At 34.7% G+C, this 139,938-nt stretch overlaps 17 protein-coding genes and 1 pseudogene across 24 annotated transcripts in view; 11 read left to right on the plus strand and 7 right to left on the minus strand.

Moving 5' to 3' along the window:
* Positions 1 to 8,183: 8,183 nt before the first annotated feature.
* On the plus strand, positions 8,184 to 12,319 carry LOC132055406 (uncharacterized). Of its 2 annotated transcripts, none has more exons than XM_059447208.1 (9): positions 8,184 to 8,449; positions 9,155 to 9,231; positions 9,781 to 10,009; positions 10,218 to 10,400; positions 10,473 to 10,518; positions 10,627 to 10,690; positions 10,836 to 10,932; positions 11,549 to 11,605; positions 11,856 to 12,319. In XM_059447208.1, exons 1-9 carry the CDS (start codon positions 8,312 to 8,314, stop codon positions 11,952 to 11,954), a joined length of 990 nt encoding a protein of 329 aa, XP_059303191.1. In that variant the 5' UTR covers positions 8,184 to 8,311; the 3' UTR covers positions 11,955 to 12,319. The 2 variants fall into 2 exon arrangements, with proteins under 2 accessions (XP_059303191.1, XP_059303190.1); XM_059447207.1 differs by having other exon boundaries at positions 8,208 to 8,449; positions 10,218 to 10,372; positions 10,599 to 10,690.
* A 1,564-nt stretch (positions 12,320 to 13,883) lies between these two features.
* On the plus strand, positions 13,884 to 16,986 carry LOC132055407 (uncharacterized). The gene is made up of 4 exons (XM_059447209.1): positions 13,884 to 14,022; positions 15,268 to 15,356; positions 15,510 to 15,607; positions 16,582 to 16,986. Exons 1-4 carry the CDS (start codon positions 14,013 to 14,015, stop codon positions 16,682 to 16,684), a joined length of 300 nt encoding a protein of 99 aa, XP_059303192.1. The 5' UTR covers positions 13,884 to 14,012; the 3' UTR covers positions 16,685 to 16,986.
* Positions 16,987 to 20,603: 3,617 nt separating this feature from the next.
* On the plus strand, positions 20,604 to 26,893 carry LOC132055409 (kinesin-like protein KIN-13B). The gene is made up of 12 exons (XM_059447210.1): positions 20,604 to 21,031; positions 21,269 to 21,490; positions 22,307 to 22,498; positions 22,729 to 22,830; positions 23,198 to 23,275; positions 23,369 to 23,450; positions 24,429 to 24,588; positions 24,665 to 24,967; positions 25,069 to 25,287; positions 25,372 to 25,717; positions 25,797 to 25,862; positions 26,186 to 26,893. The coding sequence occupies exons 1-12, from the start codon at positions 20,873 to 20,875 to the stop codon at positions 26,360 to 26,362; spliced, it is 2,106 nt and encodes a 701-aa protein (XP_059303193.1). The 5' UTR covers positions 20,604 to 20,872; the 3' UTR covers positions 26,363 to 26,893.
* A 1,760-nt stretch (positions 26,894 to 28,653) lies between these two features.
* LOC132055410 (putative Peroxidase 48) lies at positions 28,654 to 31,473 on the plus strand. Its single transcript, XM_059447211.1, has 4 exons — positions 28,654 to 29,107; positions 30,051 to 30,239; positions 30,511 to 30,676; positions 30,776 to 31,473. The coding sequence occupies exons 1-4, from the start codon at positions 28,712 to 28,714 to the stop codon at positions 31,288 to 31,290; spliced, it is 1,266 nt and encodes a 421-aa protein (XP_059303194.1). The 5' UTR covers positions 28,654 to 28,711; the 3' UTR covers positions 31,291 to 31,473.
* Positions 31,474 to 31,528: 55 nt separating this feature from the next.
* LOC132055411 (uncharacterized) lies at positions 31,529 to 32,974 on the minus strand. Its single transcript, XM_059447212.1, has one exon. It carries the CDS (start codon positions 32,423 to 32,425, stop codon positions 31,742 to 31,744), a length of 684 nt encoding a protein of 227 aa, XP_059303195.1. The 5' UTR covers positions 32,426 to 32,974; the 3' UTR covers positions 31,529 to 31,741.
* A 2,367-nt stretch (positions 32,975 to 35,341) lies between these two features.
* Positions 35,342 to 36,560, plus strand: LOC132055413 (large ribosomal subunit protein eL37x). Its single transcript, XM_059447215.1, has 4 exons — positions 35,342 to 35,438; positions 35,542 to 35,677; positions 35,804 to 35,905; positions 36,225 to 36,560. Exons 1-4 carry the CDS (start codon positions 35,436 to 35,438, stop codon positions 36,266 to 36,268), a joined length of 285 nt encoding a protein of 94 aa, XP_059303198.1. The 5' UTR covers positions 35,342 to 35,435; the 3' UTR covers positions 36,269 to 36,560.
* An 803-nt stretch (positions 36,561 to 37,363) lies between these two features.
* Positions 37,364 to 49,447, minus strand: LOC132055412 (uncharacterized). Its single transcript, XM_059447214.1, has 16 exons — positions 48,941 to 49,447; positions 43,306 to 43,702; positions 43,030 to 43,208; positions 42,787 to 42,925; positions 41,547 to 42,705; positions 40,575 to 40,675; positions 40,312 to 40,456; positions 39,818 to 39,886; positions 39,689 to 39,734; positions 39,235 to 39,599; positions 38,957 to 39,036; positions 38,748 to 38,883; positions 38,091 to 38,295; positions 37,898 to 37,980; positions 37,596 to 37,772; positions 37,364 to 37,538 (listed from the first exon to the last, which is right to left on the minus strand). The coding sequence occupies exons 1-15, from the start codon at positions 49,047 to 49,049 to the stop codon at positions 37,638 to 37,640; spliced, it is 3,348 nt and encodes a 1,115-aa protein (XP_059303197.1). The 5' UTR covers positions 49,050 to 49,447; the 3' UTR covers positions 37,364 to 37,538; positions 37,596 to 37,637.
* A 9,548-nt stretch (positions 49,448 to 58,995) lies between these two features.
* Positions 58,996 to 65,611, plus strand: LOC132055414 (proline-rich receptor-like protein kinase PERK15). 2 transcript variants are annotated; one of them, XM_059447216.1, is made up of 8 exons: positions 58,996 to 59,614; positions 60,825 to 61,337; positions 62,287 to 62,388; positions 62,501 to 62,571; positions 63,458 to 63,534; positions 63,699 to 63,846; positions 64,200 to 64,361; positions 65,041 to 65,611. In XM_059447216.1, exons 1-8 carry the CDS (start codon positions 59,284 to 59,286, stop codon positions 65,338 to 65,340), a joined length of 1,704 nt encoding a protein of 567 aa, XP_059303199.1. In that variant the 5' UTR covers positions 58,996 to 59,283; the 3' UTR covers positions 65,341 to 65,611. The 2 variants fall into 2 exon arrangements, with proteins under 2 accessions (XP_059303199.1, XP_059303200.1); XM_059447217.1 differs by having other exon boundaries at positions 59,204 to 59,614; positions 62,302 to 62,388.
* Positions 65,612 to 67,031: 1,420 nt separating this feature from the next.
* On the plus strand, positions 67,032 to 70,961 carry LOC132055415 (ras-related protein Rab7). The gene is made up of 7 exons (XM_059447218.1): positions 67,032 to 67,250; positions 67,869 to 67,895; positions 67,998 to 68,097; positions 69,383 to 69,529; positions 69,608 to 69,688; positions 69,813 to 69,955; positions 70,668 to 70,961. The coding sequence occupies exons 1-7, from the start codon at positions 67,198 to 67,200 to the stop codon at positions 70,732 to 70,734; spliced, it is 618 nt and encodes a 205-aa protein (XP_059303201.1). The 5' UTR covers positions 67,032 to 67,197; the 3' UTR covers positions 70,735 to 70,961.
* An 8,929-nt stretch (positions 70,962 to 79,890) lies between these two features.
* On the plus strand, positions 79,891 to 80,839 carry LOC132055416 (uncharacterized). The gene has a single exon (XM_059447219.1). The coding sequence runs from the start codon at positions 80,098 to 80,100 to the stop codon at positions 80,638 to 80,640; it is 543 nt and encodes a 180-aa protein (XP_059303202.1). The 5' UTR covers positions 79,891 to 80,097; the 3' UTR covers positions 80,641 to 80,839.
* A 6,308-nt stretch (positions 80,840 to 87,147) lies between these two features.
* LOC132055418 (sulfite exporter TauE/SafE family protein 3-like) lies at positions 87,148 to 91,538 on the plus strand. Of its 4 annotated transcripts, none has more exons than XM_059447222.1 (13): positions 87,148 to 87,506; positions 87,592 to 87,844; positions 88,424 to 88,583; positions 88,997 to 89,197; positions 89,275 to 89,339; positions 89,437 to 89,464; positions 89,545 to 89,636; positions 89,792 to 89,878; positions 90,005 to 90,055; positions 90,313 to 90,534; positions 90,875 to 90,968; positions 91,080 to 91,220; positions 91,317 to 91,538. In XM_059447222.1, the coding sequence occupies exons 2-13, from the start codon at positions 87,638 to 87,640 to the stop codon at positions 91,400 to 91,402; spliced, it is 1,434 nt and encodes a 477-aa protein (XP_059303205.1). In that variant the 5' UTR covers positions 87,148 to 87,506; positions 87,592 to 87,637; the 3' UTR covers positions 91,403 to 91,538. The 4 variants fall into 4 exon arrangements, with proteins under 4 accessions (XP_059303205.1, XP_059303206.1, XP_059303207.1 ...); XM_059447223.1 differs by having other exon boundaries at positions 87,148 to 87,445; positions 87,552 to 87,844; XM_059447224.1 differs by having other exon boundaries at positions 87,148 to 87,415; positions 87,552 to 87,844.
* Positions 91,539 to 91,990: 452 nt separating this feature from the next.
* Positions 91,991 to 98,204, minus strand: LOC132055417 (protein disulfide isomerase-like 1-6). The gene is made up of 12 exons (XM_059447220.1): positions 97,500 to 98,204; positions 96,818 to 96,947; positions 96,410 to 96,575; positions 96,009 to 96,127; positions 95,109 to 95,189; positions 94,936 to 95,025; positions 94,772 to 94,843; positions 94,618 to 94,686; positions 93,705 to 93,785; positions 93,343 to 93,477; positions 92,492 to 92,545; positions 91,991 to 92,403 (listed from the first exon to the last, which is right to left on the minus strand). Exons 1-12 carry the CDS (start codon positions 98,012 to 98,014, stop codon positions 92,308 to 92,310), a joined length of 1,608 nt encoding a protein of 535 aa, XP_059303203.1. The 5' UTR covers positions 98,015 to 98,204; the 3' UTR covers positions 91,991 to 92,307.
* A 4,268-nt stretch (positions 98,205 to 102,472) lies between these two features.
* On the plus strand, positions 102,473 to 110,217 carry LOC132055185 (katanin p60 ATPase-containing subunit A1-like; annotated as a pseudogene).
* A 1,188-nt stretch (positions 110,218 to 111,405) lies between these two features.
* LOC132055420 (uncharacterized) lies at positions 111,406 to 114,485 on the minus strand. 2 transcript variants are annotated; one of them, XM_059447227.1, is made up of 4 exons: positions 114,325 to 114,477; positions 113,702 to 114,179; positions 112,620 to 112,805; positions 111,406 to 111,921 (listed from the first exon to the last, which is right to left on the minus strand). In XM_059447227.1, exons 2-4 carry the CDS (start codon positions 114,161 to 114,163, stop codon positions 111,640 to 111,642), a joined length of 930 nt encoding a protein of 309 aa, XP_059303210.1. In that variant the 5' UTR covers positions 114,164 to 114,179; positions 114,325 to 114,477; the 3' UTR covers positions 111,406 to 111,639. The 2 variants fall into 2 exon arrangements, with proteins under 2 accessions (XP_059303210.1, XP_059303208.1); XM_059447225.1 differs by having other exon boundaries at positions 113,702 to 114,485.
* Positions 114,486 to 118,873: 4,388 nt separating this feature from the next.
* LOC132055421 (conserved oligomeric Golgi complex subunit 1) lies at positions 118,874 to 128,661 on the minus strand. The gene is made up of 6 exons (XM_059447228.1): positions 126,253 to 128,661; positions 123,896 to 124,090; positions 123,095 to 123,375; positions 120,605 to 120,784; positions 120,151 to 120,328; positions 118,874 to 119,350 (listed from the first exon to the last, which is right to left on the minus strand). The coding sequence occupies exons 1-6, from the start codon at positions 128,497 to 128,499 to the stop codon at positions 119,213 to 119,215; spliced, it is 3,219 nt and encodes a 1,072-aa protein (XP_059303211.1). The 5' UTR covers positions 128,500 to 128,661; the 3' UTR covers positions 118,874 to 119,212.
* Positions 128,662 to 132,463: 3,802 nt separating this feature from the next.
* On the plus strand, positions 132,464 to 133,786 carry LOC132055424 (uncharacterized). The gene is made up of 2 exons (XM_059447232.1): positions 132,464 to 132,890; positions 133,389 to 133,786. The coding sequence occupies exons 1-2, from the start codon at positions 132,753 to 132,755 to the stop codon at positions 133,536 to 133,538; spliced, it is 288 nt and encodes a 95-aa protein (XP_059303215.1). The 5' UTR covers positions 132,464 to 132,752; the 3' UTR covers positions 133,539 to 133,786.
* A 125-nt stretch (positions 133,787 to 133,911) lies between these two features.
* On the minus strand, positions 133,912 to 136,066 carry LOC132055423 (glyoxylate/hydroxypyruvate/pyruvate reductase 2KGR-like). The gene is made up of 2 exons (XM_059447231.1): positions 135,518 to 136,066; positions 133,912 to 134,775 (listed from the first exon to the last, which is right to left on the minus strand). Exons 1-2 carry the CDS (start codon positions 135,929 to 135,931, stop codon positions 134,257 to 134,259), a joined length of 933 nt encoding a protein of 310 aa, XP_059303214.1. The 5' UTR covers positions 135,932 to 136,066; the 3' UTR covers positions 133,912 to 134,256.
* Positions 136,067 to 137,443: 1,377 nt separating this feature from the next.
* Positions 137,444 to 139,938, minus strand: part of LOC132055422 (glyoxylate/hydroxypyruvate/pyruvate reductase 2KGR) — a 6,474-nt gene continuing 3,979 nt past the window's right edge. For both annotated transcript variants that reach the window (XM_059447230.1, XM_059447229.1), the window contains exon 2: positions 137,444 to 138,261. In XM_059447230.1, the coding sequence (XP_059303213.1) occupies positions 137,743 to 138,261 (519 nt within the window). In that variant the 3' untranslated portion in view covers positions 137,444 to 137,742. The remainder of the gene's footprint in view (positions 138,262 to 139,938) is intronic.

The raw sequence follows: 139,938 nt of genomic DNA on the forward strand, positions 1-139,938 counted from the left end.
AGTGCCCCGAAGTAAGTTTTGTTTGCTTGGAAACTTATCATCTTTGTTCTTTGGAAATCAAACTCAAAATTAAGCTTTTTTCCGTACTTTAACCGAAGATTAGTCACATTTCAAAATATCGGAATATAAATATTTTATATAGAACTTCATATTTTTTTTAGCGTAAAATAATGTTGGCTCATTACATCAAGTATACATATATGTTTGGATCGTCGTTTTAGGGGTTATAAAGTGCCTCGAATTAAGTTTGGAAACTTGTTATCTTTAAGGGTTTTTCGTACTTTGACCGAAGATTAGTAATATTTTTTTTAGTGTACAATAATATCAGCTCATTACATCAAGTATACATATGCCTCTTCACTCACGTAAATAAAAAAATAAGGACAGGAGCATAGGTAGAAAACTAGTTGTAAATTGTTGAAACTTTAAATGGTCATAACTTTGTGCTCGACGTCCGATTTACGTGATTTTTTTTTTTTTGATTTTGAGTATTTTTCGAGATCTAGCCGATTTTTTAAAAAACGCCCGTTATCCCAAATTTGTGCAAAACTTTCATTCTTCTTTAGTAAAAATCTAATGATAAAAAATCTATTTCGAGATGCTAATTCCGTGGTAATGATGTTTTGAATGTCAATTTCGAGATTCGAAATTCAATTTATGAAAACGAGTTACATAGCATTAGTGAACATTATAAAAAATAAAAAGTGTCTACTTTGTTGCTTTCACCAATTTGGCTTGGTGGTTTAGCCTCTCTTTTTGACTTACTTCTTTTTTATGCCAACAACATGGGATCAAACCTTGGTGGGAGCATTGAATGAGATATATTATACCTTGATTGAACCTCTCGTATTGGATGAATTATTTTTAATATAATATTTTTATTTCAAAACACTTAAATTAAAATCCTATAAAATATGGCACTTAGATCTAAAAATGACAAGTTTTAAGCAAACAAAACTTACTTCGGGGCACTTTACAACCCCTAAAACGACAATCCAAACGTTTAGATATACTTGATGTAATGAGCCGACGTTATTGTACGCTAAAAAAATATGAAGTTCTATATAAAATATTGATATTTTGGGGTTTTGAAACATGACTAATCTTTGCCCAAAGTATGAAAAAAAAATGTGATTTTGATAGCTTAAAAAAAAAAAAAAAAAAAAAGAGGTACCCTCTTTCACGCACAGAATCTGTGTGTGAAAGGCCAAACTTAAAAAGTTACAGTTTGATCCTAGTATGATTCTTTTTTTTTTTAAAGGGTTAATTTAGTTTTAAAAGTTATTTTTTGGGTTAAAAAAGCTTCGGGTCCGACTGCAGCTGTTGAACAAAAAGTTCCCCACAATTACGTGTACCAAAAGCCAAAAGAAAATGTCCGACTACGAAAGTTCAAGCAATACGTTAGAAGTTTCCTGTAGTTTCTTTTGGTAGAAAAACATCATCTTCATACACGTATCTTTCATTCATGTGTCCGTTGGGAGTTGTACAGTGTTCTTATAAATTTGTCCGTTACCATACGTGTTCAAACTTGAAAGTTCAAAAAAGTCTTGACCCTATCTACAATCTCCATATTTCTAGCTTGTGATATGTTTTACTCCTGGGACAGAGTCTCAGACACTACGAATAAAATCAAACTCGTTACTGTGATGAATGATGATAGTGGCAAAGTTACCAGCCTTTTGCAACACACACACCATTTTCTGTCGACAAAAAAAAAGTATTTTTAAATTTAAAAAAAAATATATAAAATTATAACAGCTTTTTGTTCTAGCAACGCGCACACACACACAGAGTTATTTTTGGTAAAATTTACACTAACTTACTATACTTAGTTGATGTAATAATGTGATAATATTCATTACTTAATTAATAACTATAGTTAAATGAAAAAAATCTATATACAAACATGTGTCGTGCATTTATCGGTTTCTTTGAAACACCATCCAGGTAAAGTGATCTTATCTATAGTTAAATATACAAAAATATTTAAAGATTGTTTTGAACCACAAATTTCAAAAGTCTTCAATTTTTTTTTAAACTCAATATCAAGTCAAATCGTTCCACATAAATTGAGATGGAGAGTTTTATTATTTTTATTAGATTGTCAATTAATATTTATCAAGAGATTTACTTACCTAACAAGTGAGATTGTTTTTTGTACCGTTACGCATAGATCTTAAACTCATACCAAATTGATGTTACATCTTTTGATCTTAAACTCATACTAAATTGATGTTACATCTTTTATTTCCTTCTTAATTTACCATTTTTACCACGACAAGTTTATGTAGTCTGTCTTGACTTTCACGAAATTAAAGGATGTAAATAAATATAATCTATTATATACATGGAACCTCTGCGTGTGTGATTATTTCTAAAGATGCGAGAATGATAAAGATCTCATAAAATTAAAATAGTACATCTAATTATATCACAAGATATTAACAACTTGCATTAGTGGACTTTCAAACTAAGTCAAACTAAATTAGCGTTACGAGTATTATAAGGACAATATTGATCGCCATCCAATTGAACATTCATATACCAAGTTACTAAAAGCGAAGTAAATATATAAATCTGAAATATTGTCAGTACATGGATTTGAGATTTGGATTACCTATTCTAGTGACATAAGCCCATTCGGTCCAGAAAAAAAAAAAAATTTGAAATTAGAGACTAGGTGAAGTACCAAATGGAGGATCGGCTTCAGTAATAACGGTGAATTGACATATTATCTGACTCTCTGTACATAAAACCTTTTTCTTTTTCTTTTTACATGAAACCATTTTCCTCTACACAAAAAAGAATATTGTTCAAAAATATACTATTACACATGTATGACAAATTAATGTATAGTCTCGATCATAAACCCGCAGGTCCATCACGTGCGTAGAAAACAAGCTCACAAGTCTCCTTAATATCCGCTAACCATTAGACTGATTTCATTCCAAATCCATAAAAATCTCAATGTCCACATGTGTTTTTTCGCTATTTCTTCATTCTGTTCCGTTCTGCTAATCGAGGAAATATTCGCTTATGCCTAATAGCCATAGCACTAAAAGAAAGTAGCCATAGTTTATACTTTATACAGCATTTTTATTTTTTGTTAAAATGCCACTTCAGCGTAAAACGACAATTTTGCCTCGCGTGTACTAATTCTAATTGCCTCGCGTATACTTGTGCCAGTCAAAATTAAAAGACAAAAATTATTAGCCTTTTGCTTCTAAAAGATACTTATGGCTTCAGTCACCTGTCTATTCTGCGAAGACCGTCTGGTCTTGAGCCTTATGAGTTGTGAGATGAGAAACAAAAAAATTGGAATATGTTGGGCCAATGAACAGCCTAAGAAGGGAAACATAAAGGAGAGTGGTCTTGTCTCCATAACAAACAAGGTTACAAGTTTTGTTAATTACTCCATCTAAATATCAATTTATTTGAACTTATTATTTGAGAGCATACAGAAAGCATTCTTCATTTCTTTTCTGTGCATATTACATGCGTGTAACCTGGTAAAACAGTTGTGTGTTTGACACACTTTGAAAGGCTGGGTGTGTAAAGGGTTGCTCATATTATAGACGTGTGTCACATAGATTTGGCGTCAAATTTAAGGGATAAACTACATATTCTACCTATAAATTGAAAAAATAAGTATGAAGTATTAAACATGTCATAATATTCATGTGTCTATATGGCTTTTGAAACTTGTACTTTTATACATATCATAACATTTGTATGGCTATAAAAGTTTCTCATGAAAAGTAAAATCAGAAATTTAAATTAAATTATTTTCAATTTAGAACAGAATCATTCTTTTCTAAAATGACTAAACAGAAAATAAGTTCACATAAATTGAAATAGAAGGAATATCTTTTTTTCAAAACTTTGGGGAAAAAATCATTTTTTTTTTTTGAAGAAGTACTTCGTTTCTTCTGCAACTACTATCAAACAAACGGACCAGCTCCAACTCTATTCCAAGTAACACGTGATCAAAACAAAATGAAGAAATTGCACGGTTGAATCTTCAAATGGACTGGTCTTTAATTTTTATCCTTCAAAATGAATTTATGCCTAGTGGAAACATAAGTTTTCTAAGTGGCAAAAGTTATACCGGGCATAACTTGTGATATATTATGATCCGAAATATAAACTTACGCCTCGCAAAAAAATTATTTACCTTGAGGGACAACAATTAAAGACCAACACAAAATGGAGATAAAAGTGCAAATGACCCAAACAAAACACTATTGGGCCACAGGACACTTTTGCCCGAAATTTACTTAAATGGGCCTAAGCATATTAGATCGAAATAAATGTTTTCCATATTGTCCTAACGCCTTAGGTTTATTAATACCTATATCTCCTTTGCAGTTATATTATTTATCTCTCTTCTTTTGGAATTATCCAATAAAAAATGGAGGCAGAGTCATACAGGAAAGATTATTATAATCTTCTAATGGTCCCAATTGATGAAGATGGAGGCATGTCACACTTTAATTTCACTCGATCTCCCATCGTTACATGGAAGAAAATTATCGATGATTTAATGGATTTAGGCTACAAATTCGCCATTTACAATAAAGTTGCCAAAGGATATGTGGTATACGAGTGCAACTCTAATGGTAAATATAACTTTCGTTACGTTGCGAAGACTGATGAATATGAAAGCTTGGTGCTTCATGCTGCTATGTTGCAAAACGTTGGTAACAACTCTATGGATGCTTTCATGTTTCAAGCTTCATCGAGACGTGCATTTATTTTTCAGAATTGCGGTTTGAATGATCTTGATCGGTATTGGTTATTTTTTGACGAATCGGATTTCTTCCCTATAAAAAGGTTATGAGCCCATTTGGATTAGCTGATTAAAAGTTGTTGATCTTGTGCTATAAAACACTTTTAGGTGTTGAAGCTGATTTTTAGAAATAAGTAGTCACTGTTTGAATAGAAATCTTTGGAATGTTCTTTTTAACTTCAGTGACAGCTTTTCTTTTTCTTTTTATGCATGGCTTAGAGTTTAATTTGCACAAATAAGAACTTGATTAAATCTTCCAGACTTCCATTGATTGTTCTCTATTGTCTTCCTCGTAGAATTTTGTGATCCAAATTCCTAAATGCAGTCCGTTTCCAGTATAAAGTTTTGTCGTAGTAGCATATTTATTTGGGCACCTATTTATTTGCTTTTGGTACCCAATTTTATTGCCTATTAATTGTTGAACAAAAAAGTACATCTTTTTAATTTAGAGCATCATTATGTCATCAAAATGCTACAACGTTTAAATATGACCTCATAATGTAAAAATAGTCATTTTACGCTAATAATATTTATTACTTAAACTTTTAATTTAAGATTTGTTAGCTTATATAGAACAATGGTGCAGAGAATTCTCTTTACACTATTAACCACCCAAAAATATTTATAGATAATTCTCCATAAAAATTGAGATTTGCAATTAAAAATAAGGCAACTTAATATAACTAATAAATGTGACATGATAGTGTAAACTTTCTTTATAGTATTCTCAAGTACACATAAAGTAAACTCTTAATTTAAATATTGCACATGATTTATAAAAGGAAAACTAGAAATCAACATAAGGAAATATGTGTCCTTATTATAGGACTAATATCATGCAGCATTATTGTCGTTAAAGGCAATCGAATGTTACGGGAACTAAATCTAGAATATAGTAATAACACGGGGACTAAGAGTGTTATTTTCCTTTCATTTTTTTCTTAATTCTGGAATTTATTTACCTGAGTAACGGATATGTGATAATGGAGTGGGATGGAAGAAACTGAGATTTGTAAGTGAGTTTGTTCAACTAATATAGTTGAGATAATTCTGCACAACTACGTAAGTTAAACCTTAAATTAAACTTGAGTTGCTTTGAATGGTTTCAAAGGTCAGCCATCAGTCGCCCATTAATTTGCCCAAATGTTTGCCAAGTTGTTGATCGATTGATATCTTCCTCTTTATCCACATAGCCCTAATTAAATTCTCTAACCGTATAGTTTTTTTTAATCCATTAGTAAATTTTAATGGAGTATTATAAACGGCATTTTATGAAAGAACCAAAAGGAATTATTGAGGAATATAAGCTTTAATTAGAATAAACTTTGTTATAGTGGTTGATCAATATTTTCTGTTTTTTTGAGTCTTATGAATGCGTGTCACATATTCTTTTTGAATGGTTTGGTTAGATAATAGCACGAAGTTTAGCAGCTGAGCACGTCTTTCTACAAGGGGAGAAATGGTTTCGTTGCATCACAACATCATCATGCACTTTCAACTACTTTATTCCACCCATTTTCTCTAATTCATGTAGCTTGCCCATGAGATTTGTGTAGTTTGACCCGCATTAAAAATAGATACTTATTTTGTCCCAAATTTTAGTTGTTTTGTTGAAATGTATATACTATTGAAATATTCATGTTTAGAAAAATTAATAAATTATTTTTGTCCTTATTAGTGGAGTTAATTAAATGTAACATTTAAGGAGAGATAAGAGATCATTTTAGGCAATTACTAAGATGTATAAATTTTTAAGAGGTGTATACATTTTTTAATAGACAGATTGAAAAAAAGAATATATATTGCAAAGTAGTAATCCTTTCGATGTTGAATCATGGCAAGCATAGTAATTAGCTTGAATTGCGATCGGTGAGTATTAAGTCATAAAATTGTCAAGTTGGCCTAGACTGGGCAATTCGCAGATGCCACTTCTTTTGGGGTGGCTTTAAATTTTCTTTTCATGTTTGAAATCTTTAAAATTTGCCCTTCGGCTAACACCCAAGGTTTCGAGTTCGCGCTCAAAATTTAAAAAAAAAAATTGAGTTTAATATGACGTACTTTTGTTGAATTATCTACTTTTATATGTGAACTTGGCCATAGCCCTTTGATAATTCCTGGTCCGGCATAAAAGTTTATGGATAAAGTGGATTACTATGTCAAAGAGTAGGATTTGACCAAGCTTGGCCGGAACATATTGGATGGTTAGACAAATTATTGGTTCTTGGAGAATCAAGATTCGACTGGAAAAAGCTTGATTCGAACTAAATTCTTGCAATTATTAGGTAATCATTTGAAAATTTATGGTGTTTCGACATGCCACTCGAAAATATATTTTGTGACTATAACTAATAGGATCATACGATAGGGCTTAGTGTAATGTGCAAGTGTTGTGATGAAGAAAGTTTGCCCATTAAAGTATCCCCGCCGTACCTTTGTGAAGGAATTATCAAAGTTATGCTGGGAGCATACTTATGCCTTATGGGCGGAACCCCATAAATAATTCCTTCAAAGTTATCGGGTCGGCGTAAAGTTTATGGATAAAGTGGATTCTTTATGTCAAAGAGTAATTTGACCAATTTAAGCTTAAATTATTATTAGAAATTATTCTTCTCAACACTTTGGAAAAAGCTTGATTCGAACTAAATTCTTGCAATTATTAGGTAATTTAATTTTAAGTGACCAAAATATATCATAATTGTGCTTACATAGAAATTATCTAATAGGATCATACAATGGGGCTTGAGTGTATTTGTGTTTGTTGTGATGAAGAAAGTAAATATTAAGTGACAATACGCCATAAGGTATGAGTATGCGGGTTTAAATTGATGTCTTGCGATTTTTTTTTTTTTTTAACCTAATTTTGGAAATATAAGAAATTTAAATATTTAAAAGAAAAGAAGGAAGGGCAACGCAAAAATTGGCCTAGACTCAGTGCGCTCAAATTGGTTTATGTTGCTACTTTTTGATGTGCTCCATAGCCCACCAAGTGAAAATTAATCCTAAGCCTAATATTCAAGAGTTACACTTTTGATCCATTCAATATGTGCAAATAATCTTTCAACTACAACTAGTATCTTATTAACGGGAGAAAGTTTTAACCCCCCCCCCCCCTCCTCTCTCCCCCCAAAAAAAAACCAATTAAGTAAATATAATTAGAAATTATTGCTATCGTGTTTAATTAAGTAAATATAATTAGAAATTATTGCTATCGTGTTTAGTTAAGTAAATATTAAGTGACTTGTTAAATTGAGTTAACCTAAGTTTTGGACCCTCTTTTCTTCTTGGTAAATAATAAACCCCTCTTTTACTTATACATATACAACAATAGTTCAATTTTTACTCAAAAGTGATTAGAAAAGTAGAATTAAGAGAATAAAAATTACCGTCAAATGGTAGTTGAAAATATAAAAAAGGAAAAAAAAAAAAAAAAAAAGAGTTAAAATGGAGGACGTGCGTGCTGCGTGCGTATAAATAGAAACGACATGGCTGAAAAATTTAGCTGAGCCTGAGAGTGATCGAAGAATGGAAAATTCATCTGATTCGAGTAGAATAGACGAAGAGTATCGGCCATTTCCTCCTCTCTATTTCATTTTGACCTTAATTTGGTTCCTCTCCGTCTGTTCCTGGACCTTCAACACTTGCAAAAATCGCCATTTTCAGGTCTATTTCCTTTCTCTTTCTGTTTCTTTTTTTCTACTTTCTAGTATCTCTTTTGAGGAGAAAGAATAATTTGATGCATCTGGTAGCTAAAAACACATTTTCTGATCAATGTTTTTAGCTTAATTTGCTCTGTGTTATTATGAACATTTAGTGTCATAATTCGTTCCTACTTCTTACATGAATAAGCTCCTCGGGACAATTCGTTGCCTATAAGGTTTATCGAGGTTTTATTTGACGCCGTTAATCAATTTCTCTGAGTTATGCTTTGTTTTGGTTTTCTGGTGCAAATTGTTTTGCAGTTTTATTGATTCTGTATCGTATTCCCCAGTTATTAGATTTAATGGTAAAAACACACACCTTAACTATCACTTTTTCCTGAGTTTCACAACCCAACTATAAACTTGTTCCCGATTTCTACCTGAACTATCATCATTTGTGTATTAAAATACATCCAACAATTAGTTGTTCCCTTTTCCGACCTGAATTATCACCATTTACTCAACTAGGTGTGTTTTAATATATAGATGGTGATAGCTCATGTAGGAAAAGAGAACATCTAATACTTGAGATGTGAAATTGGCGAAAAAGTGATAGTTCATGTGTGTTTTTGACCATTATCTCTATTTGTTACTATTATCCTTTACTGTCAAACTATTGAAGTAAATTGTTTTTATAATTTTGACATTTATGTGCGCACTAGAACAGACGAACAGATTGCAATGGACGCTGGCTTCTGTTCCACTGATCAAAACTCTGCAACTTACCCTATCTTTCCTCTTCTGGTAAGGCCTTTTGCCTTTTTCTCTTGTTTTTGGGAAAGGAGTAAAATCTTCCTCCAAATTTGACTGTTCGCTGCAAATTTATAAAACAATTTGTCAATCCGATGTTCACTATTAGAAAATGCAATTTAATTACCTAACCACGGCCTGCTCTGCTATGGTATCTTGAGCTCAATATGGTAGATTTATCCTAAGGGCTGTTTGGTTCGCAGATTAAATTATCCCAGGATTATAGTCCCGAGATTATAGTCTTGACTAATTTATCCCACCTCCCAGGTTTGATAGGATAAAGTGGGATATCGACGATTAATTTATACCGTCAACCAAACACAGTATAAATTTAGTTCCAGACTTAATCGTAGGATATCCCACCTTATCCCGTGTACCAAACGACCCCTAAGGTTTTTAGATTTAAGACAATAGCTTATGTGCTCTATTTCATGAATAAAATTAACTATTGTATATATGTTCATGCTGAAGTTAAACTTGCTCATTGTATGTTCATGTTCCTTTTTTTTTCTTATTGTTCTTCTATTTGATGTTGCCTTGCAGGTATTCATGCTTTTATAATCACGTATGCTCTCTGTGGATATCATTTGGTGTCTATGTTACCGGAATTCTGTTCCAAACTGTAACTTTTGTTTCATTCTTGCTCATTTCTAATGGATACTGCATCACGTGTGAGCGACTTTCTATACAAGAGCGCCGCATCACAGCTGCTCTCGCGTGTATTTTCTACTTGACTCTTGTCGGCTACAGAGCTTCTGTACCTTATTTCTCTGTGAGTCCACTAGGTTTTTCTGACTCATTGTCTACTGCATTATCGTTATATTTCTTTTTCACACTATGAATTAATTGTGCAGCATTGCCTACCGCATTATTGTTTTGTTTTAATTTCTTTTTCACACTACCAATTAGTTGTGTAGCATTGCCTAATTATTTATTGTTTTCACACATGATATTAATTTTCTCTTACGTATGTAATACAGGTACTCCTTACACTTAGCTATTTCATTTCATTTTATGTGATATTCAAGCACATATCACAGAACTTAATAGTTCTGCAAGAACAGTTAACCTTTATAGAGGATGAGGAAATCCCTGCAATGCATGAAGCAATCTACACAAAGTATACAATGCTCAAGTATGCAGCATCTACTAAGTTTCATATGGTATACTATACTTCCGGACTCAATGTTTCATAAATTATTGAGTTGTAACTCTTCATCTATGTGATTGTCCAGAAAATTTCAAAATGCAATGCTTATGATGGCTGTGGCAGAACTGGCGGTATGGACACCCACCTTATTTGGTCTTAGTAGTCAGTTTTACTGTAAAATCTTGTGATAGTCAGGTATTTTAATTTTCAGATTCTTATAAACGTTGACAATTCAATAGATAACTACTGGCTCCGATTGTTGGTTCGAGAATGGGCACAGTTTTGTATACTCTCTTACATTGGGTAAGTGCAAATTTCAGCCGGTTTTCGGTTATATATATATTTTTTTTTAAACTGGTACTATTAAAGTTTTCGGTTATATTATAGTAGAAAGGATTCGTTATCAACCTGTAATCTGAGAATATCTTTAATCTTTTATTTACGTCAGGTGGACTTTCAGGTCAAAAGACTTGGCGCCACGCTTCTCTGTTATGCCGGTAATAAAGTCTGTTGGAGATAGAATGGTACCTCCTATTTATAGCATTGTAAGTCTCCTTTGATACCAGAATTGTAATTGCCTTACTTAGAGTTGACTGATCTTGATGAATATTGTCTATCTTTTGTCTAAGGTTTGATTTTACTAATGAGATGATCATCATCTCCTTGTTTGAGGGAGATACTAAATATTAACAACAGCAAGGGAGATAAAAGAGAAACTTGATCAGTACATAATGATTTCTAAATAGTAAAATATGATATAGAAGAAACTTTTAAACGATCTCCTTTCTCTTTCCCAAGTCCTCACGCCTTATCCCCACATATTTGGAAGACATAGCCAGGTCTTTGTCCCAGACCTTACCCCCGCCACCTACTGCCAGCAACAAATAGAATAAACATGTGTTGCCTTAGTCCCTCATTCCTTTTTTCAATGTAAATTCTTATTTGTAATTCGGTGCCGCCTCTTCGGAACAATTAACATTTTGTAGTTTCCACAGCTGCTTGTGGTTGACTATTCGACTTAATTAGTAACTCACGTCATGAATTAATGGAAGATATGCATATGGTTTGTATTGGAGCTGGATTCAGGAGTATATATAATACTATCTACTTATTCTGTTGTATGATTCCGGAACCTCTGAACTTATATTTGTGATACTGCAGGAAATGGATGCAGCTACCTTTAAAGACTTTAGTAGTCATGGATGGCATATAGGGGTGGTGAGTATTCATTCACGAGCTGGCTAGAGTTGTTCTCGAGTTTCCCCTACCTCACATCAGTCTTCATAACTTCTTTGTATTATAATTAACTGACTGTCAATTAGAACTTGATTCGAGTTTCTTCAATTTCAACAAGCTAATCTGTCTCCTTCATGGCAGAATGGTTTATAATCTTGATAATTGTCACAATTATTTTGTTCAACTGATGAGATGTGATATCTGTACTGAAAATTCGAATCTGATATTGCAGCCTACTTCGCCCAAGAAAGGAAGCTTAAAGAATTCAGTTTTAGTGGTTGTTCAACATCCCCATGTGTGTAGATTGACACCACCTGACACGCATTCATAGAGTGTAGCTTAGCTACTTATGCTGAAGATGTATATTATTCATTTGTGTTCTCACTCCTGACAGAAGAAAGTTTCAGGACATACGGCAGATCAACATCCATCTATTATAGTAAAGGAGGATTATGACCAGTAATTTCTGTAAATCTTTATACACATTTCTTCTGAGGAAACCTCAGAGGTTTTTGGCTGTAAATGTACATTGTTCCCTGGATATTGTCTGCTTCAGCATCCATTTTTCGGTGGTAGAAAGCTTATGCTTTGCTGCAAACACACTGTCCCTCCAGTTTGCAGCTTTATAGCTCCTTATTTTCATTACTGCCCTTATAGTTTCTATGAAAAGAAAGGAAAATTGACCGATTCAAATAATGGTTTCTTGAGTGTCTGGACCGTGAAGTGTTGGGATGTATTCCAAATGATTAGAACATCAAGCAAGGTTTTGCAATGGACCTTGCTAACCTCTAAATGCAAGAGCATGTCTTCTTTTCGCGAAACTGATACATGACATGTTGCAATGCAAACAATTACAAAGCAAAAGGATGCCAAATTTGATTGCATATTTGCAATAACGCGTTTGTACGTTAATTGCAAACGTTGTGGAATTTGGTATGACATCCTGAAGCGTTTGTTTGAGTTTTGCAAAATCACTATTTGAGATCGTAAGTATCTGAAAGAGTTTGGAAATCTTTAATATAATATTTACTTATTTTGCAAAAGCTTTTCAAACAAAACAAACAAAAGCTGAGTTTGCACTTGCAGAGGCTATTGCTGAAACAATTCAAACAAATGCCGCCTAGTGTTTCTTCTATTTTTGGATGGAGGTGGCTAGGTAGGGAGGCTCGTACTGCAGAGCAAGCGGAAGAAAACGTAAGGTCGCGCGTTAGAGAATTGGGAGAGAAATGCCATGACAAACTGACAATCAAACTAACTGTTAGCAAAATGAGCTTGACTCATGAAGTCGGGGTAATCTAACTCTATTTTGATCTCATTTAAAAGGCTGTTAAGTCTAGTTTTACTTGTTGACCTCAAAAGCTAGGCCAAAACCAACAGAGGCCTAAAAAACAAAAAAAATGTAAAAAAAGAGGAAAGTATATAATATATAGAATTAATAATTTCAAAGAGAAATGAATTACTAAATTTGAGTTAAAAAGAAAATAACTCAAAATTAGAGTTTCAGAAGAATCAACCGTGTTGGTCATTTGTTATTTGCAAAACTTTATGGGCCAACCTGTAACGCTCGAAGAACCAGCCCATCCTGTACCCTTTTCAGAACATTTTTTTTGCGCGGATTGCCCTTCTTTTGGTGGTCTTTAAATTTTGTCCGCTTATATTTGTGAAATGTTTTAAATTATCTTTTTTTTCCGTATTCTTTGATGCTTTAATTTTGCCTTCGCATTCAACTACGATCGGTCGCGCGAAATTATGAGGTTACGAGTTCGAACCCCGCTCACGCCATAAAATTAAAAAAAAATTGCAAGGCAAGATTTGGATCGCTTGTATCTTGGATCCGACATACTAATGCCTTGTAAATGAGGACTTGGCGTAAGTATGCGTCGCATAACTTTAGTAATTTCTTAATAAGTTTATGCCGGTGAGGGCATACTTTTAATGGGCAAATTTTTATGCCGGATTCGGCATAAACTTGTGAAGGAATTACCAAAGTTATGCCAGATCCGGCATACTTATGCCAAGTCTGTCCATAAGGCATAAATATGTCGGATCCGGTATAACTTTGGTCATTCCTTCACAAGTGTATCCGGTGGAGGCATAGCGCGAAATTTAAAAAATTTTTGTGAATTTTTTTTAAAGTTTTGATTTGTGAGAGTTCGAAAGTTGAAATTGAATTTTAGCCGGAGGATAAAATTTAAAAATTTTAAATATGAGGGGCAAAATTTAAACAACACACCAAAAGAAGGGCGAATTGCCCAAGGTTGGGGCTCCAATCAAAGCCCAATAATGCTTCGTTGTTTGTAGAAGTCCACACTGCAAATGCTTCTCTGCTCCGTCGTCAACAGACTTCCGGCCAAAATCACGGCGTCTACTGCAAATCAACATCTCCGGAATGAGTGCAGGTGAATTTACCCTGTGCGAGGAATTTTCGATGAAAATGTATCTAAAAGAAGGACAAATTTATCTTATTATGTTTTGAATTCACAGTGATGTATCAGAATTAACGTCAAATGGAGTCAGTAGTTGGATTCTGTTTCGATTTTGCTTGGGATCTTTTTAGTCGCTAATACAGAACAAATATTGTGGGTAAATTTGATTTTTGTAACTTACCGGGAAAATGTTGATATGTATGTGTGTATGACGCTGTTCAACATTATTATTTTGTTATTTACTGAAAAATCAACCTTTGAACTATGAATTGACAACAATTTGTGCGAGGTAATTACTCAGTATGAATCATCTATATTGCCAATTAGTTACGGCAAAGAGCAAAACATTTGTTCTCTGCGTGCTATTCGAGTAGGGCTGGAAGCAAAGTAATTTGCTTGATTAAATGAGTTTCAGCATCATAATTTATTATTTTTAGGATGAAAAGCATGTTATCCTCTTCGGTTTTTGGATGGTGCATGTTACCTCAATGTGGTCTTGATATGACTATGAAGTATGAACCATCTTGGAATCAATTCCAAAGAAAAGTTGCATATGTTGCCAAAAACTCTTTTAATCTCTGAAGTTTATATGTTATTCAGCTTCTTACAAATAAACAGACATAACATGGCGTACATTGAAGATATTCTGTTTCCCTTTTTCTATTATCTTTTACAATATTGTGTCTAGCGGTCAATAAAGTTGGAATTGATCATGGGAGACCAGGGTACATTCGAGTAAAAGCAAAATAAATTAGGTAACTTCTTCTCATATGTCTAAGCTATGATGGACAGAGTTACTCGAAACCTGTGTGGTGGGAAACTGGGAGGTAACAAGTATCAGGTGGATTAGTCACGGAGTGTGCAAAATGGTCCCGACGCCACTTTTATAGAATAAATCCTACATAGCTTTTAAGTCTGCAGCAATCTGGTAGTTGATCCTTTGTCCTCATTAAGACACAATGCAAAGCCATTTTAGATATTTCAAGGCATTTCTGGAGGGACATAACTAAATAAGCCATTTGAACTAATCAATTGGTAGTATAAAAGCTCTTTTCTTTTTTGGGAAGCACGAGGAGGTTGAGCATATTTCAAAAGCACAGGTAATATGCAATAACCTAAACCAGAGGTAGCAACATGCTTCTTAATCCTATTTGTAATGAGTATATGTTTCCTAATTCTTTACCCTTGTGTTTCATAAATTTATTCAATTCTTTGAAGGGGGAGCATTTGGTGGAAATAGAGGACTGAGACCGGTTCCACCAGAGAAAGGAGTTTTCCCGTTGGATCACATGCATTTATGTGACCTGGTAGAATCCTTTGAAAACTCTTATAGCTAATTTGTTTTTCTGATTCCTTCTGCGTGTCACTTCCTATTCTAATTAGTTGTTGTGATAGAGCATAGGGTTTCCATAGGACATTCAGTTCCTTTCTTATTTTGTGCTCTTTTTGGTATATTTTAGGAGAAGAAGGAATACCTCAATTGTCTTAAATCCGCTGGGCATAAATCTGAGGAGTGTAGACATCTCTCAAGAAAGTACCTGGAGTGCCGTATGGAGAAGTAAGTCCATTTGTCTGGTTCAGGAAACTTCTTACACTACTTAATTCTTAAAGTATACTTTAGCACACAACTTAATGTAGTCATCACTTTAGCATACAACTTAATGTAGTCGTCAAAGGTCTTTCACTTGCTTTAGTCACTGCACTATAAAGTGTTCGAGTTGGTATAACTGCTATTTAGCAAACTTTTAAATTCATCTTCTATATTCTCAATAATGTGCAAATTATGCCTCTTAATGTATCTGAAAGAAGGCCTCCCCTAAATTTTGCCCACCGCAGCAAAAGGTGAAAAGTTTCCGAATGTAAAACATGATCAATCATCTGTGGCAATCGTGTCTCAACTATTACATAATATGGTTATGCTCCTAGCAGAGGATAATGGCACATTAGTTGGAATCAGGACACTTGTTTCTCTCTCATATTACTTCATAGTGCAACTTCAACTTTTTTCTATCTGGCTTATCACAAAAAAATCTTCTATTTGGTGTTTTCATGTGTTCTGTGATGCATATCTACAAAAGAAAATGAACAATGTAATATTGGTCCTCGTTGATTTTGAATTTGTTGCAAGTCATCCCCTGCATATGAGAGTTTAATTTAGACATCTTGCACTTTGCATAGCAGTGTTCTTAAAATTGTTTTCAATGTATGCCAGCAGTAGATGCTTAATTTGAAGGGAAGAGTTGTGAGTTTCCATTCTTTAACTAGGGGAGATAGAAAGAGATCTTGGATAATTCACCAGATAGATTTTCTAAACACGTTAAATGTGAAATAACTTTGAATATTTTCCTTTGAAATAATTTGTGGTACTTGAACACGCCTTGATGGATTCTAGCAAGATGGTTTGACTAATATGTATCATTTGTTGGTCATTATATTATGTAGCATGTGCTCTATGTTAATAAACAGCAAACATTCATCATAGTATGGGAATTTAGACAGCAAGAAAATGAATGTTTCATTTGCGGATTGCAGGAATTTGATGGCAAAGCAAGACATGTCAGAACTTGGCTTTGGCAAAAATGTTAATGCCGAAAGTAAATCAGAGGAAAAGACAGAACAGACAGTAGAGAAATGAAATGTGAATTACATACTGTGGATTTTTGAGGAGTGTGGCTGTAAAATTCTACTTGCAAGCTGACCATAGTCTCACCACCACAATTTCTGTTACTTCTATGTGGAGGTGCACATTTTTCCTCTCACCCATTTGTAATGTTTCTATTTCTTTCTTCTCCTGGATCCTCTGTAACTAAAGGCAAAAGTGTATAGTGAGAGGGAGAGAAACACGAATTGAAATGAGGAAATGTTGTATAAACCAGTATTCTGCTGTCTGCAAATCTGCTTTTTTGTTTATGGATTATTTGTCTTTCTTCCTCTAAATTTTTGTTTGTCCTTTCTTTGCCTTCCGTTCATTCCATCTGTTGGTCAACCTCTAAATGTGTTGCATTAAGGAACATTGATATAATTTGAAATTGGCATGCTTAATTTTTTTATTCATCTCTAAGCTCAAGTGTGACAACAACCTTTATCCTTCTCCCACGTTATTGTGTTGTTCCCCTAGTAGTTGGATAGTAAAATTATGTTAGTAGCACAAAGATCATGAACTGTGAAACCAAATGGTGAATGGTTTGCTGGTTTACTCTTATTATTTTCCTTTCTTATATGTCTAAAGTTTAAGCAAAAATGATTGAATTTCAGCAATATGTGCCTGAAGTTGAGGCGTTAGTCATAAGATTTTCAGACATGGCATTTCCAAAGTTTTTTCAAAGTGAGTAGGATTACAAATTTTTGCACAACTACGGGTATAGCTTAAATGGTGGTCCCAAAAGTGGGCATCTGTGCACTTCAGCCCAGCATACTTTGTCCAATAAATTGCTAATTCTAACGGTAGATATTGGTGACCAAAAAAAAAAAAAAAAAAGATAACAATAGATATTGGTGAAATTTGAAAACCAAAAATTGACCAACTTAAATAAAATCTACTACTATTCCCTGTTTAATCAGTTTGGTGTGAGTTTGAATTTATTTTCAGTTAGTTGAAAAGACACCAATATAGAGATCGAGACACCTTGTTAGTATAGACAAAATTAACTATCCGCGCTTTTTAGATTTTTCATTTCAAAAACTTTATGATACGCGATTGTGACTGATATAATGGATTAATTTCGATTAGGAAAGACCTGACTATTGAGCTCAAAGGAGAAGGCTGAATCATACGATCAACCTGTCAGTGCCTTGCCCTCCTAAAGTCTAAACATAATGGGCCTCTTGTAAGTTACTACGGTACAGCATGAACACGGCTGATTTTTTCAAATAGCCTTTTTTGTGGTTATTGTATTTATATTTTGTTTCTATATTAAAAAAAAAAAAGTATCGTATATAAAATTAATGCTTTGCATAACCGAAAGAATGAAAAATTTGCGCTATCGGTTCCGGACAATTTTATCACTTAATCTAAAGTTTGATAATATTTTTTTCATAGATAATCTAATTTCTAATCCATTATTCAAAAAGTAATCTAATTTCTAATCCATTAGTCAGAAAGTTTCAGGGAACTTTGTGTGAAACCTTGCGAACAAACTTCAGTCTTTGGTTATTGTATGTTTAATTTCTAGATCATTGGTCTAAAAGTTTCCAGTGAAGTTTGTGTGACACTAATTTCGGACAGCTTGATCATAATTTTTAAAGGTAATTTAATTTCTAAATCTTAGTTTAATAGTATCAGTGAACTTGTGTGTCCTTAAAGACAAACTTTAGACCATACAGATAATGGAGAGCCACCTTAGACCAAGACGTATTGGAAAACTAGAATTAATACTATACATTGTGCAAAAATAGAAAAATAACCTATATTGTGTAATTTCTAGTCCAACTAGTCAAACACATCACTTTTTTAATAAGGACAAGGGTTTTGAGCCCCAACTTAAATGTATATAATCTTAAATTGGTGAACCTCATTGTGACCTAAATCTTTCAAGATTATTTGATTATAGTCTGTGGTTTGATTTTATTTTCGGTATCTAATATTGTTTTCTACAATAAAAATCATATTAGGGGAGAAGCAGAAGTTGGAGGAGGAAGAAATGTATGGAGAAGCGAGAACATTAATTTTATTTTTGTTTAACATGAAATATGAGACTTAAGTAACAATTAAATTTATATTTGGGATCAAAATCAAGCAGATTATGCTAAGAACTTGCTAATGAAGATAGTAAAACAAGTAAATACTAATGAATTGAAGAGCAATAAAACAAAAGGGTAAGAATGATCTTATATTGAGATATCTCAAGTGAAACTATCAGGCAGTTTAATTGGGAAAGAAGCTGCTTGCTTGTCACAAATTGAGAGCTTATACATTAAAGATGAAGAAAATCATACGGGGTACAAGTGAAGAAGAGATGTGTATTTATAACCTAACCCTAAGTACGTAATGTTCTTCGTGTATTCGTCTATTGCCCATAAATATCACTATATGCATGTTGTGTCAGTTATACAAGTAGATATATATAACATCTTAGTGTATCCTGATTTTTTCGGAGCCGGTATTTGGTGAAATTCATCGTATCCGATCATTAATAACCTACCGAACATCGCTATTTTTATTACTGGTGTATCGAGTTCAGGGGGGACTAGTCATAGGTCCGAAGAATACTAGTCGGGCTTAATTTTGGGCTCTGGCTGGCGTTGCCCTTACTGAACTAGGTCTGATGAGGTTGGTTCCGCCAAACGTCATCTTCTGGGTCGTTCACGTGTTGAATTCTTATTTCGTCCCACAATTTCTACTTGTAAAGTGAGAGATTATAACTTGTATTTTTTTTAATAAAAATACAACAACATACCAAGTGTAATCTCACAAGTGGGGTCTGGGGAGGGTATAGTGTACGACTGCACGCGGACCTTGGAAGGTAGAGAGGTTGTTTCCAAAGGACCATCGGCTCAAGAAAAAGTAAGGCAAACGGTCAGATAAGAATTGACGAAAGTAAATAAGTCATGTCACAATAATATAAATAAGCATTATGAAGAAAAATACAGTAACTCCAACAAATTAATACGATAAACGAAGTACAAGAGATAACAGATAGTGGTAGAGAATCGAGGGGCAGGAAACTACAAAGATAATACTATGCCTACTAGCATGAAAGGATACACTAGACAACGCTCTACTGCCTACTAACCTTCTACCCTAATCTGCGTCATCCACAACCTCCTATCTAAGATCATGTCCTCGGCGAGTTGTAACTGGGCCATGTCCTGTCTCATCATTTCTCCCCAATATTTTTTCAGCCCACCTCTACTTCTCCTCAAACAAAATAAAGACGGTGACCTAGAAAAGGGATATACTGTATCTAGTTTGTGGCATGTAATACTCCACTAATCCATCTATTAAAAGTGCACCTAAACGGTCCATTGCAAAAGTCGGACACTGTCACCGGCCAAACCCCTTTCTTTGCATTTTAATTACTCCCGACCACGATATCCGCACGTTCAATTCTTTGAAATGCACCGTTGATCTTTTACATGTGTCCGAATCCAACATGTACTAAATTTGAATACAAGTCAAAGGCGGGGTTCAGAATTGGTCAAAAAATAACCCATAATTAATTAAGTTTAAATCCATATAATAAACAAATAGTATTACAATATAGCAAAAATGTCTGGCCAATGGATGCATAAAACGACGTAACCCTACCCATGTGAGCCGGTTTGTGGATGTTTGCTATTCAAATTCAAAAATTAGTGGGCCCCACCAAACGCCTCACGCAACCTAACCCCAACCAGGCTCTCACACGTGTCTCTCCCTCCTCGCACGTGCCAAATTCAAAAATCCTCTTTTCAGCATTTCTAATTAATCGTGTCCGTCTTGGTTGGTAAAAAAGATACTTTCGCCATCCATTCCCTCTGCATCCCCACATTTTGTCGCAGTGAAAATATATTCAGATTTACTTTTACTGTCGTGACGGTGAATAGATTTAAACAGTGAAATGAATCACAACCGTTGAACTCTTTAGATGCTTCGAACCCACCACCGATTTTTTCCTTTTCATCTTCTAAACTTCAAACCCTCTCTCTAATCTCTATTTCTTTAAGCACTCAGACACACATTCAACTATTAATCCGAAATCATTCCGTTCACCAAATCCTTCAAGTATTATATATACAGAGAGAAAAAAAAAAATAAGCGAGGATTAAGCTGATAGATTCAAAATTTGTTGTTGTGAAAGAAGAAGAGATTTAGATCTAACCGGAGATTAAGGTCCGATTAAAGATGAATGCAGTTGGAAGGCAAAGATCTGGAACATCGACAGCGCATCATCAACGGCAATACTCAGATAACTTTTTGGAAAACTCATCTAATGGTAGATGGCTTCAATCAGCTGGTCTTCAACATCTTCAAACTTCAAATAACTCCATTCCACCCCCACAGGTTTCCGGTTTTTCTACATTTTATCCTTTTTTTTTTTTTTGAGCTCACTGTTGCCCTAGCTCATAGATCTGATAATGTGTTTATTTATGATAAATACTGATAACTATCGGATAGAGTATTAGAAAGGAAAGATCGATTAGACAATGAAATATTGGTTTTAAGCCAATCACTGACGATTAATCAACAATTCGAAGTGCTTTTTCATGCGTATTTTTATTTTGTTATTGGTTACTTTAGGGACAGGATTATGGATACTATGGTGGAGCTCAAGGTTCTAGAATGTTTAGAGGTGGTGCACAAAGGACTTATAGTGGAGGAAGCGATCTCTTTTCCGAGCCTTTAACGCCGCCAGGTCATCATCGACAGAGAAGGAACGGTGGTGATGAAGAAATCTCGCCAAATGAGTTTAGTCCTGGACTGTTAGATCTACACTCATTGGATACTGAGCTTCTACCTGAGGTTTGGTTTCTTCATTTGGACAAATTCTGAGTTCGTGTTTTAGGTGGATTGGATAAAGTAGTTATTTTAGTTATGGGATTGGACATTACCATTGTTATATCAGTGCAAGATGTGCAATTACTTCCTAAAACTTGCTGCTTTAGTAAATTTTTATAGGATTGGACGTTCGTTCGTATTTTAGTGGGACTGGATAAACTAATTATTTTAGTTGTGGGATTGGACATCACCATTGTTATGTTAGTGCAAGACGTGCAATTATTTCCTAAAGTTTGCTGCTTTAGTAAATTTTACTATAAGATATTCTTTTGATTGGAGCTTCTCATTTTACAGTGCCACAAAATTCGTATGCACTTTTAATGAGTTTTGCATTATTAGAGCTTCTTATTTTACAATGCCACCAAAGTTCTTGTCCATTTTGCCTGTTGATTTTTCTGATACTACTGTGCAAACTTGTTTTGTAATTGAATCAATTGTTTGTTTCTTTGCCAGGTGCGCCAACTCTTACGTTCTCTATTTCTTCTCTTAGATAATGGGACAGTGTGGATTAGTTGTTAGAAACTCTTTCTTTGACACACTTTGGCTCTTTGAGCTACATTTTATTGTAGCATCAATTTGGTCAAACCCTACAACCACATATATTTAGATATCAACAATTTGATATACATCAATATGGTCCTTGTCGCTACCATGATCATTCACATAATATCATGCTAGTTATGACTGAAATTTTGTAGTTTTAACTTTGTATTTCCGTTAGTTTGGTTTTCAAGTTCAGTTTGGTTTTCAAGTTCTCTTATGTGGACTTTCCATACATAGATGCCTGTTGCTGGCTTGTATGATCCTTCCATGCATCATTTTGCTCGAGCAAAAAGCTTTGATGACTCGGAGCAATTCCTTGCAAACAACAAGCAAACTGGTCGAGTGCGGGGCTTGCCAGAGAGTAATGTCTCTAAGAGTTTTGCTGTGGATAAAGACAAGGCCAGCAATGTCGCAAAGATCAAAGTGGTGGTATGTTTTACTCAACTTCATTGCTTCTAGTTCTGGGGTCTAAGTATTCTACTTAAGCTAGCATAGTGCAGAATCATTCTTATTTTGTTAATTAATGATATCCAGCATTCTGCCATGTGGTTTCATTATTTTTTCACTTCCACAGGAGTCTGCCTTCTTTCATGTGTATTGCACGTGAAAGAACTCGTTAGTACTTGTTCTAGTTGTTTCTAATGATTATCCACTTGCAGGTACGTAAGCGACCACTAAATAAAAAGGAATTAACGAAGAATGAAGAAGATATCATTGAAACACGTTTCAACTCTCTAGTAGTCCATGAAACTAAACTCAAGGTTTGTGGATATGCAATTGTTTTTATCCTGTATTAGCAGTTAACTATACATGTCTAGCCCTTTCACGTTTTAGTCTGGTGACAAAAATGATTATTCTAGTAACCAACAACCTGAAAATCACTTTTATCAAACAGTTGCCCATTATTTGTCTGATGGAAATCATTTTGCTAACAAAGATATCTCTCCTTGAATGCCAGAAACTTCTGGTATAAGATTAACAATGCGGAAATCTGATTATTTGCCATGATCATTGAACTCTTTGTGTTTTGTAAATCTCCCTCCTATATCTTGCTGCTTTGCTTTGCCCAAGTTTGCCCTAAAACCCTTTTCTTTGAATTTGAAGTTCTTATGCCTGGCTATAATACAGGTTGATCTGACTCAGTATGTTGAGAAGCATGAGTTTGTCTTTGATGCTGTGCTAAATGAGGAGGTTTCGAATGATGAGGTAATTGTGGAACACATGATTCTAAATCAGACCCCAAAACTCTTAAGTGCATTCAGATCCTTGTTAACTTTGGTCTGCCACATGTCTCCTTAGGTATACCATGAAACAGTGGAGCACATTGTCCCGATAATTTTCCAACGCACAAAAGCTACTTGCTTTGCTTATGGGCAAACAGGTATGCTACCTGCGCTTAATCAATAATTTTTGTCAGTGTCACCATTATTTATTTTGGCACAAGTATTTTGATTTCATCTACTTACTTATCCTGTTGCTTGTTCGAACTGTGAAGCATATTGGTCTGAATGCATCTGCATCTCCTTACAATTTGGTCAATTATCAGTGTTCTCCAATCTCTATTAATGCGCTTTCATGTGGGGCGGGTTTCATAGAAGAACACCTTTGGTAATGTTGCAGTTAGGCCCTCTGTGCTGAATGTTGTTAGTGATATATTTTACACCTGTAATCATTTGTGGCTTTTCTTTATTATTATGATGTTCAAACTCCTTTATCAATTAGTTGAAGATTAAAGTTTAAAACATCAAACACCGTCTAGTGTTGCAAATACTCTTACTGCAACAATTTTTGAAGTTCCAAGTCCTTTTTAGGTATAACACAATAATGAGTTTAACACAATCAGAGGCTTCAAATCTTAAAGCCCTGCAGAATGTGCGAACACTAACTTAGAAATGAGAAATGGTCATTCTACATGCAATGGTAAATGTTCATTCTCTAGGGATCTAGGTCATGGCAACTTTCCTAGTGTGTTCCATTCATACAAATTCGACTTTTCTTCAGAACCATTACAAAAAATATCAATCAGCTGATGATGCAATTGCTAATAAAAATAGCCTAAACTTTTCAAATGTTCTGCTTGCATTAGTTTCAAAGTTTGTCTTCCAGTCATCTCATATGCAGTAATATCAGTTCACTATCTCAAGTGCAAGGCATATGAAACAACCAATGCCCAGTCAATTTATTCCGTCATATTCCAATTTTGCAGCTTCTTTGAGAGGTCTTTGACTGTGCTTCCAAGTTTGTTTGCATGATCAATCTGGTGTCAACTATCTGTGATGATCATGCAGAGGCTTGGTTTTCTTTCTCTTCTCTAAACATGAACTTCCTCTAATTTTTATTTCATCTCTGGCTTATCCAGGAAGTGGCAAGACGTATACCATGAAACCACTACCTCTGAGGGCATCTAGGGATCTTTTGAGGCTCATTCATCATACTTACAGGAACCAGGGCTTTCAATTGTTTTTCAGCTTTTTTGAGATATATGGTGGAAAGCTCTTTGACCTGCTTAATGATCGGAAGTAAGTGTTTCTGCTTTTTCCAACATTTAAGTGTTGTAGCTTTGGACCGAGGATTACTGAAACAAATTCTTTGCAGGAAACTTTGCATGAGAGAGGATGGTAAACAACAAGTGGTTATAGTTGGATTGCAAGAATACAGAGTCTCTGATGTGGAGATGATTAAGGAGCTCATTGACAGAGGAAGTGCAACTAGAAGTACTGGCACCACTGGTGCCAATGAGGAATCGTCCAGGTCACATGCTATTCTCCAGCTTGCTGTTAAGAGGTCAGCTGATGGCAGTGAATCTAAACCGCCCCGTGTTATTGGGAAGCTCTCCTTCATTGACCTTGCAGGAAGTGAACGTGGTGCAGACACTACTGATAATGATAAGCAAACCAGGTGTTTATCTACTAAATTGTTGCTTTTTCTTTGTCCTTCAATAAAATCATATTGCTAAATTCTTTTCGTTCTAACCTATTACCTTGACTTCTGTTATGCAGAATTGAAGGAGCAGAGATTAATAAAAGTTTGCTGGCACTAAAGGAATGCATTAGAGCGCTTGACAATGATCAAAACCACATTCCTTTTAGAGGCAGTAAATTAACTGAAGTGCTGAGGGACTCTTTTGTTGGAAATAGTCGTACTGTTATGATATCTTGCATTTCCCCAAATGCAGGATCTTGTGAGCACACGTTAAATACATTAAGATATGCTGACAGGTAATCATTTGTTGAATTAGATTTTGTTTCCTTGGCTACTATTTTCTGCATTCATATGCCTTTGCACTTTGCTTTAAATTTCAGGGTGAAGAGTCTCTCAAAAGGGAACAACTCAAAGAAGGAGGTCTCATCCTCAACATTGAATCTGAAGGAGTCAACAACATTATCTTATTCCGCAGTTGTACCTTCTGCATCAACATTTGAAGATGATACAGGTGACTCATGGCCTGAACAGACAGATGAATATGATGAAGATTTCTATGAACAAGAGAAGCCAGTGTGGAAGAAGAATGAGAAGCTCGACGGTTACAACATCTCCAATTCAGAAGATAAAATAAAGAGAGCAAATGCTCAAACAAAGTGGAAGGAACCACCTAGAACAGAGGCAAAGTATTCAAACTCGGATGATGATCTGAATGCTCTTTTAAAGGTGAATCTAATTTGTGTAAAATTGAGAAATTTCACTTAGCCTGAGCGTGCCTCTGAATGCTTTATGTTTAATTTTTCAGGAAGAGGAAGATCTTGTGAATGCCCATCGGAAACAAGTGGAGGACACAATGGACATTGTTCGAGAGGTATGTGATGAACATGAATATGATGGCTTGTTGCATACTGTGTAGGAAAGGGTGTATTTTGGTAAAAACAATAGCCTTGAGCCTTCAGAATGGGGAGTTGAAGTAGATAAATATTCTCAAAAATGGTGATTTTACTGATTATACCTACTGATGTTTATAGTGGGAAAAGTGTTACTATGATTACTTCATGTCAATCTTGGATAAAAGGCTGTTGGCAAGTACCTTTGTCCGTTGCGTGTTTGCTTGTCACTTTGTAGACAAGATAATTTTGCTTGGCTTGCTGGTTATTCGTGGGGATTGAGAATTCTGTTTCAAAATTTCAGGAGATGAATCTATTAGTTGAGGCAGATCAACCAGGGAACCAGCTGGACAATTATATTTCTCGATTAAATACAATCCTTTCCCAAAAGGCTGCTGGCATCCTGGATTTGCAGAACCAGTTAGCTCATTTTCAAAGACGTTTAAAGGAGCACAATGTTCTTGTATCTTCTGGCCACTGAAGATCTAATTTAGTATGCATACAATATTCAGAAGCTATGCATATTTGCTTGGAATTAGGTGCTGTTGTAGATCCACTAATGCGTTCAGTAATGCACCCATGTTTGTTTGTGTAGAAAGCATGTGGCTTGCAAAAGTTGGAGTGGCAATATTCACTTGATGATTCTTCAGAAGAGTTTTTGAAGCCTTCTGTTATTGTCATTGTTAATTCATTTTCTCATTTGAAAAGAAGAAAAATATGATAGATGCTTTGGCAAGGCTTTTATGGCTTTGTGTTGCTAAGATTATTAATTGTTGATTGATCTGCCGAGTGGAAGAGGCATTTGCAATGTTCTGGGAGCTCAAATTTGTTTAATCTGGTCCAGCCTGCAAAGTCTATCATAGATGACTGGCGAGGGCTCTGGCCAAGTCTGGTGTAATTGATTGTAACGAGTTATACAATTGCTATATTTTCAATTTAGCTGTGTGCCATGTGCCACATGCATCAACATATTGCTACAAAATATGCATTGTAATCTACTCGATTGCTTGACTAGTAAAATCTAAAAATGGCGATTGCTTTTTTTTTTTTTTACCAAAATGACAAGTAAATGTTGCTATTTTTTTTTAGCTTGGAGCTATGAAAAACGAAAGTAAAAAATAAAAATACTTCCGAAATAGGATAAAAATATTTTTTTAAATCCTTAGTCTAATGGAACTATTTTTGGAGCAACCAAATTAAAAAAAATAAATTATATTCTCATTTTTGTATATATATATATATTTTGCACAATAGGTGTTTATATAAAAATGAGTTCATATATATATATATATATATATATATCATCAGTCTCTTTTCTTGATCTCCTAAAGTCCACAAAATGAAAAAAAAAAAAACGTTTTATTTTTTGAGTCTTATTTTTTAACTGTTTTTTTTTTTTTTTTTTTTTCTTCAGAGATTTTTTTTATTTTTTAATTTCTAGAAGTTAATGATTTTTTATATATATATATATATATATATACAAATTGATTCCATTTTTTAATTTTTTTTAAAATATATAGTTCATTTTCAATACACCTATGGATGTGAGTTTCAGAACGATTTTTACAATATAAATATTTCAAGGCTAATTTGGGGAAAAATTGAAATTGAATGTGTGTTAAATTATAGGATCGGGGAAAATCATAATGAAAGCCTATATTTTTTAGAATTATATTTATAGTTTGATGAGAAATAAGAAAATATAAAGTTTTTTTCCAAAAATATATATATATATTCATCCTATTTAATTGGTACATGAATGAAATATATATATATATATATATATATATATATATATATATATATATATATATATATTTATATATATATATTAGTAATATAATTTTTTTTTTTTCCCCTCTTCTCCGTAAAGTCTCTCTCTCTCATCTCTCTTGCATTTTCGTACATGTAATACTCTTTCCATCCCAAAAATAAGAGCATAATGGTAGATGCATTTTCTCGGTGTAACTTAGACATTCATTGTGGAATATTTTGATATATTTCAGTCTCTTTTCTTGATCTCCTAAAGTAGCGAATTTTGAGTCTTTCCCTCAACTGCGTTTCTTCAGAGATGAAATTTCTAGAAGTTAATGTTTAATACTCCGTATAGTTCATTTTCAAACACCTATGGATGTGAGTTTCAGAACGCAATATAAATATTTCAAGGCTGTGTTAAATTATAGGACGGGAAAATCATAATGAAAACCAGTTTGATGAGTAAGAAAATATAAGTTTCCCACTGTCATAAAAAAAAAAAAAATATTATAAGTCTCTCTCTCTCTCTCTCTTGCACCATGTAATACTCTTTCCATCCCAAAAATTAAGATGCATTTTCTCGGTGTAACTTAGACATTCATTGTGGAATATTTTGATATATTTAGGGATAAAAGCCGGAACTGCCAAAAAATAATTTTTTAAAAGGAATAATTACCACCGTTTTTGTCGGGAGGTAATAGGAGCCTTCGAAGATAAAGGTGTGTCTATATAGATAATGTACTATGAATCACAATTTGTTGCTACATTTTTTAACCTTAACAATCGTAATAAGCAAAATTGATTGGGCTGCCTAAATAATACTAAAGTCAACTTTGAAATTCTCTAAAAATAAAGATGGACCAAGGGAGTGTAAGACGATGAAAAAGAAAGTGGTGTGATGGTAGAAATGAAAATTGGGGAAAGATAGAGGGTATTCTTGTTAACGATGGGTAAGAGTTAGTTACGGTGCACAGCCAGCTTCACTGACAAGTAACAAACGCACACACTTCCATTATCAATTATTCCATTCCCGCGCTGCTCAAAAAAATCATCAGCAAGTTTCAATATTTTTCCCATGGATTTTACACGGAAATTGAGCTTTCTTGTGTTTCTGTTATGTGTTCTCATCTCTTTACAGAACCAAGACGTTGATATCAATAAGCATTTCTCTTCACGCACTGACAAATATTACTCTCTATCTGTTAATGATAATGATAATGTTGATGATGATTCTAACTCGATTTTTGATTACTCGTTTCCACCTCTTCCAATGTTTGCTACTACTTCTGTAGAGAGAAGGAAGCTCCAACAACAAACTAGCTCACTTGGTTCTCTCAAATACGATTACTACCATGAAACTTGTCCTGAAGCTGAGCGAATAATCAGATCAAGCGTTAGAGATCTTTTTAAAAAGAGACCACAGATTGCTCCTGCATTGTTGAGGCTTGTTTTCCACGACTGTTTTGTTGAGGTCATTTTCCGAAACAGCTACTTGTATAATCTCTTGTTTCTTCTTGTTTGTTTATATATCAGTGCATTTTTTTTTCGTTTATGGTTGCAATTTCAACTTAAACTTAACCTTATAGTGGATGGCGAAGCAGGAGTTCAAACTTCAAAGTGTCAGTTTCTGCTTGTTTTTTTATACGTCAGTGCATTTTTTTTCGTTTTTGGTTATATATGCAATTTCAACTTAAAGTTAGGGTTATAGTCAATGAAGAAGTGTGAGTTTGAAGTACTTTGATCAGTTATCGTAATATTGTTTGATTGTTATCGAGGAAGTTTATTAAATTGGATTTTGTTAATTCTCTTCTCATAATTTGGATCTGATTGTTGATAAAAAAAAAAAAAAAAAAAAAACAGAGGCCTGAACGTGTTTTATACATCAGTGCATTTTTTTCTTTTTTGGTTATGCAATTTCAACTAAAAGTTAAGCGTTATAGTCAATGACGAAGCAGGAGTTCGAAGTATTTTGATCAGTTTTAGTAATATTGTTTGATTGCTATCGAGGATGTTTATTAAATCGGCAATAGTATAATGCTTTCTGATCATTGATTAAAAAAAAAAAAAAAACAAAGGCCTGATTAGTCCGTTGGTGTTTCTGCTTTTGTTTTGCTATGTGGCTCCATTTTTTGGTTTGTTATTGGTTATATTACTAATTCCGGATAACTAGTTTGTAAGTTCTTAGTATAAACTTTTGTTCTCTCATGTTAATTTGTTACTGATAATGTTAACAAATGAGCTCTTTATCATGAAAAATCAATTTGTTTTCTCTTTTCCAATTCAAATAGTATATTGAATTTCTCAACGGCGAGCATTGAATTTGAAGTATATATGTTGTCTTTGAGAAGTTCTCGTCAATGCAAACTTGGTTATTATGACTCGTTGCTTTCTAATCAATCAATGCTAAATAACAGGGATGTGATGCCTCAGTTTTACTGGACTCTGTTGAGGGAATGCATAGCGAGAAAGAATCTCCGCCCAACGAGTCATTGAAGGGCTTTGACGTTATAGATATCGTTAAATCACAGCTTGAAGAAGCTTGTCCAGGAGTTGTTTCCTGTGCTGATGCTGTTGTTTTGGCTGCTAGAGAAAGTGTTATTTTGGTAATTCCTATATCTATTTGTTAATTGTGTGTGTCTCACAGTGGTGGAACTAGAATTTTATTAAAGGGATTCAATTTTTATTGAAATAGGCTAGATCAAGTTTGTGATTTCAAGTCAAGGGGATTCAGTCCTTGTATTTATCATGCATTTTATTGTTTTTGGATTGTGGAACATATGTATAATAAGTACTACTCATATTTTTTGGCTGAAGAGTATAATAAGTGAACTTGTATACCCAATACACAACTGAAGAGTCTTCCATTAATTTCAGGCTGGTGGCCCTTTCTACCCACTGAAAACAGGAAGGAGAGACAGTGTAGCTTCATTCGCAGAAGTTGCAACATTTGAGCTTCCTAGTCCTCAGGATGATCTTTCCAAGATCATTGAATCATTCTCATCCAAAGGTTTCGACGAAAGGGAGGCAGTAAGCCTCTTAGGTATTGTTTTTTACTAGTAGGAATCTTCGTGTTGATTGCTTTCACACGGATGAAATCTAGTTTATGTTGGTAGTGTTTGATTCGAGTTATTTGCAGCAGGGGCTCACAGCACTGGAAAGATCCATTGCAAATTCTTCGTCAACAGGCTCTACAACTTCAGCGGGACTAATAGCTCTGACCCTTCTATGGACTCGGAATTTTTGAGTCTCTTGAGGTCAAAATGCAACACCAATCAGGCTACTAATTTGATGTCACCAGCATCAAAATCACTATCGCCGTCCCAACTAATTTCAGCATCACCTTCACCTTCATCTTTTATCGTTCAATTGTCATCCGTCCCGGTGGAGGAGCCAGCAATGAAGATGGACTATGAAGGACCTGGAGAAAGTTTTGGTACACTATATTACCGCAGTCTTCTACAAGGCAGGGGAATACTCTATGTAGATCAACAGCTTACGGCAGGGGAAGAAACTAAAACCTGGGTTCAAGCTTATGCTTCAGATGTGTCTTTGTTTCACAAAGATTTTGGTTTGACAATGATGAAGCTTTCTAACTTGGGAGTCCTGACTGCACCAGTGGGACAGGTTCGCAAAGATTGCCGGAAAGTTTCCTGATAAAAGCTCAATGGTTTGCTCACTTGCTTAGCGTATTGAAATTTTGGTTTTGGTCCCTCAGCTTCACTTTCTAATTTCTTGAAATTCTGTGATATCATCGTCCTTAGTAGTACAAGTGTTCTGGTTTTGTTTATATGAATTAAACAGGCTTTAAAGACTCAAATCTAGTTTTACTTTCTCTTATGGCATATTCCAAAGCTCATTAAAAGTTAAACAAACAGTTGGTCAGGTTGACTAGTAAAGAAAGCACACACCAGTCAAAATATCAATTGAGCAGAATAATACTCTGAATATCATATTACACAAATAAATAGAGAAATACACACATTCCTGGATCTTTTAATTGATATTAAGCGAATGACAAATTCCAAACAGGAAGAGAAGTAGAAGATGAGAAATTGCACCACCACTCACAATCTCAGAGGCACACGCAAAGGATGCTTGTTTGTTTCTACAGCTTGAGAGGACCAAGTCTTCGCATTGAACTGTTGACACTGCCTGATGGTTTTCGAATCGAGAACTCGGTGTACATGTCCATGAAAAATCTGTCAACAATGTCAACATAAACTGGACTGCTTAGCAGAGAGTAGCATTGGAGCACTTCTTGCACATCCAGCACATGATCGATATCTTCTCCTTCCATCATTTCCAATTCCTCCATCTTCTGCAGTAAAGTTAGACCCCCTTTACTCGTGCTTCGTGTTAAGACCTCTCGCCCTTTCTTCTCCTCTTCCTTTCTCCTTTCTCTTTCCATGTCCTTCACACTGAACCGCACTGAAATTTTCCTCTGGCTTTCCGTATCTCCGTCAGCCATCCCTTGATATTTCCTAAATTTTTTGCCAGCGATCTTTCTCTCTGAAATCTCATTGTGATCAGGCTGTTGCCATTGTTCATAGTAGTCCCTGTACAATTCATCTATCTGCTGAACAGTAGACTTTGAGATTCTTTTGCTGCCAAATATTCGTCTGCTGCCTGAGAAAGGATTGAGGTGACGAGCAACTTTAGGTAGCTTGTCGTGACCTCTAAAGAGAAACGACTTGAGATTATGGGGAGTTTTGTGGAGGAAATTCTTAGTCTTCTGGATGGTTTTCTTAAGCAGCATTTGTGGCTCTATCTTGTAGTACAACTCGTCCATCTGATTTTTCTCTTATCTGCGCAGCAAGAATACAGCAATATGTTTGGCTTCTTTGAAGTTAAAACTTCCAAGTAGTTTAATATTAGGGGACAGACAGGGCTGATTTGCTCGTTGTTAGCTTAAGACAAAAAGCAAAAGGGTATGAAATACATGGGACACTTCCTTGCTTTAGTTGTTCCTCCAGATATATTTTTCTATTTCCATTATGTTGATTATTCTGACCCTACTGCCGGCACAGAAATTTGCAAGGATGAGGTATAAAGAGGAGCAAAACGAAAAGCTAATTGCTGGTTGATGGATGGAATCAATGATCAAGAGGTTTCGAGGGTTCAGAATTGATGGTCTGTCCACCTATAAGAAGGAGAATATTTAAGCTTAGGCCGAAGTTGGGTTCAGGCTCATTTAAAGCTATAACTGCATGCCTAAGAATAATTAAATGGTGGAATTAGGGAATGGAATTTCAATAATGATCACTACAAAGAAAGGATTGAACAATGAGTTGGATGGATGTTTGATGTGATTAGTACATATAACTAATGAGTATCTAAATTTATGTAGAGTTATCTGCCAATGGGACCTCAAGTAATAAATGAGAAAGGCCTTAAGTAGCCACTAATCGAGTAGATTTAGTGATTCCTACTTTTAGAGGAAGAGATGGTTTTGGACCCCCAATCTTTAAGAGATTGGTACAGTGTTGGTTGATGAAGATAAGGGCCATAAACAGAAGAGATGATTGTAATGGGTGAGGAGATGAGGCTCAATCTCATTACATCAGTCTCTTTCTACGGTTTTAACACTTGCAGTCTTTAACATGCTCCAATAGGCATTGTCTACCTCAACAATAAATTCATATAATCCGCTCTTACTTTATAGTACTGAACAGTCAACTCTCAATAAGTAGTTTTAGATCAGACAAATATTGGGTATATTACCAAAGCCTAGCACATGCAAGCTCACGAAATGAGGGCGTCAACAACATTCATGAGTCATAAATACAGCTGATATAGATTTGCTTAATGACATGTACCATCGCTATAGCCTAATTGGAACTAAACGACAACCTATATATAGAGATTAAATTTCTTTCATTTTGTCAGTTTATTTTGTCCACCATTATCATATTGTTTACTTTATATCCATTCTTTCTTTATGTCTAGACACTCTTATGTCTTGTATATACCTTTTTCACGTGTCTAGGTTGTCTGTGTATTAAGTTAAAACTCATTTCTGAATATTAACTTCTGAATCGTAATTTCAAGGGATAATATATAGACCCTTTCAAACTAGTCATATATTTCAATTACACAACTTACGTTTCATTGTTTCAACTGTCATACTCGTCCACTACCTTTTCTTTTTGTCCATACCTTTGAATTAGGTCAAAGTAGTATTAACAGGGCGGCCGAAGGGCCAAGCGACTGAAGCGGAGGCTTTAGGGCCCTCAATCTGTGAGGCCCCATTTTCTGTTATAGCAGTAGGTTCTAAATAGTTGTGGTTAATTGTCTTTAAGAATATTGAATATTTTAAGGTTTAAAAATATTAATATCTTCAACGGCAAGAGCATTGAAGAATTAAAATTCCACATTTTTTCCATTAATTTTCAAGTTTTCTAGCATTATATCAAGCAAAATGAAGTAGTGAAATTTTGTATTAATATCAAGTTATCAACTTCTAGAATCATGTTCTATTATTAGAATATTGGAAAAGGGCCAAAAAGACCCCTAACCTATTGGATTTGGCTCAAAAATACCCTCCTTTCACCTATTGGTCCAAAAATGCCCCTCCGTCTACCTATTTGGACCAAAAATGCCCTCAACGTTATCTTTTGGCTTAAAAATGCCCCCTAAAACTAACAGTTAACTAGTTGACTGGATGGGGCTTTATAAAAAGCCACTTGGCAGTGTATGATTTGTCCAGATACTAATTCAATGTGAATTAAATTACTCAACCCAGATATATTGATGCGACCCAATCCAAATGGCATAGAGGTAGCACAGGAGTATGTCCAAATTAGTGTATTTTCCCATTCTTTTTCCATTAACAATATTTTCTTTTTACTTTTTTATTAGTTAAACCTTTTTGTCATTATTTCATTTCTTTTTTTTTTTTTTTAAATCTCATTAGTCTTACGTACTCCTACTGCGTTTCCCGTCGGGTCATTTGCACTTCTGATCCTGTTTTGTGCTGGTCTTCAACTTTTGTCCCTCAACACAAATAACTGTTTCACGGGACATAATTTTATATTTTCATATCATAATATTCTATAAATTTTGGCTGGTGCCCTTAATAACTTATGCCTTGCTAGTCGTTAGTTAGCATTTGAAGGCCAAAAATTAAAGATGAGCCCATTTGAATGCCAAACCGCGCAATTTCTTCTTTCCGGGGCCAAGTAATAGAAGAAATGGGCTCGGCAAGATAAATAACAAAGGGTCATTTGCACGATCATCCTTCAAAGGCACTGGACTTTAATTTTTGTCCCTTAAATTGGTGGTCTTTAATTTTTGGCCTTCGTCTACTACCATGAGGTTGGGGGTTCGAACCCTGGCTCAGTAAAAAAAAAAACAAGGAATTTCGCAAGGCAGAGGTAGAGGCAGAAACTCTGCCTTGAGGGAGAGTTTGAAACTCTGCCTGAGATAGAGTTTTGCATTCAAACTCTACCTTGCGAAATTTCTTTGCTACAAAACTCTGCCTTATAATTTTTTTATTTTATTTTATTTTAACTGAGCTGATTCGAACCCAGAATCTCGGGATATTAGGCGAAGGGAAAAAAATTAAAGACCACCAATTTGAGGGACCAAAATTAAAGACCATCCCAGCGAAGGCCAATCCTGCAAATTGGCCAAGTAATAGAAGAAATAGGCTCGGCAAAGATAAATTTCTAAATAATAACCCAAATCACTTTTGGCCCACTTAAACAACCCTAAAAGCCCTTTCAAACCACCAAGTATAAACACTGCTATTATCGCCGCATTTCATCTTTCACGCTAGGGTTTCTGCAACTTCATCTACAATGGTAAGTAAAACTCCATTACTGTTTCTTTCCCTCAACCTACATATTAAAAAGGTAGATGATATGCTAATGAATGTGGAATTTTGTATTATTATTAATATTGTAGGGTAAGGGAACAGGAAGTTTCGGTAAGAGGAGGAACAAGACTCACACACTATGTGTGAGATGTGGTCGCCGAAGTTTCCATCTCCAGAAAAGTCGTTGTTCTGCTTGTGCTTATCCTGCTGCCCGTAAAAGATCATGTAATATTGCTTTCTTTATCTTCCCTCAAATCATTTGTATTGTGTGTGTGTATATGATGTCCAACAAATCTTTCTTCTAAGTCAGATGTATAATTTACTGTCATCGTGAATGAAATGTTATTTTAGACAACTGGAGTGTGAAGGCAATCCGCAGAAAGACAACTGGTACTGGACGTATGAGGTACCTCCGCAATGTCCCTCGCAGATTCAAGACCAATTTCAGAGAAGGTATACAATATATTTATGGCTTGCCATTATTCACTCATCTTTAGTTTCTGCATAAGCTTTGATGGTTTATTATGACTTGTCTTTGTTTGGTTTCTACATAAGCTTTGATCCACATTGTCAATGAAATATATTAGGGTTTTTTGGTTAAGTGTTTGCTAGTTGAGCTAGGAAGAATATGTTATCCACGTTTCTAATTGAAGTGAAAAAAAAAAACGTTTGTATGGTGGGTTTCTTGTTTTGCCAATTTTGTCTAATAACTTGTACAGTTAGGAGCTGCGAATTGCCTATGTTAATGAACTCATTTGTAATATTCGTGCAGGAACTGAAGCAGCTCCAAGGAAGAAGGCTGCCGCTTCTGCTTGAATCTCTTCGAGAGAGTAATTGAGGAGGGTACTTTTGATTATGTTAGCTTAATTTGGGTTTTCGAGTATTAGAGAGCGGGAAAATTTTGGGAAGCTTATGTCCGGGGTTTGATGCTCAGTCAAAATTAGAGTTATTTATATTTTGGAAATGTGTTGTTGAAATTATCATTTTGATACAGATGGATTTTATTTTATAGTGCTTTCTATTTTTGGTTGCTTGTCCTGTTCATTTGCTTATGTTTTCCTGGAAGTTGAGAATTGAGGTTTTTATGCTCGTAATTTTGCAATGTTTATTCAACCTGTGCCACCATTATACGTAATCTTCTATTGCTTCTTGCTTCTAACCCAGTACTATGATGTGCATCTATTAAGCTGACCTCCTTTGCTATTAGGTGCATTTACATGTTGTATGAAGATGCATGTTTCATGAGAACACTAGTTTGCGAAGCACTGAATTTTAATGGTTTACCAAGGATAAAGAATGTTTCCTGGACTTCAAATTATGGTCAATTAAGTGATTTAAAATAAAAACCATGGCACGACTTCGGATCAGATAATATACGAGATCTCTTTCCATTTGCAAGCTTTGGTAGTCTGAGTTATTGGCACAAGTCTTGATAGGCAGAGGTTTTGGCACTAGTGTATGGTGGGGGAATATTTGAGTTGTGTGACAAAAAGATGCCGTTAAAAGCGTTTTCCTGTTCTGGCAGATCAATGAATTGCTAAATGTGGTCTTCTGTACTTGGAATTTGCTTGCAGATTTTACTAGTAGGACCATTCATTTTATAGGAATGTTGGCCTTTAATGCAGTCTTTCATCTAAACACAATGCCTGTTCAATTGATGGATAATGTGCGTCTACTCTGACTGATAAACTTCGAGTATGAATGAGCTTTCATGAATTAATGGCCAAGTCGTTGCAAGTACTGAACATATGAAACCATTGATCTTATAGCAATGAACTAACACACTGATTGTTTAGAAGAATATACAACCAGAAAAACACAATGTTGCTTAAGAACTGTATATCAACTATAATGATATTTACAAGGGTATTGGTCAAAATATAGTTTACAGTTTTTTTTTTAAAAAAAAAAAAAAAGTGTCCTCAAGGAAGATGATTCTAGCTCAACTTTTAACAGTTTGTGTTTCTAAGAAAAATTTCCACAAAACAAAATTTTCCACGCCGTTAGCAACTAGCTTACAAGACATGTAAGCAAAAATCGATTCCCAGTAGTGCCAAAGGGAAAGAAAATTGTATGCAAAAATCGGTTCCCAGGAGGGACAAAGGGAAAGAAAATACTAAAGCGAAAACTTTTTGATATAAATTTCCTTTAAAAGATGGACCAACTGTCTTGAAACTCGCGCACACTAATCTATTTTGAGCTCCCCAAACTTCCTCTTATCCTTGTGCAATGTACTGAACACGCCATCCAGCTCGGGGAAAGCGGACAACAGTATCAGCTCAACAAGATCAAGGACTAACAGCTTCAGACACACAGATGACTGTAAAAACAATGCCTCAATTAGTAGTACTTCAGGAAAGGTTTCCTAGAACACAAACTAATACAAGACGGAGATTTGAAAGGTTATCATATTTAAAGCAGATACTAAAGCACTGACTATATTACCTGGATGAAGTAATAAAGATCCTTTGCACATTGTTCATATTCCTTGTGACCAACGAGTCCGACGACAGCAGCAGGCGCTTTTTCTGTGAAAGGTTTACAGAGTAAATAATGCAAACTAGGTAAAGGTATTATACATTTTCATGAATGTTGAAATGGTCAATAGCCAATGGCACATGTTTTTCTGGTGCCCTACCAATCATCAGCTCATATACAAGGTTTGCGCGCCTTTCTGCTTCCTTCTGTTGCATCTCCTCCAGTTTCTGGATATCCTCTATTGTTGGTGATGATGACGGAGTAGGAGGTTGGTTGTGTGGAGAATTAGCAGATGGACTAGCAGATGGGGTCGGACGTTGTCTCCTTGGATGCTTTGTTATGAATATTCCATCAGGCCATAGAATCTACATGGAGCACAGTGAATGAGAACACTTGATACAGTATCGCAGAATCTTAATCACAGAATCGTGGGTATCATGAGTTATCCGAAGCTACTTTTACAGGCTTCTAAGAAAAAGCATGCACCATCTCTGTCATCTGAATGCACATACTTTTTAACACAGCAATACTCTATAGCTTTTTCTCTTAAAGCAAGCTTACAAAATAACACCCCCCCCCCCCCCCCCCCCCACCAAAAAAAAAAAAAAAAAAAAAAGGAAAAAAAGAAAAGAAAGGGAAACATACATAAGAACCAAAAGATAACAAAAGGAGGACAGCGAATTGTTTGAACTAGCAAATCCTGAAGAGATTCTATTATTTGGGACGTATTGATAGATTAAATCACAACAAATGGGAATTCAAACTGATTTGCTGTTATCACTGTGAAAAGAAAGAACAACTAAATTGTGACACTTGCCTGCTCAACACGTCTGATGCCTGCAGCAACTACTGAACCCCTGCGCAGACGCTGGATTTTCTCAATCAGCCAGTCATCAAATGCATCACCCATTCCCAATTGTAAAACCTGTTTCGCCACCCAGAATGCCTTTCTCCTGGATGTCGGCCCAAGAAATTTATAACAGAAATGAGTAATCAAACAGGTCCAAGAGCAAAATAGAATAATACCTGATCCATCCACCATCTCGGAGCTGAAAAATGACGTCAACCAGGTCGAGAACGGGTGCACTTACGTTTGGAGGCACCCACTACAGTGAAACAAAAAAAAGGTTCAAAACCATCTTAGGTCATCGAAAGGCTAAAACTACACGTGGTTCTTTTTTAAAAAAAAAAAATTGGTAAAGACTACATGTAATTCTTACTACAGAAACCAAAGGAGAAGGCATCATAAAAAAAAAGGCAACTTGCATATTTTTATCTCACTAACTCAAGTCGGTAGCAGCTACCTCTACAGGAAGGGAGGAGTCAACAGGAGCATCAACAAAGGATTCTGATGATGCATGTGAGGCACGTGAATTAGTTTCAGCTGATTTTAGCGTCGTTTCCATGGTTGGGATTGAAACTTTATTTGTTTGTACATTGTCGGAGTCACTACTTGAATCCTCAAAAGTTCCTTTGGTGGGTCTTTTTGGAGGGGCCAGTGGAACAAATCTTTTCCCAAATCTTGATTCATCCACCACAGGATGATGCATCAAGACTTGCTCCTTTCTTTCAGCATAATCCTCTCCCATGGAGGATGTGATATCAGTTCTTTGGACAATCTTGGGCGGAGGTTCTTTTCTTACTTTGTGTACTGTATCATCCAGGTCAACTGAAAGCCAATAACAAGAACTATTTACAATTAACATAAAAATCGAAACCCAACCTTCTGCCCCTAGCCATGTCAACTAAGTTACTCACGTGGTAATGTCTCAATTATGGAAAGCGAATTCGAAAAGCTATATGTCTGCAGAACAATATACAAGATCAATGCTCCTTGTTCAAAGAATCTATCCAAGCCAAAAAATATAAAATCAGTAATCTTTCAACCTGTGAATCAACACTGAGGAAGTCCCAAACCTCAATGCAGTTGGAAACGGTTGGGAGCTGCAGCAGTTTCTGTGACAAAACCCAGAAAAAGCTAATCAAATGAAAATTAAAGATGACATCTAGGAAAGGAAGGAAATAAATTGATCCGCAAAGAGAAAAAGTGAACACGATAGTTTAGAGGAACAAATAAAGATCCAATTTCACGATATGCTTGCTTTTGAAGCTACCCATGACATCATATATCGCCGGAACTAGTTATATTTCATCAACTTCAGGAAGGGAAAAGAAACTTCTCAGGAATCGAAGTCCATTAAAATTAAGAATTAAGACCAAGATAACATATACAATAATGAGTATTGGAAACAGTATGAGATAAGAACTTAAATAAAATATTGTGACATCAAAGAGAACTCTTATAACGTGATGGTACTCTGGCATAGATCACAAAGTAATAGTCGAAAAACACTTCTAGATGCTATCTGTTAGAGCACCACCTTCAGATATGCGTTAAGAAATTTGCATCGTTCTCGAATGACTTGAACATCCAGACCTGTAGAGAGGAAATGTTTGGGTGGCAAATGAAGATTGTACTCAGGATACTCCTTAAGTCGTCTGTGTAGCTCCTCAAAATGACGAAACCTGTCACAAGCAGCAGCAGAAGTAAATTACACACAGGATACTGTTGAGATGATATTCTAGATAAAGAGGTGTATGACATTCACAATAATGACAAAAGCAAAAAGTTACATAATGAGACCTTCTTTTGATGGACCAACTATGATTGTTCACGTCTGTAACAGATAAGGAATAAACAGCAAAAGTTTTTGAGCCACATTTTACGATATTGGCACTCAAGACCTGCAACACAAAAAGGTATAACATTTGGGGATGTCCAAAGCTGTGAAAGTAATTCATAAAGGGTGTGTTTGGTACGAAAGAAAATATTTTCCACGGAAAATGTTTTCCAGGAATATGTTATTTCAGCAAAATAAATCATTTCTAACTAGTTCGGTTGGTGAGTGGAAATCATTTTCCAGAAGATATTTTCCAATGTTTGGTTAATGAGTAAAATGCTTTCCACTCTTTTGGTCGTCAGGAGAAAAATAGTTTCCTAACAATATTACAAAAAAGTTTCCTATTTAGTTTTATTTAAAGATGTCTATATATAAATTTAAAAAGAGATTAATTAGTGATTTATTAAAAATGACTTTATAAAGTAAATTAATAAAATTTAAATGGTGGAGCAGTTTAATAATTAGAAAGCTCAATTTAATTTTATACGAAGGCAAACTAATGTTATCTCAAATATAGATTTAAATTCGAACAGCTAAAATCCAAAAAAAATGGGAAAACAATAAGGAAAATGAGTTACAGGTAAGTGTTGAAACAATATAATCAAAAGCATCAAAGTAAGCTGTATGATAAAATGGAAACTAGACCTGTTACTTCTGACTATGTAACCTTCATTCGCTTTTTACATCAGAGCAATTGGGGTAGGGGAGGGGAAAGAATTCGGGAGTGTACCGCCAGAAAATCCGGGTGTGTAACGTCGGTGGTTTGAACATGTCCAGTTCCCTAGGTCCAGTTCTTTGGGGAATATGTTTTCTCAACTATTTTGACCAATCAAACATGGGAAAATTGGAAAAAAGAATATGAAAAATGTTTTCCTCCATACCAAACACACCTAAAGTGAACTTATATGTAAAAAGGACGGCAATAACTTCACTACCTCGCATGTTAACTTCAGAAAGGAATCAGCAATTATAGAACCTTTAACAGAATTAGCACCCATTTTGTGACTTTCAAGAACGCTGCTTGACAAAGAAGATGATGATGCATTCATGCCACTTGAAACTCTACCAGGCATTTCTGTATCAGTGTCGTCACTCAGAACTTCTGGGTTCTCATTATCTTTAGAGTTTAATATATCATGTCCATCCCCTAATAAGAAGCTCGATCTTTGAATCTCTTGCCAAACATGCTCTGTTGAGCTACTCACTCTGGATTTTTTCCGCGCAGATGGTACTTTATTTAAGTGCTTAGAGTGAATGTGACCTTTGTTAGATTTTCCCTTTCTGGTCTTATGACCAGCATTACTTGCAAGTGGATGATGAACGTGATTGACATTCCTTCTATTTTTTGCATCCCACACTAAAATACCAGGAGAATCAAGACCTGTCACACTACTAGGTTCCTCATCCTCAGTAGTGTAAGAACTAGTGCTCTCTGATTCGACTTCATCTATGTTTTGCTCATCTTCCTCTTGATATTGAAAAGGTTGAGTAGCCTTCAAATAACGGTTCAGGTTAACCTTATTTTCTCTCTCACACTCTTTCTGTCTAAACATCCCCTTCAAGTGTTCCTGTGATTTAGGTGCCCCGACCAAAGAATTCTGTTCGAGTGAATCTGATGCTAGATTGCCCTCTTCTTTCCTTTTATAGTTTCTTCCTTTTGTCCACATGTTGTCCAAGTTTTCTGGAGCCAGGGTTTCAGACTTTCGACGTGACATCAAATCTAGCATTTCACCCCACTCTTCTCCAGAGCGGTGTCTCTGGAGACCTCTCCCATCATCTGTGTTGGGTTGTGATGGCAAAGAACTCCAAGAACGAGTAGACCGTGTATCAATGGAAAGTAAAGGATCCTTTGACAAATCTGTTCCATTTCCGTTGTCCATCGCATTATTCGCCATGGTATCGTTAGTTTCGTCTTTTTTTAACTGAACAAGTTCAACACCTTTGGCAGAAGGATCCAACACCCCAGAAAATGGATCTGCTAATACCTTTTCAGATTCACTCGCACTTGATTGGTTTTCTGTTTGAGAGGCCGTAGGTCCTTTATCAGCCTTCTTTAGGGAAATAACTAGAGATTCAATCCTCTCGTTAATGAACCTGACAAAGTTTTGGTGATAAAATAAAGCATAGAAACAAGAGTGATATGCCTACAGGAAGCAAGACCCAAGGAATAGTTACCTAGGGTTAGCTAAATTCAGTACTGGCCGTATCACAACGCAAGCAAGAAGCTCCCTCACAATGTAGCGGAATAAAGAGCATTGCAAGTCGTCTGGGTTAAACGTTAATGAAATGAGACCATCCATGAGATGCTGGAGAACCTGCAGATAGAGAAGAATATGGTGTAAATAAAATAAGACAATCCTAATTATAGTTCTATAGAACAATTGATTATTGGTCTTGTTAAAATAAAAGAATGAGATTCCTTGTGTTCAGCTTCTGGAGAAAATAAAGCCGGATGTAACTTGTCATCTGCAGCCAGTGTCAGTTTAAGTTCCAGATCTCGCTCTTCTATAGTCAAGGATCTTGAATGCTTTTTCTCAATCCTCATTTTGCATGAACGGAAGAGTTCCAAATGAGTGCATATTAGACTGACAATATTCCTGCATGATCCCAATGAACGACTTCCTTAAGGATATAATATAACATAAGCTAAAGAGGAAATATGTCAGTAGCATCCTGTAACTAAGAATCTGAAACCTTGTTAAAAGATCTATAAGATTGATGGATCTCATCCGACATGAAATTTCCCCTAGCACGCCATTCATGATCTGCACAAGTTCCTGTGTTGCCTGTCTATCAGAAGTTATACGGCAGTACCAGAGATCTGTCACCCACTCAGAGACTATGTGTCTGGTGAAGTGGTCTATTGCATCTTCCACAATAGGTGAATCTACTTTCTTCCTCCAATCAGACTTCTCATTAACTGTTCTTGGACCATCTAACTGTTTCTTCTGAATACTACTATTTGATGAGGATGACTTGTTTTTATATGTAGCAGCTTTTATTCGTGCATCAAAGTCCAGAGATAGATAGCGAAGGATAACAATTAGGAGAGCAGCAGCAGGCAAGTTGATAAAGACTGAAGAGCTTGTTACTGCAAGTGGAAAGTACAGGAAAAATGTCAAAGGTGAGAAGAGAAACAGAAAAGGCATATAGACATTCGGCCAAGATATACAGTAAGCTCTAAAAGGCATGTCAAAAAACAATAAAGTTAAAGCATGTAATTAATGAGAAAATGACACTCAACAGAAACTGCAAAAACCCAGGCTCCCAGTCCAGCTGAATACTCATAAGAATAAATTCTGAACAGAGAATCTCTGTCGAGATACATGCAAGATTAATTAATATATTCTAATTTACTAAACCACCTTTATGTTTTCGGAACATCACATGTAGGGTTTTTTGGGGGAGACTCATTCCGTGTGGGGCCTACCAGGCGAGGTCTCCTAAATCTTTCATATCATACTGGGTTCGTAATCTTCTCTTAAGCTCATTTATCAAAGCTAAGTCATTACTAGAGAAAGCAATGTCATCCACATAAAGCAGAAGAAGGACAAAAAGATTCTCTTTTATCGGGGACTTGCTAAAAAGTATATGTGCAAACCCAAGAAGCTTTGTTATGATAGGCATGCAAAGGGCAGGCTGTAAGATTTAACTCCTACGAAAAGCTGAAAGCTTCAAAGGACGCAAATATCACGTTTATCCTTTCTTGCGAGTAGTTGCATTGATCTTTAGTTTCTTGTCCCTTGATTTCTGCGAGTATCTGTTTGCACGGAATGGTTTATCATGGCTTATTCACTTTCGTTGTTTTCGTTTTCATAATTGCTTTGAATTGTTTACCAGTATCTAACCTTTCCTATGCTTTTTCTTGAGCCGAGGGTCTTTCGGAAACAGCCTCCCTACCTAAGGTAGGGGTAAGGTTTGCGTACAATCTACCCTTCCCAGACCCCACATTGTGGGACTCACTGGGTATGTTGTTGTTGTTGTATTGCCATAACTAAGAATCAAGAAATTTAATTATTTGACTTTGCTATGTATATGAACCTTTGTATTCCATAGGCAATCTTGGTCTTTTATGGATAGTTCTTGCATTAGCCCGACTGGAATTACGTGCTCGTGTTATTTTCATAATGGTGGTGTTTGGACAACTTGCGTGCATTTCGATTATTGCACCGGGTATCTACATTCTCTCACCAGCATAGGCATGTAAACTTTATCGGCTTGTCCAACAAGATTAAGACAGATGGAAAGAAATTCGTTAGAGACCAAGATTAATCATTGATCGCAACTGGTTTGGGACTGAGGCGTAGTTGTTGTTGTTTAGTAGTTGTGGATTCAAAACCTGATCTCTCAAGATCTTTACTACAACTTTATCAGCGGCTACAGTCAAGCATAAACTTTTGGAAGCTGTATTAATAACTATTCAACAACACCAAATAAGTAGAAGATGACTTCGTCAAGGTCCTCCTATCCCCGCTCACATGTCGAATTTAACAAAACAAATGCTTAAGCAACATTGAAAGATTATAGTTACTCTGGATGCATTTAAAAGGATCATCCCACTTATAGACATCCAGTAATAGCCTTTGATTAGTCCTAGTGAAATAGATTGCTTCCAAATTGGGCACACGTTTAATGAGAATAAGAAGTATCCATAGGGGTGACACTTATGTAACATCACATGGTGTAGAAAGAGAGATGTTTGCACTCCTAATCACGTAATTTAGTGTAACTCACAAATTGAGAAGAAAAATTGCAGTTACTTCTAATCTCTTTTATTTCCATGCTCATAATTCTCAACTTGGATCCCTTTAAGAATTGTCTCTCAAAATGTTGCAAAGACAATTTCTTATGTAGTCTCAGGAAACATCCGACTTCTCTTCCTGGTTCCATTTGTAGCTACTAAATTGTAAGATTTCAAATCCATTGGATAAATCTTTAAGAGTCTTAAACGAGTAACCAACCATGCAAACTATAAAAGAATTGGAAAAACAAAAACAAAAAGTACGTGTGGATCATAGTACAAACAACATGACAAAAACAAAAAGTACGTGTGGATCATAGTACAAACAACATGACTCATGCAACTGATTTCTAGTCATTAAGAATTTGTTTCCAATAGTGTAATTGTCTCCATGTCATTTGTTTGCCTGTGTGGATTTTTGTCTAGAACATGCATCTGATATTATTGCACTTTAAAAACTAGTTTGACCGTGGTCCGATGTCATGAACTTTCACCCTCTCTATCTCCAGCCTCTTAAGCTAATGGATGCTCTCTTTTGGAAAGCTTCATCATAAAGTGCTACATTGAAGGGTGGCTCAGTTGGTTGAGCATGGGGCTTTCATAATGGAGGTCTCAAGTTCGAACCCCCCTGCTGTCGCCTTTTGGGTCGAACTCGTCGCACCGGGCTTGTCTAGTGCGGGTTACCTCTCCCGTGTGGTTTGCGAGCTATTGCACAGGAGCTGGGTTTACCCTGTGCGCACCCGAAGGGTAGCGGCTGCGGGTTCCCATGTTATCAAAAAAAAAAAAAAAAAAAAAAGTGCTATATTGAATAATGTGAAATCTGGAAGGCCAGTTTCATTTTCTGTCAAACTCATTAATCTTTGTTATACATGGAAAGGATACAACAATCCAACATGAAGTTTCTAAATTCGTGTACAGGTAATGACTTCAGTAGTGTAAAGCTTTCTTGGATGTTTGTTTGAGAGTGCTTTCAATAACTTAATGAGCTTTTAAAGTATCACGACCCAAGCCCATGGCACGTATTGTACACTTTAATCTAGGGGGCGAGCCACATTGGCTCCGGGGGTTCATCGAACCCCTCGGCAAAAAATTACTGAGCATTTTCAAAGTTAAAATTATTTTGTTATGTACATATAGTAGATGTTGAACCCCCTGACTTCTTCGTGTATTTACCTTTTAGAATTTTTGAACCTCCTGGATGAAAATCCTGGCTTCGCCACTGAATCCAACAGACCTCACAGATTTGTCCCTTAGGCTTTGCCATCATCGAGCCCAAAAGTGTGCATACCATGTGAACTTATGTTATACCTTGTAAAGCTCTTCACTTTCCTCTCTCATTCTGATGTGGGATTTGTCTAAGTTATCATGTGCACCCCTTTTTCAGAAGCTTGTCATACCTTTTCTTTAATCCTGCTCTAGTCGACCCGCCCTCCATCATGGGCGTCACATAACCCCACCTTACGGACTCAGCGTCCTCCCTGAGATTTGTCCACCATCGTACTAAGGAAGCGTCAGGCTCTGATACCATATTTTTCACGACTCAAGCCCATGGTATGTATTGTCCGCTTTGGTCCAACGGATCTCAAGGATTTGTCCCTTAGGCTATGCCATCATCAATCCAAAAAACGCTCATACCATGTGAACTTGTACTATGCCATATAAAGCTTTTCACTTTCCTCTCGTTACGTGTAAGATTCGCCAAAGGTGTCATGTGCAGCCCTTCTTCAGAAGTTTGTCAATCCTTCTCTTGACCCTCTCTCGACGGCCCATCCTCCGTCATGGGCGTCAAATAAAGTTTGAAAAACTAGCTTACAACATTTTTCAAATTCGCTGAGAACTTAATTAGTTAGTCTTCCTTGCTAAATCTTGTTTGCAAGTTTTTTAAAAACAAATTATCTATTTAATTCACGAGGCCGAGATTCTAAATTCTCAAGTCAAATCCTGACTGGACATCTTTGCTTCTTTGTTTTTTTCTTTTTTTGCTTTCTTTTTTTCTGTTTTAGATAAGTAATGACAGGACAACTTTGCCTTTAAGTTGTTCCAAGGGTTTGCCAACTAACATTTGGTAATCTGATTGTTTTCTGTCTAAATCTTCTACATGGACTTAAGAAGTCACAGTTACTAGCCATGCAGGTAGAAAATACTGACAAAATCAAACTGCCCCTTGTTGTCAGTTATTTCACTAGTTCTTCTTCTTCTTCTTTTTTGTGATATGGTAACATTTTATTAATAAAGGTATCAAGAAGGTACAATTATTTCACTACTTCATTAGGTGACAAGTCAATATCTACCATCTCCAGAATTTAAAGGAAATATCATAATTATTTGACATAGCCTCGACAAAATACTAACCACCGACTCCTTTTCTCCTCAATCTCTGCTTGCGCACCAATGAGGCAATAAACATCATGGCAGGAGTCAGTGGCGGATGTAACATGATAGGTGCAGGTTCAATTGAACCTCTAAATTTCGATGCGGCGCATAAATTGCAATAAATAATAGATATGAACCCATAACTTTTTAAATACAAAGGGTTCAAACTAAAAATCTTAAAAGGTTGAACCCATAGAGTTTAAATCCTGGATCCACCTCCAGCAGGAGTACTGGAGAAAGAAGATATGTTCATGAGCAACCACAACACTTACGTGATTCTAGCACAAGAAAAGAAAGAAAAACGTATGAGAGACGAGAGAATACAACTTTCCTCTCAACGAACAACCTATATAGTAAATAGTAAATGTTTTTGTTCAACGAATCCACGTATTCTCCAACTGACCTCAAAATCAATAGAGATACCCAGCACAAAAGGAGAGAGAAACAGAGAAATGAGGTTAAAACTTGCTGCCATTCATGTAGATAGTATGATTGTTATCTGTGTCAACAATGCACAGCAATTACAGATATAGAATGATGAATGATATTTTGGATGAATAAATATGTGTGATATGCAAGCACCAAATAGAACCACTCACATTCAACTTGTAAAAAGTTACATACAAAGTAACTTGTCAGCAATACATGAGGCATGGTTCAACGTAATCACATCTATTACCATTCTGGTCAATGAACCCGTGCCCCTCATGGATTTATTCCTGAAGCATATCTATACAGAATCCTAAATTCCTGAACTAGGGATGGTTGTTAGGCATTAAATTATTTCAACACCTCAATAAAAATACATTACATGCAGCAAAAAACACCATTCACAAGTCAATGGATAACTTTAATTGAGAGTTCATCTAAACAACAAGAAGAACTACAACATTCCCAGTGTAATCCCACAACTAGAGTCTAGGGAGAATAGAGTGTACGCAGACCTTATCCCTCCCTACCTTGGGAGGTAGAGAAGCTGTTTCCGATAGACCCTCGGCTCAAGGGAAAGTAATTCAAAGCAGTTTGGAAAAAGAAGTAACGGAAGTGAAGAAGCCATGCCAAAATAATACAGAAAGCAAGACAAAGCCGTCTGGAAAAAGAACAGTAGCTACCACAAAATAATACGATAATCGAAGGATAAAAAACTGGAGGAAAACTAAATACAATCATCATTAGCAAAAACTGGGAGAAAATAAATTAAAGTGTAACACTCACGAGACATGATATAGGAAAGTCCAATGACACATAGGAGCAATATTACAATCCGCTTTTTAGCTTCTTCTATGAGGTCCTTAACCGTCACCACCTGCCCTTGGCTGCTCATGTCGGACCCGCCCCGATCAAATCCTTCACGCCACCACAACAACCTTCAATCTAATTCACGAGAAACACAAACAACACTCAAGAATTTCAAATTAAACTTCTGAAATACTCAATCCCAATCAATTAAATCGGCGAACATTCTCAAGACGTATAATCACCGGACTTAACAAACCAATGTGACGAGAACGAATAAGCGAAGATTGATAGGTTTTGCTGCGTTCTCTCTCCAGAAAGAACTTTCTCGCTCTAAGTTCTATGTAAGCGAAATGTTCAACTGAATAGGACGACTGGTAATAAAAGGTTAACTAAGTGCTGCAGAGTTTTTTGGGTTGACGGCTTGTTTGAAGAAGAGGGAAGTAACGGGATCGTCCGGTTGATTGATGCGATTTTGTTGAAACTTGAAAGTACTAGGGGTGGGCGTTCGGTTGTTGGTTCCATTTTATCAAAAGTGGGTTTGGCTATTTCGATTTCGGTTTTTTGACGGTGGACATCTAATATCGAACCAAACTAGTTCAGTTTGATTCTTTCGATTTTGGTTTTTTGAAGTTTAATTCGATTCGATTTCGATTTTTTCAATTTGATTTTTTTTATATGATATTAAAAGCGATTTCATTTACACTAATTCATATTCTCAAAAGTAACAAAATATAAAACTAACAAATTAAAATTAAAATCAAACAAACAGGATACACAAGAATAGAAAATCATAACCATAATATAGGATTACTAAGTGTTATATACATACAGTAAGAATAATTAAGAAAATACATAAAGGACATACATTAATCCTAAAGACATATCCTAATCACCTTTTTTTGTTAAAGATATTTAATTTTCTCAACTGAAGTGAAAAATTAGGGATACAAAAGTAAAAGAGAGCTTATTACAATTGGGTTTTTTCCGGCTTAAACTTAATGGGTCTGGACAATTTTAATCTTTTTGGGTAATATATAAATTTCGGTTTAAATTTCGATTCTTCGGTTCGCTTTCATCAAAGTTCGGTTCGGCTATTTCGGTTTCGGTTTTTTGAAGGTAAACACCAAACACCGAACCAAACTAGTTCGATTCGGTTCTTTCGGTTTCGATTTCTTGAAGTTTGGTTCGGTTCGATCCGATTTTTTGATTTTTGATATTTATACCCAGCCCTACTTGAAAGGGGGAATAAACGTGCCATGTGTCTATTTTCGTCATTTTACACCTTCAATTCCGTTGCGCAATTAACTTCGCTGATTTGTCCAGAGAATAACGCCTCATGGGGCCGGGCCATACTACTTCTCATCCTCGCTTATCTGTCCCCATCAACATGTAATCTGATTTTACTTTTCTAGTGCAAATTTCCTGGAATTATATCATCCTATTACGGTTTTGACCTTTTCCCTCTGATTTTGGTGTGCCCCAGTATACAAGAGCAACAACTCTACAGTATACACTTCGTTAATTGGAATTTGCTTTATGAATTGTATAATAAATTTCTCAAAGGTTACTCTACCGTAAGGAATTATGTACTAAAGCTATTTAATTTTATTTTGTACCAACTAAAATTATTTTAAGTTATGGTTATTCTCTTATAAAATCACTCGGCCAAATTTGTCATAAGAAAATATGACATGTCAAAATAAATTTAAGGTTTTATATCATGTGAACATAGACCCCAAAAGTAAAATAAAATTATAGAAGACTAATATCTTAAACCCAACTCACCCGCCCACAAATCAAAATGGGTCTTCAAAGTGGCATAAACGAAAAGAATGCTAACCTCTGTAGTCTGTTCAAGTAATATTTTGTCATGTCTCAAATTCTTATTTCTTTTGATAACGTTGTATTGTCTTGTTAATACTGTCCAAAGAAAATGGAAGAAATTGACATTATTAGTTCTCCAACATGTTAATGAGCAATAATGAGGTGGTAGATTAAATTATTAACCTAACTGTGATTGACTTTTTAATATTAAATGAGAAGTTTTAATATGTCTTCCAATTACAAAGGAGGTGATTGGTACTATCATTTTTGTTAATTTGGATAAGATGATGCTTTGAATGGGACAGTGAAGATTAATAATATTGTCTCACTAACACTATGGCTGAATTGTCAGTGCACTATTTCATGAACAAGGAAAATGAAGTTTAGTTTTAACTACCTAGCGCACTAGCAGTTCTCTCTTTGTTTGCCCATGAATCTATTACAATAGACAAACTGGAACTGCTTTTTGTTAGCTCGTTGGGACCCCTGAAGAGGGCAAATATGGGTTTTAGATGAAGACCCACTTGATTTCTGGTTGAATGGGTTGAGTCTAAGATAAACCCGTCAACCAGTTTTGAACTGGACAGGACTGTGCCGATTCTGGTAATGTATCCAGTTTCTTGGTTAAAAATCGAAAGCAGGAACACTGTCGGATTTAAACAAAGTCAAAACCCTTCTTTTTTTTTTTTGTATAGTATATATATATATTATAGTATTTATTAGTATATTGTAGGTATATTTACATATGTTATATAAGTTTATAAGTAAAGTTTATATATTTTTGACTAACAATTAACAAAGAAAATAAATATATATATATATATATATATATATATATATATATATATATATATATATATTATATGTAAGTTATACTACATATACTTAAAATATAGTAAGAATATACTTATATATATCAATATACTTAGGTTATATAACTTATATATATATATATATATATATATATGTTTAAGCATACTATATATATATATATAAGTTATAACTTATATATTATAACTTAAGTTATTTATAGCTTAATTTTTTTCTAAGTTTATAAATTCGTATATACGTATATATATATATATATATATATATATAAAGTCATATGCTTAAGTTATACTACATATACCTAAAATATAGTAAGAATATACTTATATATATATCAATATACTTAGGTTATATAACTTACATATATATATATATATATATATATATATATATATATATGTTTAAGTTATTTGTATACTATATATTATAAGTATATTTTAGTTATTTTTCAAGTATATAACTTTCTAGTTTTTAATTTAAGTAGATGTATATTACAAGTATATTCTTAGTATATTTTAGGTATATTCCTAGTATATTTTAGGTATATTCCTAACTTAATATAAGAAAAAATATGAACACAAGTAAATAGAAGAAAGCTTAATGAGCCATATATTTTATTCATTCTTGGATAACATTTATTTGCAAGTTGTAGTTTTTTTTTAACTTGCAAATAATACATGAGTTGTAAAGAAATAGTAGAATAATAAAATCACCAATTCTCAATCATTTCGTTAATTTCCCCATATTATATTCGGCCATGGAGATATCTTCAAAGTCTTCCATTTGGTCCGCTCCACTTGCTATCAAATCTTCAATTTCTTCCTCTTCGCCTTCCTCCGCTTCTAAGTTTTGGTTGCGTCGCTCCGATCTAATCCAATTGCGAATGCACACTAGTACTTGCAAGCTAAAGCCGATAATGAGTGTCTATGATCTCCAATTTGTTGTCTTCCTTGGCTAAATGCGCTCTCTCGAAGCCACGGTTGATACTTGAACCGTAAGGATATCTCGAGCCATTCTTGAGAGTATCGGATGACTTGCCTTGTACTTCTTCCACCATGCTAAGACGTCCAATTCATCTAGTTCCTTGATATCCACATTTGGGCCGCATCAAATAAAAGTTATATTCATCAAAGTTTGCATTACAAGAAGGAGTTGGCTGTGAATGTAAAACTTTTAAATGCGACAAACCCGACAAGCCCTTTTTGCTACTTTGAGAAGTAGTAGGGCGTGGAGCAACGAGTGTAGCACGTTCTTCCAAATTAGAATAATGAGTAAAAAAATTTCTAAACTCGTCATCAATAGCGAGTTCGGCTTCAGCTAAAGATGGTTGAACTCCCTCTTCAATTTCTAAAAATGTATAAATTTGACCAACCAATGCTTTAGTATAAGACACTTTTAAACAAGGATTTAAAAGAGAACCCAATATAAATAAAGTTAAGATGGGAAAAAAATACTTATTAAATTTGATTATCATATCAAAAATAGCCGCTTGATAACCGGGTTTATATCTATACTCTTATAAAACTTTAGCTATTTCCGCTAAGTAGGCTAAAATTTCGGTTACCGTGGGATAGAATTGTTTAGAAAAAGCAAGAGTTGCATTATAAAAAATTTCTAAGAGTTCAACACATTCCTTAACATCTTTTATGCGTAAAATTTAACCAATCATCATTATTAATATTATATTTGTTGTGAACTTGTTGTATGGGAATCCTATACTCATATGCTTGTTGTAGCATAATGTAAGTGTAGTTCCACCTAATCTCAATTTCTACTTGAATTTTTCTAGGTCTAAGGTTATTTTCCACACAGGCATTCTTAAAATCTCTAAGTCTTCCCCTATTAGCATTACAAAAAAGAAACGCAATCGCATCTCTAACTTTTTGAATAGAATCGTCAAAACACACAAGACCATCTTTAACAATTAAGTTTAAAATGTGACAACTACATCTCACATGAAAAATATTTTTTAGCGGAGGGTTTAATTCTCTTTTTAAAAGACCAATCGCCTTTGTATTATTAGAAGCATTGTCTAAACCAATACAAAGTGTTTTTCTATAAATGTTAAAAAATCTCATAATAGTAGACATTGAATCCGCTAAAAATTTTCCATCGTGATAACCTTTTCCTTCATCATATAAAAAAGCTATAATTCTTTTTTTGCATAACCCAATTATCATCAACCCAATGACATGTAATAGCAAAAAAATCTAACTTGTTAAGACTAAGACCCAAATCAGCGGTAAGAGAAACATTACAATTTAAAGAATTAAATACATGACGCAAATAAAATCTATATTTTTTATACAAATTTATAACATCCGCTCTACAAGTACTTCTAGGAATACCCTCAAATAATGGATTATAACAACGTTGAATGTAAGTAACAAACCCCAAACCCGAAGGAAAGGAAAATGGTAAACAATCATAAGCTACCATTTTAGCTATTTCTACACGCTCTTTTTTCTTGTCATACTTAAAAATTTTACCGGTTCGTGGGTCTATCGTCATTTGAATACCCCCCACATTTGAACCCGTTTGCTCTCCCCAAACATCCATATGTTTCTTTCTCATATGACTATTTAGTGTACCCGTTCCACCATCCTTACTAGTTTCTTGCCTAAAAGCAAATACTTATCCACATAGGGTACATTTAGCTGTTTGGCTTTCCCTATCCTTAGTCATAAATTTTCAAATTTTAGCGGTTGGCTTACGAGTTCTAGGCAGTTTGTCTTGTGTATGTGATTGTGCAGGACATGTATCTCCTATGGGATTTTCGGGGGCTTGTGTTTCATCATCATCATCATCATCAATTTCATTAAAAGTGTCGGTAAAATGTTGTTGCATCGCCTCATGACCTAAAAGTGGATTATTTCCACCAACATCAATACCTAAATTAGGTGTTTCTTCCACAAATGTTTCCTCATTAAGCCCACCCCTAACAATACCACTACTACCGGCACCACGTCTAAATCTCTTTGCCATTATTAAATAGAATTAATTTAAATCACACTCAAATAAATCACACTCAAATAAATTGCAACAAATTAAATTGCTAGAATTAAATTGTGAAAAATAAAGATAGAGTTGGAACGAAGGTACCAAATTTGCCGATTAATTTCCAACAAAGTGAAGGCGGCTAGAATTGCAAATCCACCAAAGTTACTTCGGATTGTTGCAAAATCACTAACTCCACCAACAATATTATAATTGCAAAATTAATAATTGAAACTATAATAAGACTTTATAATATTTATTTGAGAGAAATTTAAAGTGACTAATTGTTGCAAAGTAACTATAATTGAGAGATTGAGATTTGAGAGAAAGAGAAGAGTGAATTGGTGTGGATTAAAATGAAAATGAAGAAGGGTTTATATAGGGGTGGGGGATGGGTTAAAGTGTTAAAAAATTTGGGGGGTTGGGGGGGGGGGGAAATGGGTTTATGGTAGTTTGCAACGGCTATTTTTGCAAATGGACCGTTGCCCAACGGTCCAATAACGAACAGCCCACAGCCCCAACGGCTATATTTATTTATTTTTTAATTTCACCGGTTTAACCGGTCCGGTTTCGGTTTCAAAAAAATCGAAACCGGACCGGTATGTAATATACGATTAACCGGTTTGAACCGGTTAAACCGGAACCGGACCGGTTGACGGGTTTAGTCTAAGATATGAGTCTTCTTTAATTTTATTTTATTTGTGGGGTTCATGTTTATATGTCATAAAAAGTTAATTAATTTTGTCATGTCTTATTTTTATGTCAAATTTGGCTGAGTGATTAGATAAGAAAAATCTCTAAATTGAGTGATTTTATTGATACAAAATAAAATTAAATGACTTTGCAACATATTCTTCATAGTTGAGTGATCTTTTGAGAAGTTTACGCATGAATTTTATCATCTTGCTCGTGTTAAGCTCAATTTAAATTAATGTTATATAAAATAAAATAAAAACTTTAAAATAATTTGTATTTTGTACTTATATGTTAATTTCTGACTAGCTTAAAATACTCAACGGAAAGATATAGGACTTAACGTAATCATACTAACATGATTAATACTTCCTCCGTCCATTTTTGTTTATCCACTATACAAAAAATAAATGTTCAATTTTACTAAGTGGATATTGTTTATATATAACTTTATTCTTTTATTGTGCCCTTTTTGTTTTGCTGAGTGTGCATGAATTTCAAGAATTGTAGATCTTTCAAGACAATTTCATTGCGTGTAATTTTAGGTCTACCTTTTCTCTTTTTATCGAATTTTTTTATTATGTGTTTCACATAACTTACATTAATTGTGTGGGCTTCTTTTGTCTAACAAACAAGTGAACCCAAAGATGTTTCTTTTTATTTCACAAACAAGTGGGCTTAGTTTGGATACATTTATTCGTGAGACAAAAAGGAACCTCGTACAACTCTTTTTTTCCTTTTATCACATTCACTCGCAATGGCTTGTGAATTTGAAAATCGGGAAAGATATAATCAAACCATCTCAAACGATCTTCTTACATTTTATCCTCGATGCATACTATTCTGACCTTCCACTGCTGTGATTAGTTTAGATCTTGTTTAATTTTGACCTTCTACAGATCCATCACAAAAATATCATAGATTGTTGCTATTTATGCCATTTGCATTATGAAGCTAATTTACACAAATAGTACTTGAAATTGAAAGGACGTCTCTATTTTTTCATTTACCTAAACAAAACAATACATGCTACAGTAACTCCCAATTGTGTCTATAGTATAACTATTGATACTCCGTTCGTTTCATTTTACTTGACAAAATAATACACTAAGCCTTTAAAGAATTATTTATTATGGGTTTATTTTATATATATATATATATATATATATATATATATATATATATATATATATATATATATATATATATAATTAATTAATGATAAGGATAAAATTAGAAGAAAATAATACATCTCTCTTTATTTTATGAACAAGTGAAAAAGAAAATTTATTTTTATTTTTAATATAAGGGCCAAGTAAAATGAAACGGGAGGGAATAATAATTAACCTAATTTATATAGAATAGTGCTCGAAATTGATGATTAATTTCCTTTTGGAGTAAGTTACTCCAATTAATTTTTATTTCAAACTCTCAAAAGATACTACTCCCTCCGTTCACTTTTACTTGTCCAGTATTTTAAAAATATATTTTTACTTTTACTTCTCAGTTTTAGCATATCAAGAGAAAATAATTTCTTTTTCCTATTTTATCCGTAGTATTAATTACTTACTTCAAATTATTTTTTAAGTCCATTAAAAATATGCACAAATTAATATAAATATTATGCACTTCATTTATTATTTCTTAAGGGGTGTGCAAAGTCTATAGTGGACAAGTAAAATTGTAAAAGTGAACGGAGGGAGTACTTAAAAGAGAACCCATCAGGTTTTAAAGATCATTAAAGTCAGTTTACACTTCAAAAGCAATTCCTAAACGCGCACTTGAAAATGTGTGAAAGAAAAAAAGAAAGCAATCTTAAAAACAGTACTACTAATAAAATAACACAGAAGACATGCAGACATTATTAGCCCCAGTGACCATGCTTAAATGTTCTCGCCTTAGCATGGGGAAAAGTTTATCTCGATTATCTCTCCTTTAAATAATTAGCAACTCGTGTTTTCGTGTATTTACACTTGCATTTGGAGATCATAACACTTTAGGTCCATCACTTATTGGTGAATTCTAATTTTACATGTGAATCGATAAGTTAACGACTGGTATATAAGAAAAACATCGCAAACGATACAAGCAAAATGGAACATTTTCCTATTAGAATTTTCCAATATTTCAAGGACTAAAAGTGAAAAAAATCCTTGCATTTATGGGTCAATCATGGTAAAAGAAGGACAATATCTTATAAGAAGACGGGTTTTGAATTGGGCCGAATAATTCTACTGATTCATGTATAATTTTTTGTTAGAAAATTTTCTGGTCATTTTTCTTAAAATTTATGAATTTGGTTCGATTGTGTGTGTGTGTGGTGGGGTGCGGGGTTATTAACTTTAACTAATTAAATATGGAGCTCCATCTCAATAAAACTTATAATCTTTTAAGATAGTCTTTGCTGAGTTGGAGCATCCGTTACATTTATGAACTACTTCTTTCGTTCTATATTAGTTGTCCATATTACTATAAATATTCGTCCCAAAATGTTTGTCCATTTACAAAAATCAAGATATAATTAATTATATTTTTCCTACTTTACCTTAAAATTAATTATTTTTTAAAGTAACAAATATTGATTAGAATGCAATTAATTAGAGAGAGATAAGGGTAATGTGGTAAAAATTCACTTTTATTTATGAGTTCTTAAAGAGCGTGTAAAAGGGAAAGTGGACAAGTAATATGAGACGGAGAGAGTATTTAGCTAATGTCAAGGACACTTGAACAAAAAATGAAATGGAGAACAAAATGATCTCATCTTGAATAGTTCATAAATGTTTATCTTACGAGTTCAATTTAACGGATTTTACTAAATGAGAGATTCATAATTCTTCTTTTCAATATATATATATATATATATATATATATATATATATATATATATGAACAAAAAACCAAAAAAAAAAAAAAAAAAAACAATTTTAAAGGTAAACAAGGCTACAAGGTAGCTGTTGGCGAAGTTTCGTGGTCGTTCACCGACTCGACAGACCTCAACTCCTCAAGAAACCCTGGGTAGGCCAGTAATCTACTACTATCAACAAAAGCTCCAATCTGTGGAAAAAAAAAAAAAAGAAGAGTTAAGGAGATATACATTATATTTGTAAATAATTTTTATAATATCACGCCATCTTTTTATTTATTAAAAAAATAGATAATATATTTGATATTTAAAATTTTAAATCCTATATTTTAAGAGGACTTACATATAAATATTTTAAATAACGATGATATAAGAAATTATTTAACAATAAAACTTAAACAAAAAAAAAGGCTCCAACCTTGTTTGGAAGAAAAAAGAAACCAGGATGTGGTGCAGTGGATGGGGCTGCTCCTCCCTTAATCAAATGTTTTGGGTTCGAGCCCTGAATATGAAAAAATTATTGATAGGGAGCGCTTCTCACATAAATGGGCGCTACCAATGTGAATTCGGATATAGCCCGCTCCAATGTGGATACCGGACATAAGTTTTTGGAAAACCAAAAAAAAGGAAGAAAAGAAAGAAGAAAAGGTCGTCCAGTCACATACTGTAATCGCACTGGCACGCGCGATCTATTTTCCTAGTATTTTATTTTTATTGATTCTACCTTTTTTATTTTCCTTTTCAACTTAAATTCTTCGTAGTCATGTTTTAATGCAAAGACTCCGAACTACACGCTTCAATATACTGTCAATAAACAAGCGCCCACGTTATTTAAAAAAGGCAGGTGTTCTATAATTTGCAAGTTGTCCAAAATCACCCTACAACGACGTCATTTCATGCCACAATTTCCATTTCTTCATCTTCTTCACTATTCACGTTTCTCCAACCATGTCTTAAAACCTTTTTTTACCTTAGTCTTTATGTCTGGTCGCTCTTTCAACTACCCAAAAAAACAAACACACACACAAAAAAAAAAAGAATCTGAAGATCTCAAAAAATAAATAAACATTACTATTCCTAAAAGAAAGGAAAAAAAAAAAAGTGAACTCTGGTAATGTCTAGTGGACTTCCAGGAGGGGCGTTAAGTCCAACGTTACCGTTAATTCCGGCGGATAATGCAACTCCGCCGCCGTCTCCGCCATCACCGGAAGTTACAAGTCAGCCGTCTCCGGCGACCTCGATAATCCCGCCACCCTCATCGAATAATACTACGCCACGTGGCTCGTCGAATAGTACTACTATAGTAGCTCTTGGTGTTGGAATTGGAATTGGTGGAGCACTAGTGCTTATTTGTGTGGGTATTTTTGCACTTTGGTATAAGAGGAGAAAAAAGAGACTTGGTTTGGAAGGTTTTGGTCACGATCATGCTGCACAAGGTCCTAAAGGTGAAACCTATGTGACTAATTTGGGCTTAATTTATTTATTTCTTTTATTGCTGTTGTAATAATATGCTTGTTGTGATTTAGTAATTTAAGTTGGATTTGATACAACACCTATAGCTGCGGTGGTCAAAACAAAGTTAATGAAGTCATTATCGAGTCTTGCTATTCCTTAATTTTACTTATCATTTATTGGGTCATTTTGGGTCGAAAGAGATGTTGAATAATTTAATTCTAGTCTGAATGTAAGTAAGTATTTTTTTAATGATGTATTTGCTGAATTAAATATCCATTTGGACTGTAGTTGTTGGCACATTTGGGTATTTTGTTTTCTAGTACCTTTCTAAAGATGGAGATTTTGTTTTAGACTTTAAAATTTTGAGTTAGTATAAAAAATCAGTATAACACATCACGTTGCTATACACATTTGCAGACCTTAGCCATAGGACATTATCATGTTCTTCAGTGGAACAGTGACCCCAAGGAGCTCCTAGTTTTAACAGTCTGTGTTTTCAATTAATTTGTGTAACTTGAGGGGTGGTGGACTATCAAAAGACTTTTCTTATGCATTTGGATAACATCAAAGTTGTTAAATTTGTCAATTATGCCGCTGGTTATGGTTGGTGATGATGAGATCTTTTGAATATTGTCCTTATTATCCAATGAACTATCATTAAGAGAAGTAGTTTTGTGTTTTTCTATTGAGTTGATGTTGATTGAGGATAGAATGAAGATTCAAGCCTCCGTCCAGCAAATATTTGCTTCTCTCGGGAAAATTGTTACAGTAGTTGGTTTGGGTTTTGTTTTGGGGGGGGCCATTGTATTTCAGCTTTACCACATTATTTTGTAGTCAAACTAGTTCTCTGTAACCAAAATAGTACTGTTTAACGGATTAATATTTGCAGAAGTAACAATCTGGAAATAAGTAATTGAAGGTAAAAACTAAATGAAATTGTTAGATCAGAGGTTTTTGCTAAAATGTTGGTGGCATTTTTCACTTCTATGTGCTAATGACCAACTTCGGTTAAATGCACTTCCTTCGGGGAGTGTTTTGTGTGTAATTGCCTTTTCCTTGGGGAGGTGCCACATTAATTTTTGTTGCAATCTCCCATGATATGTTTTTACGACCTATTATTATTATTATTGTTGTTGTTATATTATCATCATCATCATCATTTACATAATATGGTTTTGTTTCTGCTTGTTTCATGCTCAGATAATTTGTTTGGAGGTCAACATCATCATTGGCAACAAAATGCTCCTCCACCACGAAATCCCTTTCCTCCACCAGTCGTTATGTCAGGTTCAGAAGTATCTTCAGTAGATGGATTTACTCCTCCACTCCCACCTTCCACTGGTAGCAACTTGAGTTCTGACAAACCTTTTCTACAAACAAATCCTGATTCCAACTTGAGTTTCTCTAGAACTACATTCACCTATTCAGAATTAGCACTTGCTACCGAGGATTTTTCTGTTTCTAACCTCCTTGGTCAAGGTGGTTTTGGATATGTATACAAGGGAGTATTCCATGATGGGAAGGAGGTTGCAATTAAACAACTAAAAGTTGGAAGTGGGCAGGGGGAGCGTGAATTTCAAGCAGAGGTGGAGATTATTAGTCGCGTTCATCATAAGCATCTTGTTACATTGGTTGGACATTGCATTTCAGGGGCGCAGAGGTTGTTAGTTTATGAATATGTGCCAAACAAAACCTTGGAGTTCCACTTGCATGGTTAGTTCTCAGGTGTCGTTCTTGCTTTTATTATAAGTTCGTCTTAATCATTTCATGGAGCAGAAGTCCTCACCATATGATCTAAATTTAAGCTTAATCAGAAGGAGAATTATTTTGCAGATGAATAGGTATAACAAATGACCAAGTTTTGATGTGCACAAATAAGCACCAGTTATTCTGGTGGGGTTCAAAGAGAGGGATGTAAGGGGTATGGGTGTTCAGTATTCCCTGGTTTTCTTGCATTTTCAGTATTCAAAGATTTTCTTGCTTTTATTAAAAGTTCTTAATATCTTCATGGAGAAGAAGAGGTCCTTACAGCATGATCTAAAATTAAATTTAATTAGAAGTAAGAAATTATTTTGCAGATGTTCAATGACCGAGTTTTGATGTGTGTAAATAAGCAATAATCATTTAGTTTGGTACAAAGGGAGGATGCAAAGGTAAGGGGCATGGGTATTCACTAATTTTTCTTGCCTTAAGTGAAGTTATAACTTCCTCCTCATGGTGCAACTGGAAGGAATTTTAAAAGTATTTACATGCTCTTTCTCCATTTCCAGAGAGGTCGCATGCCCTTTTTTATTTTACTAATGCCCGGAGATTCTTAATTTCCTTGACTTTTTTTTAATTATGTTTTGAACATAGTTTTTGGAGAGGTATCTCTTATTATTGAGCTTAATTGCCATTGGATCTTTTTAGGTACCCCTAGAAAAGTAGGAGGACACTGCATTTTTTTTTCTTTTTGTTATTTTCAAGTGTCTGTTCTAAACTTTCTTAGTAACTTGTAATCTTGATGCATCATACCATCGGTTGTCTATCTTGCCATGGATGATGCCCAAGAGTTGAATGTTCTCTTTATCATGAACGGTTGAATTTGTTAACTTTGTACCTCTATAAAATTCACATATTGATACTTCTTTTACCTGTTATATTAATTAATACAAATAAAAAGGAGACATAACTGCAGGCAAGGAGGATCCGCCACTAAGCTGGGAAACTAGGATGAGAATTGCTTTGGGCTCTGCAAGAGGATTGACATATCTGCACGAAGACTGTATGTTCATGACTTGCGGAATTCTATTTATTGATATATATCATCTTTCTTGTTTTAGTTGGCAGAATTCATGATTATGTATTTATATGTTGAAGTTTATCTGTATTGGCAGGTCATCCAAAGATTATACATCGCGATATCAAGGCCTCCAATATTCTTCTAGATGACAATTTTGACGCAAAGGTGGAATAGAAAATTCTTCATCTCTGTGTGTATAGTGTCTGCATCGATGTGCAGTTGTTTCTTGTTAAATGTTTTTTGTAAAGCATGTTTTTTCACTCTCCACTATCTACTTTAGAATTAGAATGCAAGAGGTTTATTCATGTGGAGAACGCCCGGCTACTTATAAGAGTCCTCAAAAAAATAAGAGATATAATTTTGAGGTTGAAGACAATTATACCTCTCAACTTCATTAATGCCACAGGCAATCAAGGCTGAGCTTTTTTCCTTCGTTTATCTCAGAACTTTGATTGACAACAGTGAACTGCCACCAAGCTCTGTTTGTTATAATTACAGTAAGATGATATTATTAATAATAGATATCATAGATTAGTTGGCATCTCAAAAACCTGGCATATGGTTCTCTTTCTGAAACCTCAATGTTTTATTTGAGTACATTATTCAGATAAGAATTACAGTGTTTGACGCAAAAATTGATGGAACCTGATATGGAGGGGAAAGTATCTGCCACAATTACTTGCTGGGGATTATGGAATTCTTTATTTTATCTTTGCCTATAAAGTTGAACTGTTCAATGTTGAGAATCTTCTATGGACTTGTTTTCTCGATCTAAAGTGAAGAAATAGAAACAAGCTGCTATAGTTACCAGTTTCAAAAAAAAAATAGAAACAAGCTGCTTGCTCTTTTTTCCTTCAAATACTTGTATTCAACTATAATCTGCTGAGTTTTATTTTTGGTAAGCTGAGTTTCTAAAGCTTTGGTCATCTGAATTTAGTTATGATGTGTAGCTGCTGCTGTGGTTTAGTGCTGTCTGCATGAGCACCTCTCTTTTTTCTTTAAAAATACTTGATGATTGATTGCTAGATGCATTTTGTTATCTGTGCTCCAGGTTGCCGATTTTGGGCTTGCGAGGTTGAATTATGACACTGATACTCACGTCTCCACACGAGTAATGGGAACTTTTGGGTAATACTCTTTGTGTTATCAGTTAAAGACGTTTCTGTTTTCATCCCCATGCAGTATTTTACAGTTGCTATAGCACGTTGAATCAAGATTTAATCCCGTTACATTTACGGTTTATCTTTGAGCTCTCCATATCGTTTCAGTCGCTAACACCTTACCTTTTGCAGGTACTTAGCTCCTGAGTATGCTCTTACTGGTAAACTGACTGATAAGTCTGATGTCTTCTCTTTTGGAGTCATGCTTTTGGAGATTATAACTGGACGACGGCCAATAGATAAAGCTCAACACTATCTCGACGACAATATTGTTGACTGGGTAAGTTTGTTTTGAGTGGTGCAGTGATCTGGGTCAGCTAGATGTGGTTCAGATATTTAGTGCGCATGTGCGTAGCATTGATATCTTTTCCCCAATACACATGAATAAGGGCAGGAGGTTATTACTGTGGTTTCCAAGTTTTGAGTTTATGCATTCTGTTCCTTGGAGTTGATGTGACCTCTTCCCTCTGAAATTTCGGTGAATTAGAGCTTCTTGCTGTCTGTTAAATGGACGAAACTGTTATTTATTGTTGGTTGTCCATTGCTATTCGATCTAATCTGTCTCAGTTTGGAACATAAAAGCAAAGTAACATATCCCCACAAAAAAGTAACAATTTTTTCTCGTGAAATTAGGCGAGGCCTTTGCTTACCCAGGCTCTGGATGATAACAACTTTGATACTCTGGCTGATCCAAGATTGGAGAAGAATTATGACTCTGCTGAGATGACCCGAATGGTCACTTGTGCTGCTGTTTGTGTGCGCCATCTGGCACGTCGCAGGCCTCGTATGAGTCAGGTATCTTCTGCTTCTGCAATCTCAGTTTTAAACAGACACTATAGCAGCATAATTAGCTTTAGATTTGCATACAGGGGAGGAACTGTCTGATGCTAGACATAAGGTTAAATTCCTCTCGTGACAAAAGGTTATAATGATTTATATTTGAGTATAGTTTATAACAGTTTTTAGTTATGTCCTCTCTGACACCTAAACTGGTGTCTGATACTTGTCGCCTAAAGAACATTTTTGTCCTATTGAAGGTATACTCTGCTGCATGCATGCCTTCTATTTGTTTCCTGATACAATTAGGATCACAGAACGTAGATATAATTATTAAAAGGAGTTTATAGCGTATATTTGTGGTTAACCTTTCCAGGAATGTTCCTCAGTTGCCCCAAACCTTTTTTTTTGTTTTTTAACAAATAAATCTCTAGACAACACTGTGTCACATTGTGTTCTTTATGGGATACTAACAGTTACAGCAAGTCTACAGGAGTTTTCCTGAGAATGTGTCTTTGGCTTGTGGAGTTTCAGACGTTATAATGAGAAAACATTATCATTTCTTCTTCTTTTTGAATGGCACTTGCCCTTTAAATTTCATCCTTATCGCTTTCTTTTTTTTCCAGGAATCCTATATTTACTGTCAAAGAAGACTTGTCTAGGCTTAATCTTCAATATTGGAACTTTTCTTATGCAGATTGTCAGAGCTCTAGAAGGAAATTTGCCATTGGATGAGTTAAATGACGGACTTAGACCTGGACATAGTGGTATACATGAATCTTATGGAAGCTCGGATTTCGACTCTGCCCAGTACAAAGAAGACCTAAAGAAATTTAGGAAAATGGCACTAGAAAGTCAGACACAGAACTCTAGTGGATGCAGTGGACCTACCAGTGAATTTGGACCCCATCCCTCCGGTTCAAGTAGTGAAGGCCTAAGAACAACTCAAGATACACGCCCTAGTTTTGAAGGTCGGCGAGACATTAAAATAGAGTAGAAGGCAGTTAGCAAGCAGAAAAGAGTGATTATTTATTTAATGGAAAGGAGCAATGTAATGAACTCTTCTCAGAAATTGTTGGATTTGGTAGTTTGGTAAGAAATTTGTTGAATTTGGCATACCTTTTATATGCCACTGCTCTTTGTAATTATCAAGTTATCTAGGTGCTGTTGCAGATTTTTTTGCTGTTACATGTAAAGATAGAATGATTAAAGCAGTTCAGGAAGTCATGAGAACTTCCACTTGGTGAAAGTGTCAACAATTGTTAAAATGTGGGCTTCCGAGCCAAATAGTTGTTAGCTACAGTATGTGTGATCCTGTAAATTGTTTCCACTGACGAAGAGTTTGGGAGTTAATTTGGAGCAAAACTATTTCAACTATTACAATATTTCATGGTGGCAAATAAAACGACGCAGTTTGGTTTCATGTTGTTTTGACCTAATCTATGGTGTCGTATGCTATTGTCTGAACAGTAGTGATCTGGCCTCGAATTATGCCCATAGTGGTATACAGGTATTCGAATTGCAAATATCGTGATTGTTACCATTCTTGTGGCCACAATAGCAAATAATTGTTACCATTCAATTATGCGAAACACGATAGTACTCATTATATGCCAATTTTTTTTTTTTTTTTTTTTTTTTTTTTTTAACTCTGGGATCTATGTAGGCATGTAAAATGAGCATTCCATTTTAAGAAACAAATATAATAGGCTTAAACTTGCCCTTTTTTCGATTTTAGACTCGCTCGACTCGATTGTTGTCTTATTGAGCTCAACTTATCTTCAATTAATGTCCTATCAAACACAATCCAACTTATATAGTATTTCATCTTCAATGTAGCAACATGCTAATATATATTCTAACTTAATTATGCCATCTTTCAGCTAAGATTAGTAGCAATTGAGAGGGATAAAAAGAGTAAGCTCTTAATTAAGATGGTAGTGGAAGAAGGAGCAAGAAAAATCGACGCACATCCATGACCTAAAATAATCGTTTCCCCCGATTTAATTCTGCTTAATAAAATATTAAGGGGTTTAATCACACCTGAATCAATTTTACAATTTAATTCAATGCTAAAAATAAAAAAAAAAGATGAAAATTTAAGGGGTTTTGATCTATAACAAAAGCTAACAAAAGCTCTATGGTGTTATATATATCGAAAAGGAGTTTAATAAATATCCTCCCGAACTTATTTTGGGTCAAAAATACCCTCTCATCCTTAAAGCTTTTCAAAATATACTTCTTTGAAATTATCCACCAAAATAAAAAAATAAAAAAATAAAAAAACAAATTTAAGGGACCGCATATGCATTAAGCCAATATAATATCTTTCTATAACAAAAGATAACAAAAGCTATATGGTGTTTATATATAAGGGTAATGTTCAGATCAACTTAGGCACTTCAATTGTACTTTGGTGTAGAAGCTTTATGGTTTTCACGTTTTTCCCCTACCACCTACGTAATTAAAAAAAAAAAAAAACCATGGAAGTAAAATTGTTGGGTCTGACTAAGAAAAAAAAAGTTCTGGGGTCTGATTAGCCTTGGGTAAAAGTTCTGGGTAAGCACAGAATACGAATAAAGAGGAATATTCCATTTACAAGCACAATCCTCGCTGTAATAGTAATGTGTGTATTGAGTTTTTGAATTATATTAGAGTTGGCACTTTAGCACTCATAAAATTTACGTACATTCTTTTAAAACCAATTACACAAGCTGGAAAATTTGTGTCCACCCAACCCCACCCCCTTTCTCTCTCTGTCTCGAGAAAGTTGATCGTACCAAAACACAAAATTCAATTCAACGTTACTGCTTTTTATTGAATTTTTAAGCCTTTTGGTTTCAACAAAGAAATTATGGCTTCTCGAAGACGAATGCTTCTCAAGGTCATAATCCTGGGCGATAGTGGGTTAGTATTTCCTAATTTCTCATCTAAATTTTCCGATCTCATCTGTTTATGTGCCAATGTAATTGTTTTGTTGTTTTGGTTTCCGCAATCTCAGTTACATCGATTGATTCGGTTTATTTCAATTTAATCTCAAATCTGGGAGCTTTAGATTGTTGTTAACGTTATATAGCAGCTGAATTCGCTTTTTTAGTCTTCAATTGATGAAAAATTTAAATCAATTGACTCTGTTATTTAAACTAGGTACTTGTAGTCTGAGCGTCAACGATAATCTACAAGAATTGTGAAATAGTCATTCCTTTTGATTTCATAATTAGACAGGGAGTAGCTTGAATATTTTTTGTATAATAAAGTTGTAATTTAAAAACAATTTTGATATAGTGGCATCTTTGCATTTGTAAGTTTCTTTAATTTTTATTCCTGTTTGAATTTTTCTTAGTAGACCTCTTGATGGAGCCGTGTGCCGTGAATTCATGAGTTAATTCTGATGGATCCTATGTTTTTACTTTTAAATGTCAACGTGTTGAGATCCTATGTTTTAACTTTTAAATGTCAACGTGTTGTTTACACCACTTTATCATGTAATGTGTGTTACTAACTCACTTTTTGATCCTTTTGTAGGGTGGGGAAGACATCTCTGATGAACCAGTATTTTCTCGGATTCCTCTCTGTTGAATTGTAAAGTAGATATTCTTCTTTTCCTCTTTGGATTCCTTCTTACTGTATTCTTTTCTTTCACAATTACTATAGGTATGTGAATCGCAAGTTTAGCAACCAATACAAGGCAACAATTGGAGCTGATTTCTTAACAAAAGAAGTCCAGTTTGAGGATAGGTTGTACACATTACAGGTTAGATTCAAGACACAGAAGCATACAATGAAAGATATTCTTAGTCACCTTTTATTATGTGAAATTGCTTTGTCCATTGTTACTACCCCTTAACACCTCTTTTCAGATTAACAAATGTAATTAACATGACATTTTTCTTACTCACCAAAAAATAGACATGGTTTTGACGTGTTCAGTCCCATGCTTTCTCTTGCCTCCTTCTAGACTGACCATTTTTTTTATAAGAAGAATAAGAGAAATTAACTGCTGCACTAGAGATGCAACAAAATTCCTTCTTGCTTGTCAGTTAATATCCGTTTTTGCCGTAACAAGACAACAAGTATGCTCCAATCTCAAGCAGTTGGCTATATGAGTCCTCATCACCCTGTTGCTCCGTTTAAGCTCATCTTATACTTTTCTATCATAATGATCATATGATTATTGCTCATAGGAAACCGTTGTCTTCACTAAGAAATGACCACTGATATCATTTTACGAGTTTGATTCAATATCCTTGAATGTGTTTGTCACATTTTCCATAGCTTCATACTTTCAAATTCTCTGTTTTGCCTTACTTTCGTATTTCAAGGTTTTGTAGAACTGTATAGGGAATGCTAGAAGATCTTCGATCTTAGACTCAAAATGGAATGCCTCTTAAAATTGAGCAAAATTTGAATCACATAACAGGATTTGGTGCCTGTTTGGCTGGCTAATGTGTTAATTAACTGGCATATGAATAGCTGGGTTTTTACAACCTTTTCTTTGACACCACCATCATATACAGTGAAAGTACTCCGGGGGTTCTTTTATTTCCTTTATCCCACTTTTTCTCTAAACATACATATTACACCAATAGCAGAGACATCTCTGTAAAAGCATTGATTCTAGAAAGATGCGTTAGTTCAAAAAAGAAATCAACCTTATATACTCGGTGCTCCTATTTGTCTTTACCACATTCGATGTTATTGGCAAGTTTAATGCACATAAGCAACCTATTTCTTTTGAGCAACATTCGTCAACGCCAATATAATTTTCTTGTAGACCTGTTACTTTTCTCCAAAAAAAAAAAAAAAAAAAAAATACTTTTTTTCTTGTATTCTAGAGGAGATTATTGCCGTCTCGAACAAATGATTTCTTCAAGTATACTGGAAATTAGCATTCTAAAATTCACGGTTTTCAGGTTAACTAGAACTTATGACCTGTAAGATAATGAAATATGGTACTTTAAGATATGGCTAGAAATCTCTGAATACTTTCCCAGAGTTGCTGCTGACCTAATTCACTTCTAATCTTGTGTTTGCTTTAGATATGGGATACAGCTGGGCAGGAAAGGTTCCAAAGCCTTGGTGTGGCATTCTACCGTGGAGCAGATTGTTGTGTTCTAGTGTATGATGTGAATGTCATGAAGTCATTTGAGAACCTTAACAACTGGAGAGAGGAATTTCTGATCCAGGTAGTGCAGACCCATAATTAGCTTGCAAGCTTCGACATGTTGAATTGATTTCTGAGAAGTTCTTTCCTTAATGTACAGGCCAGCCCATCTGATCCTGAGAACTTTCCATTTGTTGTATTGGGGAATAAGATAGATGTTGACGGAGGCAATAGTCGAGTGGTAATTAATCTATCTCTTGATGAATCTTCCTAACCTGACTGATGCTGTTACCGGATTTGGTATCTTTGGATGGGTATAGATGGATAGTTCATTGATTTTATAAGATTTGTTGTGTGGATTTCAGGTGTCTGAGAAGAAAGCCAAGGCATGGTGTGCATCCAAGGGGATACCTTACTTTGAGACCTCCGCAAAAGAGGGATTCAATGTGGATGCAGCTTTTCAGTGTATAGCTAAAAATGCTCTGAAAAATGAACCTGAAGAAGAAATGTGAGTACCTCTTCCAAACAGGAGAATATCTATTTTACTAATTTATCTGGGAAGGGGATGCATTCAGCTTACAATATTGTCAAATATTTTGAACCTTAGTTGGTTCTTAAGGGTCTGGGCTAATGACTGGAAAAAAAGAGAAAGTGCTTATTCTTTAGAAGTGGAAGTGCTGAAGAACTATTTGGAAGGAGTCAATGTCTTCTAGGTCATGAAAAACACTGTCTTCTAGGCAAGAGATGAGTTCAGAAAACTGCAAATTCTTGATCTTGATAGATATGTTGATGAAGATAAGTTAAATCAAGGACCTTGAGAATTATTTCTCCTCTTCCGATTGTTTATGGTTAACTGGATATTATATCATACTAGCTATGCAAAAATTACAGATGTGTAGTTGCATTGCTTCTGGTTTGTTCGTTAGATGTGTCCAGCACATTAATGTTACAATCCGAAATAATATCTACCAGAAGTAGTTCTGAGAATGTTTGCCCAAACTGCATTGTTGGAAACACGGGTGTAATTTGACGAAATTCATTGTGAAACTGGAAAGACGTTAACATTCCTTTGATAATAGAATTAGAAGTTTGAAAATCATCTCAGAGGCACAATAAGTTGGCACAATGAAGTTGCCAACTTTTGTGTGTCAAAACATTTAGGATCCCCTCAAAGATTTTTGTTGAAGTTAATTGCTCATTTCATCTTTTTTATCTTGTAGATACCTTCCGGATACTATTGATGTTGCTGGTGGAAATCAACCAAGATCAACAGGATGTGAATGTTGAAGGGTTTCTTTGGTTTGCATTATTCCATAGACTGATAGTGCAAGTTCCCTTGATCTGATGATTTATTTACTACAACACAGTTAAATTCTCTGTATTTGATATTAGATTCTGGATTCCTTTCTCCGAAAGTGTAATTATGATGTTGCACCTTAATTTTTCTCTCCCTGGTTACTTATCTATGTTTCAGACTGTATGCTGATACGTGACAATATACTATTCATGATCCATACACTTGACTACATGTTTTATGTTTAAAACATTGCCCTTTTCCAGAGATGCAAGATATTGCTATGAGCTGTATGAATGGATTTGTAAATCGGAAAAGGGCCAAATATGCCCCTGTACTATCAAAAAAGGGTCAAATATACTCTTCGTTATACCTTGAGTCCAAATATACCCTTACCGTTATACTTTGGGTTCAAATATACCCCTTCACAGTTAAAGTTAACCCCAATCCTACATGGCATTATTATTTTAATAAAATAAATATTATGTGGCATGTCACCTCACTTACAAATCCAATTTTACCCCTCCCCTATCTTCTTCCACCCCACCTCCCCCTCTACTACTATTGTCCTTATGCCCTGGTTAATTAAATACTAAAGAATGACAATCAGATTAATCAAATCAAAAGTCCATATTACCGTTAAAAATAGTAATACTATAATAAAAGGAAGTCATAAATATATTAATATTAAGATCTTTTTTATAATCGTGTCAAGCTTTGTCCTTAATAAAATCAATCGGAAAGATTGGCTCTCTATGAATAGATTGAGATAAAACATCTGCTGTGGGTTAAAATTTAGCAGCTCAAAGGTGAGTTTTTTGAGACCTTGACTCCTTGAGTACCACTTTTTTGTAATTATTGGCAGTTAAAGTGAAAAATTGGATGTGGGGTTTTAAGTTTTCACGCATTTGTATTCACAGGAAGTGTAATTTTGTGCTTTTGGCTATTCAAGAACTGAAAAAGATTGCATCTTTTGCCCTGTAGATGGTGGGTTTTTTACATTTCTGGTAATTTTTATTTTTTTGGGGTGTTTCTGTTTCTAAAAAAGATTGAATCTTTTCCCCTGTACACATCATTCATCCTGCCGAAAAAATAATAAACAATCGCAATGAAAGAGATGCCAAATGCATTATAAATTGATAGAGGGACAACAAGTCAAAATCCAATTGATTCAAAGCCAGGACTTTAGCATTAATGTTGTGCATTTGAATGTTCAATGACTTAAGAATGGAAGGTCTTCTACCTTCAGTCCTTGGTATATTTTATTAATGGTGGTGGGCATAAGGATGGTAGTAGTAGTGTGGTGTGGGGGGGGGGGGTGGAAGAAGATAGGGAGGGGAGGGGTAAAATTGGGTTAGTAAGTGAGATGGCATATCACATAATATTTATTTTATTAAAATAATAATGCCATGTAGAATTGGATCAACTTTAATTGTGAAGGGGTATATTTGAACCCAAAATATAACGATAGGGATATATTTGGACTCAAAATATAACAAAAGATACATTTAACTTTTTTTTGATAGTACAGGGGTATATTTGGCCCTTTTCCGTTTGTAACTTGATGTTTGAACACCGACGTGTTTCGTGGTCATCAGATATGACAGAAGCTAGCTCCAAAGGACAAGACAAATTGTCCTTTTCAGAGTTAACTTTTGCTCCTGGAGTATCATGCTAGTCCTAATTTTTGCTCATGTCGAAAAATCACGAGCGTTACTTTTTCTTCAAGATTTCTTTTTTGAGGTGATTGTTGTTTTAAAGAGTTTTACATAATTTATTTTGTCTAAAAAGTTGTTGGGGTTACTATTGATGATAAACACATATTTGTGAAAACTAATTTTTTCTCCTTCGTTCTCATAATAATAAGTGTCATTTCAGTCAAAAACACGCATATTAAGAAACTAATAACATAATATGAAGTTTATTAAATTATCCCTAATAAATTATTTTTTCTCTTAATTAGAGCATACACAAGTAGTAAATCTTTTGACATTGGGAACTAATAATACCAAGTTATTATGCGGCTTGTCCAATCATTATTTTGATATTATCTTATCAGTTTTTATGTAAGAGGGAAAAATTAGCCAATTTATGTTTTAGTACAAATACACTTTTACGATAATTATGGGATAATTACACTTATTAGGGATGGCTTATATGACGGGAGAAGCAAAAAATGTGTCTTTAATATTTGTTTTTAATGGCATCTCTTAAAACGTTATTCCAATTGTATGCTTTAGATTTTTCAAACTTTTCTTTACCAATATTGTGCTTCAGGCAAAGTGGAAGAATGGAATTGCCAAAGGCCCAAAATTGATCATCATCATTTTATACAAGTGTTAGACCAAAAAGGCATTCTCTATTCTTCTAGCATATCAAAATTACCCCCAAGCAGATTGGGGTAAATCAATATGTCCATTCGTTTTACTTTTTTGACTTACTTTTTTATAATCCGTTTAAAAAAAAAAAACACTTTCTATATTTAATAATTCTTTATCCGCAACATTTTATATGATATATTTAAGACCAAACAATCATATTATCATATATATATATATATATAAGCAGGCCAAAGGCCCGCTGACGTGGCATCACAGAAATGCAGGGTTACTATTTATCTTTTTTTACAGATTTTTGAGGATAAATTTTTTTTTTCCCAGACTTAAAATTAAATCTCTTCAAACTTGCAGCCACCTCTTCGTCCCTTGCACCCCCACAATCTACGACAACGTTTATAAAAACATTCTGCGCCTCTGGATTTTCACTCTCACGCTCCCTGCTATTCTTCCTTCTCTTCCTCTTCTTCCCAACATCATTCTCCAGACAACTTACAAACTCTTCTGCCGCCATCGTTCCCGCTACGCACAAAACAGCACACCCCTCCCAGGTATGGTTCTTCTCCATTCTAATCCACTTTGAGTTTATTTGCTTTTACACATATTCCAAGTGTATTCGGTTTCTAAACTGTACCATTCCGTGGGAATATCCTTCCTTTTCAAAGAACTGGGCAATTCGAGAAATATATTTGCTGATTTAAGAGCACTGCAGCGCTAGGCTGACATAACCGTAGGCAGGAAACGAATTGAAGAGAGAGACTTCTGAAAGTTTAGGTTGCCCCGGGTCGATTTTTATTTGGGTTATGGTTCTTCTCCATTCTGATCCACTTAGATTTTATTTGTTTTTACACATATTCCATGTGTATTCGGTTTATTTATTGGGCCATTCCGTAGGAATATCCTTCCTTATCAAAGAACTTAGAAATTCGAGAAATTTAAATGCTTATATTTGTTTATTTTATTCTACACATATTCCATGTTTTTTGCGTTTAAAATACTATACAACTTAAACTGTAAATTTGGGCAGAATTTTACTGTACACTGTAAAACACACTCTATAACAATCTTGGCAGGGAAGATTTCATGTGGTAAAGAAGCTCCAGACTAAGAGGAGTAGACAAATGTGATGTTTAGTCGAAAGTTGACGGTTACTGCATCTTTAAAACTTTAAATATCACGCTTACTCAAAAATGTGTAACTATTCTATTACGTAAGTTGAGTAAGGCAACACTTCATTCTTTGCAAGGATGAAAATTTAATATTTTTAATTTTGAGAAATAAATAAGAGGGCTAAAAAATGACAAAATAAATAAATAAATGTCTTTCTGAGATTTTGAGGCATGCCACATCATCGGTCTTCCAAGTTATGGCTCTTCTCCATTCTAATCCACTTTGAGTTTATTTGCTTTTACACATATTCCAAGTGTATTCGGATTCTATACTGTACCATTCCGTTGGAATATCCTTCCTTTTCAAAGAACTGAGAAATTCGAGAAATATATTTGCTGGTTTAGGAGCACTGCAACGCTAGGCTGACATAACCGTAGACAGAAAACGAATTGAAGAGAAAGACTTTTGAAAGTTTAGGTTGCCACGGGTCGATTTTTTTTGTTTGTTATGGTTCTTCTCCATTCTGATCCACTTAGAGTTTATTTGCTTTTACACATATTCCATGTGTATTCGGTTTATATACCGCACCATTCCGTAGGAATATCCTTCCTTATCAAATAACTTAGAAATTCGAGAAATATATTTGCTGCTTTAGCAACACTCAATGCTGGGAAGAGATAACTGTAGACAGGAAAGGAATTAAAGAGAATGTCTTTTGAAAGTTTAGGTTGCCGAAGGGTTGCTTTTTGGTTGCGTTACGTTTGGGTCTTAAGCTTGAAAGGAAATTAATTGCCAAGAACATCCTTAAACAAGATAAATATGATGTCCTGCCCATTCTAAACCACTTTGACATACCTTTTTTTTTACAAGGATTACATGTTTATTCGGTTTATATACTGTTCCATTCCGTAGGACTACCCTTCCTTCCTGATCGCCGATCAAATTAAACTCTTACTGTATTCATATTTTGTAACATCCTCTATGACAACCTTCCACTTTACACTATTTTAAAACTTGCGGTACGTTCTAATGCTTTACAAGTGCTATTTCATTAGATCAATTCGTTCGCCCTCTTCCAGCTGACTTGGTTGTTACTTGTACTTTCCCCCCTTCATACGCCTACATTGTTATTACTTAATGTTTGCTTCATATTTAAGCGCCACTCCCTTACTCGCAATAACCATGACATCTTAGTTTATTTAAGTTCCCACCGATTCCATGTGTATTCAGTTTATATACTTCATCAATCCGTACGAGTACCGACAACACTCTGATCGTTTCCCTGTTTGTATCCTTCACTTTGCTAAAGTTCGACTCCATGTTCGAACTAACTTGCTGCGTTGTTGTACTTCCCCCTTAATATGTCTACAATTAACAGTTTATAATAACTTTATATACGCTTCAAATTAAATCGCCAATTTGTTTCTCGCACTATTTGGCTTTCTTACAGAAATCAAACGGACAGGATCTTAACAGTTAGTTTGTGTGTGTGTTTTTTTTTTTTTTTTTTTTTTTTTTTTTTAGAAGTTTTGTGAATCTCTTCATTAAAAAAAAAAAAAAAAGGAACTTTCTACTCAACAAAGAAATGTTAGCAGATATCAAACACAACTTACCACGTTAGATGACAAATATATTTGATGCTTTTGGAGCACTCCAATGCTGGGCAGACATAACCGTAGAAAAGAAAGGAATCAAAGTGAAAGACTTTTGAAAGTATAGGTTGCCGAAGGGTCGCTTTTAAGTTGTGTTTTGGTTCTGCATGCGCTTCAAATTAAATCGCCCTTTTCTTACGCGCACTATTTGTGACCTATTGATTTTACTTCAGTTCCCGCAGAACACATGTGTATTCTATTTATTTGGCTTTACCAAATAGATTTTACCCCTCCCTCGCAAAGCACTTTTTGCCATCAGTTGCTTCTACTCTTTGTCTTTCCATTCCTTAGATATTAGCTTCTAGGCAGTTTCCCGCGTACATTTAACTAGCCCTATGGCTTTTCGGTGTTGGTGTTTTTGTTAAATTACTACCTTCTAATTTCCATGCCCCTGATACAAGACTAAGTATTGGTTTCATTCTTTCACCTAAATACATTTAGCACCACTGTTAGTAGTATCTTCCTGGTTAAGAAGTAACACCAAAAAACAGTTCCCACACTTAGAGATTTATAGATTACTTTTGGTTTCACAAATTCCACACTTTATAATAACTTTAGATACGCTTCAAATTATATCGCCAGTTTGTTTCTCGCACTATTTGGTTTTCTTAGAGAAATCAGACGGACAGGATCTTAACAGTTAGTTTGTGGCTTTTTTTTTTTTTTTTTTTTATTTTGTTTATGTGAATCTCTTAATTAAAAAAACTCAACTTTGTACTCAACAAAGAAAGGTTAGCAGATATCAAACAAAGATTACCACGTTAGATGACAAATATATTTGCTGCTTTTGGAGCACTCCAATGCTGGGCAGACATAACCGAAGAAAAGAAAGGAATTGAAGAGAAAGACTTTTGAAAGTTTAATTTGCTGAAGGGTCGCTTTTTAGTTGCGTTATGGTTCTTCATGCGCTTCAAATTAAATCGACCTTTTCTTACCCACACTATTTGTGACCTATAGAGTTTACTGCAGTTCTCGCAAAACACATGCGTATTCTATTTATTTGGCTCTACCAAATACATTTTACCCCTTCCTCGTACAACACTTTTTGCCATCACTTGATTCTACTCTTTGTCCTTCCATTCCTTGGATATTAGCTTCTCTGAAGTTTCATGTGTACATTTAACTCGCCCTATGGCTTTTCGGTGTTGCTGTTATTGTTAAATCAGTACCTTCTAATTTTCATGCCCCTGATACAAGACTAAGTATTGGTTTCATTCTTTCACCTAAATACATGTAGTTACACTGTTAGTAGTATCTTCTTGGTTAAGAAGTAAAACAAAAAAAAAAATACTAACACTTAGAGATTTGTAGATTACTTTTGGTTTCACAAATTCCATGTGAATTTGTCTTAAAAACAAGACCATTTTTGTGTGCAAATCTTAAATTCCGCATCACACACTTATTGCTTTATTTTGTTGTGTAATCGGATATCTTCCCAGTCTTTATACGCCTTTTTTTGGTAGATTCCGCTCAGTGACCCTCTTTACCCACGCAGGACTCCTCCAATGGACACCCAAAAAACAGATCCCGCACAACAACTTCCACCAAAGAAGTGTCCAGGTAAATTACACTGATTGCTTTAGTAACTTTACTACTTTGTTGTTTACCCCAATTAATATTCCGTTTATGTTTTCATACAGTTATTGTGCTGCCTTTGACCCCCAAGGATTTGCCGTGCACGACTATCTCACAATTGCGGATTTAATATCTGCGGAAAAAACATGCACAATTGAGAGCCCAACTTTATAGAGGAGCTTTGCTCGACCATCCCTCAGGCACAGAATGACTGTGCGTATATTTGTTATTGTACTTAGTAAAACTTAAGTTATCACATCTGTTACTTATGAAGTACATTGTACGTGTAACCAATTATTACTGCCATCTTCTTTGTAATTTTAACTTGTACGGACTCCGTGTTTTCATTATTGTAGTTCATAGTGCAGATTAACTTATGTGTGCAATAGGCATACGCTATGCTATATTGTCGCACCCAGTAACAGTGAGTATTTCCGTATAATTTCCTTTGAATATCATTTCCAGATGTTTTTGTAATTATAGGTTGACAAGTACGTTGCGATACAACTACTAACACACACACACACTCTACTTTTCTCTACTTCCAAAGCATTTTAATAAGTTCATTGTGCATCATTCTCTGACTCATATCAACAATCAGGTTCTAATTTAGGTATGAATTCATAAAGATCTTTCTTACTATATATTTACACATAAAAAATCCACAATAAGTATTTATAATCTGAATTTGATGGAGTAGTTTACATGTTGAGAACATCTTTGAAAAATATGTTGTTATTGCAACTATTTTTAGTTTTCTAGCAGTAGGAATGTCAATCATCTTGTGACAAAAGGGAGTGAACTTCTTATTTTTTTTAAGTATCAATTTTGTTAACGTGCTAAAAAGTATATTAGGCAGTGTTTGATGGCACAGGGGACCATGCTTCACGAATACATGTAGAACTTTTATAATTGAGATTACTCAGAATATTTGACTGGAATTTTAAATGAGGTCTTTATCAATGTTAACAACTGAAGTTACTTGATTCTTTTACATGGTTAATCATATTTTCAACTAACGATGTTAGCTGCTATACTTCGCTACTGTGTTACAACTTTAAGTATGTGGTGCGGATTTACAAGTACTATTTCATTACATACAGTTCTTTGCCATCTACGAACTAATTTGGTTCGTAATTGTACTTTCCCCCTTAATACGTCTATGTTTTAGGCTTTGTTACTATTTTAGAAGCAATTGTGAGATAGTTGGATTTGCCGTGCACGACTATCTCACAATTGCGGATTCAATATCTGTGGAAAAAACATGCACAATTGAGGGGTTGCAAACATAAAATGTTTGGAAGTCAAATGTTTCACCTAAAGTTTCATGTTCCACTGTGCAACAGATGTCTCTTTTGAGGTAATTTTGTGGAGAACTACAACCATATATTTATGCACTGTGGGTTCACTTGACTGTTGGTCTCTCTTGTTTAATTTGGTTGGTGTAAGCTCTGCCAAATGCCACAAGATATCAAGAAACTTTAGTTATGTTGGATGAGACAGAAGGTGAACTGCAGAGGCAAACTGATCTGGAAAGACTATCCCCATGTGCATCATTTGAAAAACACGACTTTGAAAGAAACATGAGGTACTTTTGAAGAGAAAGTTGAGCACATTTCTTTTGTTAAGTTTAAATGCTCACAAAAGCTGTACTTCTCATTAGATAGTATGATGTAGTTTTTGGATTGTTTTGGTCTCTTTGTGTCTAGCTATAAAATTCTACTACTTTTGTACTGTATTGTGCACCGTCTCTTGGTATTGCCAATAATATTGCCATTTTTTAATTAAAAAAGTATAAAATAGCCTTTCAATACCAAATGTTGGACTGCATCTTGCAAAAATGCTTTGAATCTCTTTGCTTACCTATCTTTCTTCTTTCTTTGAGTCTCTTTACTTACCTACTTTTATTACTTTGAAGTTAGAGAGGAAGAAAGCAAAGAGAGATTTTACATTACCCAAAAAAGAAAGAACAGGTGGTGAAGTAAGAATTTTGAACAAGAATTTTTATTTTGGTTATTTTTGATATTCGGATATTGGAAAAGATCATTCGTAAATCTAAAGAGTCATCCATCACCGCGCGAAGCGGGGGCAAATTACCTAGTTGAAATAATATTTTAATACATTAAATATATCTTAATTTAAGAGCAAATAGTTTAAAGTTTTTTTTTAAAAAAATTTCTAAAACACTGTATCAAGTCAAAATAAGACAATAAATTAAAACAGAGAGTATATCTTTTGGTACATTTATTATTATTGATTATAGTCCTTTTTCCAGAATATTTAATTTATACCTACATGAGAGATATTTTCAATTCAATTTATGACTTTGAATTTAAGATATACTGGTGGCAGTTTGGTGCACTGTCCAGAAAAAATCTTTTTTTTATCGAAATATCTGTTCAGGCTGCGGGTTTCCCAAGATATACGGGTTTTTCTGGGACTCTTAACCGACAAAATTGTGTCGGTCTGTTCACATGCGACGGTTTGATACGGTGCCCTCTACAAAAGAGCAAAGTGGTCCACAATTCTCACAAATCACAATCAATTTTCAAATAACTTAAGGCCTTTTCCTCTCTATTGAATTACCAGCAATTGATTCTCTCTTTAGGGTTCTAAAATTCAAGTAAAGTATATTAGGGCTTTTCTCTCTCTAGTGAATTATATATTAGCAGCAGAGATAACAATGGAGTTAACAAAGGAATCAGAGAGTTTACTCAACAAAATCCGACCACCGCGTCTCGAAGATGCAGGCCTGGAAGATTGTGCACTACCGCCCGAATCAATCAAAGAAGCGTTTCTCAAAGCCGCCACTGCCGTACGATCCATCATTTCGCAATCGGACGACGAAGACGAATCCGAAGGCCACTGTGTCAAAACTCCATCGCCAGTTGATGATTCTACTAAGGATGCACTTGTAGGAATTACGGAGGGTATTTCCGACATTCCAGGAAAATGCACTACAGAGAAAGGCGGCGGCGGTGGTGAAGTTCCGGAAGGGACGGCTGATGACGTGCCAGTTGTAGGTGGTGCTGAGGTTCCGGAAGACGGTGGTGATTTGGTGGATGGAATATCTCTTCCGGAAGGGGGTCAATCGTGTGTGGATGGGTTGCAGGGTTTGGAGATTGGGGGTAAAGAGGGGAAAATTGAGAAAAAGGAAGTGAAGGAGGAAGATGAAGATGGAGAAGAAAATGAGAAGCCAACTCTAGTTGAAGGTTATGTTGTATAAGCATAAGGGATAATTCTCTAACTTTTTGTTGCATATCCTGTAAATTTCTTGAATAATATAGTACTAGTATTAGATATGTACTAAAAGATTGTCTATTTGAAGTTAAACTTATGGATTTATGTATAATCATCTGCCTTTTTATTTATATCTGAAGCTAAAAACTTTAACTTTCTGCAATCAGAAGAGTGAGATTGCAACCTGTGTTTCTGCATTTCTGACCAGTAGTCTTCTTTATTTATGTGTTGAATTCAAATTTGGCCACGAAGTACAATAGTAAAGCACATGTTTGTTAGAGCCTTAGAGGAGAGGATGATTTGAAGCTTATGGGTCCTATTTCCTAACGATCTTCCTAACGATCTTCAATTAATATACAACAATAACCGAACTGAATTTTATATATTGAAGGGCGGTCAATCTTGTATGGATGGTCTGCAGGGTTTGGAGATTGGAGATAAAGGAGGGAAAATTAAGAAGGAAGTGAAGAGAAAGAGGAAGAGGAAGAAGAAAGTGAGAAGCCAACTCTAGTTGAAGGTTATGTATGAGCATATAGAGATAGTTCTAATTTTTGTTGCCCATCCTGTAAATTTCCAACAATAAGTATAGTGCCTTTATTAGATATGTAGGAAAAGATTGTCTACTTTAAGTTCAAGTGATTGGATTTCTGTAATCATGTGCCCTTCTTATTAGCTATTTTTGAAGCTATCTCGCAATGCTTTTTATAAAAAAATGAACTTTAACTTTCTGCAATCAGATGAGTGATAGTTATGAACCTGTGTTTCTGCCTATAATTCTCTAACTTTTTGTTGTGTATCGTGTAAATTTTTCGAATAATATAGTAGCACTAGTTTTAGATATGTACTTACTAAGGGATTGTTTGTTTGAAGTTTAACTGATGGATTTATGTATAATCATCTGCCTTTTTATCTATTTTTGAAGCTATCTCGCAATGGCTTTTTATAAAAATTTGAAACTTTCTGCAATCAGAAGAGTGAGAGTTGCAACCCGTGTTTCTGCATTTCTGACGAGTAGTTTTCTCAATTTGAGTGTGTCAACTTCTTGTATTTGGCCACGAAGTACAAAAATTAAACACCCGTTTCTGCAGTCATCAATGTGCCAGTATATATCGCCTTAGATGCGGTAGTTAAGATATTGAAATTTTGCATTAATAAACTACTTACTCAGAGTGTGCAGCAGTAAAAAAACACAGTTACAGCAATCAGCAATGGAATGATCTTAACTCGGAGTCTCAGGTTGAAGTAGTTTTGTGTGATACATGAGTGTCAGTTTTTGTTAGGCCAATGAAGTACAAAACCATGGAACACGTTTCTGTAGACTGCGGTACAGTTGCAGCAGTGTTGGTACAGATCTATACAACTTGTGTTTCTGTATTTTTCGACGAGTAGTTTTCTTAGCTTATGTGTTGAATTCAAATTTGGCCACGAAGTACAAAAATAAAGCACATGTTGTTGAGATATTCGAATTTTGCATTAAACAACTACGTACTCGTTTTTCTAAAATTGAATTTGGAGTTGGATTGGTGATGCCATCTCATTCAACTTGTCGGGGTTGGGGTTAGATGTTGGTGAGTTGATGTTACTAGTACCAAATGAGTCACAGAAAATGAGAGTAATGCGACTAGGGGCAATCTGTTTGATATATTTGGTTTACAATGATATGAAGTCCGGGATTTTGGGGTTGTTTAGGATTTTGGAGGCAAACAAATCCACTCTGTAACTAGATGCAATCATTGGGGTTGAAACAACTTGGTTAGGATTTAGGAGGTAAACGAATCCACTCTGTAACTAATGGTAGTTAATTAGTGACGACTTCTTGATGATGTACTAGGAATATCTGCTCCATTCGGGTCCCATTATGATCCAAAATATGAATATCGTGCTGTCTAGGCTTAAATTGGGTGGCCCAGCAGGAAAATGAACTACCGTAAGCAATGTTGTGGGGTGCCAGCAACTCGGTCTGCAGAACAGGAAACACTGTTTCATGAAGTGAAAATTGAAGAAGGAAGTTTCTATTGTTTTTTATCACCATTGTGGCATGTAAATGCGTCCTTTTAAATAGCAACAATTACACCTTAATCCAAAGCAAGTTAGGATATGAAAATATATTTATCATAAATTGTTATTCCTAGTTTTACTCTTAACTGTCGATCTACGATAGCCTTCTTCCTTAGTTCCACAATGTTGTGAGCTCATAGGGGGTTGACAAAGAGGGGGCGGGGGGGGGGGGGGAGGGAAGGTGATATTGAATGTTGAATGCAGCCAAAACTCACCATTAAAAAGCTGAGGTGGACAGGGGGTCCAAACCTGCAAAACATTCTAAGATATAGTGTAGCTGAATGATACATTTGCCTTTCCCTTGTTGTGCCTGTGAGTTGTGGTCTCTTTCTATAGCTGTCTCATACTTACATTTTCACTTCCTGAAACTGTGAAAGAACGAAACTTGTGTTTATGTGCAGCAGTAAAAAATTACAGTTATGGTAAATCCGAAGTAAACTCCCTGAAAGGTTTTGAGAATTGCCACCTGTAACCAATTTTTAAACCTATTTATTGTTAATGTAAATAAAACTAAATTGACAAATTTGCCCTTACTCAACATTAAACTTTCCAATTAATTAATTCCATCAGAATATCTTAAGTAACAAAATAATTTAAATAAAAATGGAAACGCATCAGCTTTCTCTTTTTGGGAGTCCATTATGAAGGTGGTGGTGTTGGAAAATATTTGATTCCTGGGAATTAAACTCGTTGAATTGATTTTTTTAAATGAGGAGAGTACTAATTAGACTGAAGCATTTGCTTGGGACGGGACTTAGTAGAGTTGCACACCAGTAGAGTTATGTATCCAATTAGATTCTAATTAGCTAATCATCTGTATTGTTATATAATTCATCTTCTCATTTGTTGTTTTTCATGCACTGCGAAATGTGCTCTCTTTTTTTGCACAATAGCATTGTTCCACTAATGATGGAACCTCTTGGTCCTTATTAACACTGTTGATCTGGAAAAGGCGATTCTGAAAAAATCAGTTCATAGTGGTACTGCTGTCACCTATTGCAGGGGTTTTTTAATAAAATTGGTTGAATGTTCATCTTTGGAGATTCAACGGAAAGTGAAGCAATCAAAAAATTTATTGATTAAGATATTTTGCTGGAAAAATTAATAATAATTAAGGGTAAATTTGTCAATTTGGTTTAAATTTATATTAATAATAAATAGGTTTAAAGATTAGTTACAGGAAAATTAAAATAAGGGAAGTAAGGATAATATTTTAAACCATAAGGGAGATCAATGTGATGAAACAAAATCTAAAGGGAGGTCTCTGAAACTATTCAAATTTATTATTAAAAAATAAAATTTTAATATGACATGACATGACAATTAGGAGAGTTTTGTGATGTTTAGTATATTTTGAAAAAAATAATGATAGTTGAGTGATATTTTAATTTTAAAAAAATAAAAATAATATTAATAGATAATTCTCAAAAGATGAGTTACCCTCTACAGAATTTACTCTGTAAATCAGCAATGATCCATAACTCTTCAGTCTCAGGTTTGGCCACGAAGTACAAAAACATGGAACGCGTTTCTGTACTCAGTTTCAGCAGTGGTAGTAAAGATCCATAGAATCTTTCTTATTCATTTATTATGTAAAAAAAAAATGACGCATTCTCAAGTCTGACATAGAAGTCTATTCCATAAATAAATACAGGTCAGTACTCGGTAGGATGTCAATTCACGCCTCGAAATTAAATAGTGAAGATGGGTCATAATGTCATATGGTTCTTGTCAAGTTGGATTTAGCTGGTTGATACTGAAGAGTTCATATCACCACCCAAATGTGCAGGACTACATGGCTTATGGCCGGATTTAAGATTTGAATTTTATGAATTTTAATTTAGAATCCTATCACGTCTCATCTAATGTATCGAATTCAAAATCTATATAAATACGCAATTTAAACCAAAATTACTGTTCGGATGAACCATATCTCCTACACTAGATCTTTTCCGCAGTCCAACCTATAATTAATATTGGGTTCGAAAAAGGTTCAGATGTGCCCTTCTACTATACAAAATTGCATTGATATGTCCGTCGCTAAAAGGTGGTCTCACATATGCCCTTATCGTTATTTTTTGGGTTACTTATGCTCTTGATTTAACGGAAACCCGACAAAAATATTGAAGTGTAGATTTATGCAGTTTCGCATAGTATAGGGGCATATTTGATCCACTGAAATTCCTAAATATTATGACAAAAAATAAAATTATGGCACAAAATATCATTGCATTCCAAAACATAAAAAACATTTGCAATTACAATCCTTGGATCTACCATTACATTAGATCTAAATTATACAACAAAAAGATCAAATGCAATTACAACCATCTTTTAAAGATTATTTTAAAAAACAAGAGCACCATTTTCCCTTTTCAAAAGATTTGTTTTACTAATAATAATATCATTTTTATTTTTCAATTTGTTGATGATCTGGATAGTTTCTTCTGGACATTTTTCATTTTTTCAGTCCCAATATCTACACGATAATGCATGCAACAACTGCCGCACAAAACATAAACATAAAAAAAAATCATTACAGAGCTGCCACAAAAAAAAAAATCACAAGTCTAATGTAAGTCATTACAGATCACAAAAAAAAAAAAAAAAAAAAAATCATAAGTCATTACAGATCTACTAAATTTCTGTTATGCGTGAAATTCGCGAAAGGCATTGAATTTTATGTAGGACCGTATAAATGCTTAAAATGTAATATTCTCTTTATTATTGTTACCAAAGTTTCAGTATTGGGGGAGACGTTTTTTCAGGTGTCATAAGTCTAATGTAAATTATCTCTTTTTCCTTGTGATTTTTTTTTTTTTTTTTTTTTTTTTGTGGCAAATCTATAATGAATTTTTTTAATATTTATGTTTTGTGAAGCAGTTGTTGCATGCATTATCGTGCAGATATTGGGACTGAGAAGACCAAAAATATCTAGGTCATCAACAAAATTGAAAATAAAATGATATCATCATTAGTAAAACAAATCTTTTGAAAAGGAAAAATAGTGCTCTTGTTTATGAAAACAATCTTTAAAATATGATTGTAGTTGCATTTAATCTTTTAGTTGTATAATTTAGATGTAATGTAATGGTGAATGCATGGATTGTAATTGTAAATGTTTTTTATGTTTTGGAATGCAATAATATTTTGTGCCATATTTTTATTTTTTGTCATAATATTTAGAAATTTTAATGGATCAAATATGTCCCTATATTATGCGAAATTGTATAAATCTATCCTTTAATATTTTTGTTGGGTTTCTGTTAAATCAAGGGCATGAGTAACCCAAAAAATAATATTAAGGGCATATATGAGATCGACTGGGATATTTATGTAATTTTATATAGTAGAAGGGCAAATTTGGACCTTTACATAAAAAGGACGGTACATTATGATTGCGTCAATGGTTTTTGTCGCACTCTTTATGACAAATTTTTGCTACAACTGAGTGACAGATCTATTTAGGCGTTTGGATTGTTTACATAAAAAGGACGGTACATTATGATTGCGTAATGATTTTTGTTTATCGCAGCTCTTTATAAGCCAAAAAAATTTTGGCTACAACTTATTTTTTTGAGTGACAGATCTATTTAATATTTTTTTCTCTCTCTAATTATAACAAATCTTACTTGATGGTAGCTATTAGTGATGACACTACGTAAATGTACGGGAGTATTCCTTTAAATGGAAAAGGTGTAAATATACCCTTAATTTTAATTTTGTGATTTAAAATAAATATATATTCTTATTAAAATAGTGGTATATATCTCTGTTATTACACAAATAGTGTAAATATATCCGTATCGTTATATAAATAATGCAAATATATTTTTTTCGCTGACAGAATTTTAAAAAACTAATCATTTAGCTTATTTTTTAATTTCAAAAAATGTCACGTGGCTTTAAAAAATAAGTCTACCTATTTTTTTAGTAGACTTATTTTTATATAGTCACGTGGTAATTTTTTTTTTGGTGGGTCGAGTTTAGTTCATTTAGAAAAATATCTCTGTGACTTTACAAAAAAATAAATCTATCCATTTTCTTAACAAACCAGACCCAAACCACAAGAAAAAAAAAATTATCATATGGCTTTAAAAAAATACGTTTATTAAAAACAAGTGTAGACTTTTTCTTTTTAAAGCCACATAATATTTTTAAAATTAAAGCATAAGCTAAATGATTTAAAAAAAAAAAATTCCATCAGCATAAAGGGTATATTTGTATCATTTGTGTAACGACAGGGGCATAGATGCATCACTTTTCTAACAATAAGTATATCTGCTCTAAATCGCAAAATTGAGGGATATATTTGCATCTTTTCCCTTCCTAAATTATGCTAAGCCGACCCTACATTTCTGTTAAAATTCTCTTTTTACTACTATATGATAAGAATAAACCCAATAATTCAGTACCGCGAGTTTCCCATATCTTAGTTTACGTCTTATGCATTAAAAAAGACTTCATTGGATTTATAGAAGGAAACAATACTTAGAAACATCTCAAATTTTAGCATTTAAATTGGCAGTGACATTACCACCAGCTGTTAAAAACTACTGGCCAGTGCCTTGCAAGGCTGACAGAGAGAAGTTCAAGTTGGGTTAATTTCAAACGTTGTCAAAAGCTAAAATCTACCTTCACTAGTTGCAGCTCTTCATCTTTACTCGGGTTGTTGGACCACTGCCAAATAATTTGTCTCATCTGTATAAAGATTGGATTTGTTGAACTCTCAAGTTGCTTTCTTTTTTTTCATATTTTATTCCCCAGAGTTGCTATTTTTCTATATCTACTTTGGTAATTCTTGATTTTCTTGCTTTTTAATTTGAGCTTCTTTTCCAGGTTTCTGACTTGACCAATCTTTTATTCTTGATTATTTCAGAAGAGTGGAAGTTAAGAGCAAAAACAAAGTGGGAATTTGGCAATTGATGGAGGATTTGAGAACATATAAAGTTGTGGTGAATTGTTTGCTTGTTCTAGCTTTAGCTATTGTTGCGTCTGGGGAGCAAATTTCAGAAGAGTCAACTTTGAGCAACAATGGAACAACTGATAGCACTGAGTCAAATTACTTGTTTGACCTATTCAATCTTCTTAGGTTAAAGAGTGAAATAATGCATTACCACCATGTTTGGCCTGTAAGTTTTTCTTCTACATTATAGTATCTTTCTTCCTTATCTATTTCTCCACCATATTTTGCCTTCGTTGACCATTTCCAAGATTAGCTTTTTGTTAGCGGTTAGTTGCTATGCATAAAGTTCAGCACACCAAGTGCGGTGTTTGGTTACCAGTTTACAATATCGCATAACTAATACATGTACAACTAAATTCATGGTGTGCGGAATTTGAAATAACTAATACATGAATAACTAAATACTGCATAACTAAACCGTACATAACTAATACATGCATAACTCTAACCAGAAACCAAACGAACCCTAAGGTTCTTATCACTAAATTCATTGTACTTTTGAAATTATGCATTCAAAACTTTACACTTGTCAAAAATTGGTGGGATTTCACGCACACACATCACTGACCCATGTCCCATGTCAAAATACTGGATTCAGTTGAACCGTAATGCATAAGTTGCATCCGCCTCTGTGACTGATTGACTTGCTGAATCTTTTTATTCTTTTGGCTGTTTCTATTTTTGGGCAAACTGTTGATGTCAAGAAGTGGATGTTATTACTACTGAAGAGTTGTATGGATTGCAGGAACTGGAATTTGGGTGGAGAGTGATTGTTGGTTCAGTAATTGGATTCTTTGGTGCTGCTTTTGGGAGTGTAGGAGGTGTTGGGGGAGGCGGTATCTTTGTTCCCATGCTTACTTTGATCATTGGATTTGATCCAAAAACATCAACTGCAATATCAAAATGTAAGAATTCATCTGTAACTTTATTTACACACACTTCTAATTGGAACTTGATTTTAAGAGGTTGAAGTTCTCTTTAGATATTACTCCAAAGTGCTTGCAAATACTTTGTGTCTTTTGATAGCTCGGCTATGGGTTCGGCAAAACGTAGTAGCTTTGACTCAAACTCTCTATTTATGTTTAAAAATTATCTTAATATGTATAAATAATTTATCAAGGACCCAGTAAGTTGCATTTTGTAGAATCCAGAACCCATCAACTCAAAACCTAGCTCCACCTCTACTTGTGAGAGGAGTCCCAAAAGACAGAAGGGAAAGGTTCCTTTGTCCTTTTATGATTACTAAATTAAACAAATTTTGCAACAACAATTTCTCCTTGGTTTAAGTTATTTTTGAGCTATTTGCTTTTCTTGCCAGGTATGATCACTGGTGCAGCAGGTGCAACTGTCTACTACAGTCTTAAGCTGAGGCATCCATCACTTGACCTGCCCATCATCGATTATGATCTAGCTCATCTTTTCCAACCAATGTTGTTGTTAGGGATCAGTATTGGAGTTGTACTAAATGTGCTTTTTGCTGAGTGGATGATTACAGTTTTACTGATGATTCTTTTCTTAGGTAACACTGCTATTTCCAGCTGCAATGTGATCCATTTTGACAACAGCACGTATTCTAATTGTTTATGGGACTTGCAGCTGCATCAACCAAGGCATTCTTCAAGGGCGTTGAGACATGGAAGAAAGAAACTATTATTAAAAAGGTTGTCTCTTTGTCCTTTTCTGTGATTATACAGTGCAAGACAAGAATGCTTTCAATATAAATTCTTATTTCTTAATAAATCTTTCTTTCACATCCAGGAAGCAGCTAGGCGCTCAACATCTAACGGTGAGTGTGTATCTTCTCTATCATCTACACCTCAACAAGTATGTTTGAATTTCTGAGTAATATTCTAAAACTGAAATCAGATACTGGTGGTGAAGAAGTTGCATACAAGCTGGTACCTGGAGGTCCAAAAAACGAGTCTACTTTTACAAATGAAGTTTATAAAGCAAAGGAGGTAATTAATACTCCCCGTGTCACAAATTTTTTCACACATTAAACTTTTCTGTCCATCCCAATCCACTTGATTCGTTATAAAAAAAATCCTGGTTTATATTTTTTTCTGATTTAGATGCGACATTTCTTCAATGCTGATTTCTTGAGCTACTCCAGGTTTCAATTTTTGATAATATGTACTGGAAGGATGTCAAGAGACTTATTGCTGTCTGGATCATAATCCTATTTCTTCATCTCTCCAAGGTTCCTGCCTTTACTACTGCTTGCATTTTCTCAAGAGCTTTTACACCGTAATGATTGCATTCTGTACGCTTTCATGCAAAATTGGCTTTACTGATTTGGAGCGTCTCTCTTCTTCGTTTTTTACAGAATTATGCACCAACTTGTTCAACAACATATTGGATCTTAAGCCTCTTGCAGGTAATTAATTGTTATTTAGACGTAAATGGAACTGTTTCTCAGATTAATTCCCCCTTCTTCTTATTCACATGTAAATGTTGGTCCGAAAGAAATGAATTAGACTATAAGTTGTGTGATCTGAGCTTACTTGGTAATTGATAACTTTGTAGCTTGCCTGTGTTTTCTGGTCGTGTCAAATGAGCCAACGAGCTTCTCATTCACTTAAAAAGAGAATTTCGACTACCGAAGTTAAAATTTCGTTTTATCCGACTTTTCAGCTCCCAATCGCTGTTGGAGCTTCTGCGTATGAAGCAGTTTGCTTGTACAGGGGATCGAGAGCAATTCTTTCAACTGGAGAAGCAGTAATAACGTGGAAAGTGCATCAGTTGATTCTGTACTGTTGCTGCGGCATTTTGGCTGGGATAGTTGGTGGCCTGCTAGGTCTTGGTGGAGGATTCATTTTGGGTCCATTGTTTCTTGAGCTAGGGATTCCTCCTCAGGTTCATTTCATCTCTTTTAATACCTCTAAAGTTCGGTTTAACGTCCCTCTGATTAAAGAGAGAAATATTTTGGACTTTGCAAATTAAACAGTTAATAATTTCTCAAAGAGGCACTCACAACCATATAGTCGCTACTAAAAAGCTGGAATTTTCTGTAGTTAAACAGCAAATTTCATCACTAATCCTATTTAGTGAAGAATTAGCAACGAATTATCAGATATTTTGTTAGCTACGAGCAATTTAGCGACTAATTCCAGCTTTTTTTGTAGTGAGTGGATTAGTAACTTTGTATTATTTTTCATTTCGTCAGACTGTTTCTCATAGAATTTTATAAATGTAGGTGTCAAGTGCTACTGCTGCCTTTGTGATGATATTTTCCTCCTCCATGTCCGTCATACAATATTACTTGCTAGGACGTTTTCCAGTACCATATGGTAAGGACGGCGCCTTGAAACCTTTCCTAGTAATGATCGATAAAATGAAGAAACCTGAGAATCAGTTTACTTTGTTACTAACCGGTTTTATTTTCTCTGATTATGTTTCAGCACTGTATTTTATTGCTGTGGCCAGTATTGCAGCTTTAGTAGGACAGCATGTTGTACGAAGAATAATTAGCATAGTTGGTAGAGCATCTGTGATTATCTTCATTTTGGCCCTCACAATCTTTGTGAGCGCAATATCATTAGGCAAGTTTCTTCTAATTTTCACTCAGATATTTTTCAAGTAAGTGGAAGCATTCACTAATTTTGATCATTTGCTCATTTATCTGTTTATGTCTGCAGGTGGATTTGGCATAGCAGATACAATTAAAAAGATCGAGGAAGGACAACATATGGGGTTTGATAATATCTGTGCATATAATCCTTAGCAAAAATTTCCGTTATTTAGATATTTGGTCATTGTCGATGTTCCCTTTAGTCATCTCTGGAAATCAACTATATAAATATTCTGTGTGGTCCTTCCATTCTTCGTAGTGTAAACATAAATTGATTCAATATTTCATCTGTCAATGTGTACAGAACAATGGTCTTCTATTTATTTATTTTTGGTTCACATTAATGTGGCTGATTTGCTAGTCCTCGTATAAGCTTGTTAAATGTTATGCAATCGTGATGAACGCTTCTCAACTCATATTTGCCTTTGCAAGATTTAGCTATAATACACTGTAGTTCGAAATTATCACTCTAAAGCAATTTACAATGTATTATTAAGTGTTAAGTTATAAAGTTCCAACTCTGTCATTAGACAACTAAAACGATTTGTATACGGTGACTCTTGAAAGTCAAATCAAACGATGCAAACCCAACATGCATTAAGGGTTATCTTTTAAGAACTATTTGATTGATGATGAGTGGCACCGAGAGAAAAATAAATGGAAGAAAACTTCATCAGCTTTTAAGATGTTCCTTTTTTTTGCTTTTTTTTAATAAGGTTTTTAAGATGTTGACCTTGACGATGAAAATGAAAGAGGATTTTTCTATTAGAAGTAAATTCCAGCGAGGTATAGTATGTCTCTGCATGTTTACATGAGTCGTCAAGGATTTAATTTCAGATTTTGGAAGGGGTTACAGAATTATTCATGTTTGCAACATTAATATGCTAATTGGAGGACTATTACTAGTCTACTCAACTGTGGACGTCTATCTCAACTCAATTCATTCATTGAGCAACTCTATAAAAAATCTACTCATATAACTGGCATGACGTCTATATATGTTGTATAATTATCCTCATCTTCAAACGAATTAGCTTGTCCCTGCATGCAACTGTTTCCTACAGTTCATCTCTGATTTCAGGATCTTGTGCTTTCAAATTCTTGTTGATGAGTGTAGCCAAATTTTTTACACTTGATTTTGTAGGAAACGGTATCTGCATAAGGAAATTCAAGTAGTAGGGAAGCCATTAAAATGGGGAGCAAGAATAATAAACCATCATATTGTATTGTCGTTAAACTTACCGGATTTGTCTTGTCATCTGCTGAGTAGAAGAGAAGTGTTGGATAATCATCAACCTGTATATTGTTGTTAAAAGCATAGTCAAAATTATAAGTTCATCATAATCAATAATCATTAACTATCTCGGTGCCATTTCATGAGCGCTTGTTTAAATTTTGCTTTTTCCATATTAAATTGCATCGTAAGATACTGCTTCTGGCCACATTCATCAGCATAAAAATGTGACTCTTCGCAGTTATGCTTCCTAAGAAATTGTGTACAACAGCCACTTTATGTTTGACAAGAAATAATTTAACTGTTTCTCTAGCACGAATAATATATGATAGAACTGGTGCGAAACTATTTCAAGATATAAAATAATGTAACAGAGTCCAATTAGGCATTTCATTACCAGCATAGTGTATTACAGAACATCAATCTAGTTTCCTATTAGTGATGGATAGTGATTTACGGTACCATCAATCTGAAGTAAATTCTGGGGGAACGGTTTGTCATTTGACATCCCCTTTCGGGAATTGTCAATTCCTTCCTTGCTCTATATATAATCCAATTCTCCGAATTGGAAAACTCGACCTTATGTCATATATATAGGTATGCTTAAGGGAGTCGTAACCTAATGCATATTCTGCAAAATATTGGTTTGAGATGAATTTATACAGAGAATCATGGACAGTGAGGATTCATATAGCGGCCCAACTTGTTTGGACTGAGGCGTAGTTGTTGTTGGTAACTTAATGCGTATTCCAGACCGACTGAACAAAATATTCAGGTGGAAATTTTTTCGTCTTAAATATAAAAGATCCGAGCAACGTATCAATTTAAAGCAAAGGAGTAAAGTATTTACTATCCTCACCTGTAATTTCGGGTGTTCATTTAGGGAAGCATCTATCCTTGCAAAGATCAAGTTATCCAAGCCTTTGAAATGCTTGGCCAACTTCTCCATTTGCTTGCTTGTGGTTTCACAAGTTATGCACCATGGTGTGTGTATCTTCAATAACACAAGATACATTATTATAGAATTATAACATTATCCACATCGCAGAATATCTTTAATGTGAGTTACTCAATAAAGGAAGAAATATGGGTAATTATATATTTATGTCATTTTTCCTCCACAGATAATTCATATACCAAATGCACAAGAACTCTAACAAACACATAGAATATGAGACTAAACTTTCAACAAGTGTCTGATCTGAGCAAAGCATTACAAACCTCTAGAAGAATGTTTGCGGGACTGTTCAGGATCAATTCATCAAAGGTCTTACCAACAACTGTCAGAATGCTCATGTTCTTCTGCAATTACAGAGCAAAGGTTTTTGGAGTTGATAAAACATTATTGTATAAACATAACTACATCAAATTCAAGCAAAAAGGAACAGATCAAAAAACATAAGCTGCATTTGTAATAGGAATTATGGGATTAAACAACTTCAGATTAGACCAGAGTAGAAGTTGATCAAACATCATAACAAAATCTGGAGCAGAGATGAAGCAGACCACAAAGTATGTTATGGCACGAAAAGGATGCTCCAGAACATGTAGATAAATTGATGCTCCAGCAGAAATGATCAGAACTAGTAAAGTTTATGCTCAAACAATGAACAGATATTGAGTAACACAAGAAAAGCCTGTTGAGCTATTATTACAAGTATAACGTCATTGTTGATTGAATGGATGGTTTGCTTTTTGCCATGTTATAGGAAAGTTGAGGTTTTGTCAAGTAACCTTTTTTTTTTGGTTGTTGTGACAACATCAATGTCAGCTAAAGGAAATCTAAATAAACAGCTGGTTCAACACGGCCTAGAGAGTCCACAAGTACCATTTGTCTTATGATGTTCAAATGCTAAATAACCAGCAGTATAATTTTTCATATTTTCCTCTTCTAGTTATTTTTACCGTGTAACCAACATTGTGTAATAAGTCATTCCAATAAATGGAAACATTCTCTGTAAATCCAGAGCATCTTTCAGTCAGCTAGTAGGGAAATTACCAGACCATTATGATAGATACAAGTATTATACTACCAACATAACTTGAACTAGGCAAGCTAAAGAACTGTGAATAATGTTTTCCTGATTGCCAAAACATAAATTGACATCATGAGATTATTGTTAAGAGAACTTACGTTATCAGGAATTGGTTGTGATTTGTAGTATGGTGACACAGTCCCATTCAGAAGACCTGAACAAAAGTCCTGCAGAAACCAATCAACAATGTGAAGTTCAGATCACAATTTGAAGAAGCCTAGAAAGAGAAAACAAACAGAGAGATATTGATACTTCTATGCTTGCTGGTGTGGCATCTGACTCCAACAAATACTTCAAGCTGCTACTGTAGTTGAAAGATACTACCTGTGCATCCACACAACGGAAAGGTTTGTCTGAGGAAACTTAATAAACAGCTTGTATCAAGAAGTTGAAAAATACTTCAGTAGAAAACTAACAACAGCGTCTTGTGATTCTTCTAGACCAAACATAGTAAGGAAGGGCTTTGCAAGATTGTCCTCTCTAATATCTACAAGTATGAACATTATCTGCAATCAAAAGGCAGATGTCAATCACACAAATCTAGAAAGGAAGAGTAATTTGCTTCACTAGATCCAGACAAGAGAGAAACCTTTGATTTGAACTTTCTTGCAACATTTTGCAAAGGTTCCACAAGTTTCTTGAAGTCATCAGGCTCAGCAATTATCAACACCTATATGGCATTGAAGCATAGGTAATCCAACAATTATCACAAGCACATTAGTGCATGATTACAGTCTACTTTAAAAATGCAAGAACTAGATATACATTACAATGTTTAATAACAGAAAATCTCTATCCAACAGCTCTAACTCCAGTTTGGTATTAAACAACTATAGATGCTCAGAATCGTAACGAACTTCTTCAGCAGTTTCCTCCTCTTATTATAGGTGTTTTGTTTTTGATAACAAGGGAACCCGCAGCCACTACCCTTCGGGTGCACACAGGGTAAAGTGCAATAGCCCGCAAACCACACAGGAGAGATAACCCACACTAGGCAAGCCTCGTGCGACCAACCCAGAAGGCAAAAATACCCTGTTGTCGTAGGCAAGGGGTTTCAAACTTGAGACCTCCATTATGGAAGTCCCATGCTTGACCAACCGACCCGGCCTTGTGGTTATTATAGGTGTGTTAACATATATTGGTGAAAGTAAAATGTCCACACAAGAAAAAAAGTAGAAATTATTGGTGTTACGGCTGACCTTCTGCTTCTCATGGATAAAACTGCTAACTCTATACCAGCCCAAAGATGAAGTAGATTAAATGAACACTGATATACAAGTGTTTCCACAAATATCAAAGGCTAACATTGTTTCAACAGTACAGGAGAACAGCCTTTGTTTTCTTCACCTATCTTTTATAGATGCAAGTCTTTGTATTATGAAATACGAAGAAGTGCACAAGCATATGAATTATGAATACATGGAAATGTCAAATACTTTCGGGAAACAGAAAATGATATGAAGTACAATGAGTCAGGCCCAACAGTTACCTGAAGTTTGCTTGTGCTGGAGTAAACTCTAGCAGCGTTAAGTTCAGTAAGTGCTGTAATTAAGGGGAACTTATTATCATCCAAAAACTGCAAGATTCCATCTGTAGAGAAGGTTCCTTCTGCAAACCACATCAATGATGTGAATAGTGAAATTTTATTAAGCAACGCAATGCTACTGAAAGAGAAAAATCAAGTCAAGATTCAAACATTAAAAAAATCTCCTAGAGATCAGCGAATGATATATCTATCTAATCTTTACAAGCTTTTAGCCATCCAACGAATAAATAGTTGTAGATTTAATTGCTCAGCTTCAGGCATAGTCAAGAACAACGAGAATAGTAATGCTTGAGCAATAAAGGAATGTAAAATGTATCTCTGGAATTTAATAATAGAAAACCTACCATATTCTGTGTATTTCTCTGGCTCGCTTTTAACTAGACCAAGGAAAAGACTGGCTGACTTAAAATCGGGGAAGAGGTGCTTGGCAATTTCTGCATTGCTAGTTTCCACAAACTGGATTTCATTGTCCATTTCGGCTGCTTTTCTAAATGCATCATAATCAGGTCCCTGTGTGATTATACATGAAGCAATGTGCATGTTAGAAGCAAATTCCACAGATTTTTCTGTTCAGTAACCTATTTAAATTTTGGTGAGGTGGGGGAAGTTCGATTAAAACAAGAAGGTAAACACCAAAAATGCCCTACTATGTTTTATGCATTATAAAGCAGAAAACTAAATGTACGAAATGATTCCATCATTTTAACCAAACTATGAGTTGAAGAGTGAATAAAGTTGTTAAGTGTTCATACCTCAAATTTCTCAAACAGCCCAACCACAAACATTGAATGCTTCTTGAGAAAGTGGCTTGCCTCAGCATCTGAGCTAATTCTAATAATAGGTACACCTGTCTTCTTCCTTGCCCAGATTACAAGTTCTTCCCTGATTAACATCCGGTGGCACAAATGTGAATCAACAATTCGGATGCACATATGAAAGTACAACAAAAAGAGCTACACAAGCCTGTCCTCCTAATTTTATTAATGTACTTGCTTCCTCCTATCTATGTCCCAATTTATGCGGCACTTTTTGTTTTCCGAAAGTCAACTTGTCTAATCTTTTACTATTCCCTCCATCCCAATTTATGTGACACTATTAGTTTTCGGAAAGTCAATTTGACTAATCTTTTACTACTCCCTGCGTCTCAATTTATGTGGCACTTCTCATTTTCCGAAAGTCAGTTTAACTAATCTTTTACTACTCCCTCCGCCCCAATTTATGTGGCACTTTTCGTCTTCCGAAAGTCAATTTAACTAATCTTTAATAGTCTCTGTCCCAATTTATGTGGCACTTCTCGTTTTCCAAAAGTCAACTTGACTAAACTTCGAAACTAAATTAGATTATATCAACTCAATATTTTAAAATTAAAATTCAGATACTCAGAAACTATACAAAAAGTAGTATAACTTGCAATTCGATGAAAAAACTGCTTACGCGGAGAATCCACCAGTGTAAGGTTGAGAAGTGCCATTAACAAACAAAAGCAAAGTAGGAAACCCTTTGATCTCAAGAGTAGATGCAACTTTAGGGTATCTTTCAGCATCAATCTTAGCCATCAACAGAGAACTCCCTAATTCTTTAAGAGCAGTAGCTGCCTCAGCAAATTTTGGCATTAACTCAGCACTCCTAACACACCAAGGAGCATAACCAAGAACTAAAACATACTCATTTCCATCAATTGCTCTTTTAGTATTGTCATTGTTAAGTTCAAGTACTATTCTTTGTGCTTTACTTACAAACTCAGCTTCAGTGGGTTTTTCATGGTGGGCCACTTGGGGATTTTCTTCTTGTTCATCTAATGCTATGAGTTCTTCTAGACCTTCCACGTCATCACCATCTTCATCAGTTAAGTCAAGCTCTGAAGAAATTGATGGAGTTAAGAAGTTGAGCAAGAGAAGAAGGAGTAAGGAGAAAAAGATGAATCTTGAAATGGGTTTTGGAGTATACATGGTTTGACTGTCGAGTGTAAAGATCCAATTTTTATTGGTTTTCTACTGAAAATGGCTGCAAAATTGATTGGGATCTATGGTGATTTTGAGTGATGAATATGTTGGAAAGATCTCAAAGTGTGAAGTGAGAGAGAAAAAAGAAGTGAAAAGGGTGAAGACACGGAAGAAATAGGAGGAGCATTTTTGACCACAGTCTATAACAAGTAAATACGTTAAATTGAACGTCAATCGCGCCACCATAAGGGATGGTTTTGGTTCAGAGACAAATCTATATATAATATAAAGCTAGACATAAATAAAGTGACGTGACACTTATGACCTATATATTTATTTATTTATTTTTTCATTTTTTTTGGACAATTTCCCCTATTTCTCTATTTTTATTATACAAAAATAAATGCAATTACAACACAATTAAATGAATTGGCATTTCATTGTAAAAAAAAAAAAACGTTCCATACTCAATTAAGTGGGATGGATTCATATTATTACACCACATTAACGATGAAGTGGGGTTAATTAAGCAGAATATGTGCACACTCTTCATCTTCCCCACCCCATTTTTCATCCCACGTTCTTCATCATAATTGCTTTGTATATTTTGGTTATATAAATATCTGTAGATAATGCACTAATTCTGAACAAGAAGTACAGGTAAGTCTCCTTATTTATATTGTCTTCCTACTTCATTTCCAGAACTTCTCATAATTGATACTATGATTTATTAATTAATAACTGACACCCATTCCTATTTTGTATGTAGCTTTTGGATGAATGAATGCTCAATGCTCAGTGAAACTATAAATAAGTAGTTTATAACAGTATAAGACTCATTTCTTTTTCTTACTATCTCTTTCACTTTGATTTGAAAAATGATAGTAAATTTATGTTAGATTCTCATGAATGAATTAACTATTCTCTTTCAAAGGAATTTGCCTTGATGATTTGGGTTGGATACTAATGAAGTCTCAATAACCCAGCTTCTTTCCTTAAACTCACATTTAGAAGATAAATCTTTAGATGTCATAACTCATAAATAGGATTATTAGGATTTCCAAATAGGAAATTTTGTACTATGAGAACTTGAAACATGCAATTAGGAGATTCTAGAAAACCAATGATCGTCAATTATAATTGGTTCATCCTATCTTTTATTAACAAAAACAAAAAGTCGTTATGTTTCTCCTACATCTTTGTATTTTTTTTTCATCTTTAAACTAGATAAATGACGTGATAGAAAGACAGTATAGCTAATTGCCTTTTTTTCTCATTTAAATTAAACAAAAATAATAGAAGAAATTCACGCAACTTGATTTCGCAGATTTAGATCGATAAATAAGATTTCGCATTTTCACTCCTTTCCATTCATCTTTGTTGTTGCTATATTTCTTTACGTTCTTATTAGGTTTAACAAGGAGAATATTATGAAAGCATTGACATCAAATTTTCTAACAAAAGGGAAAAAGTTAGAAATATACATGTATTAATCAATGCACATAAGGAAAATCCATCCAAATTTTGTTAGACATATATATATATGCTGATATTCACATAAAGGATAAACTTCTAGAAATTATGATCTTTCTCGACGTGTTCTTCTAAGAAAAAAATATTATATGATTTTCAAATCTGTTTTTTGATGACTACAACCCATCCAAATATTTAGACATATGCACATGAAGTGATTAAAAAAAAAACTATCTTGCTCAACGTGCTCTTTTAAGAAAAATTAATAATATTAAATGATATTAAAATCTATTTCCTGATGACTATAACCTAAGCCAAGGGGTGAAAAGTTTATAAAACTGTGTTAATAATATAATGAGTTACAACTTGAAATTTAATATTTTCAGATAACTTAAAAAAGAACGAGTTTAAGTATTTCGAAAATTCAATTTGCTCGAAGCATGAACAGTCAATTTGCAAGATAATATCATTAGAATTGCAAACAATTCAAATAGTGACCACTTTTTGACATGGACAAGAAAGTGATTGCACATATTTCCAAGTAAAAAAACAACCGTAATAACATGCACAGTTGGAAACTCTTCAAGTTCAAGTTAACAAGAAATTATGAAAGAATAAAAAGTAAAAAAATTACTGCATTATTAATCGAACTAATAATAAAATAGAAAATGCAAAGACACAATTATGCAAATGAGTTAAATACACATTCTAATATTCTATCAAGGCTTTGGTTTAATCTATTCGGATATGAAACACTAAAATGATTTTTTAACATAATTTCTATATCAAAATATTATTAAGAGGATTATTTCATATATTTAAATTTTTAATAATTTTTTCTTTACAACCGCGCGAAGCGCGGACAAGTGTACTAGTTATGTATACGACTAGTAATGTAGAAATTAATTATACAGATATTATTAAAATAAAAATTAATTAAGCAGAAACTAATAATATTGGAACAGTAATGCAAAAAGAAAATCTTGAATATTTAATTTAATATAGTATTACATATTAGTACATATGTATAATTAAGATATTATTTACTTTTTAAGAATTATGAAAGTTGTCTTGCTATTATGAGAGTTAATTTGGTTATTTTAGCATTTTGCCTCATGTACTATTAATTTCCGTATTCTTATTTTACCTTTTATTCGGCATAATAAAATATATAAATTTCTTTACAAGTTATGCAGATATTATTTATGCTAACGGGGAAAAGAAAAATGCAACCAAATATTGAATAACAGTGGAAATTTTTCACACAAATTAAAAATTAATAACCAAATAATGTATTATTTAATACAGAATTTTATGCAAGTATCAAATGCTCATACTTCATACCAAACGGCCCTAATGCTATCACTTGACCTACGATTTCAGTATTTCACTCAACCAACGTGACGGTTGAAGAAATATAGATCTTGCACAACTTAGGAAATACTGTAACAACATAATTATATCACACTAATAACATATATATATATATATATATATATATATATATATATATATAGGGTTGTCTAGCTTAATCTTAAGCCAAGTGACATTCACATTCTTTTTTTCTCTTAACTAGGGTGATATCGAATCTAATTGAAATTAAAGTAAATTACAGATTTCACCATAATTCTTTTTATTAAATTTACTCACCTAATTTGGTGAATTTGATTGGTGAAATATAGTTAATTGATATTCTTGAATCTAATTTATAGTTAAAAATACTTCTTTAAATGGTAAGAGATAACATTACATGGTATAATTTCAAAAAAAAAAAGAAAGAAGGCAATACTGAATATCTTAATAGAAAAAATAATATCGCAGAACATATATCAATTACATGATTTGATGACTATTTATACTTTCGGATACGTTAATATATAAAATATGACTTATGACTTTTTATACTTTGGGATAAGTTAATAAATGAATTTAGGTCAAATATTAAAGATTTGATGACTTTAAAAATTCCAAGCAGCAAAATAGGATCTTAAATAAAATAGCTATATTATTATATAGTAAGAAGAAGAAAAAATAGGGATGACAAAAAAGATTTAGGTTTGGCCTATTAAAAGAAAATTGACAACCCATATGATTTTCTCACTAAATGCTACATTTACTGATAAGGTTATTAGATGTAAGGAAAAAAAAAAGGTAGTATGATTTACTTTTCAAATTTAAGATGAGACTTGATTGTTCATTGCTCTTGTAAGGCTTCCAAAAATATGGTAATTACACTTGACATCCTAACATTTTTTTTGTTCTTACTCTTTTCAGCCATTCCTCTCCTACTCTATTTTATATAAATAGATAATAATTTTGAAGCGAAAGAATAAATAAAAAACTAATATAAGAAAAGGGGAAATTTCTATATTATAATAAATGTTATAATTAAATAAAATTACAAATAACTTACATATTTAAAGTGCGAGAAAATTATTACTAATGGTTGGTAATATGTTATTAACTAATTTTTGTTCATTTTCTTATTTTTGAATGATAACTGTTCAAAACTATTTATTACTTTTTGTATCTTTGTTTTAATATTTCATGAAAGTAATTCCGGCACATTTACCATAGTAAAGAGAAAATATTGTTGTTGTTTTTTTATTTATAGTTTTAGTATATTTTATATATTATATAATTTTGAAGCAAAAGAATAAATAAAAAACTAATATAAGAAAAGGAGAAATTTCTATATTATAATTTTTTTTACTAATTATATTTTAATATATTTAGAAAAAATATTTTATTTATAGTTTTAGTATGTTTTTTTTACTAATTATATTTTAATATATTTAGTTATGAATATACATCATGGGGAGGTGCAAGCGCAAAATTTTCATAGTAAAAGGAGGATGTATTTGTCACTGAATCAGAGTAGGAGAGGTGTTTAGTGCAACAGCATTGCATAGTTCTCTGCCGGTAAGTTTCAAGCCTTTCTCCTGAACCCTAGTTGTAGTAAGCATATAGTGTTAAGTTATTTTGAAGAAGATGAAGAAGTTGATGATGATGAGTGATCGTGAACGTAATTACTCCGTGAGAGCTAAGAAGATGAAGAAAATGTTCGAGATTTTCGACGCTAATAAAAATGGGTATCTCTCCCTGACGGAGCTGGTGGCTTGGATCACTGCTGTAGACCCCGAATTGAATTACAATATTAGAAGGATTCCGGATGTCCTTTTAGAATACCTCCACTCTTTCATCAATAGTGTATATGGTGCCCTAGGCATAACGTATGTTGGCTTCACCCTAATTTATGAGTTTAAAAAACGTGACCTTGATCGTGACTTGGACACCCTCCAATTCCAGCAAGATAAAACAGCTCATGCAATTCAGCAGGTACTAATATTTACATTTTTGATAACGTTGCAGACTCAAATCAAAATGACAATATTGCACAAAGCTTATACTTACACTCCCATAGTTCGAATCTAATTGCCCCATCAGAGAGGAGAGGATGAAGAAAATCTTCGACAAATTCGATGCTAACAAAGATGGCCATCTCAGCATGATGGAGCTGGTGGAATGGATCATGGCCGTAGAACCCAAATTGGATAACTACAACCACTGTCAAAAGGTTCTGGCTTTCCTTTCAGACTACCTCGGCAGCAGTTACCCCTTTACCCTAGTTGGTTATAAAGGCCTATGCTATACTGGTTTCACCTTAATTTATGAGCAAAAAAAACGTGACCTTGATCGTGACTTCGACACCCTCCAATTCCAGCAAGATAAAACAACTACTTATGCAATTCAGCAGGTATAAGGTGAAATCCCTTGAGTCTCTAGCCTTTTAATCAAGCCAGATTAATATTCACTTACTTTATGATTGTGCTAGTGTTCAAAGAGGGTCAGACTATCACCCACAAAGACAACAGAGAAGAAGAAAACCACACATCAACTTCAGGCAAGTATCTATCTTCCATATCTTAAATAATCTTTCACCTTCGCTTAACTTTCTGTTTTTTATGAAATTTTTATAGGGAGGACTGATCAGCATTGCTGAGCAGGTAAATAATTACAGAAACACAGTGCAACAAGTGGTACAAATACCTCATCTAACTTTATTACTATTCGAGAACATTTTGATAATGTTGCTTTTTAAGCCGTAATCTAGACATAAATGACAAAAAATATTCTACCAAACTACAAGTGTAAATAGTCTTTAATCTTCGCTCTACAAGGCCAAATTGACTATAGATTATATTTTATATAAAAGTGGTAGAGTTTACTGTTATAGTTAATGAAATTCATTAAGCATACGTTAAATTGATTGTAGCTACATTGTACAACACTCCCTCACCTAGCCAGAACTTTTGGTAGCTGTATCCAAGAAAAAGTCAGTGGGGAGGATAAAGCTGAATTTAAATATTGGCTATACATAACTTTCCGGTGCTGACTTTGGATTCTGAATTCGTAATTTACTTCAATTTATCTTCACTCTATTTTTACCAAGCTGTGACTTTAAGTCATTTATAATATTCTTAGCGTCTTTCTTCACAACTATCAGAATGCTGTAGAAGGCGTTAAGTCAAAGGGAGAGTATAAAGGGCCTGATCCTCAGCTGGCTGCTACTCTTGAAAAGGAAATCTTGGGTACTAATACAGGGGTGAGATGGGATGATGTTGCAGGACTGAATGAAGCAAAGAGGCTTTTACGGGAGGCAGTGTTACTCCCACTGTGGATGCCTCGATATTTCCAGGTACCGCTGATAGTTGATTCTGAATATAAGCATACTAAGAAGGATGAGTGTGTGTTTGGTACGACGGAAGTTATATTTCAGGAGAATATTTCATCATTTGCTGGTGTTCGCAAAGTGGGGAAAATTATGTCATTTTCTTTATAACTATGTTAACTTTAACTTCATATTGATCGCGCCAAATAACATTTAGACATTATTATTTAACCTTACTGCTTACAAATTTTCAACAAAATACTTCCGAATTCGCTAGTATTATTGTTATTATTATTATTATTACTATTTAGTATATATTTTACGGAAAATCAGATGAAACACCGAAGACGTTTTCTAGGAATCTGTTTTCCTGAAAAAATGTTTTCGTCAAAGGAAAATGACTTCCACCATACCAAACACGCATCATATTTTCTTTTCTTTTGCCTTGTAACAAACTGTTCATCAGAGGTGGATATGCTCCTCGCGCATAATTAAGATAATAAGCTGGTAATAGTTTTTCCTGTACCTTAATTATCTCATACATTTGTCGTCACGCAACAAGGATACAATTTGATCCAATGGAAGTTGCAATTTCTTGCTGATATATAAGTTTTGAGTTGCAGCTATGCACATGTTGTAACTACATGGAACATTAATAGAAGACTAATGAATACTTATTATGCAACTTCTATATAGTTCACATATTCAATGTTACTTGCAGGGAATCAGGAGACCTTGTAGAGGAGTTCTTATGTTTGGTCCTCCCGGCACTGGGAAAACACTCTTGGCGAAAGCTGTTGCTACGGAGTGTGGGACAACATTTCTGAATGTTTCTTGTTCTTCGTTGTGTGCAAAATGGTACGGGGAGGGGTGAACGATTGGTACGGTGCTTGTTTGATCTTGCCCATGCTCGTGCTCCAAGAACAATTTTCATTGATGAGATTGATTCTCTTTGCAGTGCCAGAGGGTAAGTAACCTGTTCTTTCTAAAGTGATTTCATATACATAGCTGAGGATATTTCTCATTGTCTTGCTGTTGTGTAAGGTTTGTTTTCGTCACCATAGGTGATAAAACTTCTAGGCGTAGATATATGTTTACGGGTCTACACTTCCTAGTAACTAGACTTCCACCATCTAATAGAACTTGATTGGTGATGGACCGTATATTAGTTTCATGACCAGTTTGTTCTTTCTTTTTACGGAGTAAATAAGTGAAGTGCCTCTACTAGTCCAAAGCTTTGCATAGGAACTTCAGAGAGCAGAGAAGGTTAAAGCAAATTTGAAACCTTAGAAGAAGGCCTAGTAGGAAGGAATTTAGAGGCTGTATATTTTATCAAAACTGAATCATACTTTAGTTTCATTTGAGCAGCTTAGTCTGCACTGCACTGATAATGCATCCATACATACTGGCATGTATTTGATTTTCGACCATAGAGATTTTTATCAAGCTACCAATTATTGCGTCTGAGCAGTGCAATTGGAGGTCGCAGTGACTTTAAACTGATATTTGCTAGATCATATCTATAGCATGTTGATTATTATCTTATCAGGTCATCAATTAATGTTTTATCATAAAGATTTATGATATTTATATTATAAGTAACTTGATTATTGTGAAAATAATTTTTATAACATCAATGCATAAATGATAAACCTTGAACTCTAAATATTTTGTCCTGCTCCTTTTCCCTTCACCTACCTCTAACATATTACTCCCTCCGTCCCAATTGAAGTGTCTTAGTTTGACTCGGCACGGAGTTTAAGAAATAAAGAGAGACTTTTGAATCTTGTGGTCTTAAATTAAAGATGTGTGAGGTCTTTTAAATCTTGTGGTCTTAAACTTGCCTTGGAACTGGAAAACTTACTAAATATAGAAAGAGACACTTTTTTTGAGACAGACAAAAAAGAAAAGTAAGACACTTAAAATGGGACGGAGGGAGTATAAGTTACTTGATTACTGTGAAAATAATTTTTATAACATCAATGCATAAACCTTAAACTCTAAATATTTCGTCCTGCTCCTCTTTCCTTCACCTACCTCTAATGTTTGCATACATTTGACACTAACATTTATGAATGTGCTCAGTTTCCAAAAATCATTTATGAATGTGCTCAACAATCAACATTAATGTGAGCATAAATAAGCTCTTACAATTATAATTTCTTAGTTTTAATCCGAGGGGTAAAACTTCATCAACTCTGAATCTGTTTCTTAGGGCTTCAGGAGAGCATGAAATATCCCGAAGAGTGAAGTCTGAACTTCTAGTTCAGATCGATGGGTTAAACAACTCCACTAATAATACTGCAGGCAAACCAGTGACAGTTTTGGCAGCAACAAATTTCCCCTGGGATCTTGATGAGGCACTAAGGTTAACTTTACTCCTCAAATTCCTAGTCAAGACTCGATATTTGCTTTTGTAACTGTGATTTGTGTTCTGTTCCATATCTGGATCTTGTCTAATTGCTGATTCACCGTACAACTGTAGGAGGCGGCTAGAAAAGCGGTTTTACATCCTGCTTCCTGATTTTAAGAGCCGTAAGGAGCTAATAAAGATAAACTTAAAATCAATCGCGGTAAGCTCTGTCTTGTTACTACTGTGCTTCGTCTGCTATATAATCATCATATGTATCTGCTCAAAGAATAGATTCAATGTTCAAAGTCAATAAAAGGAATGCCTTACGGTAAACACTGAAAATTTTCAGACTTAAAAAGAAAATGTACGCATACATAATATTTGAACTACCTAGCAAGTAAGCTATACTATGTGGCTGCATATTATAGTTCAGTGATTGTCATGATCACAAGAATACAATATTATGGTATATAAAAGGGACAAAAATGTAAAAAAGGAAGAAATTAATTATAAGAGACCTTTTGGTTACATCTCAACATAATTTTTAAGGTACTAGAATGACAAGGAAGGGTGATGCTGGAAATATATATGAATTTTAGGCCTTATTTGTCTGCACTTAATGGAGGTCTGAATCTGAATGGTTTAGACCTCAGGCCATTAAGTGCATTTGTTTACATTACGATCTAAACACTCATTTGATCTAAATAAGCCTTAATCATCAAGATGTTGAACAAAGTCTTAATTATCATTAAGAGATATTTTTGTATGGATAATTTTTACTACCACTCTATCCACAACCAGATCTACCCCCACCCACCCCTCCAACTCCACCCACCCACGCCCACCCATCACTCCTCCACCACTAACCATCTCTGCCATCACAACCACCACTACTATCAACTATCCCACCCTCCTAACCTCCCTCCCAACCCTCACCCTCCACCTCACCCCTACCAACGCACTACACCCCCCCCCCCCCACCACCACCACTGAACACCTCTGTCATTCACAACCATCACCACCATCATTGTCAACCACCACCACCACCACCACCAACGTCGCCAACCACCTCTGACAACCATTATTGTCAGTCGCTACCACACCTGCCACTTCCATCATTATAATTATATCAACAGCCACCGCTGTCGCCGCCACCACCGTCATCGTCGTCGCCGCCGCCCCCACTATCAGCCACACCACCACTGCTGTCAATCCTTACTATCACCACTTCTACCATTGTTGCTTCCAGCCCACACGCAAGCGTACGTGGTCGTCAAGTAATATAGTGACTTGTTAAAGTCGGATATCGTATCCACAGAGACTTATGATCAATGATTCAACGAGAATTCACTATTACTCCTGATTATGCAAGTAAGAAAGAGAATGGTTGTTTTGTTTTATAAACTAATGCAAAAAGTAAATAACTAACTACTTATGCGAATAATTTGTAACGAACGTTGTTTGACGCTTGAGTTTACCACAGAGAGAGAGAGAGAGAGAGAAGAACATTCCAGTGTTACGGCACTTTCGTATTCATGTTGCGCACTCACTTTCATTGACTTTATTCTTTATAGAGTTATTGATTGACAGGGTTTATATTATGACTACGAATCTTTCGAGTTCTCTAGTCACCTATTTGTATTACTTCCACGCCTATATCTCTATGGTCATGAACATTCACATATGCATTTATATTTCCTGTATATCAACCAAGTAGGGTGAATTAGGTATATCTCTATCCTTGACGCAAATCCGATCCTCGATGCCCAGGGTTAAGATCCTATTGTACTTAATCTTCGTTCTATCTTAGTATTTCTCTCTCGAGTTCAATCTAAGAATCAAATATGTACCCTACTGGTCGCGAAGCAGTAAAATAGTCGTGCACAAGAATAAGTAAATAACTCATATGATAAATATAGTAAACGTCAACTCAAGTTCATACTACAACAATCATACTATGGCACAAGCTCAACACAACTTGTGATCCATTTTACACTTAGCAAGAATTCCTTGGAGTCACTTTCAGCTTCCTTTACTCGCTGGGCGAGTGTCAAGGCGTGAGTGTCTTGCGCTATGGCATGAGCTCAGCGAGGTGGTCGTCCCTTTTTACACTTAGTCATTTTTTCACACTCTTCACTCATGGACCATATCACTCGCTGAGCGAGTGCTATGGAGTGTGGTTGTCTCGTTGTGGCTTAAGCTCAGCGTGGCAGTGATGCCATCTTATACTTAGACAATTTACATACACGTTTCCATTTTCATCCAAATCACCACGTTTTCCTCGCAAATTACCTAATTGCAACAACACACATGTGTTAGTTCGTAATGCAAGATCAATGATTAGTTAGGTGTATTTAGCTTAATTCGTCCTCTAAACAAGGTACAATATGGGCAAAATACGGCGGTTAAGCGTATAAATACGCCTAACATCAACCATCATAACTAGCACCCGTCAACTCCCACCACACATTCTTTAGCCGCCACCACCACCACCGTCAATTACTAACATCAACCAACTCCACCATCACAATCACCACCACCACTACCAACCGCCACCATCGCGCCAGTCACTACAACACCAACTACCTCCACCATCACAAGTATCACCACCCCACCACTACAAAGCATCGCCACCACCACCGGCGAACATAAATATTTCATTTTCCTATCAAATAATAATTTTATTTTATTACATTTATATTATTTTCTAATATTTAGTTATTTTTTTATTTGAGTTGTATATTTATTATGTTTAAATAAATACATTTTGCACATTCAGATGTTGAAAAACAAACGGTCTTAATCATTCAGTGTTCAGATCAAGAGACAACATCTTAATCATTCAGATGTACATTTAGGTTCAGACATCTTAATCTTAATGAAAATAAATGAGGCCTTGTACATAAACTTTTGTTACATCATGACATGAAAACAGACTCAAATATTTTCTCTGCGCTTGGGATATGCTGGACAACTGCTATCATCTAAGGCAACTCCAGGATTTAGAGTTAGTGGGCCCAAATTGAGCGTGTAACATTTTGTGTAAATTTTAATTTGTTTCGCATTGCATACAAAGTTCGAGCCGAAAGTAATGTGTTCAGTTGAACCACAGACCCTGTCCTAGATTTGCCTCCGGTTAGTACTGCCCCTTGAGATTGAAAAGAAGATTTTGTTGATACTAATAATCTGCAACATGAATGCCAGTTAGCTCCCGGCCTGGATATTGACCCAGTGGCACGAAGAACAGAAGGTTACAGAGGGGACGATCTAACAAATATATGCAGAGATGCTTCTTTAAATGGGATGAGACGTAATATAGTAGGGAAAAACCCAGATGACATTAAGAACATATCCGAGGCTGAGATTTCGGAAATTCCAGTTATGATGGATGACTTCCTAGAAGCTATAGATAAAATACAACCTACAGTTTCTGCCGGGGACATTGAACGACATGAGAAATGGTTTTCAGAATTTCGATCAACATAGAAAATCAGGTAACTTATCAAATGAAAACACTTAAATTGTTAGTGTAAATGCAGTACCTCTTTTTTTTTGGTCTCGACATACACAGTGATGTTTGACATTGGTGATGCCATAGTTGTTATTCTTTCTGTTTGGTTCTCAATCTATTTTGACATTGTCGATTGCGTCTTTCTGTAATGAAAGGTTCACCCTTGGTTTGGTTTATAATACTGCGGACATGAGTTTCAATCCCAAATCTATTTATCCTGACCTAATTTTGCCTCTGTTTTTGGTAGTTCAAGCCTGAAAGTGGAGGTACTGATTCATATAACTGTAATACAAATGTCTATAACAAAGAAATGAATCTATTTTTTGGTATGTTTACCACACATATTCATTCCCATTCTAAAAATATTTGATATACACCCATATGGGATTTATCTTCAAATGGTCTTTTTTCCACACGTTCTGCTTATCAGGTTATCATTCACAGAAATGCTGGCCAGTTTCAAATAACAAAGATTTTAGATGGATTTGGAAGCTCAAAACCCTGAATTAAGTTAATTTTTTCCCATGTCTTTGTTATTCATGAAAGATAACCATCAAACAACTATCTCCACTCTGTTGGAATTAGTAGTGACAATCTATGCCTTTCTGTAAGAATGCTTCTGAAACATCTGAACATATATTCTTGGTTTGTAGTAATGCCACAAAAAAGGGGTACGAATACTAGTTATAACACATTAAAAGAGTTTCTGTTTGTAGTTGCACAAAAAAGGTAACCTATAAAATGCTAGTTCCATTCCCAATTCATTAATTAGTACATTTTCCATCATTTACTTGATTAGTGCATTTTCTTATTTAAGAATGAAGTAGTAGGAAGTCTTAAAATCCCGTCTTCTTTATATTTGTTATCCTCATTTAAGTACTTTCCATTTACATTTTTTATGCTATTGTTTGTCTGTCTACATAAAAGTAAAATAATAAAAAGGTATTATTTTTATTAATGTGCAGTTTGCATACTAAGAAAAGAAGAGAAAAAGGTATTACATTTAATGGAGAAAAGGTTCAAGAATGTAGACTCAATTTAACTGGCCTCCCCTCTCAATTGAAAATTTTAAATGACATCTCTTCCAATTTTAATAAAATAAATTTATTACTTAAAATCAGATGTAACAATAAAATTGTATTATTTGGACACTTTTCCCATCAACCCTCTTAATTTTTCCTATTTAAACTTTCCCTTTGTTTGTATAATGCCTCTATTTATTGAAATCATCATTTTAAGATAAAAGGAATGAACATTGGTAGTCCAAATTTTCAGGGAGAGGAGTAACTAGGCAGGTTTAATCTTACATTTCTTGAAAATGTTAAAAGTAGAAAGAAAACTAACTACAGGAGCTAGAAAGTTTTGAACTAGACAAAAATATAGGATGATATGTTGAATACACTTGATCATTCATAACAAACTTACATATGTACACCAAAGTGGAAATTCTAATTTATTCGCATGTTATTGTTCTCAAAATTAGACTTGCTTTGCTTAAAAAAAAAAAAAGGAGAAATTTTACAGAAGCTTGCCACACCCAAAGTGGAAATTGAACTTCGCTAAGAAGAAAATTTTACAGTTGTCTGCACACAAACTGAAAATGAAGCAAACTCATATCTTCTTCAGCTGTAAACACAAGAATTCTTCTTGAACTTGATAGGTTTGTTGCTAGTAGAGTCAATCACCAAATCACATGAAATTTCCTTTTTATTCTTTGTTCTAACTAATTTTCCCACCAAATCTCCACGCGACCTGATTTCAAAATCCAACTTCAATGGAACTTTAAAACCACCATTAGGTGATACATCAAGACTTGATCCAGCTCCATACAAGGGAACCTTTGTCGCTTCTATGTTCACCAGCACGGTACGCCTACTCTTCCTCGGTTGAAAATATTTTTTTAGCTGCAAAACCAAAAGAAAAGAATATGAAGGTAATCAAGACGCGCAATAGGTCAACTTTTATTAATTGGCGTTGTTTCTCCGTCTTCTCAACATCCTTAATACAGAGTTTTAAAATGACATTGGCAACATTTCCAGTCGTGAATTTGGCAACTCCTACATAACTCGTACACAGAGGGGTCACATTTAGCCCCCTAAAAACATAACCTGACAAATCCTCCCAGACTACGTTGATAGTTCATTTCGGGCATAATACATCTTAGCCCATCTAAAAGCTTAGGTCAATTTGGACAACAGATGTAGCCTAAATTGACTCATAAGATAAAGTTATCAAAACATTAAAAAATAAGTTTTGTTGTTTGTTTAATAATAGTCATGATAAATAAAACAAAAAAACTTTTATTAGTTTGGTAATTAAATAAAATTATAAAAGAACAAAACACCCAAATGCAATGATTTTGAGTTCGGTTATAACAATTGTTTAGTCCCATTTGACCCATTCATTTTAGTCCACCCAAAAATTGGGGGGTTTATGACACAATCTATTTATTAACTCAAACCTGTTTTAACTTGCCCATATGTAGTCCAACCCGTCCGTACATACTTAACGACTAGCAGCGAGAAGGAAGAATGTCAAGTACGAGATATATCCTTACCAAAAAAAATATAAAATGAAAGAAAGAAATATGTAATGAGATTACCTGACCACTAGCAACGACGATGTCTGAATAAACGAGATTGATGGGGGTAGAGCTAACATGAATGCCATAGAATGTAGCAGGATTGTGCACGCTTATTCTCAACGACCCGTTCACTGTCACCATCTTAGTTACAACTCCAGTGAAGTCCGAACCTTCAGCGACATAGAAGTTATTTACAGCTAAACTCTGCAAAAAAAAAAAAAAAAAAAAGACACAAAGATAAAGTTAGTCAACTTGCTAGAACTGAAACAAAGTTGCTGGCTTTGTAATGCCTTCCTTCCTAGTCTCCGCTTGCAGCTTTTGACAAAAAAAAAAAAATTAACATCGTGAGGAGAAGAATTCTTGGAATATTGATTTCCATTGAAGAATGCTAATTGAGGACTTCTTGTTGACTTATAACCATGTCAATTTTGGATTTCGCTGCTACTAATTTATAAAGAAGTGTCATGATAGATGAGATTGGAGGTTGTATTAGGAGATGTCATACCATTAGAGGTTGGCCAACAGCTGATATCACCCATGTCTCATAACTTGTGGTATAACACAAGAACTTCTAAAACAGAGGGACAAAACACTATTTTCCCCCTAAAAATTCAGAAATTTCATTCATTCTACAAGTAGATGCGGCTAGCTAGAGTATTCTTTCATTAAAACGAGTAGCTTTTGCCAAAATCCTATATTTGTGTTGAGAAATGCACTTAAGGGGTCGTTTGGTTGCTGGTTGAAGTTATGCAGGTGTTTGCAAGGATTAGTTATTTCATTTTCTATCCTGCATAAGTAATATATAAATTCCTCCATAACTAGAGTATATGTATGTAACCAATCATTATATTTGGTGTACTGAATTTTATAACAGGCAGCAACTATAATGCTACCAAACATGTTAGTACTAGTTATGGTGGTTTAGTACATGAATATTCACTTCTTAACCAACAACCAAACAACCCCTTAACAATCCAAAACTCAGTAATTAAGTTATCAACAATCCAAAACTCAATAATTAAGTTATCTTTTCTAGTTACTAGAACAGATAAACTCAAAATTCTGAATCCACCTCTAACTTCAAGAACAAAGAAACATACCCTGACAGTAATCTCAGCTTTGTAAGGACGTCCAGCGCCCCAAATGATAAGGCAAAAGACAGAAAACAAAACAACAAACCCCAAAAGCGCCAGCAAAGCTTGACACCTCCTCGTTAATCCCTTATCATCATCCAATTCATCATACTTCCCTTCTTCAAGAATCACATTACACTCAGGCCACCCTTTATCATTCCTTTTCCGACCATTTTTCCTGCCGGACGACGACCTAAATATGCCTGAAAATCTACTCGCCGATGAATTCCTAGAGTGTCGACCAAATGATGGATGTGAAGGAGATTCCATAGGACTATTAAAACTTGGTGTTGGTTGCATGGATGTTTTGTCACCATCATGTGAGTCTCTTGAAGGACTCTGTACGTAATAAACTGGTCGCTTTGGTGACCTTGAAGGTGATGATGGAGCTAGACTTGTTACATCTGACTCTGATTTTGCGTGCAACATTTTTCAAGAACTGAACCTGTAGTAGAATTCTGAACAAGTCTGACAGAGTATAAGTAATACAAGCGGTAACAACTGAACAGTAGCTACAAATTATAATTAGCTGGGTACTGTAAATAGCCTACAAACTATAGTGCTTTATGAAATTTTCTTGAATAAAAAACCCAGAAAATTCTTCAATAACTAAATTGTAGCTCGTGAAAATTTTATGAGATTGTTTGTAAATGAAAAAAATTCTATGAATTGTGTGTTTTGTATGAATTGCATGGGATTTTTTTTTTTTAATTTGCAAAGTTTTTGTAGAGAAATAGAGGAGGAGTAGGAAGAAGCAGAGTAAATGAAGCCGAAGAGACAAACTAGATTAGTAGGAGGAGGAGGAGGTTTGGAAGTGGCCGAAGCCGAACCTGATTCCAAGCCTAATCAATATGGTTGGTTCGGGAATAAGTGTCGGCAGCTTCTTGTCACTGTCGAACAAGATGGATCTAATTTTAGTAAACTCCTTTAAAGCTCTTTTTTAAAAATATAAAAAACAAAATTGTGGAGTTGAATCAATTATATAACTTAATTAAATAGTTGAAGAAATGACTTTATAAAGATTTCATGTATTTTATCTATATAAAGTTTTCATCTATTTTATTTATTAATCAGGGAAGGGGTTAGCATAGGAAATTTGTGTGCAGCAAAATGCCAAAATCTAGTAATTTCGGTCCAAAATTTTAGATATTTATTTGAGAAACTCATTAAATTTGTATGTATGTAACAAACTTCATAACCCATTAAACTTTAAAACTAAAAAGCGCTAAATACGCCATCCAACTATCTAAATAATAGTTCATTTATGCCAGTTTCTTCGTCAATAGTTTGTACTATTTATCGCCATCGAACTATGAAAATGGGCCATTTATGCCATCGAACTATAGAAATGGCTCATTTATCTTGTTCGTCAATATTGCACCATTTACGCCATCGCCCGTTAATAAAAATGACTCATCCATGCCATATTTCATTAAATGGTTTTACAATACCATGTATGATAGGTTCTAATTATTTATGGGTGGGTAAGGTGTATGGGTTGATTTTTTATTAATTTGGTATTTAAAATTGAAAGTTTAATTAAATGACGTAGACCTTTAATTGGAGGCCACATGTCATATTTGGTATTATAAAATCGGCGTTAATAAAAATGGCATGGATGAGTCATTTTTAATTATCGATAGCAAGATAAATGAGTTAAAATATTGATGAGTGGATAAATGAGCCATTTCCTAAAGTTTGATAAGATAAATGAGTCATTTCCTATAGTTCGATGGCATAAATGAGCCAAACTATGATCAAGTGATAAATAGCCATTTTCCGATAGTTGGATGGATATTTGAGCCCTTTTCCGAACTTTAAAAGACCATAGACAATACTCCCTCCGTTTATTTTTACTTGTCCAGTATTCTAAATTTACTTTTACTTGTCACTTTTAGCATATCAAGATAAGACAATTTATTTTTTCCTGTTTTACTTATAGTATTAATTACTCACTTCAAATTATTTTTCAAATCCAATAAAAATATGCACTAAATTAATATGGGTATATTGGTAATTATGTACTTTATTTGTTATTTTTTAAACAACGTGAAAAATCTAAAGTGGATAAGTAAAAGTACACGGAGAGAGTATTTCCCAACTTATACACTTTATTTTCTTGTTATCAAATCTCAACTACGTCTCACTAAATATTAGACAAATAGAAAAAAAATGAACTATGTAACATTTTTGTCTCTTTCAAGAGTCAATTGTTAGTCTCTCATAATTGTCCATCTCATATTATTAATCACTATACTTCACTCTACCACCTTTTGGTGCAACGAATTCATTAAAGCTGGGGTATTGATAATACTTTTGGATTTTAGACAAGCTACCTAATTTAGATTCTTCAATATATTATACAGTACTTCGTTCACTAACCACTGCCCTATTCTGATATTTCTCTCTTCTTCTTCTTTTTTCTTTTTTCAAATATTTACGAAAGCAAGAAAATGCCAACTATTTTACGACTGTCACTTGATCTTTTGCATACTGCTAAAGATAATGTCGTGTGTTTATTTCTAATCTTCTTCGGGTAGAATAGGTACTTTACTACCGAAACAGTATCTTCTTTGTTCAGTTAGTGGTAGGGTCCGAATAAAGACAAAACATTACTGTAATGGAACAGCTTTTTTAGTATTTTTTTGTTGGTTTCTCAACCGCACATGATATCCGGTATCCATTTTAAGGACCGACAAATTTTTAATTGACGTAGTGTACGGCACTGTTTTAAGAGACAGGGGCGCGAGGCGGAGCGTTTTACGCAGCATAGGGTTAGACGTAAGCTCCGAGACACTGAGAGTAAATTTTATGAATTTATGGGGTGTACTTTTCATGTATCTTTAATTTTATAATTTTATTACTAAAAATTAGCAAAAGTTAAGTTTTTATTAAAATTCTGCAAATAAATCACCAATAATATAAAAAGAATCATCATAAATATTATTTGAGAAAGGTAACAAGACAAAAAAATGACAATAGCCTGGATAACCTTTAAAATAAAATCTTCATTCACTTTATCATCAATTTTCAGATCTATTAGTCCACTTCAACTAATATTTGCACTGACTTTTATTTTTATATTCAAAGAAAGAGAAGGGCAAAATGTGTGAGAGAAATGACAAATATGGATAAAGTTGCTTCAGGAACATAGTGCTATGAAATCTCAATCATATCAAATTCAGACATAATCATTAAAAAAAAAAAAAACTATTTGTAGCAGTGTTATTTTCTATGAGAGTTGCTTTATTTATTTATATATTTTAGGAAAATCACTACAACATGATAACATAAAGTATAAATATCATTATACCAATAATAAAAATCATAATTTGTAACAAAAATACTTTTAAAACAATAAAAATCAAATTTAACTCCCGGGGCGTACGCCTTTACACCAGCGGCTTAAGCTTTTGCGCCGGGAACTTACGCCCCAAATTCTAGGGCGTACGCCCTATGAATCTACGCCTTTCATTTGCGTCCCGGAGCGTTTTTTTAGACGCCCCGAGACTCGCCCCGAAAACGCCTCTGAAAACACTGGTGTAAGGCTTATTAAACTAAGAAATGCTTCCAGTATGATTTTTCATATCGAAAATTCGAACTCTAAACTTATATTAAAAATAAAAAGATCATATTCATCCCAGCACAATCATTGATTGTAGCTCTTTTGAATTGTTTATAATATCTCTATTCACTACAATAATGTCCCAATTCTTAGGTAGTTGTACCAAGCAGTGTAACTTACAACTTGTAGCATAACAAAATATTGAAATTGTTTCTTATGAACTACTTATAACATTTCAATTTAAAATTCTCCTGCAATGTCAACTGGTATGAAAAGCGTCTACTTAGGTACTAACACTTCTTCTTATTATAGTAGATCTAGAAGCAAAGAATAAAATTTGGGATCATGAAGTATCATCACATCAGTATATACAACCAATATTTCACTATCAACATACGAGTGTATATGTCGTTTTCGAATTATTATTACATGTAAATTCATATATATGAGCCTATCACCTGCTTATGAATGCATATTATTGACTCCTCAACCATTGCTTAACTTGACAAGCGGAATAATTAGGAATTAATTCCACCAATAAAATCTTCCCAAGATTTATAAGGGCAAAGACTACATCACATTATTTGTGTTGCTGACAGGGGCGGTGGGAGGAAGAGCTAAGGGTTTTCAACCGAATCCTATTCACCAGAAAATTAAACTGTTTATATATATTTAAAATTATTTTTATGTACATATAGTTACATTAAATTTCATTTGATTTCTTTGTGTATTTATTTTTTTATATTTTAAATTTTTGTATTAAAAATCCTGACACCGCACTTGTTGAGAAGTGGACAATAACAGAAAGAAAGCAGTTGAGTCGTGAGTGATGGAAAAGGTGGGTCATTAATTTATTATTATTGAACTGGAGTGTGGGGGGCGGGGGATACAATCCAAAGATGACATTGCCATGACCCATGGGCCACTTAATTAAATCGCATGTAGCCGATTGAACTATACACTCTGACACTGACCCACTACCACAAACCTTCATCACATATTCATATCCTTATTGTGTCTTGTACTTTCACCTACTATTCATCCTTTTCCTTTCCATTCTTACTATCTCTCTCTAAAATATACTCCATATTTTCATGGATTTCTTCCTTAAAATTTGAAGATGACCTGTTTCACGTATGGACAATAAAACAAGCCAAAAAAGAAATAACGAGAAAAGGAAAACGATTTTCCTAAACCGGTGGAGGGACCACTAAACAGGTAGTAATTCAGGAAACTACATGAAAGGAAAACTAGTTGTTGCTTAATTGAATCACCGTAAGTTATTGTTCAACTTTTCAGTTAAAAACAATTTGACCGTAAGTTATTGTTCAACTTTTCAGTTAAAAAACAATTTGGACTCAAAATTCATTATAATTATAAATCCCGCGATGAAGAAAAAAGAGAAGAAATCGAATGAGGACGATTTCATGTCCAAGCAACCCAAATGTTGGTTCACACTTAACTCCAGAACCCAGGGGATTAAGACAAGCAAGGGCAAAGAGTTGTAGGAAGACAGCTCCCACAAGAAGCTCAAAACAACTGTGTACAAGTAGATGGGAAATGTAATTAGTTAGTAAAAGAATAACATCATTTACATCTACTGAAACATCTTTTGATTCACAACTCATTTATCCCCTTTTATACATGCAGATTAAGCTCATCGACTGCTGGTTCCAATCAGTATCATAAATTACAGAGTAAAATTCCCTTATCCGTGATGCAAAAATACAAAAAGTAAAACAAAACGAGCCTATGCTACATTCCCCTCAAAAATGAATATTCATCTCCTAATGTTCATCATCGCTACATTCTTGATCTTTAGTAAACTACTCTTTCTGCTTCCGGCAAAAGCAACTTATGTCAAACTTCAAGGTTGTATTTTTGAATAAAGCTCATTAAAAGTTTCTCAATAGCTACTCTGATCTGGCAGCTGTGAAGAAGGAATGAAAGCCTGAAGCTTGAACAGGTAATATGTCACCAAACCTGCCCACTTGCCCATCGGTTAGTATTGATCCCAGTTTCAGCGTGCTCTCTCCAAATTTGCTGCCAACCTGGATATTGTAGGTACAAAATTCAGGTTTACGTAAAGAAAAAAAAACTAATCCAGTCAAATCAACAATTTAGCTCACGATTCACAGTTTAAAATAACAGCTCCAGTAACTGGCTATTCCCCTGAAAGTGCACGCTCCGAATGGCAAAGACCTGAACCTTTTTAAATGTGATACTGAGCTACAATATCAGATTCCCTAATTTAAAGAAGCATTTTACATTCTCGTCATAAACTAGAAGATGTTTTGGTAGCACCAGAGTGCTGAAAATGCAGAAAAGCAGACAAGCCCTGTCGAGCCTTGAGAATCATGGAGAAATTGTTTCAGAAAGAACCAGAAAAGGCGAAGCAACTCTCAAATCAATTTCTCCCAATCTTCATGTATTCACTTAGTAAGAAGGTTGACAGTTTAAAGCAAGCAGGCCAGTTTATCATTCTATAATGCGTCTTTTGTGAAGCTTTATCCTCTCTTTTGAAGCGTTTAATAAGAAAAACACCTTAATGAGTTACGGAATTATAAGTTGGAAGATGAGAGAGAAAGGGCGAGAGCCGGGGGGGCCTGCTACTTTAGTTTTGTGATTGTGTTTACCAAGATGAATATATTGTTGATGTAGAATTTGAAGTAAAAAGGTAACGTCTTTTGTAATTTATGGATCATAGCACCCCTAGTTTGGGGTTATTTTAATTGACCCCAATAGGGAAAAAAAATAGAGTAAGCTTGGAACTGTAAGCATAAAATAAGATTACAAAGAAGCAGGACGTTCTAAAGAGACTAGACAAAGAGAAAATGGAGGAATGGTTTACCTGCATAAATGATTTCAAAAATGGCGCTGTTATCCCGGAACTAGAATTTTCATCAATGTCAACCTTTCGAGCCAGCTCATCATTTGTATAACTTTTCCAAGGACTTCTCGATGAAACATCATCAATAGATGCTGAGATGGATGCCTTGGTCGCCCCCCTTGAAGACAATGCTGGGGCACTGGATTACAAAATTATAAATTTACACATTAAGGAATATTACTTTGAGAGGATAAAATGTTATATCCAACATAAGGAATGCAGTGCAATTTATACAAGTGTGTGAAATGTAATCCCTCCATTTAGACAATCAAGGAGGGCAAATCCTGGTAGAAGTGAAAGAGTACCACAAACTGAGCAGAAAATGAGGCAAATCCTGGTAGAAGTGAAAGAGTACCACAAACTGAGCAGAAAATGAATTGAACGGTGTAATTTATAAAATTTACAGCATATCAACCTGATGGGGAGATATTTAAAGCGAGGTACTGCAGAGCAGCGCATGATGTTTGATTCTGAATTGGTTGGCAGTTTCTGAGCAGTATCTGTATACATCCGATTTAGCTGTACGAAGAACCCAAGGAGGACAGCATGCCTCAGGTATGACTGCCTCTCATTTTCCCAAAGATATGGCTCATAGCTGGAAATGAATCAGCCAAAGTGTTAACTAACTAGACCAAGAAAGCACAATACATCAATCTACTATACATCCAATGCCCACTCGACCTCCCCAAAAAGAGGCAACAGAATCCAAGTAAAACCAACAGTTTGTTATTTCATATATCCCTAAGCAACAAAGAGTGCACTTCAAGATGCAAAAGCAGATGAAGCAGTTGACAAACAACATTCTAATAATGCTCCTTCAGCCATTTTGCTGCCCAACATGAGAAACAAAAACTAGAAAAATATTCCTATCATATCAGTGCCATGTGTTGTGCAACAATTCCTACTCAAGGGTGTGGACCTATAGTATGAAGTAGATAGCTCTCAGGCAACAAACCATCTTTGCATGGCATTCACCAAAGAAGTTCGATTATAGCAGCACAAGCCTTTTTAAAATCCGTCAGAATACACTGAACAGTTGAATTTTTAAAAATTCAGAAATGTACCAGCTTGAATTGTATGCAAGCAATGGAAGTGAAACTTTTGTACTGGAATCACTTTTTTTTTAGGAAGGACCTTCATCAGTTTGCTAAGTTACTCGGACTCGGGTGCGGGTGTCCGACACGGGTACAGATCCGAAGGTCGGATCCTTCATGATCAAAATTTTAGGATTCAGGGATACGGATCTAGGTATGGGTACGGGTGCGGGGATTCAGCAAAAAATAAATTTAAAATATAAAAGTAAGCTATAAATATATGCATAATTATGAAAAATTAACATGCTAATAAGTAAATTAGATATTATCCCTCTTTTCCAAGAAAACATTTACAAATTGCATAATTAGGTTAATTAATAAAATTTGCTTACTCAGAGCATATACTTATTTGTAGTACATATGAAGTTTATTCCAAAAAAAAAATAGAAATTTTTCCATCTCAAAAAATATATATGAAGTTTATTTAAATAAAAAATGTGTGCCTTCAAAGCATATGCAGATCTTTAATTTACATTTAAATAATTGTATATTTTTTAGATTAAAACTCTCAATTAAAACTGTAATATTTGTTTTTGAAAAGGGTGTGAAAAAAATAGAGTTTTAATTGTACCAAAAATAATTAGTATATGTAATGTTTATCCTCATAGACCAACGTGGCAGCATATCAGCAAAGAGGTCAATTAACAAAGTGGTCAATCCTAATTAGTCTTTGCGTCTTCTTCTTCTTCGTTCTTCCCTGCATCTGCGTCTTCTTCTTCGTTCTTCTCTAAATCTTCTTCCCCAACAAATCCTTTTCCATATCTCTGTTTTTTTCCCAGTAAAACACGACCCATGTCTCTGTTACTACATATTCCATTTCCCATCTCCCAAATCTTGATTTTCCCAAAATTTTGGGAAATCAAATCTCAAAATTTTCCCTAAAATTTTGGTCAACACACCCGATCTCATTTGACCGGATCCGACACAGATCCCATACCCTTACCCGTGTCAGTGTCGTGTCGACACGGGTACGGCACCCAAACTGCCGAGTCCGAGTAACTTAGTCAGTTTGTGTTGCTGATAAAACTAAAAGAAATAACTTTACTTAGTCTAAATAATGATAACAACTAAGGGGTCGTCTAGTTACGAGAATAAGCGATTATAATCCTGGGATAAAATGTGGGTATTATTTTATCCCACTTTTGGTAGAGTTTTTAATTCGGGAGTAACAGTCCGGAATTATTTATACCACAATTCTGGTATTATTTTGCACCACTCTCTATGTGGGATAACAATCCTGAGATTACAAACCCGGAATAAAACAACAAAATGATACATTTGCCCTTCTCCAAAGCTTTTTTGCCGAAGTCTTTTAAGAAAGCCAAGGTTAAAATTGGAAATAAAAGTTTATCTAGTCCAAACAAAACACGTGTTTCATATTATACCCAGTATATCCCATTTTAAATCCAGTGAACCAAACATCTACCAATAACATTATATCCACTAAATAGTCCCGTCATAATTTAATTCCCACATTATAATCCCAACATTATAATCCCGGTATAATTTCTTCAACATGAAATGGCATTCTTAAGTTTCACTAATCCAAATACAATTCTACTTTGATATTTTCAAATGTACTTCATTGTTACAAGTTTCACTAATCCAAATACAATTCTGCTTTGATATTTTCAAAAGTACTTCATTGTTTCTTTTTGTGTAGGAAAAATTAACCTACTAATATTATGCCTCGTCAAAAAAGTCCCAAAAAATGGAAAAGAGGGAATAGCATTTGAAGGTAAGGTACGAAAGCAAAGTTATATAGCAGCATGAATATTTTCATTGAGTTTATCTGGTTTGGAAAAGCTTACGTGAGCCAATCAATAGGATCCAGCTTTTGCGTAAAGCTACTTATCAACCCATTGACACGCTCTTCGGAGACTGACTTGTTTAGTTGTACGTCCTGCTTTCTTCTATAAGGATGCTTCACCTTCGGCATTTTCAAAGGTTCTTCATTTGCAGTAGAATCACCACCAGAGAGAATATCCGCAGCAAATCTTAGATCCAATAAAATTTGCAACACGCCTTTCTCCGAAACTCGAGATCCCTGAGTTTCTTGATTGGAAAGGAAGTCTCCATAAATATGAATCATCTGTCAATATGCGACAGTCATCAGTACACAGCTGAAGATTAAAATCAAATAGCACATATCTTTTCCAATAATAGAGATGTAAACAAAATCTTTACGAATTGAATAAGATCACCAATGCTGGTGATTCATATTTCCAGTTTTTTATCAAAAAGAGATGTATGTATCATGAGCCACATTCAAATACTTAACAATAACAACCTCTAAGAGGATTTAGCAAAGGTCAGAGAAATCAGTAACAGGACATGAAAGGATGGTTAGAAAGAAATTGCCCTTAGCCATAAGAAAAGGAAAAAATTAAATTCAAGGGAAACTTCAGACAAACAGTGTGTTCATTTCAACCAGGGACCTTTTGGGGTCCATTAGATTCCAGCAGAAACTAACTCTGAAAAATGGCATATGGTTCCTTCTTGCTTTTCATACCTCTCCACAATTATGGAAGATAATCCATAATAAGATAACAAGTGAGAATTCTCAAAAACATTGAAATTTGAGGAAAAGAAAAGTGTATATCTTTCAGTACCTTATCTAACAGTCTCGAGGCAAAGTTTTTCAGAATAGGTTTATCAAGCACATGTCCACCTATTCGCTGAATTTCTTCACAAGCTTGGAATAGAAAAGAGGTTATGTACAAAGAAGGCATAGAAGGAAGCAATATCTTCATCTCTGACGCGCCTTCATTTGACTGATCTTGCTTGACAACGGTCTCCTCCCAACCCTGCCGAAATGTTAAGATGAGGAAGCCCGCTTAGCAACCAATTGCCAATTAAGAGGATATATAAACTTGATAAACTAATTTAGAGTAACTAAAGAAGAAGGGGAAGAAGCTCGTATTGCTAATATGGTGGAAGATTCTGAAATTTGCATATTATCTAAGCATGCATGACTTGCATTCATGGCGTAAAAGAACGCAGGAAGAGGACTATGTAAACTAGACAAAAAGATATGTATACACACAGCTATACATTCCCATCAATGATAAGCATGAAAAAGATCTGGTGCCTTACACCCCCGTGCAGGACAGGGAACCCGCCCTACACAAAACATGTAGAAAAACCAAAACCTTGTTTTTTTTTTGGAATAGGCATGTTTTCTTTTCTTTTTCCCTTTTTGTATAAAGATACTGCCTTGTATGCACCCTTGACCAATCTACCGGATGATTCTACCTCTCCACCAACACAAATTTCATGTTACTCTACCCACCAGGACTTGGAAGATGAAAAGAAATCACCTAATTTATTTTTGTTTTTGAATAGGCATGCTCAGAGTTATAAATCTTCTCATGTTATGTTATAACCAAGTACATTATACAACAGCGAGCAAAACACCTATAAATATATCATTCTTTATTGGAGATAAAATTGATGTCACATCAATCCAAAGAATTAGACTGAATGTACAAACAGCATTACAACTAACAGAAAAGGAGGAAAAAGTAAAGAGAAAAAAGATGATGAATACTCCCTGACTTTGTGAAAGTTAATGTTTTTTCCTTTCCCTGATAAATTTGTGAAACATAACTTTGTATGCAGCATAAGAAGTCGTACAAAAATAATTGGGCATCGCCTATTGTTTTTAAAGGAAATCGAAGCATGCTTGTTTGTAGAACTTTTGTGATGGTTTATGACTTGCTATATCCTGACTAGATTAAACTCTTTATAACCTTTTTTACCAAAATTTAAACTACGTAACCTCCTATGAAGAAAACACCAAACAAGCGTTCTTATACAACAACAACATACCCAGTGTAATCCGACAAGTGGTCTGGGGAGGGTAGAGTGTACGCAAACCTTACACCAACAAAATTGTTTGTATAACATGTCATGGAGGAACAGTTTATGATCAGAAGAATAACTATGTGAACTATTACAATATTTTTTGATGACAAAATATTGTAATAGTTCACATAGTTACAATATTAAGTTTCAAGATCTTTCTTTTTTTCCTTTTTTTTTTTTTTTTTTTGATTAGGGCATGGCTTCCTGGCAGAAGCGAAGATTAATCCAAAATTTACCACAAATTTGTGCATCACTTTACAGTGTCTCAATTTTCTCATAGTTGGCACAAGGAAAATTAGAAATTATGACATCTCAGGGTAGTTAAATACTTTTTGATACCCCAAGCACATAATTGTCCTTAAATCCACAGAATATTTTGCTGTTTACACTTAACAGAAAGATTGACTGTCTTATTTGATCCTAGATAAGCCAACAGCTCTTGATGCTTGCTTTATAGTCAGCTATAAAGGAAAATTATTAAAATAAACTGAAATGATTACTCTGGTGGAAAAATGAAGTCCTCCTTGTCGAATACCTAGCGTACTTATAGGTGCCAATGGTAATAAGCATGTATCTGTATGTACAAACTTGAGGGAGAGGCAAGAAAAGGTCAACCCTCAGGTTCCTGCTGGTTATGGTAGATATTCACATAGTTCTCACCCCTCCCCCAACTAGACCAGGATAGTTCCATGAGTGCTATGCTTCATTTTAATGAAGTTATAACTGATGCTCAGATATACTAATCCTCTTGGATGCTCTCTATTTAACCTTCCTAATCTAGAATTCAATGAATCAACTACCCTTAACATTAAACTATGGGGTCAGCTACACTAGTTCTCTGTATCCACTCCGGGCTATTCGGGCCCGTCAATTCATAATAAAATTATCAGCAGAAAATTCCTCTAAAATCCAGGATCAGAAGATATGATTTTCAAGTTACTTTGATAACAAGTGCTGCAAGTAAATACCAAGACCACTGGTAGAAGTGACTTATATAATACAGGGATGACTTATGAACATCTAAAGGAAGCATAAGAAGGAAAATGGCATGTAAAGTTCTATAGGGAAACCCAGCCATAACAGCTTTAAGAATGGCACTTACTCTCAAGGTTGTTGTTGCCAACAAGGCATCATCCTGTTTGAGATTTTGGGATAAGATAACTGAAAGTTCATCAGAAACCCAAGATATCCACATATTATAAGCTCTGATGCAAAGATCTTGGGTCATTTTACTTAGCTCTTCAAGCTGTGGGCTTGAACTGTCATCCACTCCGAACAAAGCAGCAGACGCCAATGAACCTTGTCTTCTAGGTGAATCAAACACAGTATTTCCAGGACCATCAGAGATTGGGGAGTTGATGGGTGGCATGGAGTACCCTACTAGAGTTGGGGCCTTAAGCGAGCCAGTCCCTCTAGTTTCACTCACCCATGACCTTGGTGAACCAAGTATGACCGGAATGTGTCTGGAATGCTTTTGGAATGCAAACAAAAGCCGCCCTATAAATAATGATCTCTCAACGAGTATAGCAGGTGATGGCACTGACTCGTCTTTTGGGTTTTTGTTTTGAAGGTTAGCAGACAATATATCCAACTCACTCTTCAGTTCCGTTAGTATAGCTGACATACTTTGGTAACATTTATTTTGTAAATATGGTGCCAGATCTTTCAGTCTCAAGGATGCCTTGGGAGACTCCAGGAAGCTTAGCAGGTCTTTTAGAACACTCTCACAGCAGGTGTCCACAGCATCTCTTATCCTGCTAACTTCATCCCCAAAGTAAGCATTAAGACAACTGCGAAAATCATTCTCCTCGGGCTGATGTGACTTGGAACCAGGGATGGCGGTAACCTTTTTACCATTTGGCTCCATGAACCAAACACCTCCCCCATTTAAAGATCTATTCAAGTATGCCTGGAAACTGACCCGTTCACCAGGATTTCCGGAGATGGCCCGCACTGACGCTACAACATCAACTAATCCACTCAACTCATCAAATCCTTTATCAATAATTGCTTTCATCCTTCTAACGAAAGCATCTTCGAATATCTCGTCCCACAGATCCGAATCACCTCCCAGGACAAGCTCACGTGTTCTCTTCCATGGCAACTCAATTTCAGACCCAAAAACACTCTTAAGCCACTCCAAACTCCCTTCCAAAACCTGCTTATTTTCCATAGTTTCCCGTATCAATGTCTCAGCAGATGCAAGCTCTTTCCCACAGCTGATAACATCAATCAAGTATTTTCCATTGATCTTGTTCATTATCTCCTTACCACAATTTTTCAACCAATCCGAACACGCCTTCGAAACAAAATCCCTATCCAACATGACCATTTGCGATTCCAAATCATCTCTAAACGAGTTCCACAACCTCACTTCCTCATCAGGATTAGGTATTCCACCAAACAACTGCGACGCAGGTGGCGAACCCAATACAGTCTTATAAAACAAAGGCATATCATTCAACACTTGCAAAAACAATTCCCCTACTTGCCCCACAGTAACCTGAATAATCTTTAACGCTTCGCAATAAACTAAAATCACATCAGAACTAGTCGCATTAACATTCGAACACCCATTTAGCTTCTGATTAATACACGATTTTCGCGAATCGAGAAACAACGTTAAAACCTGTTTGGGATCAAGTTCATCAATAACAGCAACTGCAGCTAAAGCATCAGCATAAGCTTTAATCCCTAAACCAATTTCTTGATCCAACAATCTCTCTCTACTTTTCTGTGAGATCTGAAATTTAAAACTCTCAACAATTTGCCATTGATGTTGAAGCAATGGAAATTTAAAAAGCACACTTTTATAGTCCTTATTTTTATTTAAACTATAGTGTACATGTTTCGCCCTAGCATAACGTGCAGAAGATTCTAGAAACATAGATTCATCTAAACAACCCCAAATATTCTCAGGTGTATCAACTAAATACTTAACCCTACAAGCAATTCCGTAAATCCTAGCTTTAGCAGGGTCAAAAGAGGAAATTGACTTAGGTGAATCAGCTACATTGGAAGAAAGGGAATGAAGAATGCCATGGTGTATCGCGGATATATTGGAACAAATGGAGTCGCATGATGATTTCATTAAAACAATTGAATCAGCTGAATCGATGAGATCTCGATAACGATTACCGACGAGTTGACGTAACTCTTCGCTTTTGTCTTGGATCTGTTTACGGGTTGTTGCTTCGATGTTTCGGATTTCGGATATTGGTTTTGTACGGAAGAGTAATTCAGCATCTTGGTTTCTTACACCAATTGGGGTAGTGTTATGGTGGTTTTGATTGGTGGGTTGTGTTGATGATGGTGATGGTGATGGGGATGTAGGTGTCACTACCCTCATTGTAACGCCGGTGAGGGGAATTAAAGGTGGAGTGACAGTAGTAGAGACTAGAGATGAAATGATGTTTTCATGGAAGTAAAAGAGGTGTTAACTTCCAGTTTTTGTCAAGAATGGTGTATGACTTGAGTAGCGGGTATGTACGAGAGACGATGACAAAAATGATGCCTCAAAACACCTTTATGTTTCAGATAGGTTCAAAATAGTCCCTTAAGTATGTAGTACTAAATAATTTTGAGCCTTTAAATTTATTAAAAATTAACCATTCAATATTTATTGAACCTTGTTGGTTAGATTTGACCGAAAAAAATAATTTTAGCAAAAACTTACATTTAAATGTATGATTTTTGTATTTGTTGATATTTTCCAATTATTTTTAGAGAACCTTGTTGGTTAGATTTGACAGAACCATAAAGGGAAAAGAAAAATAGCAAAAACTCACATTTAAATGTATAATTTTTGTGCTTTTTTATATTTTTTAATTTTTTAAAGCGTGCATTGGTATAATTTTTTGAGGTGTAATTTCTATTATTTTTTAATATTTTTTTAGTTTTAGTGTCTAGTGTAATTTTTTGTGTTGCATATTTTAGTATTTGATGAAAATTTCTTAGTGATGGTGATGGTGATGATGATGGGGATGTAGGTGCCACTACCCTCATTGTAACGCCGGTGATAGATAGAGGGGAATTTGGAGTAGGAGTGACAGTAGAGACTAGAGATGAAATGATGTTTTCATGGAAATAAAAGAGGTGTTATGTTTAAATGACTTGAGTAGCGGGTATGTACGAGAGACGGTGACAAAAATGATGCCTCTTTTTTTCAGATAGGTTCAAAAAAATATGTAGTACTAAATAAATCTATAAATTTATTAAAAATTAACTAGGTTCAAATCAAAAACTCACATTTAAATGTATAACTTTTTTATCAATTTTATTTTTTGAGGTGTATTTGTGTTATTTTTAATATCGTTTTAGTTTTAGTGTCTAGTGTAATTTTTGTGTTCCATATTTTAGGATTTGATGAAAATTTCTTAGTGCTTATGTTTAAATCTTTTTTCCATAAATTGTTCAAATCTAACTAGGTTCAAATCAAAATGTTAACCGCAAACTTAAAGATCAAAATTCAGACTTAAAGGGTTATTTTGAACCTACCCTCAAATATAGGGGACCATTTTTGTCTTTTTCTCGTATGTACCACCTATACGGAGTTCATCAAAAAGGCGGGTCGGGTTGGGACTATTTCTTAAATCGGGGTGGATTTCGGGTTTGCTGAAATTTCGCGGTTGAACTATGATACAAACAAGTTGTCACACGTGGGTAACCTTCAACGATGATCAGTTGAGGAGAAGTCGTTTGTATGAGCAGTATACTTTTTGATAGCTAAAATTAAAGGTGAAAACTGAAAAATGTTTCACCAGGTTGTAACGATTGTTGGTACACCAACAATATTATTATACATATTTGTTTGCTGTTTTATTTTGCATGTAAAAATATTGTTATGTAATGTGCGAGTCATAAAGTTAAATCTACTATTCAAGATTAAGAAATTTTCTACTATACAAGAAATAATTGGAAAGAGATTAAGAAATTGAGTCTACCATATAAGAGTTAATTGGAAAGAGATTGTAATAAGAATTCAGAAAGACATTATTTTAATATACTTGATAACTTAAGTAAGTGAAAAATGGGAGTGAGCTTGAAAACCAGTTCATTTGATAAGCTTTTTATCTTTCACAGTTAAGGTCGATGATTCAAATCTCTCGTCATTTTTGTTTTTTTTTATTCACTAATGATGTCTAGCAAAACTTTTTTACATCCGTAGTAAAGAGAACAAAAAACTTCTTAAGTAATTTTTCAATTAAACTCTCCATTTTAAGAAAAATGAAATGTTAAAGTTTATTTGTTTTAATTGAATATATATAATTAAAAAAAAATTCTATACAAGGCGGTGCAGGTTTATGCTGTGCGGACAGGTTGACAACCAAAAAAATTATTATATTAGGCGAGTTAAAATCTTCAAGGGTTAAAACAAAACTTGCCCACTGCTGCCCCGCCTCTTTCCATCTTTAAGTAAAATAGGCATCGCTTTGTGTTGGGTCAAATCTAAAATTGACCCACATTTGGAGAAGTCAAATTTAATTGTGTAAGATTTTCATAGTATGGATTGTGGGTATGTAAGTACTTAATTTTGAAATAGACATATAAATGAAATTGAATTACTTATAATATATTATTGTTTTTTGTATCTCTTTTTTATCGTATCATTAGTTCTATTTTACTTGAAGATGTTTGACTAATTATTAAATTTGCTTAAAAATGTTTGACAGAACATGAACTTTAAGAAATGAAAGTGACATTTACGCTGATTTTATGCCAAATACCAAAATTATCATTACTATCAATAACACCGAGAAAATCGTTGATTAAGTGAGTAACACAATTAAACTAAATCCTCCCATGGTGAGTTAGTTGTGCCCTTCAATAGGTTGCAAGTAGTAATGAGATAAATTGAGCTTATGACGTGTCCAAGGATTGATTGCTTGATAACTGTCCAATAAAAGGAAGCTTCAACACAAATCAACCAGCTCGAGATGTAAGTTTAGCCTAACCGGACGATGCTCCATTGGGAAATTGTTTGACTATAATAACAAACAGTATAAGTTTTTTAGTTTATATCTAATATTTTCATTTTGCTTATTATCTATGTGTGCATGTCTAATAAATTATTTCTATGATATTGTATCCGGTGATACTGTTTGGAACAAATTAAAATATCTCTGCCCCTAATATAACCAAAAAGGCCGCTTCGCCGTGAATTAATTAGTTTGAGATGTAAAGCTTTGGTTCGAGTGGGGATATTTACATGAACCAAAGGGACATTTTAGAAACAATAAACATGAGATGTGAACTTCCCATCAAGATTAACATTGAATGACTAACGATCAAGATGAACTAGATTAACTCTTATGCTTTGTCCCTATGACAAAAGGATGATGGGAATTGAAGAGAATGAGGGCAGTGAAGAAATAGTTTGGTCTATAATGCACTTGGAATTTGGTGTATAAAACGGGAAATGGTGCAAATTGAATTGCAGAGGATTTCTCGTTGATGAAGCTAAAGCACATGTAGGAAAGAAGGACGAAAGCAAGTTGTGTCGCATTGTTGGTACTCCCTATGTCTCAAATTATTTATTGCTTTTTTGTTTTACACGTTCCGTAAGAAATAGTTAATTAGGAAGGGTATTTGACTATGTTATCCTTATTTATATCTACTTATAATCTCTCTCCATTAAATGTTTACTCTATTCATGTGTCATGCCCATTAATGACAAAATTCTATCAAGGTAATATGGGGAAATTATAATTAATTGTCCCTTAAACTTCTAAAACGACAAATAATTTGAGACAACTATTTTTATTAACCACGATAAATAATTTGATTGACAAATTGGGTTCTCGTTGCAGAAGGTCGCTGAAATTTGCAAATTATTGGATGGTGGGACTATCGGAAGGAGAGATAAAATTGAAAGGTTGAAAGAGATGAAGTGCGTAAAAATCAAGGGATACATTGACTGATTGTTACAAAATAAAAAGTATTATTAAGTTGAATATTATTTCAAGTGTCTTAAAATATAATCAATGCTTATAAATCACCATGTGGTTTAAAAATTCAAAAAGATACTAGCATCATTCTATAATTTGAGGCTCCAATTTTTTTTACTAGATTACAGTTTTAAAATATTGTAAGCATGAAATTCCTCAGCTATAATACTATATATGTACTTATATAATTGAAGAAAATTAAGGCTGCAAATAAAGAGATAGATATGGAAAGCACGATTAAGTTTAGTCCTTATCAGCTTTTATCGTCAACATCGTTATCCACTAGGGCATGACGAAGAAAGAGAAGGTTCAAAAATAGAGTAAGGTCAAAATGTGCTTTTGGTAAGTAGGAACAAGACACGGTCATATGTGTCAGCACCAAGATGCTGATAAAATATGTCACCTTTACACTTTTGCTGAAATAAGGGATTTGGAGGAGTGATTTGCTAATTTTGTAGACAGATCATTTTTAGTGTTCTAATCACTCCTTTCTTATTCTTGCTTAGAGAAAGAGAAAGAGGAAGATTCCTTTCTTCATTTCTTGGTTTTAAAACACCAAAACTAGTTATATACAGTCCAATTCCACTTGCTAAATTGGGATCTTCTACTTCAGAGCAATAGACAGAGAGAGAGATACAGAGTAGCAATTGACAAAATGTTGGAAGGAAAAGGTGTGATTGAAGATACAGATATGCCAGTGAAGATGCAGATCCAAGCCATGCGATGGGCTTCTCAAGCTTTGGATGTTTATGATGTTTTGGACTGCAAATCCATCGCTGCTCATATAAAGAAGGTAATTTCTGTCGACTTTTAGTTGAATTGTATGACTTGGAAGACTAGTTCCTTTTCTTGGTTGCCCAATTTTCGGTCTTCATGTTGTGTTGTACACGTTCCAGTCTAATTCTAAACGTGGGGTTATTAAGTGTTCATATTGGTTAGGAGAATGAGTTATTCCCCTCATATGATATTAGGCAATTCTTGTCTTATGAGCTAATTTTTTAGGACTGAATTAGATCAAAGATACATTTTCTCCATATGGTAAAAGAACCTGCAGATGTCTTGAGTTCGTTGAAAAAATCTATTCACTATCAAAATGAATTTTTACTTGGTTGGACTTTGGGGCATAAAATTATAATCAGATTGTCACGTGTGTGGACTTTAGGGCATAAAAAAGAATTAGGATACACGTCAGGGGGTTAAAGATATACTATAATTTAAGTAAATTTTTCTGACAGCTTATGTTGGTTACATCTTTATACACATTTTCCTGAAAATTTTCGATTGTATGCAGGAGTTTGACAAACAATATGGGGGTGGGTGGCAGTGCGTGGTGGGAACAAAATTCGGCTGTTTCTTCACTCATACTAAAGGAACATTTATCTATTTCACCTTGGAGACTCTCAACTTCCTCATCTTCAAAGGAGCCACTTCTCCCCCTTAATGAGCTTTTGATTGTGAAAACAGTACTTGTAATTACTCTTAGCTTAATAGCTTCATTGTTAGAGGGTTGGAAATTTGTAATTTTAGCCAATTTCCACACAAACCTGATGCAGACTAGTTTATATTCCACTAGTTGAATGAGAATATGGGCAAATCAAGTTTCCCCTGTTAAACTCATGTCCCTTGTATCAAAGAGCTGCCCCATATCAAGGAGAACTTTTGAATAGTCGAGGAGGACAGATTTTGTCACTTGTTAGAGCGAAAAGTTAGATTTCCTCAATATCCTATTTCTGAAATCTGAACTACACTGATTATATTTTTCTTTTAATAACGGTAGTGTCTAGACTAGCTTGTGTGCACCTCGTAGCCAATGCGCCAATTAGCATAGTTCAGGTTCATTAAGAGATCATCTATACAAATTCAACCTCCTCATTGGGCATTTAACAAATAGTAGACACTCTCAGAACCACAATACCATTCTCCAAGGCGACAAACTAGAATCACATAGTATGATGAGCAACAAATACCTCACCTCACTTGTACTACTACCAACCATCTTCAAATGTTCCCAATCAGCACAAGAAAGAGTAGCATAGCATGCCCAAATTTTACATGCTTGAACCAATGACATACTTAGCATGTTGCTAAACGATGAAAATAGAAGTAGAAGAATCAACCACAAACTAAGTTCAAGATCATCAAACCTTTACCAGAAAGTCTCAAATAACAGGAGTTAGTAATGGCTTGTTCGAAAAGTATGCCTCCAAATTTGCAACCACGAGATCAGCCATGTCCTTACGCGTCTCCAGAGTACCAGCTGCCGTGTGAGGTGATAGCACAACATTATCAAGTCTAGCTAGCTGCATGGGCACTTCAGGTTCGTGTTCAAGAACATCAAGCCCTGCTCCTCCCAACCTTCCTTCTGCAAGAGCAGCTACCAGCTCAGGTTCATCAATATGAGAACCCCTTGCAATGTTGATAACAACTCCATTTGGACCCAAGGCGTCTATAACTTCGCGGTTGATAATGTGGTGTGTTTCATCAGTTAAGGCACAAGCAACAACGAGGATCTGGCAGTTGGAGGCTAAGTCGATAACATGTGGATAGTAGGTGTACGTTGACTCTGGTTTTCGTGAACGCGAATGATAACTGATTGGACATCCAAAAGCTTCAGCTCTCTTGGCAATTGCTGAACCAATCCTCCCTAAGCCTACAATACCTACTGATTTGCCGCTAAACTGAAACAAAAAGGAAGACCAAACAAAGATAAGCTCTTTGGAGAAACAAAACTTAGAAAGGAAAAAGTCAAAATCTAATATGGCTAGATTTGTACTCAGTATTGAGCAGCTTTAAATAAGGGAAAAAGAATCAAAAATACCCCTTTACCATACGCAATATCTAAATTTTACCCGCCGTTATACTTTGAACAACCTGAAGTAAAATAGAGGATAATTATTTTGAACTATAGTCAAAAGTAAAGGAATAATTTGGACCCTTTCTCAACGTATTTTGACACATGGAGTCCATCAAACAGAGTCAGATGTAGCATATTGACACGGGGTCCATAATCTGAACCCAATACTTTCAATGTAGAGCATAATTTTATGTCAAAATCTACAAATATTACGTCAAATAGTAGATATGGACTCATAACTTTAAAAATATAATGGGTTTAATGCTAAGAACCTTAAATGTTGAATCCATAAAACTTAAATACCGGATCCACATGTTAATTCAAACCATGTTGGAGCTACGTTAAAGCCAAGGATTAATTCAAACCATGTTGGAGCTACGTTAAAGCCAAGGGCACATAGAGAAATATTTGCTGATGGAAAGAATATGAATGACTCCAAAGTAGAACATCGTTTATCTCGAACAAAAGCCAATATTATGAGTGCTCGTCAGTTATTTACAGATATTTTGCTGTCAACATTTAGTCAATGAATCAAAGCCACAAACTTTAAAGGCTAAAAGATGCACCTTAGCTGTCAAATTGAAATCCTTTTCCTTCCAAATCCCATTCCTGACAAACCGATCAGCTTCAAGAATCCTCCTCAAAGTTGCAATAGTGAGTAAAATGGCCATGTCAGCAACATCATCAGTGAGAGCATCGGGACTGGAGGTTACCCTAATCCCTCTCTCTTTACATTTCACCAAATCAATCTTGTCAAGCCCTGAACTGTGACTAGATACAATTTCCAATCTGGGCAACGAGTCGATCAACTCCGAGTTTGCTCCCTGAACTCCATTCCCCACCACTGCTCTGATGGAATCGGAGTGTAGTTTGAGAGAATCAGAGATTTCCCAGTATTTGAAGAGGGTGAAACGTTTGGCTAGCTGTTGTTGGATGTAATTGGATAATGGACGCATTAATAATACCCCTATCCCTTCCATTTCAGCTTACCAGGACAAATTGAGCTCCACTTCAATTTTGTGACCTGTGTTTAATTTGTAACCTATTGGTCCAACTAATTTTCAATTGCCCACCAAACATACCCTACCAAAAGAGTTCTTTTTGCTAGTACTCAGATCCCCTTTGGTGTTTAGTAACCTGGAAACCTGTTTTATGTTATTCAAGAATTAATTTTTTTTTCTTGGACGATGTGTTTGCCGAAATTAGGTAATAAGTTGAATTTTATAGGATATGTGAAAACTTTAATCTATTTTGGTTTTTGAGGGAAGATATATGTGGATTCGTGTACAGTGACTTATATATATAAATATATGTGTTAATAACTTGGACAAATATGTTGATATTATAGGTTCAAGCTAAATATAGATGTATATTATGGTACTATATCGTATTGGATGGATGAATTAAGCTAAATGTAAATCGGACCAAAATTAGAGAGAGAGAGCGCTTCAATATAATTTCTATTACAATATTAGATCAAAAAAAGCTAACCTCTAAAAGTAGGAAAATGTCCCTTATTTATAGTTTTGCCCTATGGGTCTTTCATACAACATAAAGCCCTTTTAGAATAAAGAAAGCTTTAAAAGGATAAGGTTGAATCGTACGGTCTGACACCCTTACGATTGGCAGCATTATGTGGCAGAACGGTCTTGACACGTGGCAATTGAATAAGCGATCAACCGAACTAACGGCCACGATACTAACGTTTATGATCAATGTGTGTGATGAGGAGTTTGCCCCGAATAAATCGGACCTTACGATTTTCCTCCGACTTTTCCGATCAACCACTTCGATGACCCCCGTCCGAAAGAAAGTCCGAGCGCTCGTGCTTGTTTCTTCCTTCCCTTGATCACACCCTTACGATTGGCAGCATTATGTGGCAGAACGGTCTTGACACGTGGCAATTGAATAACTGATCAACCGAACTAACGGCCACGATCAACTTAGCCATGGAGAAACCGGACTAATGGCCATGATCAACTCGGCCATGGAGAAATCGGACTGGCTGTGATGAGGAGTTTGCCCCGAATAAATCGGACCTTACGATTTTCCTCCGACTTCTTCTGATCAACCACTTCTGATGCAATGGTTCCGAGCGCTCGTGCTTGTTTCTTCCTTCCCTTGATCCCCGGTCTCACCGGTCTAGCATTAATTCGATTTTTACCGTATACAGTACCAAGATTTACCCATGTCAAATTTAGCTAGAGGAAGAATGGGAGATTGTGCTACAAACAGAACAGCAACATACAGCGCAAAGTGTTGTAATTAAGTTGACAGATATAGAATGGGTTCTGAAATATTTAACTCTTTCTACTATACTTACTGTTATCAAGTATATGGGGGTTTCGACGCAGAATTTCAACAGTTTTGGTTCGTAGTTTCCATGTTCAGACAATTTGATAACTTCCAACGTATATACAGATAGTTTGAACGATAAAGTTGAAATTTTCAAAGCAAGCATCAATTTTTCAAGATTGAAACGACAATCTGAATTAGTAATAATATCTTCCCCTCATCCTTGTAAAACTATTACAGGACAGTTTGATCACGGATTCTCTACTGAGCTCTCCCATTAAACTGTCAATGTGGTATCGTTGAAGTTATTATTTATGATAAGTAGACAATAAGATTGAAATAGTCCTATGCAAACAGTGACAGCAAGTTGAAGAACCCAAACAATCACGAAATATTGCTCGAAAGTTCAGGAGACAATGAGCTGCTATATGAAGTGTGAACCTAGTTGCTGAAGCAAAATGTAACCTTCAATAATTAATAGCAGCCATTCATATACTTAAACCACTGGAGTTAACAGTGGTTTGTTCAGAAAGTGAGCTTCTAAGTTCCCAAGTACAAGGTCGGCCATGTCCTTGCGTGTTTCCTCCGTGCCACTGCCTACGTGAGGCAATAGGACCACATTCTCAAGGCCAAAGAGCTGCTCAGGTACTTCAGGCTCATTCTCAAACACATCAAGGCCAGCACCCCCTAAACGGCCTTCAAGAAGAGCAGATACAAGCTCCTTTTCATCTACATGAGGACCCCGACCAATGTTAATCAGAACCCCCTTTGGTCCCAAAGCTTCCATGACTTCACGGTTGACAATATGACGAGTCTCAGGAGTCAGTGCACATGCCACAACAAGAATCTGGCAATTGGAAGCCAACTCAACTAAACTTGAGTAATACTTGTAATTTGTATTTGGCTTTTCTGATCTTGAGTGGTAACTGATTGGACAGCCAAAAGCTTCTGCTCTCTTAGCAATAGCCAAGCCAATCCTCCCCAATCCTATAATACCCACTGATTTGCCACTAAACTGCAAGAGAGATAGAAGAGAATTAGGTAGAGATTAAAATAAATCCCAGCGGCCAAAAGTTAATACAATTCAGCCAAATAGAAAGAAGATACAAGATCGGAAATTTATTGACTTAACTTTAGGAAAAAGATTGAATCTCGGGGAAATACATAATAGAATGAATGATTCTGTTGCATTTTTCTCAGTTCATTTGCCAGATATAACAAGAGTATTACTGCAGAAAAAGGCTCCTAAAAGTTTCATTAAGAACAACCAGAAGTTGCTAGTCTGGTGACCATAGCTTCTCACAGTTAATGTGACACCACCTCCAAGAAAAATACTTACAACTAATATGGTGACATGATATGCTTTACAGTTTCGTTCCAAGGAAATTCAAGTTATCCGCTAGCCAAAACTTACTGGTATTCAATACTCCCTCCATTTCTAAATAAATGGTGTTTTAGGCTTTTCATTTTGTTTCAAAATAAGTGGTGTTTAGGATTTCAAGAAGGAATTGATCTTATTCTTCCAAAATTACCCATATTTACGTAATCAAGAATCATTAAGTAGCTTTTCTTTTTCTAGGCATTTTTCTTTTTGATTTTTTTTTTTTTTTGGACAATGGTGACAATTTCTAGGCATTTAATTAGAGGTAAGTTAATAAAAACACTCCTAATTTTCTAAAAGTGAGCATTTTCTTAAGGGGTATGCATAAGCTAAAAGAACCACTTATTATGAAACGGAGGGAGTATCAATTTGTGCAAATGAAAAAATGCTTTGATTTTGCTGCATGTAATCACAGCCATACTATTACTTGAAGTACATTAAACAGAAACGTAATAGGCAACACTATAAAAAGCGATTATGGAATAGCTCCTCTAAAATGAGCACAAGTTATAGACGACTATTGAGGCTCATCTAAGACATCGAGCAATTCAAGGATATACATATTGCCACAGATGTGCTAATGAAACAGAGAGGCTTTTTACACATAGCAGTGAAGGATCAAACGGTTGAAAACAACAAAGGTGAATATTAAACAATAGGCTCCCTTAGTAAAACAGTAAGACCAGATAGTAAGAGAAATTACAGCAAGGACACAACAATCTATCTTGTACAGAGTATTCATTTACACTCTTCATATTTTCTTGTCAAGAACAAAGCGACAACTGACAATATAAAACCTATGAAATCCAGAACCGCTATATACTTCATTGGCCTCAAGCAAATTAAAATTCCAATAATGCAAACAATAAGATAACTTGACATAGGTTAGAGTCTGTAAACATACTTGGCACACAATTCAATCCCACAGTAGGTGCCAATACTGTTGAATTTACATATACCGGAAAGCTGAAATCATCTCCTTTACATAAGCGGACAGGAAAAGTACAAGAACTTGATTTCAGGCAACAAGCTTATATTTCTAGCACACCAGTAAAACCAAGAATTCACAGATACTTAATAATTTCGTCTCTTTATAGCTAAATTTCCCATCTTTTTGCTTCAAGTAGCAATTTAGAGGCGGAGCCAATATTTGAAGTTTATGTATTTGGATTCTAGTCCTTAAAGTTACTGGGTTCTAAATTACAGTAATAATTTCGACATATTCAAATGAAATTTTCAATACAAATACAGGGTTTGGACCAAAGCTACTAGCTCCGCCCTAAGCTTCAGTATTTCAATAATCTGTGCCTT

Source organism: Lycium ferocissimum, chromosome 5 (assembly GCF_029784015.1).
Source record: "Lycium ferocissimum isolate CSIRO_LF1 chromosome 5, AGI_CSIRO_Lferr_CH_V1, whole genome shotgun sequence".
Taxonomy (NCBI): domain Eukaryota; kingdom Viridiplantae; phylum Streptophyta; class Magnoliopsida; order Solanales; family Solanaceae; genus Lycium; species Lycium ferocissimum.

What these genes read in the sequence shown, in the direction of transcription:
- LOC132055406 (XM_059447208.1), top strand. Translation starts at nt 8,312, where the DNA reads ATGGAAAATTCATCTGATTCGAGTAGAATAGACGAAGAGTATCGGCCA. An exon ending in ACCCTATCTTTCCTCTTCTG is followed by an intron (nt 9,232 to 9,780) that starts GTAAGGCCTTTT and finishes GTTGCCTTGCAG; the next exon opens with GTATTCATGCTTTTATAATC. An exon ending in TGGCTGTGGCAGAACTGGCG is followed by an intron (nt 10,519 to 10,626) that starts GTATGGACACCC and finishes ACAATTCAATAG; the next exon opens with ATAACTACTGGCTCCGATTG.
- LOC132055407 (XM_059447209.1), top strand. An exon ending in ACATGCATTTATGTGACCTG is followed by an intron (nt 15,357 to 15,509) that starts GTAGAATCCTTT and finishes GGTATATTTTAG; the next exon opens with GAGAAGAAGGAATACCTCAA. An exon ending in CTGGAGTGCCGTATGGAGAA is followed by an intron (nt 15,608 to 16,581) that starts GTAAGTCCATTT and finishes TGCGGATTGCAG; the next exon opens with GAATTTGATGGCAAAGCAAG.
- LOC132055409 (XM_059447210.1), top strand. Translation starts at nt 20,873, where the DNA reads ATGAATGCAGTTGGAAGGCAAAGATCTGGAACATCGACAGCGCATCAT. An exon ending in GACCTGCTTAATGATCGGAA is followed by an intron (nt 24,589 to 24,664) that starts GTAAGTGTTTCT and finishes AATTCTTTGCAG; the next exon opens with GAAACTTTGCATGAGAGAGG. An exon ending in CAATGGACATTGTTCGAGAG is followed by an intron (nt 25,863 to 26,185) that starts GTATGTGATGAA and finishes TCAAAATTTCAG; the next exon opens with GAGATGAATCTATTAGTTGA.
- LOC132055410 (XM_059447211.1), top strand. Translation starts at nt 28,712, where the DNA reads ATGGATTTTACACGGAAATTGAGCTTTCTTGTGTTTCTGTTATGTGTT. An exon ending in CTAGAGAAAGTGTTATTTTG is followed by an intron (nt 30,240 to 30,510) that starts GTAATTCCTATA and finishes CATTAATTTCAG; the next exon opens with GCTGGTGGCCCTTTCTACCC. An exon ending in GGAGGCAGTAAGCCTCTTAG is followed by an intron (nt 30,677 to 30,775) that starts GTATTGTTTTTT and finishes TATTTGCAGCAG; the next exon opens with GGGCTCACAGCACTGGAAAG.
- LOC132055411 (XM_059447212.1), bottom strand. Translation starts at nt 32,425, where the DNA reads ATGGACGAGTTGTACTACAAGATAGAGCCACAAATGCTGCTTAAGAAA.
- LOC132055413 (XM_059447215.1), top strand. An exon ending in TGCTGCCCGTAAAAGATCAT is followed by an intron (nt 35,678 to 35,803) that starts GTAATATTGCTT and finishes ATGTTATTTTAG; the next exon opens with ACAACTGGAGTGTGAAGGCA. An exon ending in CAAGACCAATTTCAGAGAAG is followed by an intron (nt 35,906 to 36,224) that starts GTATACAATATA and finishes ATATTCGTGCAG; the next exon opens with GAACTGAAGCAGCTCCAAGG.
- LOC132055412 (XM_059447214.1), bottom strand. Translation starts at nt 49,049, where the DNA reads ATGAGCAGCCAAGGGCAGGTGGTGACGGTTAAGGACCTCATAGAAGAA. An exon ending in TCCAGAAGCTGAACACAAGG is followed by an intron (nt 42,926 to 43,029) that starts AATCTCATTCTT and finishes TCTATCTGCAGG; the next exon opens with TTCTCCAGCATCTCATGGAT. An exon ending in TCCTCAGTGTTGATTCACAG is followed by an intron (nt 39,735 to 39,817) that starts GTTGAAAGATTA and finishes ATTGTTCTGCAG; the next exon opens with ACATATAGCTTTTCGAATTC.
- LOC132055414 (XM_059447216.1), top strand. Translation starts at nt 59,284, where the DNA reads ATGTCTAGTGGACTTCCAGGAGGGGCGTTAAGTCCAACGTTACCGTTA. An exon ending in GACATATCTGCACGAAGACT is followed by an intron (nt 62,389 to 62,500) that starts GTATGTTCATGA and finishes CTGTATTGGCAG; the next exon opens with GTCATCCAAAGATTATACAT. An exon ending in ACGACAATATTGTTGACTGG is followed by an intron (nt 63,847 to 64,199) that starts GTAAGTTTGTTT and finishes TCGTGAAATTAG; the next exon opens with GCGAGGCCTTTGCTTACCCA.
- LOC132055415 (XM_059447218.1), top strand. Translation starts at nt 67,198, where the DNA reads ATGGCTTCTCGAAGACGAATGCTTCTCAAGGTCATAATCCTGGGCGAT. An exon ending in ATAGGTTGTACACATTACAG is followed by an intron (nt 68,098 to 69,382) that starts GTTAGATTCAAG and finishes TGTTTGCTTTAG; the next exon opens with ATATGGGATACAGCTGGGCA. An exon ending in GAGAGGAATTTCTGATCCAG is followed by an intron (nt 69,530 to 69,607) that starts GTAGTGCAGACC and finishes CTTAATGTACAG; the next exon opens with GCCAGCCCATCTGATCCTGA.
- LOC132055416 (XM_059447219.1), top strand. Translation starts at nt 80,098, where the DNA reads ATGGAGTTAACAAAGGAATCAGAGAGTTTACTCAACAAAATCCGACCA.
- LOC132055418 (XM_059447221.1), top strand. Translation starts at nt 87,638, where the DNA reads ATGGAGGATTTGAGAACATATAAAGTTGTGGTGAATTGTTTGCTTGTT. An exon ending in TAGGCGCTCAACATCTAACG is followed by an intron (nt 89,465 to 89,544) that starts GTGAGTGTGTAT and finishes AACTGAAATCAG; the next exon opens with ATACTGGTGGTGAAGAAGTT. An exon ending in TGTGAGCGCAATATCATTAG is followed by an intron (nt 91,221 to 91,316) that starts GCAAGTTTCTTC and finishes TTATGTCTGCAG; the next exon opens with GTGGATTTGGCATAGCAGAT.
- LOC132055417 (XM_059447220.1), bottom strand. Translation starts at nt 98,014, where the DNA reads ATGTATACTCCAAAACCCATTTCAAGATTCATCTTTTTCTCCTTACTC. An exon ending in CCAGCACAAGCAAACTTCAG is followed by an intron (nt 95,190 to 96,008) that starts GTAACTGTTGGG and finishes AATGCCATATAG; the next exon opens with GTGTTGATAATTGCTGAGCC. An exon ending in CAGATGACAAGACAAATCCG is followed by an intron (nt 92,404 to 92,491) that starts GTAAGTTTAACG and finishes TTCCTTATGCAG; the next exon opens with ATACCGTTTCCTACAAAATC.
- LOC132055420 (XM_059447225.1), bottom strand. Translation starts at nt 114,163, where the DNA reads ATGTTGCACGCAAAATCAGAGTCAGATGTAACAAGTCTAGCTCCATCA. An exon ending in AAGCTGAGATTACTGTCAGG is followed by an intron (nt 112,806 to 113,701) that starts GTATGTTTCTTT and finishes TTTTTTTTGCAG; the next exon opens with AGTTTAGCTGTAAATAACTT. An exon ending in TCGTCGTTGCTAGTGGTCAG is followed by an intron (nt 111,922 to 112,619) that starts GTAATCTCATTA and finishes TTGGTTTTGCAG; the next exon opens with CTAAAAAAATATTTTCAACC.
- LOC132055421 (XM_059447228.1), bottom strand. Translation starts at nt 128,499, where the DNA reads ATGAGGGTAGTGACACCTACATCCCCATCACCATCACCATCATCAACA. An exon ending in CCTCGAGACTGTTAGATAAG is followed by an intron (nt 123,376 to 123,895) that starts GTACTGAAAGAT and finishes GCATATTGACAG; the next exon opens with ATGATTCATATTTATGGAGA. An exon ending in GATCCTATTGATTGGCTCAC is followed by an intron (nt 120,785 to 123,094) that starts GTAAGCTTTTCC and finishes ATTCATTTCCAG; the next exon opens with CTATGAGCCATATCTTTGGG.
- LOC132055424 (XM_059447232.1), top strand. Translation starts at nt 132,753, where the DNA reads ATGTTGGAAGGAAAAGGTGTGATTGAAGATACAGATATGCCAGTGAAG. An exon ending in TCGCTGCTCATATAAAGAAG is followed by an intron (nt 132,891 to 133,388) that starts GTAATTTCTGTC and finishes GATTGTATGCAG; the next exon opens with GAGTTTGACAAACAATATGG.
- LOC132055423 (XM_059447231.1), bottom strand. Translation starts at nt 135,931, where the DNA reads ATGGAAGGGATAGGGGTATTATTAATGCGTCCATTATCCAATTACATC. An exon ending in ATTTCAATTTGACAGCTAAG is followed by an intron (nt 134,776 to 135,517) that starts GTGCATCTTTTA and finishes TTTTTGTTTCAG; the next exon opens with TTTAGCGGCAAATCAGTAGG.